The sequence below is a fragment of the Phoenix dactylifera genome, chromosome 3, assembly GCF_009389715.1.
Source record: "Phoenix dactylifera cultivar Barhee BC4 chromosome 3, palm_55x_up_171113_PBpolish2nd_filt_p, whole genome shotgun sequence".
NCBI lineage: Eukaryota > Viridiplantae > Streptophyta > Magnoliopsida > Arecales > Arecaceae > Phoenix > Phoenix dactylifera.
This window is the reverse complement of record NC_052394.1, coordinates 22477151-22619712: the sequence shown is the minus strand read 5'-3', so window position 1 is coordinate 22619712 and position 142562 is coordinate 22477151. Positions and strand designations below refer to the sequence as shown.

Below are 142562 nucleotides of genomic sequence, written 5' to 3'. Positions count from 1 at the left end.
TAGCTCTTCCACGAAAAGAGGCCCACACGTGTGAGTGCAAAACACACGTACACGCGCGAGTGCAGAGTAAATTAACCAGAGCATCAGGTGGATCAGCTATCGAGATCATGGTCCCCCTTCCCCAAGCAGGGTAATCAGCAACCCACCTTGAAATGCACTTTGAGAGCGCAGGCTCGCGCATGAGGTGCAGCATAGCTTGATCTAGGCTTTGATCTCATGAAAAGAGAAATTATTGGTTTGACCAGATCCACCGCTACGAAGCATACCGGTTTAGCTACGTAGCAGCACGCACAAAGTCGAACAAAAGCATCCAATAGACGCATGTTTGTGCATGTTGCTTCATAGTTGGAATAATCCATCAGCGCAGCAGTAGATCTGGTTCGACTAATAATTAGTACTAGAAGTGATTATTGGTTGGACTAGGTCCACTACTCGGTTGATGGACTAGTCGTCCAACATGGAGCAGCATGCACAAAGCTAGACAAAATCGAAAATCATGCAATACACTTGTTTATGTGTGTTGCTTCACGATTGGATTGGTCCGCCAGCTTAACAATAAATCTGGTCCGACCAATTACTAGTACCAAGAGTGATTATTGGTAGGACCAGATTCCACTGCTTAGCTGATGGACCAGTCCAACCATAAAGCAACACGCACAAAACTGGATAAAACCAAAAAACATGCAATACACACACATTTGTGCATGTTGCTTGGTAGTTGAACTGATCCACTATTTGAGTGGCCGATCTGGTCCAACCAATAATCACTTCTAGCATATGAGTGCAAGCCACACAAGGTACCAGCTTTACATTTTGGTTTTGATTTGCCGTGCAAAAGTGGTGAGGTCCTTGGATTCGTTTACAGATTGATAGGTGGAGATGTGGTCCTCTAACTTCTTTTCATGATTAGATTCCCTCTCCAAAGAGGAACTATGTTAGTGGAAGATCGGAGAATAACTAAAGAATAAATCGAGGGTTGGATGAACATTATCAAGAGGAGTCCTAGTGATCTGGATTTTTTTTATTTTCAAAATCAAATTTTGTTTTTGAAGTTTTTAGGCAAACAAACCGTCTCCAAGCCAGTTCTGAATTCAAGTTGAAACAAGATGCTGCTCTCTATCATATGATAAGATGTGAAGCATACTGTGAAAGTTGTTTATTTTTTCAATTTAAGACAAACTTCATGTGCTAATTGTCTCATAATAACTTAAATATGACTCCGTTAGATAGCCAATTAGGGGATGACATGGTTTGTTCTAGAGGTGGCTATCAAGTCAAATTGAACAAGATACGGATCCGTTGGATACATGGTAGGCCAACATAAACAAGGCATTGGAAACCTTGTCCAATACCTTGGCTGCAAACATGGCTGAAATAAGGAGAAAAAATAATGCAACCATTGAAGGTTAGAGAAAAGATTTGTAGAGAGGGAACAAAAAAGGTTGTAAGAGGAAGTGCCTAGGTCGATCGGCAAGCATGACGTGTTCTTGTTGGTGGACAACGGCTCTTCCCACAATTTTATAAACATAGCAATTGTGCGGAGCAGCAGAAGGTAGGACTTAAGGGTGCTGCAATAGAATCGTTCGATGTAAAAATTGCGAGCGATGAGAAATTACAATGTGCTGAAATTGTAAAAAATATAAAAATGAATGTTCAAAAGGTTTTCGGGGGGACTCCATCTCTTCTCTGCCAACAGCCCCTAAATCATCCAAAAACCTAGAACTCGGCAAGCCCAAAAAAAGCAATTCAAACCCGACCTATATATGACAAAGATCAAAATTTTAGATCCGAACTCAACTATTTTATTAAATAGGTAAACTAATCTAATCTATAATCGATTAAAACAAGTTAAACAGATTAAATAATTAAGCATTGCCATCCCTAGTTTATTCAATCGTTTCTAGGTCTATTAGGTTGCCAAGGAAGAGACCATAAAGCTAGAGCCTCCACCAAGAGGTTGACGAAAAGCAGGCAAAAAGAAAGCAATGGATATGTTGAAACACTGAAACAAGGAAATAATGGAAACTGGACTATGGCTCCTTGACTAAAAGAGAATTGGGTACCAATGCACGGTAGTCTTAGTTGGCTGCATGATTATACTAGCTGGAGGGATCAAATTCTCCCAAAACAACAGTTTAGTCTCATTTCCTGAAAGGACAGATGCTTGCCGTGTGACACAGGGGTCACAGGGGATGATTCCAAGAAGATTGGAATTTTTTTTTTGATTTTGGAGGAAAGTCACTTTCGGCGAGTCCGATTTCACGGTTCCTTCACAAGCCACCACAGCTTTGATGCTTAGCCAAAGGCCAAGTGATTGTCACCACCTTTATAGCTTTCAAAGTTGTCACTATGTTGAGGCCTAGAAAGTTGGCCATTTTTTTTAAGACACAGCTAGGTCTATATAATAATTCCCCTAGCTTGCACCCACCGCCTCCGACCATCCATCCCCACCCTACTAGATTTTATTGGCATATCCATGCTAAAACCATACATTCAACTCATACCCACCCACAAGACTCCATAATTAAGAGCATAATATTGATCTGTTATGCAAATGTAGTAAAGTCCTTATCCTAAAGAATTCATTTCAGAGACAAGGTTAAAATTACATAAGAAATTTTTTTTAAGATACTGAAAGAATGAGACCAATGTTGTGCAACACTCGATGCCTACTATCAGAGCATGAATGAAAGAATAAGTTTTTTTCTAGCATGAATGAAAAGGAAAAGAGAAAAAGCTAATAAGTAACACGCTGCAAAGTCCGTGACGCCATCTCCACTTGAATTACCAAGAATCTGGTGCAGGATTATCGGATTAAAGAATTAAAGCCGAGGCTGTCAGAAAAAGGAATTGGTCTTCCTGACCTTCATACAGAATGGAAGCAGGAAATGAGGCTTTACACTGTAAATGTCACAGATTAGCACCAACCAAGTTGCAAGATTTACACTGTAAATGTCGCTATGGGGTCACAGCCTAAGTTGAATTGGAGTTAGAAAAGGGCATTGGAGATTTCCCACAAAAAACTCTAGCTTTTTGGGTGAGAAATTAGGTTTACAACAAGCAAAGATCTCAAGCTTTCAATCCTTCCCCTCTTAACAAGTGGAACTTTCTTAAGTTGACAGCTTCAGCTTTCCAACCACCTCAAAAATCATCTGGTATGTTTGCCACGCTTTGCAAGGGAATTTCCAAGTCCCATCTCATAGTAGAGTGATTATACTTCAACCTCATCCCTTAAGTGGCCTCATCTAGAATACGGAAAACCTGCTCCTTTATCTCAAAAGCCTCGTCGCTTTGTTTGACTAGGTTTCTCTACATCCCTTCTAATGGTGGGTGAATGAACCAGGGTAGTATTTAACTAGGTTAAAAAAGAAGAAAAAGAAAGGTTTGATGGAGTTGTCTAGAAGTAATGGAAAAGAGCAGGAAAAGCGCTTTCTCCTGTGAAAAAACAACACAACTGCCTCTTCCTCTTCTTTTGACAAAGAGCAGCAACAGGCTGCAGGACCAGCACTACCACTCACATGAATAATTACAGGTTCAGACACTGGAAGACAAGAGGGGGATGGAAAGTAGACTTCTTTCCTGGTGTCTTTGCAGTAGACAATCTTTAAATATCCATTTTAGGAGCATTAAAAAAATAAAATTGGAATGATGGCAAACAGAAGTTCATGATGCACACAGCAGAGCTGCCTCCTGCGGATTAAAAGGGGACAAAAAAAGACATGTTGCACAGTATATGAGTGGAGAAATTAAACTACTAATAACCTGAATGGGCTACTGAACTCGCTGCCAGTCTGCCAGATTGAGAGGCAAATGAAAGTTTGTTTTTATATTCCTCTTTACAACCTTCGCAGACAAATCTAATGGTGGATTAAAGATCAAACAACAATTACAACCATGGTCACTTCTCATTCCTTGGAACTCATGTGGGGAATAGGCTTCCCATGAGTTGCTCTAATGGTTGAAGGGGAAGAAGGTAATGGAATTACCTGTGAGGAGCTTGAATGGTGTTGGTGCCCCTTGTCTCTGTTCTTTCCCATGACTATAGTGATGAAAGACCCATCCTCCTCTTCCGGCGGGCCTGCGGGAGGAGAGGCAGCAGCCATAGGATGATGAGGAGGAGCAGAAGCTCGTTGCTTTGCCACATCCTCGACAACTCCCCCATTTCTCCGAGCCTTCATGGCTTCTTCCACTAGTGTTTTCCTTAGGAGCTTCTCCTCAGCGTCCTTCAAAAACTTGAACTTTGGAGGGGGTGAGCACCTCACGCCATGCAAATCATCTTCCTTTGAGGATTCAAAGAGGGGGTTGAACCCATGTTGACTGTAACAATCCAAAGGTGTTAGAGGTGGGGTGAAGAAAGGAGGGGAAGAGAGAGGAGTTAAAAATGGGGTCTCGGCAGAGACAAGCAAATCACTCAAGCTCTTCCCTCTTGAACCTTTCCTGCTCCTCCCTCCTCTGGATCTCCCATCCTCTGACTCCAAGTCCTCTTTGGTCTCCTCTTTGATGGTGAAGAGAAACCTTGGAGGCCCAGAGAGGCTGTGAAGCCTCATGAGCTCTGCCTCCATGCTCTCTTCTCCTCCTCCAAATGGCCTCAAAAGAAGATCCTTACCTGAGTTTGGATCGAGGTAAAGCTGACCATCATCGGAGTGAACTGCGGCATTAGCTGAAGTAGAGATTTCTTGGGGATTGAGAGCTGTGGGGCTCAGAGAAGATGGCTTCTTCCAGCAGAAGAGATAGAGGAGCTCTCTCCCAGGACTAGTGTAGTTATCCTCTATATCTCTGTTAGCTCCTCTCTTCTTCCACCAAAACAAGTAGTAAAGCTCTGCTGCCAGCGCCAGGAACAGGAACCCCGAGACCAGGATCAGCCCAATGCCCAAACTGCTCAAACGTCCCATCTTTTTGCCTCCAATCGCATCCCCAAACCACCAAACCACTGATGTTATCTTCAACAACACCCCAAAAATCACTATGATGTCCCTAATCAAAATCCCGTCTTTGGCACATCCCTAAAGCCAAGAGTAGTTCTTGCAAACAGAGGAACTAAAAAAAAAAAAAACACCAAGAAACGAAACAAAAACTCTACTCTTGGGAGGAATAATCTTCACGATCCCAAAATCCCAAACAAATGCAACATTTCCCAGAAGCCAAAACACAGAAAACAAGGCAGAAATTACACCGAAATTTTTTTCCCAAAAAAACCCCTACTTCTTCTAAAACCCAGAAATCTAAAACCACGTAAAAAGAACACACCTTTAGCATCAAGACCACATTCTGAGACCCACCAGCCATTAATGGCACCTCCAAAGGTCCAAAACACCTCAACTTTTGCTGGAACCCGCCATTCCGGGCCAAATTTCTCAGCTTTTGCTCCCAAAAAGACCAGCTTGGACCCAGGAATCGTTCATGGAGTACAAGAAAACCACCACTAGCTTGCGAGCACGGAAGGCCGAGAAGCGTCGCGTCGTTCGAGAGCTGATCACATGGCCTGGAGAGGAAAAAGGACGGTGTCGTTTCTCCAAAGCCAATGAACTCCAACCTATATATAAAAAAAAACAGAGAATTACTCCCTCTCCATTTGTCTTCACCGCAATAAAGCTGCCTGTTACGTTATCTCGCGGAAATGTTCGTGTCGTGTGTCACTCGATCCTGACCGTTGAATTGATGTAGGACCCGACACGATAAACGGCGTGGCAGGGCTTAGGGTACGGATGATTACGGGAGGAGGGGATGCTATGTTTTGCAGGTGCATCCAATGGGAGATGGACGCGTGGTGGGATGATCTTTGAATTTGTTCCTATAACTGTCAATTGCTGGGTTGATAGGGGGTGGCAAAATATAGCCCGACCCGCCAACCTGATTCGTATTTGATCCACCATAAATAGATTTGGATTTGGCCTAAACAGGTTCGTATCGTAAACAGGTCGACCCGTTTAACCTGTTTATTAATTGGATCGGATATGGATTCTAGATGTTTGACCCGTTTAACTGTTGGGCAGGTTAATAAGATCTAAACATGTTAAATGGGTTAAACGGATTAAACAGGTTAAACAGGTTAAACGAGTCTAAACAGGTCGGGTTGGGCAGGTTAAACAGGTCTAAACAGGTTAAACGGGTCAGATTGGGCAAACAGGTTAAACAAGTCGGGTTGGGTTGGGTAAACAGGTTATCTATTTATTAAATATATTAAACGGGTCGGGTCGGGTTACCTGTTTTATAAATAGGTCAAGTTCAGGTTGTAATTTTTGACCTGTTTAATAAAGAGGTCGGGTTCAGATTTATGATTTTCTGATCCGATCTGCATGTGATCCGATCTATTTATGATCCGATCCGACTGCCACCTCCATGAGTTGGTGGACTTACGACCGTTGAGTATTGGAAGGACCGTGGAGATTGGATTGATGACTGAGATCGTCGAGGACGGTCGACTATAAGTTTTGAAGGAAGAATTTGGAGCCTTTTCTAAAGTTACCTCTCCATGGTCCATACCTGCTCCCGTTGGATGCTGACATGACATGATGTTTCTGATGAGTCGAGATCCTCTCCTATCTTTGATGAAATTGGATAAATCTAATCTTCTAATCATGATCATAGATACATTACATAAAATTATGCATTAAATATAGGATATAATATCTATTTTGATACATCTCCAACCACATCGTTGGTGGATAATAAAACTAACCAATGAAAGCCCGCCAAATGACCTTCATTAAAGGCACTAAAAAATCATGTAAAACTCTTTCAACAGAAAACCATTTCATCACGATCGACTAACATACATCCTCAACACTTAAATCCAACAACGTGCATAACATGTAGGCAGTTGTTGAACAATTAAGACGTGCATCCGTCTTACTTGATGACGTATACTAATTCTCACTAAATATTATCTACACTTAGAAGACCTTCAGATACACTCTCTCTGGTACCCTACTTTTGCTTTCACTATTCTTAAATCTCCGCCATTCTCAAAAACTTTTTTCTAATTTAGGCATCAGAAGATCCTCCTCCAAGCAAAATTCAATAGCCTTTGGGGCTCGTTTGGTTCACGAGAAGCATTTTCCCTCTTAAGAATATGACTCCTGGAAAACAAATTCCTAGGAAGAGAATGCTTAGAAAAGTACTTTTGGCATGTTTGGTTGACCATGAGAAAGTGACAAATTTTCAAAGTGCTTATGTTTGGTTGGCCATCCACTTTCTTAAGAAAGTTATGTATAATTTCTATTATGCCCTTAATAAAAATTAGGTCTTTAATGCCTCTTTAATGCTTCTTTAATGTTGAAGGGCATTTTTGGAAAAAAAATAAAAATAAAGTGATTCCCACCTCATGGGAAAGTAACTTTCCCATGTTTTTCATGGGAAAGACTTTCCCATAAAATGTGGGAATCATGGGCTCGTTTGGTTCGCAGGAAAACGAGGGGGGAAAGTGTGGTCAACGGGAAAGTAATGAAATGCCTCTTGTTTGGTTGGAGTTTTCAAAGGAGAGAGATGGGAAAGTGGTATTCCCATGGGAATATGATTCCCACATTTCATGGGAAAGTCTTTCCCATGAGAAACATGGGAAAGTTACTTTCCCATGAGGTGGGAATCACTCCTTTTTTATTTTTTCCAAAAAGACCCTTCAGCATTAAAGAAGCATTAAAGAGGCATTAAAGACCTAATTTTTATTAAGGACATAATAGGAATTATACATAACTTTCCTAGGAAAGTGGATGGTCAACCAAACATAAGCACTTTGGAAATTAGTCACTTTCCCATGGTTAACCAAACATGTCAAAAGTACTTTCCTAGGTATCCTCTTCCTAGGAATCTGATTCCCAGGAATCATATTCCTAGGAGGGAAAATACTTCCCGCGAACCAAACGAGCCCCATATTCCTATGGAAATACAACTTTTCCATCTTTCTCCTTTGAAAATTCCAACCAAACAAGAGGCATTTCATTACTTTCTCGTTGACCACACTTTTTCCTCTTCTTTTTCCGCGAACCAAACGAGCCCTTGGTGTTATTTTTCTCTTACTTTCATATTGGACCCTTAGCAGATTTTTTTATCTGAACATGGCCGCAGCGGATTACTCACTCACTGTTCACCAGCTTGTCCAATCTTTCTAGCGCAGAGTTTGTTTGATTCCTTTCTGACACTATTTTCTCAATCATAATTTTGGCAGCAAAATATTTACTCACAACTCTCATACAATATATGAATAGTGATGATTGGGAGAATATACGTTGCCAATTCAATCATGAATTGGAATGTGTTTACTGGAAGAAAACAATGAACTGAAAGAATCTGAATTCGCCTATTGTGTTGCATCATCGTACTTGAATCCTTTCTGACACTATTTTATTGTTATTTTTTATTTACTATGTAATTTTTGTTATAATAATGTATGTTTGCTGCATCTGCGATTACTTTCCTTTTAGATAAACTCAATAAAAGACAAATGAGAAATAACTGTGCCGTAATTACTGACATTGGAATAAGACTTGTTTTTTTTTTTTTCATTTTTGAGCAAAGGGAGCCACATTCGCATGGATCTAATTGGAAGGTTCAAAAGCCAAGATATTCCTCGCAAGTTCTAAAAGTCACAAGTGGAACAGCTTCCAAACTAGGTATATCATATGTCACAAAAAAATGTTATCCGTGCCAACTTAGAAGGGGCCTATATTCATAGCAACGGCTATGAGATTAGTCAGATGCCTGGTTGTAATGATATGATCTAATATTCTGTGGTCCGGATGGTCCTTGCTCCTAGGGTTAGGTGTGAGATTAGGACGGAGGGAGACAAGAAGAGATATTGTTGTCCCAAGTGAATGCTCACTTGCTACCAGGCCATCATAACCAACGGCATGCTTGGAGAAGGGATCTTAAACGAAGTGACGTTGTTGGCCTCTTAGGCAGGACTCCATTGGATCTTTTTCAGCAGAATGGACCACATCTTTCTTTTTTGATGCAAAGGGAAGGCAAAGGGATCCACTCGGCTTTTATTGAAGATTAATCGTATTTACAACAGAGATGAGCGGAGAGTGGAGTTACATTATCAAGAGAGGATGCGAAAAAAAGAAGCTAAATGTTTCCAAACCTGTGTCTGATAATCAGGACAGAAAATGTTTATGCTTGTAAGAAGAAACAGTGGAGGAAAGAACCTCATCCAGACCAATAAGCAGGAGCATTCATTGCCACGTCCAGGACAGAAACATCATCCGGGATAGAATTTATGAAAGCCACTATTCAACAACAATTTCATGCTTATTGTATTATGCTTCAGGGGAATGGACCACATCTTTCGAATGGACCACACCTTTCAAATTGCATTCCCAAATATTACAAAGCCAAATCTACCATGTCTCTCACCAGCAGTGATAGCATGTTTAAGAGACGTTGCTGAAGGATGCCTTTTTATGACCCAAAGAAGAGCATGAGAAGGATATTTAAGCGGAAATATTTCTTAGAAACAGAATTTATTAAGTTGAGTTCATGTTAGGTTGGATGTCAAATTTGTGACATCTAGGAGCATCAATGAAGGAGCGTTGGCAAAGGAGGGGATTTATGGAAGCCACTATTCAACAACAATTTCAAGTGTACGTAGCAACCTCTCACCTACCATCAGAAAGGGCTAAAAAAGATGTTCTCCACAAGATCCATTTAGTTTAGGTTTTGTAGACATTCAGTTTTGGTAATAGTTGGCACTGATTTCTCCAATTAACCTTTCAGGCATCCTACAAATAACAAATGTCATCACTAGAAATTCAATGTGCATGCTATTTCCATAGCATCATCTATTAGCATAATTTTAGAGATCACGTGACAACCTGTATCAACTCATATTATTTTTTTTTGTTAGCATGATCATGTATCAATCAGTATTATTTTATTTGTTAGCATGATCTTGTTAAAATGATTTTAGAAATCACATAACAAGTTTTATTTTTCTTTATTAGTATGATTTTATATCAACTTATATTAATTTTCTTTTATAGAGTCTGTACATGAGTATATATAACTCCTGAGATGTACCAAATATGATGGAACAAAAAAATAAAATCATTTTTTTCTCTCTTTTTCTTTTGTTTTTCTCTACTTCTGCAAATATTTTAATGTCATCCAAGTTGCTTCTCCCGTTTGCCTTTCTTCTCAGCTTCATCAAGTTTTCTGGAGCTGTCATGCTGGCGGTGAAGCTCGTTTCTAGCCTTCTAGGCCATGTTAGCTCTCCACATTACTTACAGGTTCTTCGATGGCGGAATCGTCGATCCTCTCCAAGTTGCTACATCTGCAACATCCACAGCTAATCTACACCTCTCCATTCATCCTTTCATTACATTAGGAGCAGAAAAGAGGTGTGGGTTTGAGCCACAAGACCTGAAGGCAGCAGAGGCCATTTGAACAGGCATCATGTGGACCTCATGTATAAGGTCACGAGCGCAGTAAATGATGTTATCATCTAGCCTCATATAAGACATCTTACACAGCTCCAAATAGGTACCCTTGACCTTGCTCCTTCATAAAAGTTGCCTGTTCTGATTCAAAGACTTGCATGGTACTCACAAGTACTTCTTCTCAGGCTTGTGAGGCAGTCATAATTATTTTCTGTTCGGAGACAGGAATGATCACATGTAACTTGGAATCTCAAATCGATAAATGAGCAGAAGAAATGAAGCTGCTTGCGATCACTTTTCAGACCACATAAAAATAGGAAACTCGTCCAGCAATTTTTCACCAGACATGAATGCTGTTTTATTCTACCACTCCAGCTTAGCATGTAAGCACATGTTTCATAATAATATACTTTTACTGTTTCTGCCGTGCCTGCATGGAATTAGGGCTTTGGTTCTTGCCACAGCTGAATGCTTATGCAACGAGGATGAAATACTAACAAAACTTGGAGGACCATATGAACTTAGGCTAGAATTCGCAATTCACTGATCAAATAAAAAATCATACAGATGGAAGGAAATTGTCAGTCAATGCAGAGTTGTTTTCTATACTATTTGGAGACTGATATGGGAATTTAAGCATCTTGTTCCTCAGAAGCAGCACTTGCAGCACTCAGATCCAGAGTCAAATTAAGCTCCCGCACCATGGGGAAAAAAACGAATAAAAAATTACTTAACAGTACTCTGAACATTTTAACGGACAAGCAAATTTTCTCCTATTTTCCTTTTAGTATCAATACTTATTTAGCTACCAATATGGGAAATTCAGATCCCAGTTTGTCCATATGACATCAAAAATGATGCAATCTCTTCCTTGTTTCAAAACATCATAACGTTATGGTCTATCACAAGTGACCCAGCAGCAAGCAATTTGGTAGTTCGAAGCTTTCTCTATAAGTATCATCATTAACAATTTTGTCAACAAATACTTTCCAAAAAACTCTTGAAAAACTTCATAAGCTTCTTTTTAGTTCATCCCTCAATTAGCTCATCCTTAATGTAATATCATTCTGTTGTCAGTAATATAAAATAATTAGTCATTCAAGGTACCAATGGATAACTTGAATGATTTTATATGCTTTCTCAAATAAGTCAAAAGATTACCTTCCTAGTTATCTTTCTGTGCATAGAGAGCAACTACGACTGTTGACTCAAAATGAGTTGTGGCATCATAACTCTGCAAAGCAGTTAATGTCAATTTAGAAAAACCACTTCAAGTCTTTTTCACAAAACAATAAATCACATGATTATATTATAGTGCATGTTAGTGACTGAATACCTCTATTGCTTTAACAAATTATAAGTGAATCGCCGAATTAGTTCATACTGACAGTAGATATATGGCACTTGTCCTCATCATGGTTGTTGATAGGTTCATATCTGTTATAGATGTAGAAAAAATGTCTCATCTACACGTCCAAGGAGATTGGTTCCAGGCTTCAATTCAACCTCAGCATATTTTGTCTCTGTTTCTGCTGAAACAAAAGCGATGTATTTCCCCTTTCGAGCTACATTAGGAGCAAAAGAACAACAAAATACCTACCCGTTCCGAAAACAAAAATTAAAATGTCCATTACTATGCTTTATGTTAAGTCTTCATTTATTTTTTACTTAGGCTTCATTTCCTTTTTCTTAAGCAAACAGGCTTTATTTCACTTGAAGCACCTTCCAGAGCTTTGTTATCCCATGTTAATGTTGAGGTAGTGTTGGTTGCTTATTCAAGCTCACTGTTGGAGATGGTCATGCTGACAGGCATAATAAATCCTACTATTCAATTGGAAGGTCCACCGAGGCAGCACCGGATGTTGTATCGGTTAGTGACCAATATGGTATGATACTGGCTTAGTACCATATCGATACACAGTATGCAATGATATACCGGATCCATATATGCCAGTACAACAATTCCTATTTTCATTTTTTTTTGTTCTTTTAATTTTTTTTATTATTTTTGTTGATTGTCTTAATGATTGTGATTGTTTAACTTAAGATTTCAATATTATCTTGATGTCTTTACATCAGATTAGTCTTAGGTCTCAACAAACATGTTATAATCGATAAACTAATACAATGCAACATAACTGAATGCATGAGTACGTATGATTGAAGTTACATACAATATATCAAATAGATTTGAAGTGCAGAATATGTACCAATGTCTAAAATTTTGGGAAGTACCTATGTCCCTCATAGACATCAGGATCTTTAGTCTGGGCCTTGGGAGATTAAAGACTTGGCATGATGATTTTGGCATGCATGCATGATTCTTTCATATATTGTTCAAGCAACTGCTTCTGTTATGACCTCCTTTTCCCCATAAAGCAACAGGCCGTCCAGTTAAATTTCCATCTCCGAGGCATGCCCTTCTACAAATTCTCACTCTGCTGACTGACAGCAGTGATTAGAGTGAGCATGTAAACATGGTTATCAAAAACAGTTAGCTTCTGGCCTAGTAATGGTAGAAAAGTACTCGGACCTGCAATGCTTCAGAAATAATAAGAGTTTCTTGTCTAATTTGTTCAAAAAAAAATCAAGCAAGACTCTGAAAATATTTAATAATTAAACAAGTGGCATGACTGAACATAATCATAACCAAGGAAACTTCTTTCATTCATACGAAAACAAACCATAGAGTTGCTGATAATAACAATATACATTTAAGTCCACTTGGAATTTTAATAACAAAATCCATTTGGAAACAGAGCTGATAATAAGTGATGCATCCCAGTTGCAAGCAATCAACAGAAACAGCCTGTCACCATCTAGAGAACATGGAAACTAAAAAATAGTGGAACTTCTAGGAGGCTCAAAGTGTTATGATCATTCCTTATCATTGTTGCATGCTCCTCTAAATGTTGTAACATAACAGCAAGCTATGACTACCCTTCGGCAAACCGATGTTTGTCCATTATACCTTTCTCCTAGTGATCCTCATTCTGCTGTTCCAGAGGGTTGAGCTTGGATCCTGCAATCCTCCAAATATGTACCTGTCAGAGTCCAGCAATGAGTCCTTCCCTCCACCTGCCATCCAAGTTCCATTAGGTTCCCAACAAACACATCAACAAATGTCAAAGCATTGTTTTGGTCAGAAGAGAGGGGAGAGAAAAAGGCAAAGCATTGTAAAACAATAAGAAACACATGAACAAGTATAGCTCTTCCTGGCTTACATAAGACTTTAGAGGAAATATGAGAAGCTGTAAGCAATTTTATGGAAGATCTATGGAGCTCTTCACATGGTATGCATTACAGCAATCAAATTGAGACAAGTTATTCTGAAGTCAAACCAAATTAAAAATGAAAATAAAGCATCTCTCAGAACTATTTCCTAATCAACAGCCCGGCTAACCAATTTGTACGCATATGGTGATCATCACAAACTCGAGGATTCTCAAAATATCCTCATTGCAGATCCTTCCAACAAGCTCATTATCCTAAAAGCCAGAGCCAGGTTCTCACTGTGGCTCCAAAGGTTATGCTCTTTCTGTTTTTCATCTGTGCTATGCAAATGCCAATGAGGTATGGGCAACAAAACCAACGTTGAATAGATTCGCTGTGCCTGTGGGTGCCTTCTGTTCCAATGCCAAAGGAACTCGCTTCATTCTTCCCCTTAATCCAGTGACAAGCTGATCTCTTTTTCAGATTGATTCATTCGACATGGATTCTCAATTTGTCGATGTCTTCGGCATTCCATTGACATCATGTACATCTAATTGAAGAACATAAGCTGAGTCTTCTAAAGGCTATAACTCAAGAAGGAATCGAGAAGATTTCCTACCGCTGTTCAAATTTTTGCGAATTCTGTTGGAAGACAACAGACTCGGGTCGATAAGATAATCTAGTGACATGGGCATGTCTTTGATAAATCTCTCTGATTCAACAAGCCTCCCATGATACAAACACATGCTCTATTCTTGGGGAAATAACCAAACTCCAAATTCATAGCATTGTAGCAGTTCATACCTTTGGTCTACTAGGCCTGCATGATTGGAAGCAAAGATGAGAAATAAATATAACTATGAGGACTCTTGCGGGCATACGTTTAGTCCCATATCAGTTATTCGCTGGATAGATCTTGGGTGCTTATACAGGATCAAGAAACTCAAATAATATATTTCGATTAGCTTTTTTGGATGAGATCCTAAGAGGTTCCGTGGATTTGAATGGATTTGAACCCTAACGTCAGACGAGGACATTAGAGATTGAACCGTGGAGTGACCATTTCGGGTGAGGTCCTGGGTTGTTACAATAACATAATCTAGGTTAAGGAAGAAATGTCAACATACTATCCATCCTTCTACATATCCATGAAGTTGCACCGTCGAGGCTGCTGGAGGCTGAACTGGCGATCTAGAGAGATTCGGGCATGCTGCACTTCCAAAAATGCTTTACAGAATCCTTTCCACGGCTACAGAGAGCAGTTATACCAATCGTTGATATCATTCAGTCATTCAATCAAACAGTGGAGGCAGGACATCTCATAATTATGTACAATCCGAGCAGATCGCGAAACAACAGAGGTAGGACCATCATGGAAGGAGGAAGGGTATGAGAACGAGAGTTAATAACCTGGCTGGCTGGAGAAGACATAGGAGGAGGTAGAGAAGAGACTGCAGTGAAGGATTTGAGAAATTGATCGTTGGACAGGCAGGAAATTACTTCTGGTGTTTGATCGGTTTAACCTTCACTGACTTCATTGTGCAATCACTTTTGGAAAGATATTTGATCAAAACAAAGTATTTCTAAAAAAAAATTTAGAGAAACATACAAATAAGAATAACGGTAAGGCTAATGACATGTTATAATGGCCAACATCATTTCCCTCTTGCATTATATCCAATGTATAATGTCATTTTAAAAATTGGTTCCCAGAAGCCACCAGTGCAGTCTTGACTGAAAAGAGAGCAGCTATTAAATTACACAGTGTCCTTAATATTTTGTTGGAGATTCTTGTTTTATACAAACTTTTTCTCAAGAATCTCATTTTTCCAACATATAATCTGCCATTTGCTGACATGATCCATGAACCCGTTAAGAAAATTTTCAACTTTCAGCAGGGTTCACCATTGCCTCTCCAAGAGCAGAAAGCAAATGACAGTAGCTTAAACTCTGGCTTGTGCGTATATCAGATCAAAGAGTTTAGTTACTCTAGCAAACAACGGGTTTTGAATTTATGTACTAAAGTAGTGGTTAGCTAGAGGATGTATTTTAATTTATGAGGGAGGCCTGAAACATCCATGTTCTGCATTAAAAGAAAAGCTGGGTTTGCATTAATGCTTTATATATACACCCACGTAATAAAGACCTAGAAAGACAATGCTATGACTTTCTAATCTTTGAAGAAGAAGAAAACTCCGGTATTCAGCTACGCTCTTTTGCATTCCTAGCTTCCCCTGCCAAAGAGATAAAAATGGCTATCCAACTCAAGCATTTACCACAAAACAAAGATTAATTTCAAACTTCACTGATCATATCGCAATGTGATCGCCTCGAGTACGCCTACCAAAAACGATCGTTAAGGGCCGTTCGACTCCATAGTTGTTGCCGCTCGGTTCCGCTGACACACCCTCCCAATCCGCTTGGATCCGGCTGCGAAAGAGAGAGAGAGAGGGAGGATGCAGTTGGAATTCACGAGGCGTCGCTGCGGAAAGGTGGCGCTGCGTCGCCCAGTTGGAACCCCCCCACCCACCACCTTTCCTCCCTCGCTCTCTCTCTCTCTCTGACTCCTTTCCCCAAAACGCACCAACCTCTCTCGCTGTCCAAAGGCTTAGCCTTCTCCCTCTCCCTTCATATGTGAGCATTGAAGAGATTTCCGGTATCCCCTCGCCGTTTGGTCTCCCTCTCACGTATCGCCCAGCCTGCTGCCAAAAGCTCTCCATTTCCCAAAGCTCCCTCATTTCTCTCTTCAAAAAAAAAAAGAAGCTATCCTACAGATAGCTCCTCTCAGCTAGTAGAACCTATCACTAGGCTAGCTACTAATGAGAGATCTGACCTCTTCCCCCCAAGTCCGAGGCCTAAGACTAACTCGACTGCTGAGTACCACGCACACAAACATGCTCTTTTCCGCGCTACCCTTCTTTCTTTCCCTCTATCTCCCTCTCTTTCTTTCTTTGTTTGCTTTCCTACGAATTCCCACCGAATCTCCATGCAGAGGGTTGGAGGAGGAATAGATTTCGTGCCATTTATGTCCCTGGGGGAAGCATGCTGCAGTGCGCGCGCACTCCCTCCTCTATCACACCCCGCCATGCACGGTTGTCATGCTTGATCGATTTTTTAGTACTCCAAGTAGTTGAGAGAAACGTCTCGAGGGAATAAACACAAGCATGTTGCCGCCTTGTCACCTTATCTAGATTAGGTTCCAAGGCCGGATCCAACTAAGAGCAAAACACCTGACGATAGAAAACCTAAAGAAAGAAAAGAAACCATTCGGAGATAATTAGGAATATTTTCGAAAATTAAAAAGATAAGAGTCGAACACATTGGAGCCTCGCAACTACAGGCATTTTGAAGAGTTTGTTTTTATTATCAGCAACTTAAGTCTAATACATACAATTAATGCACATATTTTCAAGGCAAACAAACTCTGGAATTGAGTCTTATGCATCATTAGGGAATTTTCTTTTGACAATAGAATAAGTAGTAGAATATCATTAGTTGAACGTTGTGAGAAACACGCATTCTCCTCCCTATACCTTATATGTAAGTTTCACGTGAATCGTTTGTGAGGTTCGTCATATGAGGATGGAGCATGCAGCCGATGTTGCAAAATAGTAGTTCAATTTAATGTAAATCATATACTTTCTTATCTTTGTGATTAAGGATGCTCGGCACCATAGTTACATTTTTTTTTAGTTAATTCTTTTTGAATTTTCATGGGAACGTGAAGGATAACTTTTATGATGCAGTTCTTTGAAGGCTATTTAACGAGATACATGAATCAGCATTTTATTGCCTATATAGCCGATGCATTGTTATGTATATTGTATTTGTTATTGATTGCCTTGATACTTGCCATTTGACATGCAACACAATTATCTCCAACCCCTTGCAGTTGCAGGTTAAAATGTTAAATTACGCTCGCATGAGAGATGTGAATTAAAAGAACACGCCAACTAAAAGTATGTTATTATCATCTTATGGATACAAAGATCGAGAAAGAAGCTTAGGTTAAAAAAGGAAACTTACATTATGCATCCTAACCATTCATAAACAGGTGCCAAAATTTGTTCAGAATGTCATCATGCGCTAAGCATATTTGAAGATTAATTATTTTTTCAATGAAGAGAGTGTCAAAACCATCCCGCCCTTATTAGAAAAAAGAAGAGTTTATAAAATCTATTTATAAAAAATTTGCAAGAAAAAAAAATACAAAATAGTAATAAAATTTTTTTTACAAAAGATAATGGTCTGTAAGTAGACTTGTTAAACTATTCAACAAGCTGAACAATCTCATAAATGATTTGAAGGATCTATGTATCTTCAATATGCAACACATAAGTTCTGTATCTAGATGTGAATCAGATTTTTTCTAAAAAGATAGAACAATGTCTTTCAACGTGTGGCGCCAACGTTGCAAGATTATTTTTTAAATTTGAGATGAGAACTGAGCATATCAAGATTAATTATTAGAAAGAGTTTAGTTTTGTGCTCAAGATTGCTGTTGGAACTCTCTTTTGCTAGCTTTCTCTTGGATGCATGCATGCAAAATCTTGTATGCACATTGCCTCATGGACAATCATGATTACCAACTAGTACTGCAATGAAATCAATTTGTTAAATTGCATAATGATCGGGAATGTTATATATCCAACCAGATGAGTCCCTGCAAGTCTGCAAATATTGTATAAACAATTATTTTTCCTAAAGACAGTCAAATATATGCTATAATTAGAAAGATATGCAATCAAAGCTCTAATAAATCCAATGACACAAGCAAAGAATATGTATCATTCCCGAGGGGGTGATCTCTTAGCTCCAACCCAAAAGAAACTTGGACTCGCTGGCGACCACCATTTCCGTGATCACCCACCCCAACTGTTACCACCACCATTGAATGCTCGCATCCAGGCCAAACAAAGCGACGCGGCACCTGGCGCCCCTCGGCCGCTCCTCGCCATGTTTTCAGAGCTGTCCAGCTCCAAAAACCACACGAATGTCAAACCCCAACGCCAGCCCCACCCCGCTCCCCTCTCACGTTTCTTGACTCCACTAGACGACAAGTAGATACCACACTCTCAGCCCCACCCCCCTCTCTCCCACACACCACCCCCTCCATGCATGTATAAAAAAGGAACCCAGCCCCTCAGAACAAGTGCCAATAAAACAAAACTCCTACTTTCTTAGCCATGGAGGAATGCAAGGGGTCGGCATCGGCCTCGTCGCCGTCGCCGTCGGGTTCTCGGTGGAACCCGACCAAGGAGCAGATTGCGATACTGGAAGGACTCTACCGGCAGGGGATCCGGACGCCGAGCGCTGAGCAGATCCAGCAGATAACTGGCAAGCTTAGGGAGTATGGGAGCATCGAGGGGAAGAACGTCTTCTACTGGTTCCAAAACCACAAGGCTCGCCAGAGGCAGAAGCAGAAGCAGGAGAGCTTCGCCTACTATAGCAGACTCTTCCACCAAGCTCCGCCGACACCTGTCCTCTCACCAGTACCTCCTCCACCAACTTGCACCAATGGTGAGCCGCTTGGACTGTCTGTTTTATGTCTTGTGTCTATTCTTTTACTGTAAGTTGGCTCGTTATTTCTCAAGTGTTTAAGATGATCCATCCTTGCCTCCCATTATCATCATCATCAACAACAAAAAAAGACGATCGATCCATCCTTTCCTTTTATCTGGTTAAGAAAGGGTTTACTTGATTCTTGTTTAATTTTTCCCCTTCACAGAAAACTATAATATGTTTTAACAGTATTTATTCATCATGCAAGTTGCCCTCATGGTTCTACTCATCTATTAGTTATATTTCCAACCTTATCTACAATACTGTGTAGCATTTAATGCATTCTTTTTTTCGTTTAAGCTGTAAATAGTTAACGATCTTTTACTTGCTTGCATGCGTAAGAGATTGTGCCTAATGGACATTTTTTTCTCCTTGCATAATTTCACGGAATTTACTTTTACCTTTATGTTTGCTTCTTTGTGAATGATATTTCTTTCTTGTTTTGGGGTTGTTGCTTCTCCTGCTTGACCACTTTTGATCACCTTTTTTCTGTCTTGTACCATTCTCATGCTTTTGCTTATGTTGTTTTAGCTAGCCATCCGTCCTCTTTCCATCAAAAAAAAAAAACGCCCCGCCATCTGTCTTCTTCCCTTTCCAGTTACTTTTTATTTGCATATCACACTGGACAACAATCCCATTCTCAGCTGTCCATCAGACTTCTCCCTCAGTCTCTTCACCTTCCTTTTTTGTGTATATTCTCAGCTAACAACAGATCTCCTCCTTCCATCTCTAGTAGCTCTTATGTTAACTTTCAACACAAGTTATTACTTCTTGTTTTTATCTCTTTTATACACTAGAATAAAAACATTTGGTAATACTAATCACCTTTTGTATTGTTGTCTCATTATTCAGAACCGTCTTAAAGTTACATGTAGAACTGCATTATCTCTCTCTTTCTCTCTCATCCTTTTTTCTGATAAAGCTTTCTCTCATCATTGGATGGGTTCGTGGCCCATCTTTCATGCAGTTGTTCGCAGCCCATATTACTTTCAGGTACCACAGGTTGGTGGTGTTGGCTTCTACCAACCCCAGTTCCCTAACATGTTCTTACCCGGAGCTGTGAACATCAATCCAAGACCAGAGTTTCAAGTGAGCCGGGAGATAATCCCAGAGGCATTCAGCAACGCCCCTCATCCAGCCTACCACTATGATCATCATGCCACTGGAACGAGCCACAGCACTGCAGGTCTTGCCAACATGAACGGCCCCATCTCCCATGAGACACTGCAGCTGTTCCCGTTGCACCCCACTGGCATCTTGGAGGAGAGATCTGTCAGCACTCTAACCTCAGCCTCAGCAGAGTCCGAGAGCTTGGACGATGGAGAAGACGAGGTGGGTGGTGAGAACCAACCACCCTTCAATTTCTTTCGTGCTCCTAGGAAGCCATACTAAGAAAACCATTGTGTTTGGGTGTTAAGAAAAAAAAAACAAAACAAAAGAGGGGTTGGACAGTGGTTTTGCTTTGATCTCATCTCCTTTACTTCTTTTTTTTTTTTCATTTTGCTACTCTTTTGTGTCATCGTGATGCTTTCAGGCCATGGTGAATAAATGGATGTGTAAAGAGATTGGAGGGATCAAGGAATAGTTTGTTTTATTGGTTTTGTTCTACACTTCTACTCTGATGAAGGTGGTCAAATGTACAGTACTGGCGAGTTTGACCGGCTCGTATGTTTTTCTTCCTTTATTATTTCCTGTGTCTGTACGTAAACATTGGACACAAGAATGGGACAGCGTGGCCCGTGCACCTGAGGTCGCATGTTTCGATCGAAACGTGAAATCGCTTGAAAACGAAGTGGGTTACTGTACGGCATTTATGATTTGGAAGTCCTACGAGTCCTATTCATCAGCATGGCCTCTGGATTCTCTGCAACCTATAACCTGTAGCCATATGGTTTCCTTACCGTCTGCAACGAGGAGCCCCATGTCTTAGCGTCTGCTGTGTAGTTGTCCGATGTAATGCAAACAGCCATGCAAAGGCTAGTTAATATATACAACTTTAAAATTATGCGACAAGCAAGAACATCCAAGTTGTGCAGTTAAAAAAAAATAAATACATATATGCATAAATTCATATCTAAGATCTAATCCTCACCCTTAAATTCTTCATTAAGTTATTCATATCTATTAGTCAATTAATTAGTTAAATTATATATATATAAAAGTATCTTAGTTTTTTAATTTTAATTTAGTTAAAAAAAACCATAATCAAATTATTTTATTAAAAACTTCAAAGTTTTCTAATAGCATCCTTGAATTAGATTTCCCTTTAAAAGACTTAAAACATGCAAAACTCCTATAGAAGAAACGGTTCTAACATTGCTGGATTTTGAGAGGAAAAAATGAGAAGTAAAGGTATCACCGATCAATAGATGATAGAAAATTGGATTTAGCAAGAAAGAAAGAATTCAATTTTTTTGAAAAAAAAATAGACTCTAAAAGCTTTTAATGGAGGAAATAAGAGAAATATTTCTAAAGGGAGATTTATTGCATTAGAGAAAGGTAATCATGATTTAATTATTATATATATATATATTAAAAGTGTTTTTGATTAAATTATTCCAGATTTAAAACTGTTAGAAGTGTATTTATATGTACATTATTAGTGTTTTATAAAAGTAGCTATCTTTCGGAACTTTTTTCCAATTTCAATAATGGCCTTAATTAAATTTCTCTCTTAATAGCTTAAACCATACTAGCAAACTTCTAGTAAATGAAAAAGGAGCGGAACGTAATGTGGGACTTCTTGGAATTAAAGAGAGAAATAGACACACGTACAGGAGGAAATGAGAATGCATTGGCCATGCATTGTGAATTATTGGACTTCTTAAGTGGCAAAAAACTGCTTTTTTTCTCCAATCTCTAAAATTGTTTGGGTTTAGTGCCTTTCTAGAGTTATTCTCAAGTCTGCTAGTGTTTGGAAAATTTAATATTATCTATCTTTTATGTTTTCACCCTAATTAACATAGTTACTCTTTTGGCATTAAGCTCCTAGGTATACAAGTGACATATATTCGATGCAGATATGTTACCAATCATGAACAAATGATGATATATATTAAAATTTCTTCAACACAATGAGTGCTTATCTTATATGCGCATAGGATATCTAAACCATGGAGTTGAATTTTAAGAACATATCATAGTTGTAAATTGCTCGGCTATTAAAGCATGTAGTACACTTATCAAATTATTGATGAATATATAAAAATTACTTTTATATATGAAACAAGTGCATAGATATTTTGCTTGTTGATGCTAACATTGTTATTCTTTCAGATTAACATCATAATCATGTGTGACATTTATATAAATTTTATTCACTTGCTTCGAGGGGGGGGGGGGGGGGGGGGGGCACTATTTGCTTATGTAGTTGCATGCATCATGAAACATAAATAGCTTGTAACTTGAATATGTAACATATACTAGTTTTGTCAATGATAGTTGTTCAAAGTATACCCAATGCGAGCTCTTATTAATTCACTTGAAAAGAAATTATGACATATTTAGGGACCTCGAGATGGTTTTCCAAAAGCAAGTTTCACCTAAAGGCTGCAAAGAGCTCGCACTTTAAATGTGAGACGTCACGTGCGTTAGAACAATTATCGTGGGATCCCTAAACGATATCCAATTTAATTTCAGGTCTGAAGTAAAGTATGAAGAGAGGGGAAAAGATCAAAATCCCTAATTCGCAATATATTGGCGGCTTTTTACCGCGTGCGGTAGGATCGGTCGGTCGAAACAAACCCTTTCGAAGAGAAAAAGGAACAACGAGGAAGGAGGAGGAGAGATCGAAGAAGAGCTTCCCCAATTTCCTCCAATAATTCTCTCCACCATATCGATCTAGCGACGTAAGGAGAGCGGAAAGAGAACAGATCGAAGTTCCTCAAGATGAGCTTTCTCTTCGGCAAGAAGAAAACCCCCGCAGGTACCTTTCCCCTATCCCCTCCATGATTTTCTTTCATTGGGATATTTTGTTGATATGTTTGATCTCAATCACGTAAACATCATGTTATTTCCCTGTTTCTGTTCGTGCAAACTCGATAATTTTGCAACTTCGATAATTTTACTCGGCTTGCGTTTCGATTAGGGTTTGCGATCATATTGTCATATTAAGTTGATTTATCCTGTTTTTTTTTTCGATGGGTTTTCAACTTTTTATGGAAAAAAGATATTTTATGTAAAATCTTGTTCTTTTTTGGGTGAACAAAAACAAAAATCGTTGTTTAGTTATCGAAAATCGTTAGATTGCTGAGAATTTGGCTTGGGACGTTGGTTTTTACGATGGATGTTTTAGATACCGCAGGTCCTTGATCGAAGATTTCTGGTTTTATGAGGTTTTGTTCTTTGACTTAACTAACTTATAGGTAGATAAGTATATCCGATGATTTCGTCTGTAGTACACTCGAAAAACCGGGGATTGTTTGACGATTTGATGATTGCTGTGGTTTTTTTTTTTTTTTTTTTTTTTTTGTAGAGCTGCTGAGGGAGAATAAGAGAATGTTGGATAGATCAATAAGGGAAATCGAAAGGGAGAGGCAAGGACTGCAGACCCAAGAGAAAAAGCTTATCGCAGAGATCAAGAAAACAGCCAAGCAAGGGCAAATGGTATGCACTTTTTGTGACCTCTCCATTGCTCTTATCATACAATGCAGATATTTGAGTTTCACTTTGGTTTAGTTTTGGTCTTTGAATTAGTTTGTGTTAACTATTGTTCCAACACTTCCATGTTCCACTAAAATCTGTTCTGCATCCTCTTTAACTTTATATTTCATATGTCTGTACTTCATAGCCATAGTTGGTTCCTTCGAAATAGGTACTCCAATGAGTGATAGTGTCATGGTTTCTCAAGAGATGGATTAGGGGATTAAAATGCAGTATGAACATTCAGTTTACGAGATGAAGGAAGGAAAGGAGCGAACAAGTTGGAGGATAGGACAGGCTGGTCGATTCATCAGATAGGTGTGAGCTATACCCCGCAATCCCACACTTTAGATCTTTTAGTGTGAAATGATAAATAAGTGGGGATGTGCAAGTAATGGTCTACCTTGAGCAATATTTTTCATGTTGCCTTTTGGTGACTTCTTGTGTTGTTTTATGTTTTAAATTTTATTGCATTTGCATGTGGGTTTTGGTGATCTTGATTAATGTCTTGAACATGACCGAAGCCCATGAATTTTACAGCTTTTTGTGGGCTCTTCATTATAGCTGATGAGCCTATTGATCTATTAAGTCAGGTTTATCCCATTTGTACTAAGAGTTGAGTTTGGGGTTAATCTGGGGGAAGTTATTTATTTGTGGTTGGAGGGGGAGAAGTGATGGTGATGGTTGTGGTTGTAGATTATGGAAAATATGTAATGTCATTACTGGTGATAAAGATTTGAGAATAGCACACTAGAGAACCAATTATCAAGGTTACATATTATATCGAAGTGAGATTATTTTATTTATTTGAAGTTGGTGACAACATGTTAATTGTTACATATATATTCCAAATATTTATCTTTTATCAGAACTAAATTTTATAAAATTTAAATTCTATATCATGTATATAATCATACACAATATAACATCCTAAGTACATTTTAGTGCTAATAGACATAACTAAGACAAACACTGCACTAATGACAACCATGCCCATGACCCCAACTATTTGGTTCAGCTTTGTGAATTCTTGTCTGCCTTTGATTTCTGTTAACATCTTCATTTGCCGCAACCACAAGCTTTTGCAGTCCTTTTCCTGTAATTTTATATCAACTTAGGTCTTCCTCTCTTCCTTTTTGAATCCAATAAATTCGAGCACCTGTCCATATTAAGCCTCCTACATGTGATATCATCTCTATCGATTTCATTATCTTGTCCTTGATAAACCAAACATCTACATCATATTGGGTACCCCAGTCCATTGACTAACACCTAAGCAATTATATCAAGGGAAACATATATTTCAAAAAATAGTAATATTTGAATTGAACAAATATTTTTTTTCTTGGTGCCTATCACTCCATCATGCAGTACATCATCCTATACTTTATAATTTTCTGAACTGTATTGAGTCATAATGCCTTTAATAACACAGAAACAGTTATCACTAGCTATAAATTTACTATTTATGCACACAAGGAATTTGAACATTCACTTTTTTTTTTTTTTGGGAAATTAAAAATTTAACATGACTACATGCAGCTGTTTTTTTATCAATGGATCAAAATTGATGCTTGTCTCGTGAGTTCATCATCCTGCCGCATGAAAGATGGTTGTAAAAATTATATATATATATATATATATATATATATGTTCTCTGTCATCGTTATAAATTTCTAAGTTGCATGCTGAGTTACCATGTTTTTAATGTACAACTTAGATTTCAGAAAGGCTAGCTAATGATTTAAAATCCCTTTGTTGCCTTATTTTGGCCTGTGTGCAATGATTTAAGTAGGAATGTTTTTTTAATTATGTAAAAGAAGAAAGCATGGGTTTTGCCATTAGTGATGCAGGGCAAGCTACTTCAGACTTTATTTAGTCATTAGTTAACTGGGTAAACATAATGCATATCTGATACAATGAATTACATCCCTTGTTTTGTCATAATATCAGTAAAACTGGGATTTTTGACTATGCTAAACCAGTGCATATTTTGAGTTCTTATTCCAAGGGAACTTTGCTTTACTTATTTCAAGAACATGAGTTCTTTAGTATATGTTAAAGTCATCAAGTTATTTGCATTTGGAAAATTTGAAATCTTTTAGCTGTGATCTCTTTTGGCTTTCCTCTTTACCTTTTTATTCAGGCAGCTTTTGTTGGAGATTAATCAATGAGCATGATTTGCATGTTTTCTTACACTAAGTTTCTTCATTTCCTGAGCTGTATCTTTTCTTGTTGTGTAAATATTTTTTTACAGGGAGCTGTAAAAGTAATGGCCAAAGATCTTATTCGAACAAGACATCAGATCACAAAGTTTTATGCACTCAAATCACAGCTTCAAGGTGTATCTCTTAGAATTCAGGTAATTTGATGCTCTTCACTTGCATTTGACATGAAAATGGCAATGAAATTCAGTAATTACATTTTTCTTCATTAAATATTGTCTGATAAAATTTCTTTGACTTTTTGAGATAAGATAGGTAGTTCAGTATTCCTTTTGTGGAAATGCCTATTGTAACTGCTAATGATGCCAAGAGTGGGAAAATGCTTCTTATATGATCTGTTTTAAGACGTATTTGATTCCTGTGAAAGATTCTTTCAGTTTTTGTCATGCTTGGAGTTAAAATGGTCTTGAGAATTGCAGACATCTTTAGTGACTTAATTCATTGGTCATGTTATGATATATACTAAGGCACCGAATGCAGGAAAACTGTATTGAATTATAGGATGCCTATGCTTCCGGTTATAAGAGTTTGTGGACTTTGATAAAATTAAAGTTGAAACGACAATTCATGTGCTGAACAGATCAAATGACCATTTAGGCTTTATGATGGGTGATGATGACTTCAGGGCATTTGCAATATATGCATGATATGTGGCAGGTATCAAAGTTTAATAATGGTATAAAAACTTTTGAGCAATCCACTTTCTAGCAATACAATGATGTTCAAGAGAATCATTTGTGCAATAGTTTGCAGTCCAATTTAGTTGTCATTTTCATTACAACTAACTCAATTGGAAGAAAATAAGACATCCAATTATATTTATTTTCATTAGTAATTTAATTATTTGAGTATATGAAAGCTATAAGTTGGCTAAGCAGAAAGTTAAGAAGGCAGTGCAGATAGGTTCAAAGCATATGAAGAAATATTTTGCAAGTTAGAATCTAAAGACAAGGAGAAAGATATATATAAGTTTGTAAGAGTAGGGGAAAGAAGAACTAGAGACTCGACTTAGGTTAAATACATCAAAAAAGGAAAATCAAAAGGTTTTGTTTGAGGATGGGATTAGAGAAATATAGAAGAGCTATTTTAACAAGCTATGAAAGTCATGTAAATGATTTATGATGCCCTGCTAGTTCCATTGACGATAGAAATGTTAAATATACATGTAGAATTAAAATATTTGAGGTAAAAGAGGCTATGCAAAAGATGACAAGAGGAAAAGCGGTTGGATCTGATGAAATCCCTATGGAAGTTTGGAAGTGTTTAAATAACATGGGAGTAACTTAATTGATTAATTTGTTCAATAAGATTTTAAAGACCAAAAAGATACCTAATAAATGGAGGAAGAGCATTATATCAATTTATAAGAATAATGATGGTATTCAAAATTGTTCTAACTATCATGGTATTAAACTCACGAACCATATTTTGAGACTTTGGAAGCGGGTTGTCGGGTACAGATTGAGGTGTGAAACAAAAATATCAGAGAACCAATCTGGTTTTATGGTAAGAAGGTCGACTATGGATGCTAAATTTCTCCTTCGGAGATTAATGAAGAATATAGAGAAAGCGACAAGATCTTCATATAGTTTTAATTGATTTAGAGAAAAGCGTATGATAGAGTCCCTAGAGAAGTTTTATGATGGGTGTTAAAAAAGAAAGGAGTTTCTGTTGGTTATGTCAATGTGAGTAAGGATATATATAATGGAGCAGTTACTGGTCTGAGAATTATTGATAGTAATACTAGTGAGTTTTCAATCACCATACATTTACGCCATGGATCCACTCTAAGTTCTTATCTTTTTGGGCTAGTTATGGATGAGCTTACTAGGTATCTTTAGGACGATATTCCTTGGTACATGCTACCTGTGGATCATATAGTCTTAGTGGATAAAATTAAGGTTGGAGTTAATCGTAAGTTGGAATTATGCAGGAGTGTATTATAATCTAAGGCTTGAGGTTGAGTAGGACCAAGACAAATGTCGCTTTAGTAAAATTAGAAATAGGGCTAAAGGTTAATAGAAAATTGAGGATCATGAAATTTTTAAGAGTGATTATTTTCAGTATTTAGCATTGATTATTCATAAGGAAAAACTAAAGAGGGCGTTATCCATAGACTTAAAGCGGGGTAAATAAAGTGGAAAAGTGCACAAAAATAAAAAATACTATTTTTGTAGGATACCTACCAAGTTGAACAAATTTTTTTTAAAATAATAGTTATTATGACCAGCTATGCTTTACAACACCAAAAGCTGGATACTTAGAAAAAAACATTTGCATAGGATGAGCATGGCTAAAATGAGAATGTTGAGATGAATATATAGTAATACAAAAAAAAATAGAATAAGAAATAAAATCATTCGTAAAGATGCAGAGGTAGCATTGATTAAGGACAAATTGAGATAAGGATGATTTAGATGGTTTGGATACGTACAATGTAGCATGAGGAATGCACTATTATGAAGTGATTTGATACATATGGAAGGAAAGAGGGATAAAGGTAGACCGAAAATCACATGAGATGACGTAGTAAGGAAGGATGTGCTATCGCTATATCTTGCAGAAATTGTGCTTTTAACAGAGCGAAATGAAAGAAAAAGATTCATGTAGCCTTCCCCAACTAATTTGGGATCAATGCTTATTTGAATCGGGTTGTCGTCGTCATCGTCGTAGTAGTAGTAGTAATTCAACTATTACATGTTTTCTTATGATTGCAAATTAGTTCAAAACCAGATGAGTGGCCTTTGCTAGTTCAGCAGTAAAAATGTGCAGATGTTGGAATACAAAAGATGGCAGGAAAGAACAAATTAAGAATGGAAAATGAAAAAACAGAAAACAGACATGAAGGAAAGAGGAGAATGAAAATATAACGGAAATGAAAAAGAAGAAGAGTTATTGAGCAAGTTGAGAGAATGGTATAAATGGAAAAGAGTGAAATGAGCAGGGAACTAGAAATGTGTGTGTGTGTGTGTGTGTGAGAGAGAGAGAGAGAGAGAGAGAGAGAGAGATGAGTGCATGGACGAAGTTGGCTGGGTTTACAGATTTCCTGGCTTTCTAATGGAAATAAGTGCTCATTAGAGAGAATCCGGAAGGGTGGGGGAGCGGGGAGGGTTGGGGGGGGATGGTGACCTTTAAGTGTTTTAACCATGTTTCCCTCTTGGAAAACTGTAAGATCCTTGATCACATATGTTAGAAAAATAAGGTCATGTCCAAGTTGTATTAACTAATGTAGTTTCATGGTTTCCACTCCTACTTCAGAGCTGCTGGAGAGGATGATAAAATACGTGTGGAAGTTACAGGAAACTTAATAAAGAAGTCTGACACTGAATGTGCAAGCACCCTATCGGTTGAATATTAGCATTATATCTTTAATGCATCGTCAAGGACCATCCTTTTGCCAATTCCTTGAAGAATTAAATGTTCGGGGTGGTGTGTGAGGTTCTCTAATCCGTTATAATTAGGTTAAAACTGCAGATTCATGTTATATGTGAAAGTTTTTTATTAGAGCGGGAATTGACTTTGAATCAGTTCATCTCACCAGTCTACAATGTCATCTTTCAACTATTTTGTGATTCTTGCAGACATTGAAATCAACCCAAGCTATGGGTGAGGCTATGAAGGGTGTTACTAAGGCAATGGGACAGATGAACAGGCAGATGAACCTACCAGGCTTGCAGAAGATAATGCAAGAATTTGAGCGGCAAAATGAGAGGATGGAAATGGTAAGCGAGGCGATGGGAGATGCTATTGATGATGCCTTAGAGGGTGACGAGGAAGAAGAAGAAACAGAAGATCTTGTGAACCAGGTCCTTGATGAAATTGGTATCGACATTAATGCAGAGGTATATGCTTACATATCTGTTACCTCTTTCTTCCTTCAACCAAAGGATATTGTTATGCTTGATTCATATATAATATACCTCAAATCCATTGGTTTTTGTAATTCGCACACAGCTTGTCAAAGCACCGACATCTGCGGTGGCTCAACCAGCGGCAGCTGACAGGGTTGCTCAAGCTGAAACAGCTGGGACTGAAGACGGTGGGATAGACAGCGAACTACAGGCGAGATTAGATAATCTACGAAAAATGTAAATAATCTTAATAGCATGTGACCAATGTGAGGATGCAATGGATCACTGCACCATGTATTATAGTGTGATTTTGAGAAATTTCATCCATACAATAAATTATACTGTCATACGGTGTTTTTAAGACATCTAATAGATTCTTGCTTTTTAGCCTACCAGCTTCATTCCTGTTCTATCAGAGAAGCGCTTCTAAGATTTTAAGCAGCAACTGCTAGATGAAAAATTATCATGTTAGCATGTTGCCTTGTCCTTTATATCTGTGATTCAAACTACTGCATTTCCTTAGCATTTCTCGACATGTCTCTGAAAATACATGGAATTCAGATCATTAGTTCGAGCCCTTGAGGCTCTTGTATCTGTGCACTTGGACGCCATTTCGGCTCACACACAGCAGGCCAAAAAAAATGAAAAAATAAGAAATGAATAATGGAAAAGGGGGAAATTTTCCGTTGTACAACCAAGCCGGCGCCCAGGTCACCATGTCACACCAGAACACCGACGACGCCGGCCATCAAGCCGAAATCTGTTGGATGTTGCGGCCCGGAATCCACCGCAGCGGCGGCAGTCGGGCGGCGAGGAGGCCGTACTGGAACGCTGGCACGGCAAAGGGGGCAGTTGGAGTGAGAGTAGAGCCACATATCTATACAAGCTGCGTGGAAGGTGTGGTTGCATGGCGGCAGCTGCCGGATATATTCTCCATCCATGAAAGGCGATAGGCACACCGAGCACCCGCTATCGGATGCATTCTCCAAGTCCTCCTCTTCATTGTGATACTTCAGTGCCGGAATAACCCTGGCAGTTTTGGCATTACTGTTGGTTTCGCTGGTGGAGACCTCAGGTCGCCGGAAGAACCTCCGAAGAGCTAGAGCAAAGCGACATGGGGAACAGCATGCAAAGGCTATCACGTTTGACACTATAATCATGATGGCAACCACGGCGATGGTGAGTGCAAAGTAGTGGGAATCCGGGGTATCGGATTTGGGTTGAGGTGAGGGTGTTGGAGATGCCATATGGAAGTGTGTTTTGATGGCTGGAGTTCATCAAAACTCCCAGGACATATATATATATATATATATAGCTGGGGAAGGTTGGGCTGAGTACGTGCAGGTCACGCTAGACGTAACTGAGGTGTGAGACAAAGTAGCAGTCTGGTTTCGAAGGCTGCTTTACGGAGCCTCAGAGCATTTGTCTGATAAGGGAAATAAATATTTAATGCGAGTAATCCACCTAAAAATTCTTCGAGTCCATGTCACGGGTTGTCGACATCCTTCAACGGATGTTCATCAGGGCGTGGCCCAGCCTTGCGTGGTGGTAAAGTTGGGACAACAGTCACAGCGCTGGGTTTTTGCTCTACTTGATTCTGGCACGAAATCTCGCTGTTCTTATGTAGGTCTTGTGTCATGTGAAACTGGGTTTCTCCGTGGTGTGGCCTCACCATGATTGGTCTGCTGTGAGTTCGGGAGCAGCTCAGTTGTGGGGCGAAGCAGAAAATTTATTCTCCTGTCTTCCACGCTTTGAGATGTGATTGTTATCATATGCTAAAGTGGTCCGCTGAGTGCCATCTTCAATTCAAAATCTACACCGACGGAGTTCTGGTTGCATCTTTCGCGTGAAAGAATGACTAATTGCATTGACTTTTGCATCACACGGTCCAACGATAGATTCGATCAAAAGAAGGTGAATCCTCCATTCACATGAAAGACAACCCCTGTCCCGATGGATGGCGATGTGTGGGGTTTGTCTATGCTTCATCTCTAGCGAAAGGTATTGAAGAGAGAGGCAAACGATTTCAAGAGTACAAATAAGGACTTGTTTAGCATCTCTTTCTTTTTTAAGTTTCTAAAATAAAATCACAAAAATCTAAATAAAAATGATATTAGATACTATAATTTATATATTTATTTTTAAAAATTATTTTAAAAATACAATACCAATTTTAAATATTTATAAAAAAATAATAAAATCATATTTTACAACTAATACTATCTCTGCCACCATCGTTGCTGTTACCACCACCATGCTATCACCACCACTATAATTATCACCGTCACCAATCCACCACCACTATCAGCCACTCCACCACACCTCCGCCACCGTCATCATTGTCTCTACTATATAGATAGTAACCCCACTGCTACCATTGTTATGCCACCTCTACTGCATTAGCTACACTTGGGCCACCATCACTGTTGTCACTAGTATCATTGCCATCTCCAATGCCTCTATTTTTGTTATTACCATCTCCACCATTATTGTCATATTTATATTTTCAAAAATAATCATATATACCAAATATATTCATATTTAAATGCTTAGAAAATAAATTTTATTTTATTTTTTGAAATAGAAAAAAATAAAAAAAATGCTAAACGATACCCAAGCTTCCAATTTGCGGTATACTTTAGCTGCGACCGTTCCAGTTAGCATGGCATGGTGTGGTCCTTCAATGACAAAATCAATTACCATACGAGCACAAGGCGAGCACAAAATGATCCATGCCTGTTACTATTCAACCTTACATGCCCAATCAACTTCAGCATAACAATCGTCAATTTATATAGAGCATGGTTAGATGGATATATAGAGCACTCCCTCCCCTTATTAGCCATCACAGTGAGGTGTAGGGAGTGCCAGTGTAGCCAATCACATCCAATAGATTTCATGGTTTACATAGGCCCTGATTTAACTAATTAAGATTTTAAGTCAACATTCAAAACCCGAACAATTACAACTAGGTGGGAGAGAGGAGTGCTCCATCAAGGAATGAAAGTGGATAGCATGGTATCTATCTGGATCCATTTTCGTATCTAAATCTATCCGAATATGAATACATCCGACTAATATCCGTATCTATGTCCATATCCGTCAAAACATAAAAATCAAACAGATATAGATATGGGTAGAGAACTACTCAATCTATGTCTGAATATTCTATTCTATTTGTAACCATATTTAATTTTATATATCACTCATAAACTTTTAATAGTAATATATAACCATATTAATATATTGTTACTTGATTTATCATCCACTTAGTAATATCTTTAATATTATCATCAAGTTTAATTATCCGACTTATATTCGTACTTATATCCATGCTTTCAGCATACAATTTGTATCTATATGTATTTAAAATAAATATAAATATAAATTTTGCATCCGACTAATATGTATATCCATATCTGTATTTATTAAATAAAATTAAAATAGATATAAATATACTGATATCCGATCTATATTTTATCCGATTTCAGGCCTAACTCCATCCCTCTCTACGTTGAAAAACCCAAGGTAATAGATTTCAACTTTTAAGGGGCTATCCATCCATCGTAGAAGCTTACTGTCAGAAAGAGTGATGACAACAACATTTAGGGGTGAAGGTCCAATTAAACTTTGGCGAACAAGTTGACACCACTCTCCTAGGAACCGAGAGAAAAATAGGTTTATCTCTTGGCCCTGCTGATAGGCTCCTATGAACTGCTAAAAGCAATGTAATGCAAGTTAAAAGGCATCCAATGTGCCCAGTGATCTGCCGGTCCTATCAAAAAAAGGATCTTTCATGGTCTTGTTGCTAGTTTAGTGGGGACGAAGCTCTTTGATAAGTGTGATAGGAATCTAACCATTCTTTATTATTATTATTATCTTTAACTAATCAATTGATTCACTCTCATCTGGTATGAATACATCCAATAAAGTTAGAAAACAAAAAAAAATTATAATGCTAGAGAAAATCATTCTTAAAGTTTTATCCGAATGCCCAACAACAAAAGCAACCACCTAGTCACCAGAGTGCTCTCTAACCATCCATTTTAGTGGTATATAAAATCTTGGCAAGAAAATTCTATGTAGAACAAACTCGGCTTGCAATCCACTAGATCCATAGTAGCATAAGCGCATAGTATATTATACACTGCATTTCCTTCCACTCACCCAAATCAATTGAAAAAGATCAGTGATAATCTAATTCACAAGAAACCACCATTGTCAGGGGAATTACACTACACGGTGTCTATTATTACATGTTGCATGATATCTAAAAACTACTGTAAAATTGCATGTTGCCACTTGGAACAGCTACCTAAATTATACGCAGCCAATTAATATACCAAGGAGAGGTTCTAGTGGGGGGTGCATTTGGGATCATCTCAGGAATCCATCATTTGGATTTTGGCTCCTCAAAAGAACTCTTTCATATATCAATTGCCCCTTTTTAACTCCATCATAACATGCTCCCTTCTGTTCCTCGAGAATGCGTTGAGGTTTCCTGCGTTTTGGCACATGGGAGCACTCCCAAGAGCAATATTTTAGGGTCAATAATTCAGTAGCCTTGTAGGAATGCACTTTTACCATATGGCCCATTAGTGCTCAAACTAAGCAGTTTAAATTAACTACAATCACTTGTATTTTTTATGGATGCAAAACTTAGTCAATGAGATCAAGGGAAAGCAAGAGTGGCATGATGTGTTATCGTGTCGTGGGTGATTACTAGGATGTTACAATGTCATTAGTCTCCTTCATTTTTGCTTATAACTAATCTGCAAGTGGCTTCTACTATTTCAATAGCTATCCACAAGCACGCCGGTGTAACACGTCAGGGCCAAGAATAATACAAATCAACAGGATAATATTCTTCAAGAACATGGAAAGGTTGGTGTTCGGTTAATACTAAACGGCACGGCTTTATGCAGTAAAAGATGGGTTCTTCTTGATAGTGATATAGCTGGTTGTGCTCATGGGAGATCAGTTTGAGCAGCTGACCCAATTAAAAAAAAAATTTATGATGGGTTCTATAGTGCATATGCTGCTTGGATGGTGATATTTTGTACCAAGTCTAAATATTTCATAGCGTGCTAAGCTTGATTAGCAAGTTGACATGGAGGGAGCTATCATGGTTGGTGCTGCACGCAAGCTATTACCTGCACCAAGGTTGCTTTCAGATGTTTTTTTTCCCCTACTCATTCAGAAGGCTTTCTTTATACATGATTCATTGTATTTGATAAGCAGCTCGCAAGACATTTGCTTCGCGGCCTGTTTATTAATTGATTTATGTAAGAAATTAGCAAGTGCATGGGAATTAATTAGCTACATTTGATCCATCATTTTGATAACTAATGCCGACTTTTTATCCTAAGTACAAAAGTATCCCAATATTGTACGTGGAATATTGTGTGCACGTTAAGATGACTTTGGCTAGAATAGTTCTACCACTTATAGTGGTATTTTTCTAAACAAGGACTAAGAGGGCCAAGTTATAGCATCCTATGATAAATGTGACCTTGACTCCATCAACATAGCTCTTTCCATAACTTATCAAATAAGAAATCCGGCAGGGGCCACCTCGAATTTAACATACATTCATCAATTAGTGACTACTCACTAAATCATTGTCTCCATTACAAACCTGATATCACGGTTGAATAGCTCTTGAGGCTATCATTGATTCAATTGTCCTAATTTTCAACAATAGATCACAAATATAAAAGAATTGTGAGAGGTCTACCATTAACAACCACTGTGATAAGGGAGGAAGGAGAGCTTGAGAGGGAACTCTCATGATAAGAAGGAGAGTCTCTTTTGACGAGCTTTTTTTTTTTGACTTGACCCTTGAGCCACATAATTGAAGAAAGATATAGGCTGACACCTATATTGATTTAATTAAATAAAAAAGAACTCACACGACGTCACCGTCAAGTAACGGCGAGGTCGGCCTGGCTCCTTAAACGGACCCGTTAACGTTTTGTTCTTCTTCCTTCCGTCTTTTGAAATGGGGAAGGAATTCGAGTTCCAGCGGTCTCCTCTGGAATCCAAGAGGTCTTCTTGATGCAATCCGTTGTTTAGGGGCGGGTTTCGATTCATTTCCGCTTCTTCTTCTTCCTGCGTTTTTTGTTGTTTATATGGAAGGCTGGGTTCTATCTCTCCGATTCGGTGTTTTCCTCCCAGTTTTGGCGGATTTTGGGATTTTCATGGTCTTAGGTCGATAAAGATCTGATCTTTTTGGTTGTGTTGGATTCCTGTTTTAAATTGCGTAAAGGATTTCCAAGAAATTAATGATTTTAGGGTTCTTCTCTCCGGTTTTCGGAGGGTTTTGGGGATTCCATGGTCGTAGTTCGTCAAAGGTCTCAGCTTTTTCGTTATCTATTCGGCTTGTTTGATTCCTGGTTCAAGATTTGGTTCCTGGTTTGATGAGGTTTCGGATAAATTAGCGTTTTTAATTAGGGTTCTCCTCTCCCCTTTTTTTGGACGATTTGGGATTCCTTGGCCGCTGATCGAGAAAGATTCCTTCTCTCTTGTCAGCCGATCAGTTATTTTCCTTGTCGTACATTTTATTGGGCACGTTTCTAAGAAATCTAGGGTTTTTGTTCATAGAAATCCGGGTTTGCGAAGATTTGTTGAGTTTGGGTTTAGGGGGTATCGGATTTCTTGTCTCTGATAGGAATTCGTGGGGTGGGATTTATGGAATGTGTCTGCGAGTGTTTTCTATGGGATGCGTTCCTTGAATGCGGTGGAGTTCGAAACCCCCCGGACGGATAGCATTTGAGAAGGAGGTAGAGGAGGCCATTAGAGTGCACAAGGAGATAAGAGAGAAAGAGCCATGGGAGAAGATCTCCTCACCTCTCTGTCCATGGAGAACCACCACCCATCCACTCTTCTTTCTATGGATCCCTCCGGCGGCCCGGCCTTGCTCTCCTCCCATGAGGACTTGTCCGACCGCGAGCTGATGATCCAGCGGCCGCCCGACATCAACCTCCCACTCTCCGCCGAGCGCTCCCCTCCCCAGCAATATTGGAACGATATCTTGGACGTCAGTCTTGGCTCTCAGGTCTATGATCCTGCGACTCTCCTGCACCTCCCCAGGGTCGGCGCAGCCCGCAAATGTGTCAAGAGAGGCGACAGCATCTGGGGCGCATGGTTCTTCTTCACCTTCTATTTCAAGCCAGCACTCTCCGAGAAATCCAAGGCCAAGACAACCCGAGATGGGAATGGCGTCTTAGGCTTCGACAAGTCCGAACTCCAGTTTGATGTGTTCTTGGTCCAGCACGACATGGAGAACATGTACATGTGGGTCTTCAAGGAGAGGCCGGAGAACGCGCTGGGCAAGATGCAGCTGAGGAGCTACATGAACGGGCACTCCCGCCATGGCGAGCCCCAATTCCCATTCAGCGCCGACAAGGGCTTCGTCCGATCCCACCGGATGCAGCGCAAGCAGTACCGTGGGCTGTCGAACCCTCAGTGTGTGCATGGTATTGAAGTGGTGAGGTCACCCAACTTGGCGGCTGTCACCGAGGTGGACCGCAAGAAGTGGATGGAGCTCACTGGCAGGGAGCTTAATTTCTCGATCCCGCTGGAAGCCAGTGATTTCGGGTCATGGAGGAATCTTCCCAACTCTGAATTTGAGCTCGAAAGGCCTCCTCCTCATTCGAAGGGCATTTTGCATCCCCACCCAAAGAAATTGCTTAATGGATCAGGTTTGAACTTGTTATCGCATTCTAATCATTCCAATGGTGATGGGATGGACCTTTCTCCAGTTTGCAGCAAGCGCAGGAAGGATCTCTTTCGACATGCGATGGATGAGGATTGCGGCTTGCCCCTGAATTCTTATTCGGAGAGAGCCCAAGACATGGACATACACCCGGTCGGGCCATCATGGTTGAATGACTTTAGCGGTGTGATGAGGCACATCTATGGGCCGGTAACTGCTGCAAAGACGATTTATGAGGATGAACGAGGTTACTTGATAATGGTTAGCCTGCCTTTTGCTGATCAACAGAGTGTGAAGGTTTCTTGGAGGAATAGTCTTACTCATGGGATAGTGAAGATACTCTGTGTCAGTACTGCTCGGATGCCATATGTAAAGAGGCATGATAGAACATTCAAGCTGACCGACCCTTCTCCTGAGCATTGCCCACCAGGGGAATTCATAAGAGAGATACCGCTTGCCACTCGAATCCCAGAAGATGCTAAGTTAGAAGCATACTATGATGAGACTGGCGCCGTGCTAGAAATAATGGTTCCTAAACATCGTGTTGGGCCCGAAGAACACGAAGTTCGTGTATGCTTGCGCCCTCCTCATCTTGGAGCTAATAATCTTATGTTGACCTGAACAGGTGGGAATAGCATGTGATGGGTGGTTTGGCCAATTTCCATTGTTTACTAACTATGCAGCATAAAAGGAAATTTGTGAAATGGAAGTGCATTCTTGCCATATTCAACTCTCCTTTGCAATTTGGTTTGGCTGAATATTCTTGGTGGTTTTTCATGTTTGGTTGGATATTTTTAGTGAGTTGCATGCTTGAATGTACTGACAAAATGTTGAGGTTTGAGAACATCTTTGGGAGTCATGTTGAAATTTTAGCATGAGGAATCATCAAGTTAAATTCGACTTTGATTGTTTTGTGGTAAATGACAAAATGCTTCAATGTACTGACAGAAGCATGACAAAATGCTTGGCTGCAAAGCCAGTGTTTGTGGTTCAAAAATATGTGTGCGTTCAAATTCATATACTTTCACTAAAAATCTGTCATGCTTCTGTTCTGTATGTGGTCGGAGATGCTTCAATGTGCTTATATACATTCTCAAAGTAATTCTATCCCTATACTCTTATGGAACCAGTAAATGTCCTTTGTTTATGTTCCTACTGAATATTTGTGTTTGTGTCAGCTTGAAGCGGACCGGTGATAAAAACTGTATAGCTAGTTAAAGATACACTGTCACTCAGTATATGTAAATACCTTTAGCATATCTGGGATATATCTAATAATTGTTGTAACTTGACCATCTGCGGGTTCTACTTCATCTCTAGGATGTACCATTGTATGATGGGTCGCAGTCAGTGCCGCTGAATGTCCAAAGCATTTCCTGTACATTTGTGTTTGCAACCCCTTTGCGATCATCTTATGTCCATGTATTCTGCTACTTTCTCTCTCTCACACACACAGACACCCCTTTTTTCTCAATTAGTCTTTTACTCGTTTTAAGGCTTTTATTCCATGAATGTATTGGTTTTCTTTTCTTGCCACGTTTGTGTTCTTTCTCTTGACCTGCAATGAAGCAATTCCTTGCATTGTTTGCCCTTATCTGATTTCTTAGCCTGCCGATACTGCTGTCATTGCCTTGACAGCCACAGATAAGGTTGATTTAGCCGAAGCTCCTGCTTATGTAGTTTTACAGTGTGCCCTCCGAAGATGGAGTTCGTGTTAGTTGTTCATTGGTTGATATATTTGAATTGTTCTCCATATTAGTGACTGTTGCTGGTGCATACCTATTTCTTGATCATTTTTTTAACTTATCATCCTTGATAGCTTACAGTGACTGTTGTAAGATGACCATCGGTTTGAAATCTACATGTTATTATGGTGATCATAACTGAAATTGCTTATGCTGCGGGCTTTTTCCTCTTGCACGCTGTCGTAGATTGTCAATTCTGGAAGTTTACAATAAGTACTTGCTACTAGAGTATCTTATGATGCCCTACTCTCTCCTATAAAGAGTACGAGGATTGAAGAAGCAGCTCTTCAGAACAGTAAGCATGTAACATTCGGTGAAAGGATAGGGAAAACTATGCCAGGGGCCCGTGCAGCCAGAGCCATCGTGGAAAGACTAGAAGACAAGATTTCTTCTGCCGATGGAAAAGGCACAAGTAGCAGATGATCGCATAAAATGGCCAGATAGCTTAAAAGGTCTGTGTTTGGTACGGAACAAAAGAGCTTCATCTCAGTGCAGAAGATGAATGCAGAGAGTCCGCTTTTATTGGGACATCACCTGCCTTCTTTGTAGTGGATATGTAATGGTCATAAAAAGATGAACCTAGGAGGCAATACTCTCGAGGTGAGGATATTTAGGGTTCTAAACAAAGACTTCTGGTCCAAAATTTGCAGTCAGGCATGTTCGGAAGTCCAAACCAGTGAATCCAACAATGAAACGTTATTTTTAAATATCCAAAATAAATCATGGAATGAAAATTTTAAAATATCTGCCTAGATGTTATGTTAGTTTACAATAGATACAGACATGAGTGCTGCATTCTATACCCAATCTACAAATATGGTCTAAATTATCAGCACAACCAATCCAAAAGCTACCCGGCATCAATGTTGCTTTTTCACAAATTTTCACTTCGTCAACCCACTGCCTTGCATATCGATAAGAGGCATTCCTGACATATAACCTGACTCAAACAAGTAGTAAAGACAGGAGTTCCCATGAACTAAGTTCCCCAATTCATGGGAAGACTAAACCAATATAGTCATGGAAAGACTAAACTAATCATCACAACAGATGCAACGCTCACTGTAGCCACCAGGAAAATAGAAACAAAAACTAGAAGTTCGGGTGAACTGCAAAGACACCAAACACACCATGCTGCTACTAAAGCACCTCAAACGAGAAACTGGAGAGAGAAGGTGAATAAGCTCGGGTGTACTGCAAGACACCAAGCACGCATGCTACCATTCAAGCAATTTAATCAACTTCCTCAATCTTGGGCCCTGCACCACTGCTACCACCAGCTGCCGGAATGTCCTCGTCCATGCCACCAGCCATCCCTGCACCTGCGCCCTGGTACATCTTGGCAATGATTGGGTTGCAGATGCTCTCCAGCTCCTTCATTTTGTCTTCAAACTCATCTGCCTCAGCGAGCTGGTTGCCATCCAGCCAATTGATGGCCTGCTCAATGGCATCCTCAATTTTCTTCTTGTCAGCCTGTGGCAACTTGGCGGCAATCTTCTCATCTCTGATAGTGTTTCTCATGTTGTAGGCATAGTTCTCCAAAGCATTCTTCGCCTCCACCTTCTTTTTGTGCTCCTCATCCTCTGCCTTGTACTTCTCGGCCTCTTGGACCATCTTCTCGATCTCCTCCTTGCTCAACCTGCCCTTGTCATTGGTGATCGTGATCTTGTTCTTCTGCCCGGTGGTCTTGTCCTCAGCGGACACATTCAGGATGCCATTGGCATCTATATCAAAGCAAACATTGATCTGAGGCACACCTCGTGGAGCAGGAGGAATGCCGGATAGCTCGAATTTACCAAGAAGGTTGTTGTCCCTTGTCCGGGTTCTCTCACCCTCATAAACCTGAATCAGGACACCAGGCTGGTTGTCGGAATAGGTGGAGAAGACCTGTTCCTTCTTGGTTGGAATGGTAGTGTTCCTTGGAATCAAGACAGTCATAACACCTCCTGCAGTCTCCAAACCAAGAGAGAGAGGGGTAACATCCAGCAGCAGCAAGTCCTGGACCCTCTCATTGCCCTCCCCGCTCAAGATGGCAGCTTGGACAGCAGCACCATAGGCAACAGCCTCGTCGGGGTTGATGCTCTTGCAGAGCTCCTTCCCATTGAAGAAGTCCTGAAGAAGCTGTTGCACCTTGGGAATCCTGGTCGACCCACCAACAAGGACAACATCATGGACGCCGCTCTTGTCCATCTTAGCATCTCTCAGGCACTTCTCCACGGGCTCCATGCACTTTCTAAATAGGTCCATGTTGAGCTCCTCAAATCTGGCTCGGGTGATGGTGGTGTAGAAATCAATACCCTCATACAGGGAATCGATCTCAATGGTGGTCTGGGCAGTGGAGGAGAGAGTCCTCTTTGCTCTCTCACAAGCTGTCCTCAATCTCCTCAGGGCCCTGGGGTTGCCACTGATGTCTTTCTTGTTCTTCCTCTTGAACTCCTGAACAAAGTGGTTCACCATCCGGTTGTCAAAGTCCTCACCACCAAGGTGAGTGTCGCCAGCAGTCGCCTTCACCTCGAAGATGCCCTCTTCAATGGTGAGAAGAGAGACATCAAAGGTGCCACCACCAAGGTCAAAGATAAGAACATTCTTCTCGCCAGAGCTGCCAGCCTTCTTGTCAAGACCGTAGGCAATGGCAGCAGCGGTGGGTTCATTGATAATTCGCATGACATTGAGGCCAGAAATGACGCCAGCATCTTTGGTGGCCTGACGCTGGGAGTCGTTGAAGTAGGCAGGGACTGTGACAACTGCGTTCTTAATAGTAGAACCAAGGTAGGCTTCAGCAATCTCCTTCATCTTCATGAGGACCATGGATGAAATCTCCTCTGCAGAGAACTGCTTCTCCTCGCACTTGTACTGTACCACAATCATGGGCTTGTCACCAGGGCCTGGGATGACCTTGAAGGGCCATAGCTTCATATCATTCTGGACAGAGGGGTCGCTGAAACGTCTGCCAATCAATCTCTTCGCATCTGTGCACGACCATAACCACAAACAGAACAAAGATCGTCAGGGGTAAACGGGAAAAAAAAAGCAAGATGCAAAGTGTTCCAAAAAGATAAAATAAACACAAGTCATGACAAGTAGCTCTGTCCTCAATAAATCCTAAGAATTTCCAGTAGAATTTAAAGTGAGGATAATAATAGTTCATAGAATGATTCAGAAAGGCTTTCATAATCACAATCTTATCAGTGAATACAATTTTGAACTTAAAATCAAGAAGACTAAACTTGATCCAGATCAAGTCAATTCGGCTTAGAATTCAAGCCTTTTACACTTCTCCGATTTACAACTATATAAATTGCTTAAATTGTAAAATAAATGCCTTCCCTAATTCGTTAATAAAGCCAGCATATCTAAAGATATATACACAGTTGGTAGCTTTGAATATTTATAAAGATATATACATTAACTATGTACATTATAAATCTAGCTCCACATGCATAGCTTAAGTTGTGCAATAAATATCTTCCATAATATTTTTATAAATCCCGTATTTCCAAAGAAAAACACAAATTTTTGACACAGTTGATAGTTTCCTATATTTATAAACATATATACATTAAATATGTTACAGATCTCCAAGATATAGATGGAAAACAGGTTCCTGATGCAAAGCACGTCAATTAGAAAAAATAAACAAGTTTCAAAATTTGTAAAAAAGTATTCGTAACAGTTTTTACATAACCCTAAGAATAACACGGATCATGTTGCAACTTTTCGTTGGATCTTTCCAAACAAAACTAAACATACACATAATTTGCTCCGATCCCTATAACAAAATCTAGAAAAAAAATGCAGAATTTTCCATTCATGAGAAAAATTATATCGAATATCTACAAGCTGGCAGGTTTTAAATAACTCGGAGCATAAAAGCTAAAAATAGAATAAATCAAAAATTAACTTCCCAAACCAACCCACAAATCAATCAAGTGACCAAAAATTTGATCTTTTTTTGGGGAAAAAAAAAATCCTCCACAATGACCAGCAAAAATACGACAAATTCAGAAAGCATATCAAAGACGCGTGAACAATTTCATCAAGATCTCAAACTTATAGAATTTCCATGAATTTTATCGCAACGTAGCACTACAAATGCTAGTAACTACGTAAAAAGCATAGCCTAGCAAACAGAGTAGGCGATCTGAACTTACCGAAGACGGTGTTGGTGGGGTTCATAGCGACCTGGTTCTTGGCGGCATCACCGATAAGCCTCTCGGTGTCAGTGAACGCGACGTAGGACGGGGTGGTGCGGTTCCCTTGGTCATTGGCGATGATCTCCACCCTATCGTGCTGCCACACGCCGACGCACGAGTAGGTCGTTCCGAGATCGATCCCGATCGCCGGACCTTCGGCTTTCGCCATGGCTTCTCTCGCAGATCTAATCGAAGAGAAGAATTATACAAAGAGAACGGAAAAAATAGAGATCAAAAGAGAGAATGTAAGTGCGAGGAGGCAAGGCGTAGAAAGGGCGCGCTTTTATCGGATGGGCTCCGATTCCAGAAGGTTCGAGCGGGGGAAGCCTGGCCATTGGATTGGTGGGAGATGGACGGCGTGTAAAGGGGTTGGTCGTTCTCGGAGAATTCGTGCACCCTCTGGAGAATTCGAGAAGCGTCTTTGCTTCAGGTTTTTCCGATCGAGTGGGGAAGCCGGCGCGCCTGCTCCTCCACTCCGCTTCTGCCACCTTACGACATCCGAAAGGATGATGGAATCCTGTCGGTACCTGGCCCCACTCAGTTGGACCGGACCGGCCGGGAGGATAAATATGAATCCTCTCTCTCTCTCTCTCTCTCTCTCTCTCTCTCTCTCTCTCTCTCCTTTTTTTTTATTGAACATATGGTAGCTCAATACATATTAGTATTGATGATGATGCATGTTCTTACAAGCTTGGCATAACAAGACTAGAGATTATAAATGATATTTCTTTTTTTGCACTTAGTTTTTTTTCTTCCCTCTACACTTCGAGGATGGTAGCAACCAATGATGCATTAGCTCACTCCAAAATTGCTTTAATATATTAGTTTAATTACAATCTACATAATTAGGTCACTTACTTAGCGTACTTATGCTTTGGAAAATCTCTCTAGCCATATCCTAATAAAAACACATTGTATAGGAATGTAAATATGTTATGCATCTCATCTACAAAATTTCAGATTCTTGGCTAGGATAAGCATTGAAAGTCAAATAGAAAGTGGGGAGAGAAAAAAATTACACTCGCGCAGCATGGGGGGGGCGCGCGCGCATATATATATTTGTTGCTGGAAATTGGACCCGGGGGCGGCCGCGAACCGAGGAGGAGGAGCTCCGGCGAACATTGGCGGGCGGCGATCCGTCGGCGAGCGGCGTCCTCCGTGGGGGGCCTGCAAAAAGCCGGTGGCCGGGGTTTCCGGCGCCGGCCCTCCGATGCTTAAGTCAGAGGGGGGCTTAATTTTGGAGAAGGAGAGGGATTGTATTTCCAAATCCGAAGCCTCCCTTGGGAGGAAGAAGCCCCCTCTTTTTAGAGGGAGAAGCTCCCCTTTTATAAGGAGAGTGGCAGGGTTACCTGTGATGTGACTGGACGAATTAATGGGTTACCGTCACGATTGGACATGGGCGTGGAAGTAATGAGTTGCCGTGGATGGCCCGTTCCCATCATGGGAGATGGCGTGCAGCCAGAGTTTGCTTGAGACGCGCAGTGCAGTACATTCTTGGGAATGATGAGGCGTTGACAGTCGTAGCAGAGTATGGTTCCTAATTAATATGTCGTGGCGTGGCCGGCAAGTAAAACATGGTGCGGTAAGGCTGCTGCAGGGGATGGCCGCAGCATATAGACGACGAGGTCGGCCTTCTGAGGTCAGCTCAGCCTTTTGGTCTCGGCCTGCTGTGCTCGGCCTTCTGTGCTCGGCCTTCTGAGCTCGGCAGCCTTCTGTGCTCGGCAGCCTTCTGGTTCGGCCTTCTGTGCTCGGCAACATGGATGAGCTCGGCTCGGCCTGCTGTGCTCGGCCTTCTGGCCTTAGTCTTCTGAGCTCGGCAGCCTGGATGAGCTCGGCAGCCTTCTGAGCTCGGCTCGGCCTATGAGCTCGGCCTGGATGGGCTCGACAGCTTTTGTGCTCGGCCTTCTGGCCTTAGTCTTCTGAGCTCGGCAGCCTGGATGATGAGCTCGACTCAGTCTTCTGAGCTCGGCTCGATCTTCTGAGCTCGGCCTGCATGGATGAGCTCGGCCTGCATGGTGAGCTCAGGCTTGTTGTCAGATTTGGCGCGCTTTAATTGTACGTGTGGGGCGGTCTATTTTTTCCCCCAACACTACCCCCCGACTTCCGAGTTCGAGCTGCTTTTTGGCTCGGACGAAGAAAGTAGTCCAGTCGTCGATCATCCTGTAATATAGCCAAATGTATATGGAGATGTGCGTGCCAAGTAGGGTGTACCTCTCATGCAGTTGGAGTCAAGTGCTTCAGGTCGACTCAGCAGCCTTCTTTGGCTTGTGGTCGACTCAGCTCTCGAGAACGTCGAGACGACGCGACAGATCTTCCGCGTCGCACTTCTCCCAGCTGACAAGGTAAAAATTCAGGCCGTGAGCCCTTTTTTTACTGTCGGAGTCGAGCGTCTCACGCCGAGGTCGGCAGCTTTGCTCCTCGACTAACTTTTGTGGATGCTCTTTTGTTCGGGGTCCGCTTTCTAGGGACGCCGGCACAATAGGAGAAATAGTTGCCATTGGAGATCTGTGTGGGCGTTGTTTTGTTGTTATCCACGAACATTTTGGGGGTGCTTTGTTGTCAATCACGAACGTTTTGGGGGGCCGCGAAGGTACTACCCCGTCATCCCGAGGTCGAGGGAGCTCGGGCTCACTGTCGACTCGTCGGGGCATCTCGACCTTAGTCGAGGAGGCGCTACGGGGGGCCGCGAAGGTACTACCCCGTTGTTGGTGTTGAGCGCCACGGAGGGCCGCGAAGGTACTACCCCGTCTTCCCGAAGTGTCGAGGGGTCTGGGCACGCACTGTCGACACTCGGGGCATCTCGACCTTAGTCGAGGAGGCGCTACGGGGGGCCGCGAAGGTACTACCCCGTTGTTGGTGTTGAGCGCCACGGAGGGCCGCGAAGGTACTACCCCGTCTTTCCGAAGTGTCGAGGGGTCTGGGCACGCACTGTCGACACTCGGGGCATCTCGACCTTAGTCGAGGAGGCGCTACAGGGGGCCGCGAAGGTACTATCCCGTTGTTGGTGTTGAGCGCCACGGAGGGCCGCGAAGGTACTACCCCGTCTTCCCGAAGTGTCGAGGGGTCTGGGCACGCATTGTCGACACTCGGGGCATCCCGAACTTAGTCGGGGCATCATTGGAGATACATACAGGAGATGGATTCCGTTGGCGATCGTGCGCCCTTATTCGGAGCGGGGCGACGTTGGAGATAGGGATACCCGTAGGTCGTTTTTTGGATTCTCCGACCTGAAAATAGATGAAATATTGAAATTATTTGAAGCCAAAGTGGCATCCTGTACCTTTTGGAGATATTTTGATGCCTCTCGAGCTTCGAAGTCTTTCAGGACTTGGCTCAGCACCGGCCTTCTTTGGCTCGATTGTCTGGGAGGGGTGTTCTGCGCTCGGGCTTCTGAGCTCGGGCTTATGAGCTCAGCAGCCTTCTGGTCTCGGCCTTCTGAGCTCGGCCTGCATGAGCTCGGCCTGGATGAGACTGCTGCAGGTCGTGGCTGCAGCATGTGGATGACGAGCTCGGACTTCTGAGCTCGGCTCGGCCTGCATGAGCTCGGCCTGGATGAGACTGCTGCAGGTCGTGGCTGCAGCATGTGGATGACAAGCTCGGCCTTCTGAGCTCGGCTCGGCCTGCATGAGCTTGGCCTGGATGAGCTCGGCAGCCCTCTGTGCACGGCCGGGGCTTCGGTGATGACGACGCTCTGAAGGAGAGCAACGTCACGAGCGCCGTCGTAAGGACTTACACCCATGAGGAGGGAGTACATAACTCTCCTTCTTCAGACCTCAGCTTTTATTTCTCTTTCCCTCCAACTCGTTGATGTGAGACTTGGGCTACTACTTCTCACTAGTTGCCCCCACGTACGTCGTTGTAGCGGGAGCCATGCCTGATTCGAGATGGCTCGGGAGAAAGTTTCTTCCTCTGCTTAACATGAACCCGTGGAGGCGGCACAGGAGGAGCCTCCACTTGTTGCAGGCTTTGGGCTGCAATGGCTAGCGCTTGGACTTGCTGCACTAGCGCGTCGAAGTGCTCGGGTTGGACTTGTGGAGCTTGATCTGCCGGAGGTCTTGGTGATGGATTCTGGACTGAGCGCCCGGGGCTTGGAGCATGATGCCGGGAGGTATCAGAGACTCCTCTGCTCCTTAGTTTCATGGCCACAACTCGGGCCCTTCCTCTAGCGCCAACTGTTGCTGGAAATTGGACCCGGGGGCGGCCGCGAACCGAGGAGGAGGAGCTCCGGCGAACATTGGCGGGCGGCGATCCGTCGGCGAGCGGCGTCCTCCGTGGGGGGCTTGCAAAAAGCCGGTGGCCGGGTTTCCGGCGCCGGCCCTCCGATGCTTAAGTCAGAGGGGGGCTTAATTTTGGAGAAGGAGAGGGATTGTATTTCCAAATCCGAAGCCTCCCTTGGGAGGAAGAAGCCTCCTCTTTTTAGAGGGAGAAGCTCCCCTTTTATAAGGAGAGTGGCAGGGTTACCTGTGATGTGACTGGACGAATTAATGGGTTACCGTCACGATTGGACGTGGGCGTGGAAGTAATGAGTTGCCGTGGATGGCCCGTTCCCATCATGGGAGATGGCGTGCAGCCAGAGTTTGCTTGAGGCACGCAGTGCAGTACATTCTTGGGAATGATGAGGCGTTGACAGTCGTAGCAGAGTATGGTTCCTAATTAATATGTCGTGGCGTGGCCGGCAAGTAAAACATGGTGCGGTAAGGCTGCTGCAGGGGATGGCCGCAGCATATAGACGATGAGGTCGGCCTTCTGAGGTCAGCTCAGCCTTTTGGTCTCGGCCTGCTGTGCTCGGCCTTCTGTGCTCGGCCTGCTGTGCTCGGCCTTCTGAGCTCGGCAGCCTTCTGTGCTCGGCAGCCTTCTGGTTCGGCCTTCTGTGCTCGGCAACATGGATGAGCTCGGCTTGCATGAGCTCGGCTCGGCCTTCTGAGCTCGGCTCGGCCTGCTGTGCTCGGCCTTCTGGCCTTAGTCTTCTGAGCTCGGCAGCCTGGATGAGCTCGGCAGCCTTCTGAGCTCGGCTCGGCCTATGAGCTCGGCCTGGATGGGCTCGACAGCTTTTGTGCTCGGCCTTCTGGCCTTAGTCTTCTGAGCTCGGCAGCCTGGATGATGAGCTCGACTCAGTCTTCTGAGCTCGGCTTGATCTTCTGAGCTCGGCCTGCATGGATGAGCTCGGCCTGCATGGTGAGCTCAGGCTTGTTGTCAGATTTGGCGCGCTTTAATTGTACGTGTGGGGCGGTCTATTTTTTCCCCCAACAATATTAATTATGTATATATATATATATATTATGTATATATATATTATATATATATTTATATATATATATATATATGTATACATATATATATATATATATATATATATACATACATATACATACGTATATATTTATTTGCGTACGTGGCCCAGCCGAACGTATTTACACTCCGGTTCTACTGTCCCACCGCCCCGCCCCGCCCCGCCCCGCCCGTTTGGCGAGCAGTGGTTCCGCTCCTTCTTTTGAACCAGGTGTTTGATGAATTCTCGCACTACGCGCGCCGCGCCAAATAAACGACGAGCTGGCTGGGTGGTGCAAGAAGATCCCAGCGCTCCGACCCAAGCCCGCCACCCCTTCTCCTCTTATTCTCTCCCTCCAAAATCTCTCCACGCTCTCATGCCCGCCCGCAGAAGCCACCCCGAATGGGTTCCGCCTTCTCTCCGACCACCCGAACCCCGAGGTCTCCCTCTTCCTACAAAAAGGCTTCGCAGAGATCTCCAACCTTCTCACTGGAAGAACAATCCACTGCCTTTCTATTCGGCGCTCCATTCACCTCAGCCTATTCCACTACAACACCCTCATCAACTTGTACTTCAGATTCGGCCGATTGGAAACCGCGCTCAAAGTGTTCGATCACATGCCTCAAAGAAACGATGCCTCTTGGAATACAGCAATTTCTGGCTGTGTTCGAGTGGGTTCCTTTGCTAAAGCTGTTGAATTGTTCCGAGAGATGAGGGAAGACGGCATCGAGCCCAACAAGTTTGTGCTCGCAAGCCTCCTGACGGCCTGTAACCGGTGGGCAGAGATGGTTGGAAAAGGTATCGAAATCCATGCTTTTGTTTTGAAAATTGGGATGATGAGTAATGTATATGTTGGAACTGCACTGCTGCATTTGTATGGCAGTTATGGATTCTTGTCTGATGCTCAGAGACTCTTTCAGGAGATGCCCGAGCGGAATGTTGTCTCCTGGACTGCCTTAATGGTGAGCTTTTCCACAAATGGGTATCCACAGGAGGCCGTCAAGGCTTATAGGTGGATGAGGCGGGAAGGAGTGGTTTGCAATCAAAACTCCTTTACGACAGCAATTAGTTCTTGTTGGTTGCTCAAGGATGAGAAGTTGAGCCTTCAAGTTATTGCCCATGTCGTGGTTGCTGGATTTGACACTGATGTTTCGGTGGCAAACTCTCTGATAACATTGTTTGGGAATCTGGGGAGATTAGAGGAAGCTGAACGCATCTTTAACCAGATGGAACAAAAGGACCCGATATCTTGGAATTCGATGATATCAATATATTCACGAGAGGGAATGCACAAGGAGTCTTTGCAGTTGTTTTCAGACATGCGTCATGGTAATATCAAGCCAGATACCACCACTTTCTCCAGTTTAATAACAGCATGTAGCTGTTTGGATCATCTGAAGTGGGGAAAGGGACTTCATGCCCTAAGTGTTAAAAATGGTCTTGATTTATTTGTTTCTGTGGCCAATGCCCTTGTTAATATGTACTCCACGGCAGGGAAGTACAAAGAGGCAGAGTTGTTGTTTCGTGACATGCCCAAAAGAGATCTGATTTCATGGAACTTTATGATCTCTTCCTACATCCAGAGCGGGCAATGCACGGATGCCTTGAAGCTTTTAGCTCAACTGATTCGAACAGAGAAAGAAACAAATCATGTGACATTTGCTAATGCACTCGCCGCATGTTCTAGTCCTGAGGCTCTATTTGACGGCAAGACTGTTCATGCCCTCACAATTCACATTGGTCTCCAAGAGAACTTGTTGGTGGGTAATGCTTTAATCACCATGTATGGGAAATGCAATGCTATGAGAGAAGCTGAGTTGGTGTTTCAAACAATGCCTGATCGTGATGTTGTTACGTTCAACGCACTCATAGGGGGACATGCAGAGAATGAAGTGCAAAGGGAGGCAGTGCTAGTATTTAATTGGATGAGAGAATCTGGAATAATGGTAAATTACATCACCATGGTGAACGTCCTTGGGGATTGCTCCACTCCAAATGACCTGCTGAAGTATGGAAAGCCGCTTCATGCACATATAGTATCCACTGGATTTGAATCAGATAAGTATGTAAAGAATTCTCTGATAACAATGTATGCCAAGTGTGGTGATTTGGATTCCAGTGCATTTATCTTTGATGGCTTGGCCAACAAAACTGCAGTTTCATGGAATGCTATGATTGCTTCAAAAGCACACCATGGTCATGGAGAGCATGCTTTAAAGCTCTTTATGGAAATGCAGCATGCTGGAATTTCTTTAGATCAGTTCAGTCTCACCAGTGGCCTTGCAGCTAGCACAAGTTTGGCATCACTTGAGGAAGGACAGCAACTTCACGGTCTGATTACTAAACTTGGATTTGATTTGGACATTCATGTGGTAAATGCTGCAATGGATATGTATGGAAAATGTGGAAAGATGGATGATATGTTGAAATTACTCCCTGAGCCTACTGAACGATCCCAGCAATCATGGAATATTTTAATATCAGGGCATGCAAGACATGGTTGCTTTGATCAGGCTGAAGATACCTTTGAACAGATGCTTTCAGTAGGACGGAAACCTGATCATGTTACCTTTGTTTCTCTTCTCTCTGCTTGCAATCATGCAGGCCTAGTAGACAAAGGTATTGGTTACTACAATGCAATGACTTCAGAATTTGGTATCTCCCCAAGAATAGAGCACTGTGTCTGTATGGTTGATCTACTTGGACGTTCAGGGAGGCTTGTTGAAGCAGAGAGGTTTATTGAAGACATGCCTGTGTCACAAAATGATCTAATTTGGCGTAGTTTGCTGTCTTCCAGTAGAACTTACAGAAATTTGGATATTGGTAGGAAAGCTGCCCGACGCCTTCTTGAGTTAGACCCTTTAGATGACTCAGCTTATGTTCTTCTATCGAATGTTTATGCTACCAATGGAAGGTGGGAAGACGTCGACAAATTGAGAATGCATATGAAGTCAATCAATTTGAAAAAGAGACCAGCTTGCAGTTGGATTAAGGTGAAGAATGAAGTGAGTTCCTTTGGCATTGGGGACAGGAGTCACCCGCAGGCGCTGCGGATCTATTCAAAGTTGGAAGAGATTTTGAAAATGGTTAAACAAGTGGGTTATGTTGCTGATACCTCCTTCGCATTGCATGACACAGACGAAGAACAGAAAGAGCATAACCTTTGGAGCCACAGTGAGAAGCTTGCTCTGGCATTTGGGCTACTGAATGTGCCAGAAGGATCTACCATAAGGGTATTTAAGAATCTTCGAGTTTGCGGGGATTGCCATATGGTTTACAAATTGGTTAGCAAGGCTGTTGATCGGGAAATAGTGCTGAGGGATGCGTACAGGTTCCACCATTTTAGAGGTGGAGAGTGTTCTTGCTCGGATTATTGGTAACGGTATATTGAGAAAAATAATTGTCAGAAATCCTCAGTTGTGCAGTCTGTTTTTCAACTCTATTCTTGAAGCGACACTGCTTCTGCTGAGTTATGTATTGATTATTTGTTTTAATTTATTGATATGGGAATAGGTTAAATTTGATATTCTGCATTTTTCTGAATCTGCTCTGCGTTCCTGAAGCTTTATTATTGTTGAGAAATTGCCTCAAGGTCTTTCTTAGTCCTTCGTTGTGTATCACATGGCTGAACTAGGTTCTCTTACTAGATCCAAGGCCTTCTATGAGAAGCCAAGCTCGCAACTGTGAAGTGACACCTTTTGAATCCAAGTCCCTGGAGTTCGCTAAATCTAGTGTCTTCCAAACCAAGAAAGCTGAAAGCAGAGGTAACTACCATAGTTCCCTGCTACTGTGATTCGAAATCAATCTATTGTTAGTTGTTCTATGTTGTAAATAACTTGAGCTGGATAAGTTTTGCTGAGAACAATACTGAGAAACAATTGCAAAAGGATTTTATTATTGACTATTGCAATCTCAAAATACTCAATTTTGAGCATTATTTTCAAACTAGTTGAAGTCGATTACATGAATCCTTTTCTTCCATTCTACACGATTTAAGACCATGCTTTTTGAAGGATATTGAGATATCAAGTTCTAAAACTACTTCATCCCGTGAGTTGTTGTAATTCAAAAATAAAACAAGAAAAAAGAATAAGGGGAAAGCTTATGTGGTGAGCCATTCGGGTGGTACTCTATGGATCCGAGGAAAGAGCTGCCGAGACTCTGTGATGTTTTATTTTCAGATTTTATTGGTTGTATCCGTACTCGTGTTGTATGATGCATCCGCTCTAGCCAAAAAAAAGAAAAAGAAAAAAGAAAAAAAAAACCAGTTCAATGGGATGTGACAATCAAAACATTAAATTAAAGAGGTTCAGCTTTCTGTAGGTCTAACTTTTATTGCACTATGGACAACGATGACCAAGTTTGGGCAGATAAATTATCAACATGACTTATGTGGACTCCAATCCCTAACTATGAAAAATGTCACATGACAGTATGACACTAGTAACATTAACTAAACATCTAAGATAAAATAGATTTTTTTAATTCTTTTCCTGGTATAAAAAACAGAGCTTCGAAACAAGATCCCTAGAAGACCATGAATTTAAATAGTCCTTGGGATAAACAACTTTTCTCATAAGGGTGAAAAGTAAACGTCGCTCTATTTCCTTACCTCTGCATCTTTATATTCAGTTTCTTGTTTATTGTTTGTATGAGAATTTTGCCTTCTTAAGATTTAAGTTTTTTGACAATACAATTGACAACTATTGAAGGAGATCATTCTCATATGACAAATTCCAAACAAATTAAGTCCAATCACCTGAAGGGTTACACTTCCATAAAATACTCTTCATGCAACAAGATAATTACCTTTTTGCAACAAATTAGAGTTTATAAATTTTAAGTATGTTTCAGATTACCCAAGCACAAAAGCTCCGTGCTATAGAGAAAAAAGGGGAAAAATGTAAAATGAACCAAAATATAAGAAAATAGACTTGTATCATTAATTTAAATTTGCTTAGATTTTGTCAGTTCTAATCAGATCATGTTTGATTTTATGTATTTACAACTGATCTAATTAGAGTTCCTATAGCCCAACTTTGAACTCACACCTAGCAAAACCAAGATGGGACAGCTGCTTGGTCTCTTCCCGTGGCTTGCAAGTAGGAGAGTTAATGGAAGGCTCCCATGTCACTTTGGACCATGCCTTTAGGGCTGTTAATGGTCTGGGGTGACTAGTGGTTTGGGCCAATCTTCCACTCTCGATGAATTCTAATTTGTACTTTTAGGGTTCAGGTTAACCTTGAGCCAAGCCACTTTGGACCATGTTCGTTGGGACTTGATCGACCCGGGACATCAACCACATGCCGAATTCAGGCTTCACCCAATCTGGCCATTGAGAACCCAAAAACCATCAACTTTGATCACCTCCAGCCACAACTGTGGTGCATATGTACAGTTCTGCTAAGCAGTGGATGTAACAAAGATCTAAGCCCTGTTAACCATTATTGAGTCTTTAAGCGATTTCTTTGAGAAAGCTTAGCATTGTCGTCCTCAATTGTTAACCTCCAAATCTCCAGTTGTGGTGATTTAAATGGTTATCCATTGCTGGTTTGATCTAATTAAATGGATCTATTTATACTAAACATTGAAGAGAGTTTTTTGTTTTCATTTAGTTGACCCTGTGGTTACGTAGCATCATGGAGTGATCTGGCTGGAATAAGTTTTTGAAAATAGTCTGGTTGGAATAGATTAACAATTTGCCATGCTTGTCTGTGGGAAGCAAAACATGAAGCAAATATTGATGATCAGTATTATGAAAGATTTCCCATAAATGCAAGTTATATAGGAGTAAGGAGGCGGATTAGATTATTGTATTGTTATAACTCTCACTTACTTTATAAATATACGATCTCACACCATAACTCCAACTTTTTGATGGCATTATTGTAACAATTCATCCAGAACCTCATCTAAAATGACTAATCGAAAAATATTATTTGGATTCTTTGGTCCTATATAATATAAGTATCTAATTATTTACGTCTGCATAGATTCTCACAATTATTCTACGAAAAATGATATCTGAATTTATGTGGCAGGCTTTATCATATTTGTAGCCAAGTCACGAGCCTTACTCGTGGATTTGTTACATCACAAATCTCAAAGCAAAATCAAGAGCAGATGCTGCCTTTAGGGTATTTGGTGAGCATGGGATCCAACCTGTCTCGAAAAATACTATACGGCTATTTCTTTCTATTGTCATGCAAGAATTGTTTATCGCTTCTTAGCTCATCTTAAAGATTAGAAAGCCATCTCAACGTGATTAGGATAAAAAATTATGGGAGTAAAAGCTTCAAAGAAACTTCAGGAACCCATGGGCTGAGCCAAGTAGCCAACCATGTGGAGATAAAAACGAGACCGTTCTTCGTTTCTAATATTCAAAATAATGGGACGTAAGAAAACCTAACCATCTTATCAGTGATATCGGCCATTTCCACCAGCATCCACGGTCCACGGATGGAAACCCGTCGCGGCCCGAAACCATGTCCAAACTCGGCCTCGAAAAAAAAAAAAAATAAGTAGTACATTAGATGCACCAAGAAAATAAAAAGAAACCTATCCTGCCTCAAAATCCCATCCCCAGTCGCTTCACGCAGCGGCCGCCTCGAGTGCGGCGGCCGCGGCGGCGCTGTCCCTGCCACCCTCGCCCAGATCACCCTCCACCACGGCGGCCACCGCGACCTCACCTCCTACGGCGTCAGCCTCGTCGACGGCTTCAACGTGGGCATGACCGTCACGCCGCACGAGGGCAAGGGCCAGTGCCCCGTCGTCGGCCGCCGAAACAAATACAACAGCCCTCGCACGTGCCGGGCGTCCTCGTACTTGGAATTCTTCAAGCACGCGTGTCCGGCCACCTTTACGGGCTCGTTTGGTTCGCGGGAAGTATTTTCCCTCCTAGAAATATGATTCCTGGGAATCAGATTCCTAGGAAGAGGATACCTAGGAAAGTACTTTTGGCATGTTTGGTTAACCATGGGAAAGTGACAAATTTCCAAAGTGCTTATGTTTGGTTGACCATCCACTTTCCTAGGAAAGTTAAGTATAATTCCTATTATGCCCTTAATAAAAATTAGGTCTTTAATGTCTCTTTAATGCTTCTTTAATGCTGAAGGGTCTTTTTGGGAAAAAATAAAAAAGGAGTGATTCCCACCTCATGGGAAAGTAACTTTCCCATGTTTCTCATGGGAAAGACTTTCCCATGAAGGGCTCGTTTGGTTCGCGGGAAAAGAAGGGGGGAAAGTGTGGTCAACGGGAAAGTAATGAGATGCCTCTTGTTTGGTTGGAGTTTTCAAAGGAGAGAGAAGGGAAAGTTATATTTCCATGGGAATGTGATTCCCACATTTCATAGGAAAGTCTTTCCCATGAGAAACATGGGAAAGTTACTTTCCCATGAGGCGGGAATCACTCCATTTTTACTTTTTCCCAAAAAGTCCCTTCAGCATTAAAGAAGCATTAAAGAGGCATTAAAAATCTAATTTTTATTAAGGGCATAATAGGAATTATATATAACTTTCCTAGGAAAGTGGATGGCCAACCAAACATAAGCACCTTGGAAATTTGTCACTTTCCCATGGTCAACCAAACATACCAAAAATACTTTCCTAGGCATCCTCTTCCTAGGAATTTGTTTCCCAGGAATCATATTCCTAGGAAGGAAAATGCTTCCCGCGAACCAAACGAGTCCGAAATGTGGGAATCATATTCCCATGGGAATACAACTTTCCCATCTCTCTCCTTTGAAAACTCCAACCAAACAAGAGGCATTTCATTACTTTCCCGTTGACCACACTTTCCCCCCTCCTTTTCCTGCGAACCAAACGAGCCCTACGGCTTTACGTAAGCTCATGACAGCCCTTTTTTTTTTTTGGGTCAAAACGGTATTTCATTCATATACCTCTAACGTGAATACATCCAGACATGTCAAAGAAAAGAAGACAAAATAAAGCATGTGGAACGCCCTCTAATCTAGACCAGAAGACCTCCCCAGTATGCCGGGCAACATAAGAGGCGACCCAGTCTGCTGCACTGTTCGCCTCTCGGTAGGCATGTGCAATCTGACAGGAAGTCAATTCTCGTACCAGACTGCGTGTATCCCGTATCAGCGGGTGACCATCCCCATACGTGTCCACACCTCGTATCCAGTCAATCACTGTCGAGCAATCATCCTCAAGAACAAGTCTGTCGGCCCCCAGAACCCGTCTCGCGACCAGAACGCCCTCCCAAGCAGCCTGCAGCTCTGCTCCCACCACCGAGCAGCCAAAGGTACTCCGTCCTCCAGCCGCAATAAGTGTACCACAGTGGTCCCTGATCACGAAGCCCACACCCCCGGATGCGCCATCCTCCGCCATACCACCATCGAAATTCACCTTGAGATAGCCAGGGGGTGGGGGTACCCAAGAGAATAAACTAAACCTGGACGCTGAAACAGCAGTGAAGGTACCCCAGATATCCCTAGTCCTCCCAGGTGGAGCCGACGTGGCCAGCATAGATGTCTCCGCTGCCTGTCGCAGAGCTCTCTCCATCACAACCCGTGGGGGTAACCGCCTGCCTTCGAAAAGACGGTCATTCCTAGCCAGCCATATGTGATAGGCTAGGTAAGCCACAATGGAACCTGTCTCAGCATCCCCCGGTCTCCGAGTAGCCTCACGCAGGTACCGCAACAGATCCTCCACTGACTCCCACAAAGGAGGGAGTAGCGCCGAGGCCGATCTCCAACACTGCACTGCTATCGGGCATCGGAGCAGGACATGGCCGATGGTCTCCTCAGCATCCAGGCACATCTCACATAGGGAGCCCATCCGCATCCCCCGTCTGGCCAACACACTTCTGGTCGGAAGGCAGCCCCAGGCCACCTTCCATAGAAAAAGCGCCACCTGGGGATGCACCCTCATCCTCCATATCCATCTGCCATCAATCCGCCTCTCCGGCTCCCTACTGGTCCACTCATGGATATCCCTGGCACGCACCCTCGACCGGCCTGTCGGAATCCATACCAATCTGTCAGGCTCCGCCCGAAGCGGGATCGGTGAGGCCAAAATCCTCTCCGCCAGGTGCGCCCCAAAAGTCTCCCAAACAAACACCTCATCCCATCTCCCCTCCCCTGGAACTAGCAAATCACTAACTCGCCGTCCCATCAGCCTACCTGCGTCCACCATGGCCGGTAACCTGCTGATCGGTAACTCAGTCACCCAGCTATCCTCAAGGACATCCACCGACATACCATCCCCGATAGCCCACCGGATCGCCGGAAGCACTGATGAAGCCCTAGCACTGATCTCCCTCCAGATAGGGGAGTGGAGCCGCCCCGCCCTAACACCAACCGTCAATGCACCGTACTTAGCCCTCATCAGGGAGGACCATAAACTCTCGGGCTCCAGCATGAGGCTAGCTGCCAACCGCATAACCGAATCCTCCCGTCGTGCCACTAAGGACGGCACGCCCAAACCACCATGTCTAACCGGCTGACAGACCACCTCCCAAGCCACTAGATGTGCTCTGCCTCTATCACCACGCCTCCCCCAAATGAATTCTCTGATAAGACGCTCAACTGATCTCAACAAAGAAATGGGGAGGACAGCATGGGATATAAGATATATCGGAATAGCACTAAGTACTGACCGTGCCAATGTGACTCTACCCATCATAGATAATGCGTGCATCTGCCATCCCTCCAACCTGTGTCTGATACTGTGCTCAAGAGAGATAGCATCTCCACTACGCAGACGTCGTCCAAGAATCGGCACGCCCAAATATGTCAAGATGCCCACCTGCTCACCAACTCCCATGATCTCCATAATAGCTGCCTTTATCTGAGCCTTGGTCTTCGGACTGAAGAGAATAGACGATTTGTCCAAGTTGATCCGTTGACCAGAGGCAGTACAGTAGGCATAGAGGATCCTCCGGACCGTCTGGGCAGCCTGACAGGTCGCCCTAACCAACAGTAAGCAATCATCAGCAAAAAGCAAGTGGGAAATCGGCCTGGCCCTCTGCACCGGCCTGTAAACCTCCAGATTCTGTGAGCTCACTGCAGATCGAAGAGCTCTGGATAATGCATCAGCACAAATGATAAATAGCAGAGGGGACAATGGACATCCCTGGCGAAGTCCAACTGATGTATCAAAGAAGTGAGAAGGTGTGCCATTAACCAGAATGGAGAAGGAGGAGCCCATCACACAGCCCATCACCCACCTAATCCACATCTCATGGAAGCCAAAACTCTGTAAGGAAGAACGGAGAAAATCCCAGCACATCCTGTCATATGCCCTCTCCATATCAAGTTTGACCCCCATGAGGCAGCGCCGCACAGGAGCCCTCTCCAGATCAAACATGAATTCCTGGGCAATTAGAACATTATCTGATATACTCCTCCCCCCTATGAAAGCACCCTGCTCTGGACTAATGATCCTGGGTAAGATCCCTCTCAGTCTAACAGCCAAGATCTTTGCCGTGACTTTATATATAGTAGAGCATAGGCTGATTGGCCTAAAGTGGCCAGGCTCAGTAGCATCCTGGCGCTTGGGAATCAATGTGATAAACGTCCTCTGCCAATCCGGACTCATCATTGCCGTGCTAAAAAACTGCTGGATGGCCTCAATAACATCATGTCCAACTATCGACCAATACCTGCGAAAGAACACTGGTGGAAAGCCATCCGGCCCAGGGGCTTTGTCCCCCTCTAGGGACCACACCGCCTCCTGGATCTCCTGCCCCGATACCGGTCTGATCAGTGCTAGAGCATCCTCCCCCTCTAGGGGCTTTGTCCCCCTCTAGGGACCACACCGCCTCCTGGATCTCCTGCCCCGATACCGGTCTGATCAGTGCTAGAGCATCCTCCCCGGACACCCCCTCAGATGGAAGGGGTAGCTCATCATGTATCCCACTCCCTGTCCGCTCTGTCCACCTGGCCCTGAAGAACTGCTCAAATACCCTGCATATCATATCTGGGTCCTCTGTGGTCTGGCCATCCTCACCCCTGATAGATCTGATCCTGTTCCGCTGTCTTCTGATTAGTGTCGACTGATGAAAGAACTTGGTATTCCTGTCTCCATCCTGAATCCACTGAACCCTCGATTTCTGCCTCCAAAAGATCTCTTGTTGGTGGAGAAGGGAGTCATGCATAGATAAGAAGGACCTCAACTCCGACAACTCCTCATTTGAAAGCCCACCCCCCACCGCCTCTCGTGATTGTAGAGTTGCAATGGCCTCCTCTAACTCCTCAATTCTACGGAATATGTTCCCTACCTCCACCCTGTTCCACCTCCGAAGATATCTCCTTGTCAGCTCAAGTCTGCGAGAAACCCGATACATAGCATCCCCCCGGACCGGCTTACACCATGCCTCGCTCACAACATCCCAAGACCGAGGGTAACATAGCCATAACCTCTCAAACCTGAAAGGGCAATGAAAAGGGATGGGTCTGTCAGTGCTCACCAATATCGGACTGTGATCTGAAGCTATCCGCGGGAGGTGTCTGACATGATAATTTGGGAACTCCTGAATCCAACCAGCTGTGGCAAAAGCCCTGTCAAGCCTCTCCCACACTCTAGCTGTGCCCTGTTGATTGTTGCACCATGTGAATCTGGGCCCTGTGAACCCCAGATCTATCAGCCCATTCGTCAAAATAAACTCCTGAAACTCCTTCACCTTCCTCTGATACGAGAAATGCCTCCCACCCATCTTCTCCTGTGGATCATCAATACAGTTAAAATCTCCTGCAATCAACACTGGGTGCCCCTGATCCACCAACTTGGATGCCTCCTCCCACAGTGTCCTCCGAACCCTGAAATCAGTACTAGCATAAACAGCTCCAAGAACCCATGGCCTCCCCTCCCCTTCTGATATCACCATAATCACTTGTTGGCTACTTACATTAAAGATATCCACAGTACCACAATCCAATTTCCAAGTTACAATAATGCCTCCCGACAACCCCTGAGCTTCCACAGAAAAGAATTCCCAAGATCGCGGAAGTGCCCTCCTAGCTCTCATAATACTCCTCCCGGCTAACCGGGTCTCAAATAAAATGCACATATCAGGGTTGTGCACCTGCACCAACCTCCGAAAAGCCGGGGCGGAAGAGGGTTTTCCGGCCCCCCGACAGTTCCAGAGGATTATCTTCATTGACAACCTGTTTCATTGGCCCGACTCCCCCTACCAGAGTCGGCCCCACTTTCCCCACTCACTCGCTCCTTGGGATAAGGCTCAGAGGCCTCCTTCTGCACCGCAGCCAAGATCTGGGACAACACTTGGCTGTGGCTTGGGGCACTGTATTCCCGTGCCGGATGGCACGCAGAGTCCACAGTAGCCCCAGCATCCTTCGTGCCAACCCTTTCCTTCAAGCCAGCCCCACCCCCTAGTTGAACGGCCGACTCCCGACCTTCCAACCGTCGCGCCGTCCCCGCCAAATCCTCCTTCTGCACCGCAGCCAAGCACTGGGACAACCCGTGGCTGTGGTTTGGGGCACTGTGTACCTGTGCCGCTGGCACACAGAGTCCACAGTAGCCCCATAATCGGCCTGCTCCCGACCCTCCAACTGTCGCACCGTCCCCGCCAACACCTCCACCTCCCCTGCCGACGCCTCCACCGCCGGCAAGACTGCCGAAAGATCCCCAGCAGATGTAGCTCGGGAGATCCTCCAACCTGCAGAGCTTCCGCCCGTACCTTCCCGCCCATCACCGGTCACCACCGCAGCCTTAGGAGGTCGGGGACACGTCGATGCCGTCGGCGGAGGTGAACTCCGGCTCCTCCGATGTCCTCCCGCCGCCAGTCTCCGAAGACCCATGGCCGGCCGGACACCTCCAGCTGGGCACAAGAAGTCGGCACCTCGATCCCTCTTGGACGGGCTGCGGGCGCGCTTCATCGGACTCAGACCCGGTCCGCGACCCGGAACCGTCTTAGGCGTGTCTCGGCTGAAAGGGGCCGGCCCATCACCCGGCCTGCTTGACCCCGGCCCAAGGCCCGAGTTCCCCGCTCGCCCACCCTTAGGTGAAATGGGCCGAGCCGAGGCGGGGATACCCGCCCGTCCTCCACCATGCAAGCCCGGATCAGCCACCACCGAGTCGCTGGTCGACTCGGACAACGCGCCGAAAGCATTCCCAGGTCGACTCACCCCTCCTCCCGAGTCACCAATGGAACATGCCCCTTTCTCCTTGTCCGGCGACTTCCGCCGAGCCACCTTGGACGGCTTTCTGCCAACCGTCCAGGTCCACCGGAGATCCAGATGGGATCGTCTCCCCGCCCACCGAAGAAGCCTCCGCACGGATGGGTGTGCCCACAGGTTTGGGACCGCCGGCCACCGCCGACTGCCTCCTCGGTTTCGCACTTCCTTTCCCAGTCCACACTTGCCGTACCCTGTGGGTAACCATCCACGGTCCGTACCCCGGAGTCTCCGAGGTGCCATTCCCACTGAGCCCTCCCTGAGTAGAGTCCTCCGATGTTCGGATCTCCTCCTCCATCGCTGCCTTACCACTCCACCCCCCTGGGGTCTCGGATGGTCCGAACATACATGAATCTTCCCCATGGCCAACTCTACCACACCTGCAGCACGGATTTGGAAGGTTCTCAAAGATGAAAGATTGCCAGACCCTCTCTTCCATCCTCTGTGACTTCCCCTTCACAAAAGTGCCACCTCTTAGAGGATTCTTGAGGTCCACCTCGATTTTGACCCTAGCAAAACCCAATTTCTTCCCTTGCTCCGTTGCCTCGTCCACCGCCAGCGGCCTACCAGCCTTCGCTGCCATCTGAAGAATAATGGATTTCTCCCAAAAATCTAGTGGCAGCCCGGGCATCCGAAGCCAGACAACCACCTTGCTCAACCCACTGGCTTCAGGGACGAAGTTTGGCCTCCACCGTTCCATAGCATGTAACTGCCCTGCCACCATCCATGGCCCCCAGCTCAGTGCCCGCTCCCTGTGTTCCTCGCGGGTAAACCGTGCCACATAAACGCCTTCCAACAGTGGGAAGATTTCCTGGATCACAGAGAGATTAAGAACCCGAGTCAGTTCCTTAGCCACCCATTCAGCTGGAACGACCCTTCCCAAGCTCCGGATCAGCACCGCCGCATCCATCCATGGCTTCCGGGCCTCCTCAAGCTTATCCTCCTCCACCTCCACTACATCCTCGTATCGCTTCTGCAGTGCTTCCAACTCCGCAGCCGGGATGCGAAAGTTCGTCCAATGCGGCCGCACCGGGGCACCCCTAGCCACCCCCGACCACGACGACCCCTTCGCACCTTCCCCCACATGACTCCGGCTGGGTTGCGTGGGTGCACCCTCCCTCGTCCCAGTCCTCCCTCCCACCTCCGGCTCCGCCATGACTCCCGCCCACCTGAGTTCGTACTTCCCTTCGAGAGAGGACTGCGAGTCTCCCCAAGAGCCCTTCGCTCATCCATAACTGCGAGTCTCCCCAAGAGCTTAAGGTCATCTTCTGTCACTGATCTTGAAGCCTGCGTGCTTCCATTTATTATCTCGCTACAACTCTCCTGGTTCAACTCTATCATTAGGAAGCAGCTTGTTGCGCCCTCTCTCTCTCTCTCTCTCTCTCTCTCTCTCCATGTTGCTATCTTATACTCTCAAAGAAGGTGAAGTTGTGGACGGGTTGATGCAATGGCCAGTCAGGCCAGCTATGGTTTTCTCTGGTTTTCCGGCAGCAGGAGGGGAGATGGCGCTGTGGACCTGTGGGTTGTGGGGCAGGTCTTTGAGAGCCGTGGAGTGCAGCAATGGTGGACAGGTGCTACGCCGCTTTTAGAGAAGGGAAAGGTTGCGGGGCGTGCCTGAACAAGGGTTTTTTTTCTTCTTTTTTATTTCTAAAAGAGAAGATGGGGAAGACAAGGTTAAAAGGAGGGGATTAGAAAAAGTTACAGAAACTAAAGGATTTAAACTAGTAATTAACTAAAGTTTGTTTGATTTGATGGATGTGACGCTGTGTTTGTTTAAAACAAAGAGGGGACAAAAAGCCTAGATGATGATGTTAACCGTTTTTATTAAACTAAAGTTACCGGATGGAAACATAATTATGTATTAGAGTATCAGACTAGGCCGAGTATTTTTTAATTACGCATTTTTGGAGGATGGAAATGAAAAAGAAAAATTCATAGGCTTTTTGCTGTAATTTTGGAGCTTGCCCTAGCCGGCATGGTGAAATTTCCAAGCCCAACCAGCAGAGAATTCTCTTCAAGATATATTGGATCACTCCGTAAAGCCAGGCCCATAAAGCCCATGTGGTGACGAACAGTCATGGCATGTTTTCTTAGAAGTTCTTTGGATATTTGGCCTTAAGACTTGACATGTTAGTATAATATCTTATATATTTTTGAGAAATATGGCAACTTATCCTCTCACGCATGCTTCACTTCATCTATTTGTTTATCCATTATCATACTCCAAGACTGACAAAAAAACACACTTCCAATTTATATGATGCAATTCCTTAGTGATATCCAGATTGAAATAAGCATGATGACGGGAAGAGCATTCACAATCCAAGCATAATGATGTCATATGATTTCAACGCTTAATCTCAAGTATTCTTACTGAAATCACGCATCACTGTAAACAATGCATCATTACATTCACATGAATCATAATTAATTGGATTTGGACTAGGATGGATTTATGCCCCATTCTATTGCACACAGAACACAGTTGGAATACACTACTGTACGACAGCAAACCAAAAGAAACGCAAGCTTTATAAACTTTAAGCCTTCAACTCCACAACTAACTTGATCGCACTTTCAGTGGTAGCTGAGAAGAGGTCGGTGGCACAAGCAATCCACAGATACTGAAGGATACATGAAGTCAAAGTCTAAATGGATGTCTTCTAGGCTCAGTGATCATGAACTAGATTCCATTTCTCGGTTGTGGATCAGTGCAGCTTGCTGGTTTGAATTGGAAAAGCAGAAGGATTTTTTTCTACTCAAAAAACCAAGAGTTGGAAAAGCAGAAGGGAGAGGCCTAGTGGCAAAAAACCATTTGCAAGTTAATGGCCACCTCATGCAGTAAAAGAAGACAAAGGCTCCCAGTCTTGCCCTGTCCCACCATTCTCCATTCCTTAAGAGGGGTCCAAACATAATTGAACCAAACCTATGGGCAAAATTCGAAAGAAAACCAAGGGATATTTAGGGATATCAAAGGTGGATTAAAGAAGGTTGCCAAGTATTTTTCTTAAAAGCTAATCAATCACAGATGTATGTCTGCAAGCAAAATGATTTGATCTTTCTTGGAGCCACCTCAGTGGTTACTGATAGCTCGATTCAAGATCATGTTTTCTTTGAAATGCATCGGTGCTGAAGGTTTGAGTTTTAATGTTGCAGGTCAGATCATATTTTGTTGAAGAAGGATATCCATTTAGAGTACTATTGATTCTTATATTCACTAATGCTATGATTAATGTATTTGGACCAACATATGCCATGCTATCTAGTCCACAAAGTATAGTTTATTCATGCTTCTCTTATTGTGTATGTTGAGAGTGATACAACAGCCATCCAAAATTTTGGTTCCTCTTTATACAAATTTTATAGTCTTCGATGAAACCTTTTTAATTTTGCTTGATATAAGCCCGAAACCTTTTATGCAAAGCTACTTTTTCCTCCACAACTAGCATGGATCTTTGAACTCCTGCTCCCACAAAATTGTAAAACATCAAACTATACTACTCTGGTATAGTTGATGCAAGGTATATACTTTTAGGATTGCATTGTAAAGAAGGAAAATACTCATGCTTGAGTTTTATGTGGGGCTAATTGTATTTTTCATATGCAGAAGCTAATTTGGCATTGATAGAACCTCTATGAAAGATGGAAAAAATGACTTTTGAGCTTATGGTTAGAATTTTCTGTTTTGATTTCTAACTTCTCAAAAATTATTCACCCCTATACGAGTATCCGTGTCCCCCATAAAAGCAAAAAAGAAGATCCCTTTCTTTTTTTCCTTGAGCTTCAAAAATGCATACAACTTATCCATCCCTTTGCTTTCTATAGCACAAGTCATGTCAAACACCACTCTAAATTTAAAGTAATCAAAGTTGGTCTTGTATTATAACAGCCTTTGTTGGTTGATAGCTTAGCAATGCCATTCAACTTATAAAGGTGCATGATGCCTCAATTTTTTTATTTGGCATAAGAAAGGACCTTACTTCCTTTCATAATTACTTGCAATGACTTGCTCCAAACATTTTGTTTCTTTTCTGCAGTGTATGAAAAATGTTTGACAAGGTGAGCTGATCTGTGCGCTGGGTACATATAGAACTTATGTAAGCTAATACATAAAAAATATGCATATGGTAGCGTTAATATCTAGTCATTTAAATTTTATTGAGACTGCTTGTCGAACTTGTTGAATTAATAAAGCCATGCACCAAAGTATGGACATTAAAAAAAATCCATTGATCATTTTCAAGTGATTAATCAAATAACTTAAGAATTAATTCGAATCTATAGCTTTGAAATTACTAAGCTAGGCAATTTTGAAAGCACTTTTGAGATCTAGAGTACTGAAAAAATTGTAGATCGAAAAGGCTGAGACTCTCGTTAACTTTTAGGTAGGGGATGGATAATAGAGCTAAGGATAGGGCTTTAATGAACAGACCGACCTCCCCACTCTTTAATTTCTAAAGAGACCTTAAAAAAAGTGAAAGTGCTTGCGCATCTTTTCATTTAGTTAGCCCTCTCCGGCATCAAATTATACTTTTTTTGCTCTAGGTAGGTGGAGTCCATCTCTTTTTTGATAGAAATAGGTAGGAACTTTTATTTAAACATGGCAATCATTCACAGCTTTGTTAATGAGTTGATTTTGTTTAAATTTCTAGTATATGTCAACTACAAGATTGGGTATCAGGGATCGTATGCAACAAAAAAATAACAAAGCTATCGAAAATACTTTGAACATGGAAACATAGTTTTTCAAGTTTTTATATTGCCACTAGTGTTAAGCTTAAAGTATATTGTTGACATATTTTCTACTGTTCTTAGGTTTAGGTTACTAGAGATATTCATCAAGACCCACTTAGTTATCCTTTCATGTGCATGGGTCAGACCACATGTAAGGGAACATGATATGTTTTAGTACATTACTGTTGTTTTTTGTTAACTTAAATTATTAGGTCAATTGATTAGTTAAAAAAATGATTAGCCACTTTTAGCCATCTCTCTCTCTCTCTCTCTCTCTCTCTCTCTCTCTCTCTCTCTCTCTCTCTCTCATACACACATAAATGTCCCCTCCCTGTGCCAAACTAAAACAAAAATAATTTTTGACAGCAAATTGCTTATAACATTTTTTATTATATATCATTAATATTTTTTTGCTGCATTATAATATAAATGTTGCTATTTTCCCATAAATATTTTTTTTTATTAGCAGTACTTTGTAGTAAATACCGCTATAAATTCATATTTTACAACATATAATTTAAAGGGTTAAAAATTGGAATTACTATTATGGTTCCTAACTAATAAGCCAGTAAATAAGATCATAATTGGTGAGATTTTAGAAAATTGCCGCTAAACTTTAAATTATTAATTTTTATAAAAGTTTGGATTTGGTCATACTGAGGCCATCAAATTTGTTACGTACATATTGTTGTAGTCATTCACATGATTGAAACCCTTTGTAGCGAAAATGTTTATAAGAAGTTAGTATACCTTTTTAGTATTACTCTATACAGGTCACTGATTCAATCGGACTTGTGTTAAAATATTAACAATCAAAAATTATTTAAAATAAAAAATATAATATAAAAATATTAAAATAAAAAATAGATAAAAAAAATCATGAACTAACTATTCTTAAAGAGTTTGTAAAAAATTATATATGAATATAGTCACATGCAAAAGTTAATTTTTAAATAATTTTAACAATAATTTTTTAAAATATCTTAAAGAATAAAATAAAGTCAGTTCATTTTTATTTTTTTAAAAAATAAAAAATAATGATTAAATTATACATCAAATAATTATTTAATGATATGAATAAATATTCATAAATTGAATAAATTGATTTTATATAATAATAATAATAATATAAGTTCAACATGGGCGGTTTTGTTTGCCGCGAATTCATCAAATCTGTTAAAAAAGAAGAATAAGAGAAGAGAATTATATTTCTGTCCGTCTATTATAATGTACAGGAGCAGCCTTTATACAGACTAGAAGGCTGACGAAGTTTGGTAAGTCCAACTAAGTTTGATACAATCAATCACAAATCAATTAAGATGAAGTTAGGTAAAATTGGCTAAGTTTGACACAATCAATCGATCAATGAATTCTAACAAAATTCAACAATTATGGTAGTGAGATATCTATTCTGAATTCCCACTAGGATGCTCATAAGTCCTAGGAAATAATTTTTCTTAATTTTTTTAATATTTTTTTGAGCAAGTGTTTCTCCTTGCCATCTCATCCCATATGGTGATCGCTCAAACAAAAGAAATAAAAATATTATTATATTTGGTCGCATGACTCAAACTGACATCTCTTCTATCATATTATTTGGTGCCTTACATAATAATAAACAATGTGCATTTAGAATCTCACTGAGCCAAATTTGCTTGGGAACCCAACTTAATTATTAGCTGATGGACCACACAATCACATCCAACTAATCCATAATAAAGAATGCAAACGGTCCAGGTTCCGGATGATGGAGAAACAGAAATTTCACCAAAGCCCAAACAACAAATTATTATTATTATTTTTTTGTTAGACCGAGAGAGGCTGATCTCCATTCGTTGGCAGCTTTGTCTACCACCAACTCGCTCTTTATCCCACCAACAAACCCACCCAATGGCCACTCATCATGCTTTTATTTCATATTTTTAATTTTTCAAAAACATAATTACAGAAATCAAGATTTAAAATATATTTATTATTATTATTTTTTATTTTTGAAATATATTTTTATGGTTTTATAAAAATGAAGGTTGCTCCTAATGTTTCCAAAAATAAGAAATTTATGATTAGAGATGGCAATAAGTCGGATATGAGTCAGGATAGGCTATTACTCGTATGTGCTCTATAGCTCTCTGAAAAAGGGCAGGATGAGGTAAGTAAGTTAGACGGATAAGATCAAATAAAGCTACAAAAGTTACTTTTTTTTATATAAATCAAACAAATAAAAAAAGAATGTATAAATAAATCTTGACACTTCATAAAATATTAAACAAAATAAGAGTTGAAAATGTACAACATAACAAATCACATTTTCAACAATAACTAAAATATAACAAATAAAAATATCGATTTTTAGAAGGTTAAATATTATTTCAGCTAAAAAATGCAATCAACTAAAAAAAGGAATGACTAAGCATCATGATATGCAACCTTTGGCATATTCAATCTCTCGTGCGAGTTAAGCAATTAGGGCAAAGATTGGGAAGAGGATCTGTGAAAAGTTATATATATTCAAGTCGAGTTTGAGATGTGTTTTATATTCAGTTCCGCTGCAAGTCGGATAAAACCCATCTTATTAGAGTGAGGTCGAGCCAAATACCCAATGGAGTGAATTAAATTGCTACTCTTACTTATGATTTTTATCATCATTACCAGCATAGCCTCCACCACCACAACCACCATCTTAGCTAGCGATGCCATCGCTGCTGTCATCCTTATCACCATCATCATTACTATTACTATCACTATATCGCCATCACTATCATGATTATCCGTATCTCCATCACGCTATTAATATCTTAATTGTAATCCCTACCCTCACCCTCGTAACTATAACTATTATCATCAGCACCACCACCACTGCCCTGCCTCCAACATACTACCACATCATCATTGTCGCCATGATACAACCATGATACTTGCTGCTAATATCATCTCCATTACATTCGCTGCAATACCATGGTGCCGATTACAATCGAAATATTTATTTTTGAAAAATCGAGATATCTAAATTACGAATACCTAAACCAGACGGTCATGATCATCCGACCCGAAGTAACTCCCTGCGCTTGCTGCCGGCAAAACAGCGCAGTCCTCATCACGCGAGAAGTACCGGCCGCCGGTCAAAATTCTCGGCAGCAACCGGACGGCGTCTCCCCCACCTTTCACTTATAACACTACTTCGAGGACACCGACGAGTTTCATGACTACGTGTCTTCAATTGATTCGCACGTCACGACAATCATCATTTTCGCCGGTTCCGTCCTGTGACGTTGCATGCCAGCTGCGAAGATATTTTTGTACAAGAATTGGGCCCCGTAGATGTGCTTGTCTGGTGCCGGAGATCACGATTGGATCGCCAACAACGGAATGTATAGTAAAAGAATTAAAAAGAATTCATAAGAATAATTAAATTTTTAATTTTATTTAAAATTCTCTTCTCTTTCTCCTCCGTGTTCGTCCCCCCATCATTCTTCCGCACTCGGGCCCTCGCCTATATATACCTACTCATGTCGGTCCTCCTTCTCTCCTTCCCCTCTTTCCTCTTTGGTTCTGAAGACTCCCCTCCACCATCCCCGCCGCCCACCCCGTCTTTTTCTCTCTTTCACGTCTCGCCCTTCTCCTTGGCTGAATCTCTATCTCTATCTGGTTGCCTCGTTGATGGCCGTGACGAGCCAAGCGAGCCTGCTCCTCGCGAAGCAGCTGAAAGGTGCGGATCTGATCGTTTCTGCATCGATTCTGATCGAGTCTAGGGATTTTCTTGTTTGTAGGAATCTTGGAAGGGATCGATGGGATGAAATTATTTTCTTTTTGTTGTTGTTGATGTTGATGGATCAGATCTTACCAAAAATCCCGTAGACGGATTCTCGGCCGGCCTGGTCGATGATAGCAATATTTTCGAGTGGAACGTGACGATCATCGGTCCCCCTGATACACTCTAGTGAGTAGTTGCCTCTCACCTCGCGTATTCACGGCTTTCTTCTCTTCTTTCTGTTGCTGTTCTCTCTTCTTTTTTGTTATTGTGAATTCTCTTGGGGGAAATGCGAACTTTTGTGTTGTTTTGGCTAGTTGATGGTTTGGACTGCTTGAAAATTGGAATTTTCTGTCAGGCCAGGGGTGGTTTGGGTTGTAAAGTTAGGGTCTTTATTTGATTTCATGGGTATTTGCATGCTCCGAGCATGGAAAGATTAGATCTTTGCTGATGAAACCTTTATTTGTTGATTTACTCTAATAAGATTTTGGTTCTTCAATATCAAAACCAATCTGTCAGAGAATTTTCTATGTCTGAGTTTTGCAGTGTGGTTGATAAATTTACATATATACCCATGATGTTTGAGAACGTGGCTCTTCATAGGAACCAATAGGAAAGCAAGATCTTTAAGGCTAACCCTAAGCTGATGAGTTTGGGCTTTTGATTATGCCGTAGGCTCTGAGTGGGAACTGTATGACCATCTGCTAAATTTTGTTTGATCGTTTGTAACTGCACAAAAATGCTTTGTTGACAATTGTTGCGGTTATCTTGATGGCAGCATTGGATAAGAAACGAATGGTCAAGTGGGATCATCATGCCTGCCTGCCTGTTGACAGAATAATGCCTGTGTATGTCTATGATAATGCTGTTATATGTTTGCACTGTGGCCAATGTATTGGAACTTGTAAATTTTCTGAGTTCAAAACTGTTGCAGGGGCTTCTGCTCATGCAGCTTATTTCCATGTTCTTTGATGACGATCTGTTAGTGAATGTAGGAATTGGGGAAAGAAATTTACTGTAGATGTAGGAGAGAATGTCAAACTGTTACATAGTGGATTAAATATCATCATTTTCAGTGCGTCAAAGTCATGAGTAGTTTTTAGATTTTTGTAAATTCCCTTTTTCTTTTTTTGTGGGGCTAATCCTTGTTCAATCTTGCAGCGATGGTGGCTATTTTAATGCAATTATGAGCTTTCCTGCCAACTATCCCAATAGCCCTCCAACAGTTAGATTTACATCAGAGATGTGGCATCCAAATGGTTAGTTTCTAAAGCATGTTTCCCTAAATCATATCTCATTTAGCTTACCATGTGAAACAATATATAAGAATGCCTTGTTTCTTATTGCAACTTCAGTTTATCCTGATGGACGTGTTTGCATATCAATTCTTCATCCACCTGGGGAAGACCCAAACGGATATGAGCTTGCAAGTGAGCGTTGGACACCGGTGCATACGGTATGACTTCACACGTTGTAATGCTGTATGCTCCTCCTCTTTATATCGATTTTTTCCTTTTCCATTTGGTTCTTATTAAGAATGAGGATGATGCAAATAGTATTTTATATTTGTGTTCATTTTTTATATTGAACAAATATCCAGTTTTACTGTCACATAAATTCTAAATGCTGCTAGTTATAGTTGATGTTGAAAATTTTATGTGGTCAAATAATCTTCCTTGTTTCTTCTTAAGAGCTTAACCAGAAATCTACTTACTGTTGTTCTTACAATTTGGAATGGATGGGTAGCTCAAAGTCCTTCGTTTCCACCTAATATTTTTGTTATCTTGGATGCTAGCTTGTAATTATATTCCTAATGCTTATATTATTTATCTGTATTCTTTTATCTAAACAGATTAGGGGCCATTTATGGCCATTATTCTCACACGATCTGGTCATTTTCAATCTCAAAATATTTGGAACTATAATGTAAGTTGAATTTAGAGATATAAGTATCACTTCACAAGGATCAGTAATTTCATCTATACTACCTTTACAAACATTTTCTCTTTATTTGATACAGCAATGAAGGATTATGTTGTAACATTCATCTTTTGGATAATAAGGTGTCTATTTAATGGATGATGGGTCAAACCTCTTTTCTGGTCATTTTAAACACCTTCTGTAATTTGTTTTTTGGAGTTTTTATATCATCTAGCATACATTTTGCCATAGGAATCTCATAGATTGTTAACTAGCAGAAGAAACTTGAGGCTTGTTCAAACTTATGAAGGTAACCCAAAGTGATTTTTCAAATGTTGAAACAATGAAAAATATTGAAGAATTATGGCATATTAAATAAACTTATTTTAAGGCTCCATCACATTTTTTTTTAAAACTCAAAGTTTTCTTATATAAGGAACAAGGTTCTTTAAATTCTTGATTTCATTTCTAGTAGTTGTCTTAATTTATATAAGCACATTTTAACATACACAAGTCGATCAATTTGTGTTGATCAATGATAAGTTATATGTGGTTGTTGGTTAATGTTATGCAAATTGGCTGGTGTTAATGCTTCTATTTTATAATTGTAATTTTCTTTTATGTATTTGACCTGATTTGAGCCACAAATAACTATATATATCAATAAAGTAATTCTTGAACCCAATTCAACTTGACCTGGAGGGAAGTTGATTCATCTTGGATTTATGTTATTCAAATATGGATTAGGCTTGGATTGTGCTGAAAGGACATCCAACTTGACCTGCTTGCAGCACTAATTAAGTCACAGAGGCATTGAACTTCCTTGGAGAAAGTTTTGTGTGACGGACCATGACTTTAGTAGTTTTTAGGAAAATAATCCTATGATAAAATAAGTTGAGGAGTTATTTTTGATGTTTGGGTTCAGTATTCTCTGCAGGATTGCCAGCTTCATTTTCTTCATTTTACTTATTATGGTTTGCCTATACTGCTTCGTTGACTTTAAGGGATTTACATTCTGCTATATTCGCATATGTATTTTGGATTTACATTGTGGAATATTTGCATAACTATTTATGATTGTAATCATCTGAAGGTGTAAATTCTTCATTTGTATTCGAAGTTTTCTTTATATATTTTTTTAGTTGGAGCATGTTACTTCCATCATAATTGTGGGATACATGAAATATACAGGTTGAGAGCATTGTACTGAGTATCATCTCCATGCTTTCTAGTCCTAATGATGAATCTCCTGCTAATGTTGAAGCTGCTGTAAGTGAAAAATTTGTCATTTTTTTAAGACACTGTTTGTTTCACTTTATTGATCATCATGCATTTATCCATCTACGGAAACCGATCTGTGGGTTGCAAGCCAATGACAACTGCAAGAAGCAGTTGTCATAGAAAATTGTTGTATTAAGTTATATTGAATTTTTTTATCTTTTATGTATATTCTAAATTTTGTGATCCATTTAGATCTCATCTATTTACATATGGTGTCTAATATGTTGTATAGTTTGTCTTCTTGGATATACTCTGAAGTTGCTTTAATAAGAAAATTTGAACAAATATCATTGTAACATGTGAAATAACAATAACATCGATTGGTTTACTTATTCATATGAAATCGTCCAACATATTTTATCATTTGAATTGGAATTATGAATATACTAGCTAATTAAATATGAAGATCCAAAAGCCAAAAGTCTAGTGCATAAAAATTTGTCACTAAATATTATTCTTAAGTGTGGACATTTGTAGAAATTTGTGACTTGAAGTTCTTAACCATGGACGGAGAAGCAACACTCTGTATTTATAAGTTGCATCTCTGTTTATGTCAGTGGCAATGGAATTGCAGAAGTTGTGTGAACCATTTTTTTTTAGATCTGACTACATTGGTCTTGCCTAAGCTTGACCAATGGTCAATAATTCATTCACACATCGATTATCAATGACGATGGTTTTATTCTTGGAGGTTTGTTTGTCCTGAAATGTGAAGACGTTGACTAATAACTCCCTCGTCTTGTGGTTTTGTTCTAATGTTGCAAGGAAGTTGGCACCAAAACTCAGCAGTTTGGTTGTAATTCAAGATGACAATGCATATAGGACTGTTATTTTCCTTCGTTTCTCCCCCTCTATATTTGGTTGTTTGGCTACATGTCTGAAGACTGAAATGTATACGTTGGTCATTTGCTTGGTGCTGCTGCTATTCTAGATTGGTGTTAGGGAGAAGAGGGGAGGGTGTGCTCGGGTTGTCCTTCTACTACTGTGCGTCATGATGCTTATGATACTACGAATCACTATTTAGATAATAATACATGAAGGTTGGTGATGCATCGTGGTAAGGACCTAATGTAAAAACTGCGGAATGCATGTGTATTAGAGCCGATGATTTAAATACCATCAGTTAGGTATGGTATCAGCGTGCTGTACTACTTCGACAAAAAAGGGTACTGGTATGGGTGTGAGCCACTCTCTTAACTGGTCCATACCGATTGTGTACTGTTAGTACCAACCATACTGATTGTTTTTCATTATTGTTGATACTGAATGCGTTGGTTTATCCCAAATGTACTAGTACTGTATTGTTTTGGGAAAAAAAATATTAAAGAGCTCGGTACCAGCATCCAACCTCTTGATTAGAGCACGTGTTATGTGATAAAATGTACAGGAAAAGGGAACGAACATAAATTTGGACCAGGAGGTAAGAAAAACATATGATGTTGATGCATCAGAGCAAGCTTTATAAGGAGGGCAAAATTTATCAGCATTTCCATGCATGTAGAAGCATGTGATATTTGGTTGTTTGTGTGCAATTTCATGTTCGAGTACTCACATGAGATGAGTCCAGTAAGTTAATATCTTGCAGATACATTCTTAGTAAAATTTTTATACTGAAAGCGCCATTATTGTTTCATGGAAAGTTCACTCAAATAAATATTCTGAGAGTATGTTAGTATGGATTTTTAAAAATGTGTACAAAGCTCTTTGTTCACCTCTCCCATACTTTCTCTAATCTGTTTCTTTCCGAACTCTATAGATCGGTTTCACCCAGATGGTCAACAAATCTCAAAATTTTGTTTCTAAATGTGTATTTGCACTTTCCCATATACTAGTGATCTATGATAAAAGGAGTATTAGTTTGAATTTCAAATCAACCATAAAGGATAAAAAATAATACATTTTAAAGGCTGAAAAACAGAAACCTTATTGACAAGTGACCCTTAATCATTGGGTTGCACATTCATTAGAAATTCTGGAAATTATAAAGTGAGTTCTTTGTGCTGGTTAATGGAACTACTAAGACTACTCTTGGGGGAAGCTTTTTTCTCTCTCTTTTTTTGTGCAGGGTTTTGTTGGGGGGGGGGGGGGTGGTCAGTTGGACACAAAGATCGCCTTTGGTAACGGAATTGCAGTTATAACAAAACTAGAAATTAACTATTAAAGTATGCTGAAAATCAAACTTGTGATAAAAATAAAATAATGGATTTGCTCCTAATAAGGAAGATCAAAAGTTTAATGCTATATACAAATCGATCTTGACCAAATTTTGACTGAACAATACATTTTACTTAGGGATGGAAGTGGGCATCAGCCAAGAAGCTGATTGAATTTGGTTTTGGGTCAGATTTGTATCTGTTTGGTTGGGCATAAAATCTAAAGACCTTAACGGGATAGGGTTTGGGCAGCCTTTAGCTTGGCTTGAAGCTTGAATAAATTAAATAATATTGTATTATTATTATATGTTAGTCAGTTTTCAATTTTTGATTCATCACTAGGATTAGTTTGTCATTGCTAGAAGCAAAACTCTAGAACTATCTATTCCTTTTCCTACTTTCTTGGTCATTCTCCATTCAATTGCTCCTCCTTTCTTCTTTACTTTGGCATGGTGGTGTGAGGCCTTTGGTTCCTCTTTAAGTTTCAAAGTTGGCGCAGCGACTTCATCCCTTTTAATCTCCCCTTCATGGCTGCCAGTCTTCTCCTCTTACGTCCAATGCAGCATTGAGGCTTCCATTCCTCTCCTCGAGTCTCAAAGTTGGTGCTAGTGAGCTCCTACCTTGTGATAACCCTGCAATGGTGGCTGCTGCTCCATTTGTCTCACTTTTGACTTTCGTTGCCTGAGGCTTTCCCTCTTCCTATTTCTTATTGTTGTCCTCATTCTTCCATCCAAAGTGTTTAAACCTTTCTCCAACTAGAAGTAAAAAAGTATGGAGGACAATTTAGCCTCCCAATTCTAACATCGGGTGATAGGAAGAGATGGCACCCTTCACCCTTTATTTTTCTTACTCTAGGGCTTGCAGTATTTCTTATTTTGCTCATAGAATAAACTTAGGTGAAGACTGATAGTTTAACACTGCTTGGTAACTGGTGAGACATAGGAGGGTGGATCCTGTGACATTATTTCTACCCAGAGCCCGAGGGAAAGCGGCCATCAGGCTTTGTGAAGGGTGGACCAGATATATGCATATTCTTGTTAGATGCAAATATTCATACAGATTCATATGTATCTTGAAATTCTTGTTCATACTTGGTGTTTGCGAATTCGATCAATAACCACAACCAGTAGCTGCTTGGTTCTTAGAATTGTAAAAGTATAACCATATACATATATGACTCTGGTATATATTCAGTTGAAATATAATACAAGCATCGTACCTGTTCAAATAAACCCTATCTGAATCATTTGTCATTGAGATCCTCTTATGGACTTGCCTTTGTTCTCCAACTGGATTACAACTAGTTCCTGTGACAATGGACCCGAGTCCTAACTGGTTGTGATTAAAAGTGATTTGAGATGTCTAGAAGATTTTTGAGCCACAAACTTGACCACTTCAAATACAAAATTGGAATTATTCTATGCTCTAATTTAAATGTGTAACCATTTCAGGATTAGGTGGGGTTCTCCACTTTATGCAAGTTGGGTTTAGTCTTTTCCCAGGTCCAATTGTAGATTCTATGCAAATTGAGATCAGACTTGTCCAAATTGTACCTCAATAGTCCTTTCTCTTGATTTTTCTCTTCTTGCTAACCAAAGTTTGCTTTTTGTAACATGTGTTCAGCAAACACTAAAGCCGTGCCCTTCTCCCCCCCAATGGAAGTGCTAACACAGTCCAAGAGAGACTATTGATTGCCTATGTTGCTTGAAAGTTGATTCTGAGTTGGTCGGATGTGTTATCTTAGGTATCTGGTGGATCCTGGGTTGCGAGCTGCACAAACTATGCTCTGTGGTCAAGGAATTTGGTTCATGAGAGGGGATCTAATTGTGAATTCTATTTATTTCATATTGCTGCAGCAGTTATGATGCCAGTAAGACATGATATTTGAATTGTTTGACCACTGCTGGCATTCGCTGCTGCTACCAAAGACTGGGTTGTAAAAGTGACCCCAGCCAGCTGATGTCCAAAATGCTCTATACACACTTTGCAGTCCATGAAGCCCATGGACATTTTCAGAATTTTTGAAGCTTTGAGATAATGTCTTAGCTAAGAAGTAACTGAATTAAACTATTCTAGTTTATGTGCAAGGTGTTGCTTGTTCTGCAAAAGTTTTAATTAGTCAATAGTTCAAGTAATATCCAGATTTTTATTTGCTTATATGCAGTTTTGCCTAATACATGGTCCACTTATCTGGCGGAAGGACATGAGCACGCGGGCCCATGAGCTTTTACCTAACTGGTTCCTCTCTTATTGCCCAAGCAACATGTACAGGGCTGACAGGCCCTGGAACCTGACTCTAGTCCATTTGCCCATAAACTGATTTCAAATTATATATAAAATTGATCCACTTTTGGGGGAATATGAGTCAAAGAAATAACAAGAATATTTCTAGTAGAACATCTTTCACAATTCTTGGAGTGATGATGGTTCTCCAATAGACTGAGGGATAAGTAATTCGACTCATTATGTGCCACCAAATTATAATTGCTAGGTTTTCTTAGTTTCTGTTTACATGGAAAAGAATATTAATTATTAAACTGTTCTCTTTGTTTTTTAATGAAGTTTTTAGTTAAATTTTATTGATTGTTGGTGAGAATATGATGCTCCATGATCTATTAATACTGGCAACAAAAAAAAAAGGCCAAATTACTTGTTATTTTATAACTTAAATGCTAAATGATACTCTTGGATTTTTCGTCATATTGTGGTGTAGGACACTATATTACCTTCCTCCTAAAATTAATTCTAGAATGATGCTGCTGTGTTGCCCTACTAAAATTTTGGTCGGTGTTTCCCATTACTCAAATATCCGTTTCTGTACAAGTGAACTACATAGAGTACGTAGAATATCTAGCCTGCAGATTTTCTTGTTCTGCATGCACAATATAGCATTGATCTATGACAGGTATGCTTATAAACATGATGAGGTTGAAGTGGAATGACTAAATCATAGGTGAACTGATTGTGAAATTTTAACACCTTTGGGTTTTGCATATACGCTTTGAGCAAAGTGTGTAAAAATATTGTTCTGTATGCCAGGGGTTTTTCCTTCTGAAAATCTGGCAACAGTTAAGAGTATGGATATTCCCCCACCACTACAGCATTGATTAAATTTAAGTTACATGTTAACTTCAAGTTTCGTAGTCAGGTAGGTCTTAGCATATGGTTTTAGTATTGGAATTTGATTTGTTGATGCTTGTTTGGAGGGCTGTCGTTAAGATGCCATGCTCCAGTATTTTTTGAGCTCTCGATTTGCTTGTCTTCCTTTCTTATATCAGTGTCATATTTTTCATTAAGACTGGTCCAATCTGGGGTAGCCTCTGAATTTTGTCAGAGAAACTTGATCTGATGCAAATTTACTTAAATTGCAATGCAGAAGGAATGGAGGGAGATGAGGGATGCATTTAAGAAGAAAGTCAGCCGCATTGTCAGAAGATCCCAAGAAATGTTGTAAGAGCTCGAAAGAGTGGCACCTTGTAGGAGATAAAAAGTGACTGCCTAGATTCATACCTGTCTTGGTGCAACTCTTATGGTATGGAAGAGATCAAGGGTCTGCTGCATATCCAGTTGTAGTCTCTTACAGCCCTTTTAGATTTTTTCCATCTTCTTCCACTGGTGGTCTCGTTTTTGTCCAGCAAGAAACTGGGATTGAACGTTACATGGATGTTTGCGTATTTATCGTGGGTTTGGTGAGTTTCGAGTATCTTGGACTGTTTTCATTATTCTACGGGACACATCTCACTAGTCTAACCCTTTTCTTTCTGTAAATTACGAACCTTGCAGTTTAGCGAAGTTGAGCCGCGTTTATGTTTTATTAGTTTCTCCGTGGCATTTGACTGCATATACCGATTGCAATTCTTTCTCTAAACATGTCTTCATGTGTCGTTGTGTAGGGGTTTGAACTGTTTAACTTCTATATTTATAACATAGAAGATGCTTTCACGTATTGTGGTTATGGTTAATTGTTTGCTGCAATACCATGCTTGTGATATAAAAAGCATTCGGATTATTTAGCATCATCTTGCTCTTTTAAGGGTTGTCAGGTTATCCAGTTTTACTTAAAGGTGTTCTCATTAAGTTTCAAAACGAGTGAGTTTTACGAAACTATCTGTCGGCTTTTCATAAAATCTGTTCTCGAAATTCTGACATCATAAAATCTGAATATAGAGTTCTAGGATAAACAAACGAATGATTTCTCGTGGCCTCTAAAGACTCTCCCATCCGCCTCTGAGCTCCGCCGTGGGGACACATCGGTGAATGAGAAAACCAGCTCCCGCTGGTTTATCGTTGCACCCACGTTCAATACCATGAGATGCTACGGGGGAAAAGCTTCATTGCACTTTTCGCTACAAGGAGCACCTCCTGTATGGTAATCGGTGGTTGGTTGTACAGTCTACGGGGTTTTCACCCACCCACAATTAGGGGTGGCAATCGGGTCGGGTCAGGCATAAACAGGTCGGGTCAAATACAGGTCGGATCAGAAAACTATAAATCTGAACCCGACCTGTTTATTAAACGGGTCAGGAATTACAAACCTGAACCTGACCTGTTTATTAAACAGGTAACCCGACCCGACCCGTTTAACCTGTTTAATAAACAGGTAACCTGTTTACCCAACCCGACCCGATCTGTTTAACCTGTTTGCCCAACCTGACCCGTTTAACCTGTTTAGACCTGTTTAATCTGTCCAACCCAACCTGTTTAACCTGCCCAACCCGACCTGTTTAGACCTGTTTAGACCCGTTTAACCTGTTTAGACCCGTTTAACCTGTTTAACCCGTTTAACCCGTTTAACCTGTTTAGACCTGTTTAACCTGCCCAACAGTTAAACGGGTTAAACGGTTTAAACGGGTCAGACATCTAAAACCCGTATCCGACCCAATTAATAAACAGGTTAAACGGGTCGACCTGTTTACGACCCGAACCTGTTTAGGCCAAACCCAAACCTGTTTATGGCAGGTCGAACACGGGTCGGGTTGGCGGGTCGGGTCATATTTTGCCACCCCTACCCACAATTGATGTGTTATCTTTCAATAGCTTTTTTTTTTTTTTTTGGTGGTTATATCTGGCGTAGGAGACACCCTCTCAGGCTGCTCTGACCTGAGCGCTTGTGACAGACTGATTGAAGATACACCGACCCTTAGCAGGCACTAGTCCAGCCTGCTGATTCCTGATGACGAAATCAATGCCCGCATCGTCCATCCTCTTTGACACTATCGTCGAAGTGCACCTTGAGAAAACTAGAGGATGGGGGCTCGCAGGATGTGAGCAAAAGCCTAGACGCTATCAGAGCGTAGCGAGAGCTCCAGATTTTTCTAGCCAACTCAAGAGACGACGACGCAGTAGTATCAAGAATCTTCGCTGCATGAAGTAGAGCCTTATCTGCCACCACTCTCGGAAGAGCACCTCTGTCCTCAAATATGTTAGCAATCCTATCTAGCCAACAATGATAGGCTAAATAGGTTGCCTGAATCCTCTGCTCCATGAGTCCAGGTCTTTGAGAGAACTCTGCCAAGAAGACCAAGAAATCCTCCGTCGATGACCATCCTCGATGCAGGCCAATGAAAGCCGACATGCACTCCTAGATCCGAATAGTCTTCTGGTAGCCGAACAAAGTATGGTAGATAGACTCCTCCGCTACCTGATAGGCTCAGCATCCCATAGGGATGTTCACCCCCCACCGGGCTAACACTCTCCTGGTGGGCAGACACCCCCGGGCAAGCTTCCAGACGAATAGAGCCACTCGAGGGTGGATGTGTAGCCTCCAAATTCATCTCCCCTCAATCTGTCGTGCTGCAGTCCTTTTGACCAGCCCGAGAAGATCCTGAGTCCGCACCTCTGAACTTCCAGTACCGCCACTACTAACATTGTGAGGTTAAGCAGCCACAGGAGTCTCATAAGTTTGATTATATGCAGCAATTTAGTACTTTACTCAAAAAGGCTAGCCGAAAGATATTGTTGGATTTTTCAGCTCTATCTAATGTATAGAACGTCAAACTAAACACGTGTTGGTACAGGTTTTCTCATACTTCCTCTCATTTAAGCAATGACATCCTCATCGAATTAAACGTCTAGATCCATTCAAATCCAATGGCATCCTTGTCGGATTAAAGATTTAAATCCATTCAGATCCAATTACAAGTACGACAAATCCAATCATAAATACCATGATCAGTTCGTAGTTAACTAAATGGGCCTGCACCGTATTATCTCCTAGTTTATACGGGCTACGAGCCAAGTTTGTTTTGATACTATTTGTCAAAATTAGCCGGAAGATGTTATTGGATTTCTTGACTTTGTATGAGTATCCAAGATATGCTTAGTTCTTAGTGTGGGTTCTTGCACCATGGATCCAGAGTTTAGATAAATCAAGACTTCTACGCTCATACAAAGTAATTCGAGGCTCTTGACTGGTTATCATACCGAATTTGTTTCTAACGGAAGGACCCTATTCAGTATTTCCTCCCACGTCTTCTGCAGATAGAAACCTACCTTAAGGGTAATAAGAGCATCAATTTGTCCCAGATGTCCTCAGTATGGCCTCCAGTCCCACTGGGCACACTTGAAACTTCAGACTAGCGGCAGCTCCTTCAACCTCATAGACAAACTCTGGTTACCGATGCCAATCCTCATTCTGGGCCCCTGACCTGAAAGGAGTGCCAAAGAATGGTCCTCGTAGAATTACTCTCAACTGTTATGAGTAGATCTACCTACATGGAAAGTGAGACAGGAGTGTACCCCAAACCTCACTCACGGAGTTCCTGTCCTGGCCTCTACTTGAATCCAAGAACCAAGGAATACCAAAAGGAAAGCAAAAGACAGCGCAAGACCAAACCAGACCGGCTGCTGAACCCAGAAAGGGAGAGGTTGCAACTTGCAACTAATCACCGGTTATCTTTTCACCTGGTCAGCAGATAAATTTCCAATCTTTCATTCGACATCTAATCAACAATTCTGTATCGAAGACTCCATCGGACTCAATTGACTCATAAAAAGTTACCTTAAATGTCCTTTCAGAGTTATTGGTATATTAACTAATGAATAGAAAAATTATAATCCAATTTCCTAATGCATAGATATTTTTCTTTTTTATTTTTTTCCCTGCAAATAAACTCAGATCCATAGTTCTAATCCAATTTGATGTGATGTGATATAATCTAAATCAAAGCGTCAACCTTCTAGCCAGAGTTTTGAATCAAAAATTTCGGCTAAACTCTGACCTGTTTAACGTCCAGCGAGAAGATTTGCTTCTCACTGCTAAATTTCTGCGTCGGCTCCGTTTTCACCACCCCTTGCAGAAGAAAAGTAGGCAAGTGGGTCCGACGCTCGCCTCCTGGTTTTCTTTGTCTCCTTCCGCTGCGTTTTTACCCGCCTAAGTTGCCACCTCCATTTCTTGCTCTCCCTTCCCGCTAACGCAGAAAGAAAAAGGAGCCGTTCCTCTTGCCATCTGTCATCTCGTGATTCCGAGGATGATAAAAAAGAAGCCTCGCTTTGTGTCGCCTCGCCTTTCCCCTCTCGCCGTCTCCTTTTCTCTCTCATGACACTTCTGCTCCCGCGATGTCATCCCCTCTCCGCAACGGCGACACCCCCCCTCCCCGCCTCCCCTCTCCCGCCGTCGGCCGCCACCACTTCCACTCCACCGTCTCGGAGAAGAAGATCCGCCGCCTCAACGCCCTCATCCTCCTCCTCCGCCTCGCTGCCTTCTGCTTCTCCCTCGCCGCCGCCATCTTCATGGCCACCAACTCCTCCCGCTCCCCCGGCTCCCACTCCTGGCTCCACTTTCACCCCTTCAGGTGATAACATATCTCGCCTCCGCCCTTTCCCTTCCTCCATATCTACCGTCTCTACCAGCGCTGAGCTCCCGGCCTCCGAGGGGGTCCAATCTGGAATTTTGCAGGCTTGTGCTCGCGTCGAACGCCATCGTGGCGGTCTATTCCTTCTTCGAAATGGTGTCTTCCATCTGGGAGATTCTGAAGGGTGTCACCCTCTTCCCCGAGCCCCTCCAGCTCTGGTTCGACTTCTCCCACGACCAGGTCGATCCCTATCTTCCGGAGACACTCTGGTTGTTTTCTAATCATTCTTTTCGATCGATTAAGCCCTCATTCCTCTTAAAGATTGGATTTTTATTTGGTTAATTAGGTGTTCGCGTACTTGCTGCTGGCAGCGGAGGCGGCGGCGACGGTGGAGGCCCAGGGACTGAAGGGGGCCCACACGTGCTCGCCGGAGAGCGCGTTCTGCGTGCAGGCATACATCTCCGTGGCTCTCGGCTTCGCCGGATTTGCGTTTCTCGCTCTCGCCGCGCTCGGATCAGGCTTCCGCGTAGCCTGCTACGTAATCACCGGCTCTCGCTTCCACCTCTAGACCGAATAGGCCGAGAGAAGTTTCCCTGTTGCTTTTGTTTTTCTACTTTAATAAATAATAATTTTTGTAGAGTTTTTGTCCGAGTCCTTCCCGTCCATCGTGCGGTTTGTGATCGATCCTTCGTCTGAAAGATCAAGCGTCCGCGAATCATGGATGCGTTTTCTAAAGTCATTCGTCGTCATCATTCTGATTCCTTTTAAAAAGAATTACGGTTTCGCTTCCGCAAGTTTTAGCGATTCCCACGGATTCCTCATGTTTAAAAGTTTTCAAAATGGTCCTTCAAAATTTCTAAAATGGCCCTCCGGTGATGAAGGCTGCAATTGAGCAGCCCAGAGAAGGTAGGAAAAGTGAGCTCTCGGGACTAGGACTCAAAGAAAAACGGAGAAATCTATTGAATTTATTAGGAATCCATTAAGAAAAATATAAGGATGGAAGCAATGTAGGTAAGAAGAAGAAAACAGAGCATGTGGACTTTGGGGCGCCATAACTATCATGGTAGCCCGAGAGGATAAGAAAACAAAGCTTGGAGAAGTTATTACGCAGAGAACAAAGCTAGTTGGGCGGCAGATTAGGTATCCTTTGTAGCTAACCATTTTGGGACCATTTATGGGTAGATAAGGCGAAGTTGTCTGGTGCTTTTCGAAATATATTATTTTTGATATTTTTGATTGTATCCATGCACACGTTTGATATGATACTTTCGTTCTAGCGCGCACCAAAAAAAAAAAAAAAAAAAAAAAACAGAGCTAGTTTTAATATATTGATATGAGAGAGATTGAGGAGATGAGAGGAGGAATAATTAACCGACCTCTTCCTTCTCCTCCGCACCACCATCCTTCTTCTCCCCCTCCCCTCCTCCTCAGGCGTCACGATCCTTCTTCACTTCCTTCACCCTGACCACCTCCTTCTTCTCCTCCCCACCACCCTCTTCAGTTCCTCTTCCTTCTCCGCCGCCGCCTTCTTCACTTCCTCCGCCTTCGCCTTGTCCTTCTCCTCCTCCCCACCACCTTCCTTCTCCCTTCGCATCCTCCTGCTCAACTACCACCGTCCTTCTGCACTTCCTTCGCTTCGTCTCCTCCTGACCATTCTCTTTCTTCTCCCCTTCCATCCTCCTCCACCGCCATCGTCCTTCACTTCCTTTATCTTCACCTCCTCCTACCACCCACCTCCCTCTCCCATCTTCTCCTCCTCGTTTGTATCCTCCTCCTCCTCCCTCACACCACTCTCCTTCTCCCCCGCTTCCAACGGCATTTTCATTCTACCACTTCATTAAGGGAGATTAACGTGAAGACCATTTGGAACATTTTGGAAACTCAGAGGGCCATTGTGAAAATTTTTAATGATGACATATATCGCATATGCACGGAATCGTCCAGGGGTTGAAATGCAAATTTCTTTTTTTTTTATTGCTGTAACAAGTAGCCTTAGAGTAAATATCACCTTTCGCATCACTCAGGATAATATCCCAGAAACACCCAGATAAAGTCGAAAAAACTTTTTACAGTACTGTACCACTATGGTCAGCCATACAAGCAACAAACTAGTCAACAGTATTATTAGCCTTCCCATAGCTATAGATGAAGTGAGCCTCCAATTATCCACCAATGAGCAGTGACTTACTCCTCGGTATTCTCTTCCTTTACTAGCCCACAAGATGACCATTCTGGAGACTGGAGGTCCCTTCCAAAATTATATTGTTAGCCCTTAAGACAGATATACCTTAAACCGGTTCGTCCCAAGCAGTTGTCAATTTGGCCAATGAAATTATTGTATCCTATTTTGTCCTACCTACAGCCATCAAGGACGGCCTGAAATCGTGAATAATAAATCATGTTTTCCCAATCTATCTACTACCATTCCGAAGTTGGTTTTGAGGAAGCTAGGGAGTCGATGCTTCCAGGGGGAAAAAAAAAAAAAGAACCATGTAGGGCTAGGGCTGCAAATAAGGGAGGTCGGGTTGGCCATGCTTGATCCTGATCCTGATCCATTTTGGTTTGATATACATGTCTTGGCATTGGACCTGGACTGAATACCATAGATGATAGGGTCGGGTCAAGCCAATGAGAAATATTTTAGACTCGTGGACCGGTTTCATATACGATCCTAACAAAATTTCATGGAAATTTTTTTTGCTCTTACTTTTGATATAATTAAATTTTGACTGCCACAAAATTTTTCGCTAACATGGTTAGTACTTTAAGAATTAATATTTATCTGGAACTGCGATCTGGTTTAAGAGATTAATAACCTCGGTTTCTAGCTTTTCTTTATCCAGTCAGATTAATTTGAGTGCTTTTATCTTAATAAAAGAAAGAAAAAAAAAGATTTGGAATACTTTATTTGGCTCAACTCTAACCAAATCGAGCCGAGTAGCAAAAAGGAATATCCAAAATAGATTCACAAAGCGTACTAATCGATTCAGATTGGTACTATATGAAATCGGGATATATTTGAGATGTGGAACGTGTCTATTGTTTTAAACCTGACTCGACCCTGAGTCTTCAAGAATATATTAGATTGGGTCTATCCAACGTATTTGCTATCTTATACGGGTGGTACAATATAGGATCCCAAGCTCACCCCTCCGTAATACTTATCCCAATTTTGAAATGTTTTGAGTGGTATGTGGTGCAAAATCTTTGTTCCTCGAAACCAGCATAACTCAACATTGTGGCGCGATGACATTCTCTGCCATGTTCTTTGTCTTATTGGTTGGATTAGATCCACCAGCTCAGCGGCGGACAAGTCCAACCACAAACCAACAAATAAAAAAAAAACTCAGCAATACACCTGTGCTTGGACTGGTCCACCGCTGAGCTGGTGGAACCGTGAACCGGTCCAACCAATATTTTCCCCAAATCCAGCGTGCCTTACAGTGACGTCATTGACACGTCAGATTAGATTATTGCGGGTGATACAGGGGTGCAGCATAGATTAGTTCATTTCGATGATTGGAAGTATATGTGTTGCGTGGGAGTTACGGCTTGCAGATGGACCCGTTTCCCGTGCTCTGTTTCGGTGGCCCAGGGGAAACAGCCGTAACCAGTCATGTACCTCGCGAATTGGAGCCCGGTGCTTTGCTGCCGCCGCGCGTACGGAAACTCTGGTGGGCCCCGGCGAATCCATCAATCCTTGCCATTGTTTTGACGGTGATGCCGTCGTCTTAATTGGAGCAGAGACATTTCGTAACTTCCAGCATAAACTGATATGCCATTCGGTGCCGCTCCTTCCACTCCAATCAACTTCCATCAGCGCTGGCGTTTCTTTTTTTTTAAATTTTTTTTATTATTATTATTAGTATGTACATCGACGCCCAAAAAGTCAGAACCAGACAAAGATCTGGTCAAAAGCCAGCACGAGCACGCGGCATCCAAATTCCAGCTTCACAGTAACTAGTTAAAGAACACTATGTAGGGAATTATAAAGTAGCAATTAGATTGTGGAATTTTTTATTCTGGTCAAAATGGGAGATTATATGACAATAACTACCTCTAGTAAACACATTACTCAAACCATTAGATCCTACTAGAAAAAAAAACCTATTAGATCTTTGGAAAAGTCAAAAGCTATGATAAATAAAGATACATTCCAATCAAAGCTGCATGACTAGCAAGGTGAACGAAGATGAATACATTATCCAAGCCCATGTGTCAAGTAAAAGGGGATGAAAATTAGAGGCCTCCTCATGTCGGTTTATCTAGTTAACAACTTTAAGAAGAGTCCTTCAAGACAAATAATGGTGTGCTAAGAATTCCTCGAACCATAAACATCTCCCTCTAGAATGCCTGCATTTCGAATTTGGAGCTGGTTAACTAAATATCAAAATTTTATGAAAAGTGATTGTAGCTCTAATGATCATGAATAACAAATTAGCACCTTCTTTCGTTGTTCAGTTATAGTCGTCATGGAACTATTAAAGTTGGCCTTAACCATAACAAGAAAAGGAGAAAGCCATGAGAATTATGGATTGTGTGAAGAATAGACCTAGCTGTCATGCACTGTCTTACCTCTTGGATATAAGGCAAGGTTTATTATGCATCATTTGATCTCTGTATATAACAAGATCAAATACACAAGATAGTCGAATGACCCAATATAGTTACTTAGCTTACACTGAAATGTTTTTTAACTCTAAGTTGGCCATAGCATCATAAAGTCCAGCATGTTTTGCTCTTCATCTATGAAGTTGCATGGGTGAGAAAAAGTAGTCCTGAGAGGAATGAGATTGAAATCTATAAGCTAGTGCTAGTGGTGATGTTTAGCCTAGTTTACCTTCTCATGCAACAAGCTTCGAATGGATAGCTGCCAAGATCCTTCTGGTTGGAGTGAAACATCGAACTCTTTAGAAACAAACGATCTAGGACCCAAGGCCGCAGATTGATTGTCTTGATTTATGAAAAAAATACTTTGAGACACCTGTTATTGCATTCTAGACCTACATACGCTGGTTAGGCAATTTAGCATTTTATAGCTTTCAGGGAGCCGAGTCAATTCATGTAACTTGCACTGAAAAAAAAAGGAAGATGTTTGATAACTAAAAAATGCTTGAAATAATTAAATTCAATCATTAAAGTTTAAATGAATCCATGCGCATGAAATATATTTGAATTCTGCAAGTGCTAGCTTTTTATTATCATGAGAAATATATGAAAGACGTTGATGGTTGTCCGTATTACGAATCAGATCATAGTGTTCATGCGAGACTAGTGTGAGCTGCCGATAAAAAAAAAAAAAAAAAAAAAAGGCGGAAGAGATGAGAGATGTTTGATATAAAAAATAAAAAAATCTTAGTACTTATTAGCTAATTGCTTTTTTTGTTTAAAAAAAGGGTTACTTCTGGAATTTGTAAGGCATCGTGCAAAGAACACGCTGTAACACGCCACGTAAGCCCATCACATATCCTAACGTACAATTGCGAGGGAGGGAACGGGAACTAACGGAATCCGTTAGTTCCGTCGAGAGCCGTCCCCTACCCCCTTCATCAGTCCAAGGCGACCCCACCGCCTTGGACTCGGGCTCCTCCCTCTCCGTCCTCCTCCCTGGCCGTCGCCACCGTCGACCACCGGGATTGTTCCTCTGCCTCCAAAATCCCAAGCTATCCGAAACATCTCCAATCCTTCCTCCCAATCCTCCCAAACCCTCTCCGATGACGTGAGTGGAAGAACGAGATCCTCTACATCAACGAGTCCGGCGGCGTGATCTGCTTCGGCCGCGGCCCACCGAGCCTGCTTTCCACGTCTATGTCCTCGCCGGCTTCAACCCTAATTTTCTTGTTTCTATAGCTTGGATCGGTAAATCGCCGAGGATCTGCAAGGATTACTCCATGGATTCCTGGAGGTAAGCTTGGAAAATCCCTAATTTATTTAATTTTCCTGGGATATTAGCTATCTTTTCCAAAAAAAAAAAAAAAATTGAATTCTCGGTTTTAGCCTCGCTTGTCGAGGATCAAGAAGTAGGATGTCGTTTTCTATTGGTTCTTGATTTCCGCTTCGAGCCTTGTAGATGGAGTTAGGAAATGGCTGGGCACAGAAATTCAACGGTCTAATGCTCGGACAGAAATTCTTTAAGCATGGATATACCCTCATTTCTTCGTCCGTGCCTATGCATGGAATGGGCATTGTGTGTTTTTTATATGAGCAAATGAATGTAAAAAATCACTTCTTGTACTTGTACATTTAAACACGTTCTTGTTTGACATTTATTTCTGAACTTTTTTTATCTTTAGGCAGGATAGTGATGTATTTTCACATAGCATGTTGATGTGTTTAATATTACTACACATGTGTTGATTTGATTAGTGCCCATCTAGAGGAAATGAGTGAGATGATAATTTTGTCCAGGATTGATGAGAATGAGCTTTATAGATTCTATACTGCAGCAAATGGTGACATTTCATGCTCACCTTCATCTCTAAAGAGGACCATTCGTTGGAGGGAAACTTACAATTTACTCTCATCACAAGAACTTGAAATGTGGTCGCGGTTGGTCTTTTGGCATGGATTTGATGTGATGCTTTGACCTTGACTTGTCATCTGTCTTGGACTTGCATGCTCTAGTTTAATGCCTCGGGATAAAGCCACACTTTGTTCAAGCTGTTGGTATGACTTTTCTTTGAATTAGCTACTTTTTAATTTATTTATAATCATACTGACTCAGAAACTTTACCAACTTTATACACCAATTCATAGATTGAATTGAATCTGGGGCAGTTTGTGATGGGACCAAAAGTTAAGAATGATTCATAAGGCCAACCTAAATAAGTGGGACAAGGAGAAATGGTTATGGTTGTGGTCATGTATGTATCATTACATTAGTTATACTACTTGCTAATGTTCTTGTGATACTTCCTCACTAGCATGTGCCTTTAATGTTGTATAATTGCCGATGTTAATTTTGTACTGAAAGAGTAGATGCCCTATAAGTCAATCATTTGATGGGTTTTTCTTTGTAATCCTCCAAATCATGTACTTTGACACTCGATATATATCAATAAAGGCATTGTGTTTCATCATTTGCTGCTTATCTATTTTATTATTGGATGATGAACCCCATAAATTAGGACATTGGTTTTAAGGGTTATGATGAGATCATACCAGTGAGACCTAAAATCCTAAAATCCTAATTTAGAATATTCCCAGTCAAATTGGTATATTGAGTCGGGGATCAATATTACCGGAAAGACTGGCACATCTTATGTATGCTCAATGTAGAGGGTGATTGATCTCACAATCACTTGTGTGAGACACTAATACAAAGATGTGGGTGCTCATTAGAGGAATGAGTTCACTGAAATGACCAGCCATGAGAACATCTTATGGATTCTTACTTAATTATCAAAAGATGGTTCTCATAGTGGGAGTTGTGCAAGTGATCCTTAGACCTGAGATCACCATGGTACCTTGTGCACTTGAAGCTATGTTTTGGTTTACCCTCATTCACGACATTGCGTTGTGTACGGGATATTCTGGATATGGTGGATTTTGTACGAAGGTTGTGAGTAGGTCAACAAGGAATCAGTCACTTCTAGTAAGAGAAGGTAACATCCTACTTACTCTAATCTTATGATGATTCACGAAGCCTTTGATCAAAGCAAAATGAATATTAGAAAGAGTTTCTAATGTTTCATTGTTTGAATTATCATATAAAAGATTGAGAGAGACATGAATAAGTGATTGAGTTTGATATTGATCCATACTCGAGCACTTATTCAGGATGTAGTATGACTGAGGGATTGAATTGCACAGTAACTTTCCACTGAAGGGTATGTTTGGATTTGTCCAATACATTCCTCATCTTCCGGGTAGACATGATACGTTGCTAGACGTCAATCATTTCTTGTGGGTTGATCGGATCAAAGAGTTTGATTAGATCAAAGCATCAGAAAGGTTCTGATTGCTAAGTCAGGTTTAGCACTAAATTGAACCTAAATTGGATTAGAGGTATTCTAATCAGGTTAGGTCAACTTGCACCTGCACCTACTGCTGGCTAAGATAAGGAACCCAATGGGTCACACACAAGGGAATTGATCAAGGGTCTAATTGGATTAGATCATGTTTGCAAGATGAACATGCTAGCACGTGTTGCAAACCCTAGCTCCTGATTCAAATTAAATTCGAATATGATTCTTAGATTTGGTTGATCTAATATGATTAGATCATGACCTAATATGGGTTAGCCAAGAGTTGAAACCCATTTGGCTTTAATTAGACCTGATTTGATTAGGTTTAATGTTTTCTTTAAGTTGGTTAAACCCAATTGGATTGGGTTTGATAGGGCCTTCACTTCTGGACCATTGGATCGCTTCCTGGATGAAGGATCTGGTCCACTGGTTGGCGCCTTCATCTAGACCATTGGATGGCTTTCTGGATGAAGGATCTGGTCCACTGGTTAGCGCCTGAATCTGGACCACTGGATGGCTCTCTGGATGAAAGATCTGGACCGTTGCTCAGCGCCTGAATCTGGACCACTGGATGGCTCTCTGGATGAAAGATCTGGACCGTTGCTCAGCGCCTGAATCTGGACCATCGGTGATGGCATCTTACTTCTGGACCATTGGATGGCACCCTGGATGATGATGTCTTGATCTGGACCATTAGATGGCACCTAGATCTGGACCATTGGCTTTGGTTCACTGCATTTGGGCCCTTGGATCATCATGATTTAAGAGGGAGATGTGAGAAAGAAGTTGATACACCCTTCTCCTTAGCACCCCATCATGATGGGATGCATCTCTTGGCACATGCCTCATCATGATGAGGTGTGTGGATGGGATGCATCCCTTTATGATGCATCCCTCCATCTCTTATAAATAAGGAGGTGCCTTGGGGTTCTAAAGATCATCCAAGAAAAAGCCTTTCCTTCTCTCTCCCTTATCCCTTCTTTCTTACAAGTCTCTCTCTTTTGTCCTAACCCAAGACAAGAGGGTCTTCTTTAGGACAAAAAGGCTAGTGAATGTTTTAGAGGTAGAAAGGAAGAAGTGAAGGAAAATCAGCCAATTAAATCCTTTGGAAGGATTGAACAATTAGAATCAAGTTTTGGTGGAGCTAGAGTCTTGAAACCATTCCTGTGTGGATCAACATCGGAGGGTGAACATTTGGGCACCTTAGGACATCTTCAGATATATTGGATATAGCGTGATAGGTATTCTTCTATATCAAGATTATATTTTCTACATTATTTGGTTATACTATTAAGGCGATCTTGGCTTATTAGGGTTTCATATAATGGGTTTTATAAGAAAATTTTATAATCCCGTATCTTCCGCTGCGCTCTAGGGCACTGGGAAACTCTAACAGTGGTATCAGAGCCACCCTTAATCAGTTTAACCAAATGATAATACATGCTATTATCTTGATGCTATGAGATAGCTAGGTTGTTTGTATGCATGATTAGTTTATGCTATGAGATAGTGTTATATTCATGTTGTAGCACAGTATAATTGCTAGTACTAAATTATAGAATGTGCAATGAGACCAATATAGTAGTATGAAAACTTTGGGCTGACCCATTCTGGAACAATCGACTCAGTTGGTGTCTAGGAAGGAAGCCACAGGTGGTTACTTAATTAGGACCTCACTCTTTGAGTGAGGGGTGCCTCCCACCTGCTTTCCTGGCCAATTATTTGATTGTCCTTTATGGTTGAGCTTAATGTTAGTAAGATACTACTATTTGAAAGCCCTCACTAAATTCATAATTAAGTCGTAGTGTTAATTGCTTTAAGCTGAGCCATTCTGAATCAATTGACTAAGTTGGTGTCTAGGAAAGAGGCTACAGGTGGTTATTTAATTAGGACCTTACTAAGTAAGGAGAGCCTCCCATCTGCTTACCTGGCCAACTATTTGATTGACCTCCATGGAAAAGCTAATTGCTGATATAACACTATAAAGGTCCTTCCTTCATGCTTAGATATTATTATGTCAATATCTACGCTAGCTTGTTGTGATTTCCACAAGGCTAGTATTAGGGATTGATATTGTAATATCTTGGTGCATATGATGCATATGGCATATTTTAATATGTTGCCTTGTTGTGATTCCCACAAGGGCAGCATTATTCAAATATGACTGTATAAAAATGAAGGGTTTGACTTAACTAGACACAATAGTTTGTTGTGATTCCCACAAGACTATATGTGTGCTAGAGGACAGAATAAAGTTGGGAATTGCATGGGATGCAATTGGAAAGAGTTTCCTACCTTTGAACTTATAAGGGCTTGTTGTGATTCCCACAAGGTCTTTTATAAGGAATTTGGATCTCAACCCCACTAAGAAAATTAGTATTTTCTCGTTCATCATACTTGAGGGTTATGATATTCGACAAAAATAGTGGGAGTAACAATTAGATAAAAGTCCTTGTCTGATTGAATACATGTCATCATGATTGGTCTGCTTATATTAGTGTTCTTTGTAATTATAGATTAATTCTGCAAAAATGGCATCTTCACTCTCACTTAGAGGTATCTTAGATACAAACAAATTGACTGGTCCCAACTATGTGGATTGGTTGAGAAATTTAAAGATTGTTCTCACACAAGAAAAACTTTCCTACATTCTTGAAACCCCTGACCTAGGGTCAGCAGGGAAAGATGCAACTGAGGAGGAATTGGCCACATATCGTATGTGGAAAAATGATAGTTTGACTGTCAAATGTATCATGCTTGCTTCTATGAATAATGAATTGCAGAGGCAGCATGATAGCATGGATACTCACTCCATACTCCTTAACTTAAAGGAGTTATATGGTGAGCAGAGCAGAACTGCTAGATATGAGATATCTAAACAGTTGTTCCGAGCTAGAATGATCGAGGGATCATCTGTGCAAGACCACTGTTTAAAGGTTATAGACTTAATCACTCGATTAAGTCAACTTGGTTTTGCTATGGACAGTGAGCTCAGTCAGGATTTGATCCTGCAATCACTATCCGACTCATTCTCGCAGTTTGTCGTGAATTATCACATGAACAAACTGAATTCCTCCCTGCCTGAGCTTCTAAATATGCTGAAAACAGCAGAGTCTCACATCAAGAAGGACAAGGGTCCGATCCTTCTTGTTTGTGAGAGCTCAAAGAAGAAGTCGGACAACAAGGGTTCAAAGAAAAAACTAAACCCTAAGAGTCGCATCAAAAAGAAGAAGGGAAAGAAAATCTCTGGACCCGGTACCTGTTTCCACTGTGGCAAGACGGGGCATTGGAAAAGGAACTGCAAGAGCTTTCTTGCAAGTGTGAAGCCTGATGCAAGTGTTGCATCAAAAGGTATGTTTTTATTACATGCCAATATGACATTAAGTTCTTCTGATTCTAATGCATGGGTATTGGATACCGGTTGTGGTTCTCACATATGCAAATCTTTGCATGGACTGCAGAAAATTAGAAGACTGAAGAAAGGTGACTTCGAGCTATATGGCGCTGGAGGAGAATCCATCCAGGCTGAAGCTGTTGGCACCTACATACTGGAGCTACCCTCCGGAAAGTTCTTGAAGCTAGAAGACTGTTATTTTATGCCAAAAATCATTAGAAATGTAATTTCAATTCCTTTGTTGCTTAAGAAAGGATTCGAAATAAATGGAAAGAGCAATGGTTGCTCTATTTCTTTATCTAATGAGTATTATTGTCATGGCACTATGGAAAATGGTCTTTTAGTATTATGTCTTAATAATGTTATATTTCATATTGGCAAAGATAATAAAAGAAAAAGAGAAAATATTAATAATACCCTCCTCTGGCATTACCGATTAGGTCATATTAGTGAGACAAGGTTACATAAGTTGTATAAAGATAAATTCTTTGACCCTTATGATTTTGAATCATTAGGAACTTGTGAATCTTGTCTTATGGGTAAAATGACCAAGTCTCCATTCTCGGGACATGGAGAAAGGGCAAGTGAGTTGTTAGAACTCGTACACACTGATGTGTGCGGTCCTATGTCAACTCAAGCTAGAGATGGATACTCTTACTTCATCACATTTACTGATGACTTATCAAGGTTCGGTTTTGTGTATCTAATGAAACATAAATCCGAAGCCTTTGATAAATTTAAAGAGTATCAAAGTATGGTCGAAAAACAAACTGGAAAGTGTATTAAAATCCTTCGATCTGATCGAGGAGGAGAATACCTTTCTAGTGAATTTTTAGACTATCTTAAATTAAAGGGTATACTCTCTGAATGGACACCTCCATATACGCCACAATTAAATGGTGTAGCTGAAAGAAGAAATCGTACCTTATTAGATATGGTACGGTCCATGATGTGCTTCACAAATCTTCCAATTTCCTTCTGGGGACATGCCCTAGAAACTGCTGCATTAGTATTAAATAGAGTACCATCTAAGTCTGTATCTAGCACTCCATATGAGATATGAAAAGGAAAGAAACCTAATCTTAAGTTTCTTAAGATATGGGGTTGTCATGCTTATGTCAAAAGAAATTTTGGACATAAGCTAAGTGCTAGATCGGACAAATGTATATTTGTAGGTTATCCTAAAGATAGTTTAGGATATATCTTCTATAATCCTACCGAACAAAAGGTATTTGTTGCTAGGCATGCCACTTTCTTGGAAAAAGAGTTTTTTTTAGAAAAGGGCAAGGATAGAAGAATTGAACTTGATGAAGTTCAAGACCTACAAGGTGAGACACATAATAATCCTCAACCAGATGTACCCATGGAAGAGGTACAGCCACTACACACTACTCCTTTTCGAAGGTCAGAAAGAGTGCGAAATGCACCTGAGAGGTATGGATTTATTATTGAGAATGATGAAGCCCACATCGTTGATAACGATGACCCTCTGACCTATTCGGAAGCTGTCAAGAGTAGGGACTCTGACAAATAGTTGGACGCCATGAAATCCGAGATAGATTCTATGTATACAAACCAAGTGTGGACTTTGGTTGATGCACCTGAGGGAGTGATTCCAATAGGGTGCAAATGGGTATACAAGAAGAAGATAGGAGCTGATGGCCAAGTAGAAACCTACAAGGCCAGGCTAGTGGCAAAAGGTTTCAGGCAAAAACAAGGCATTGATTATGATGAAACTTTTTCGCCAGTAGCTATGCTCAAATCTATTCGGATTATGCTTGCTATAGCTGCATACTATGATTATGAGATCTGGCAGATGGATGTCAAAACCGCCTTCCTTAATGGTCACCTTGAGGAAGAGGTCTATATGACACAGCCAGAGGGATTTTCTCAAGAGGGAGAGCAAATCAAGTATGTAGGCTTAAGAAATCCATTTATGGATTAAAGCAGGCATCTAGAAGTTGGAACATCCATTTTGACATGATAGTCAAAGAGTTTGGCTTCATTAAAAATATAGATGAACCTTGTGTGTACAAGAAGACTAGTGGGAGTGCTATTGTCTTCTTGATATTATATGTGGACGATATATTGGTCATTGGAAATGATGTTCCAATGATGCAATCGGTCAAGACTTGGCTATCAAAGAAATTTTCCATGAAAGACTTGGGTGAAGCATCCTATATACTTGGTATAAGGATCTATAGAGATAGATCTAAAAGGATGCTAGGTTTGTCCCAGTCTAGGTACATAGATAATGTGCTGAAGAGGTTCAGCATGGATGGAAGTAAGAAAGGTTTCTTACCCATAGGACATGGCATACAACTCTCTAGGAAGATGTCTCCTAAGACATCTGAAGAGAGGAATAGACTATTCCCTATGCTTCAGCAGTAGGGTCGATCATGTATGCTATGTTATGTACCAGGCCTGATGTAGCTTATGCCTTAGGTATGGTAAGTAGATTTCAGGCAGATCCCGGGGAGGATCATTGGAAAATTGTGAAAAGCATTCTCAAATACTTGAGAAGGACTAGAGATGTTTTTCTGATTTATGGAGGATCAGAATTGAAACTAGAAGGCTATTCAGATTCTAGCTTTCAATCTGATCCAGATGATAGCAAGTCAATCTCTGGATATATTTTCACTTTGAATGGTGGAGCTGTGAGTTGGAAAAGTTCCAAACAGCAAACTGTAGCTGACTCAACTACTGAGGCAGAATACATAGCTGTTAGTGAAGCTGCTAAGGAAGCAGTCTGGATGAAGAAGTTCATCACAGAGCTGGGTGTAGTTCCTGAGATTGCCGGACCAGTCCCAGTTTATTGCGATAACACTGGAGCAGTTGCACAGGCTAAGGAACCAAGGTCTCATCATAGATCCAAGCACATTTTGAGACGCTTCCACCTTGTTCGAGAGATAATCGAAAGACAAGACGTCAAGATTGAACGAGTAGACACAAAGAACAATATAGCAGACCCATTTACTAAAGCTCTACCACAGCAGCAATTCAATCGTCACCTCGATTGTATGGGGTTAAAATATAAGGGCGATTGGCTTTAGTGCAAGTGGGAGATTGAAAGAGTAGATGCCCTATAAGTCAATCATTTGATGGGTTTTTCTTTGTAATCCTCCAAATCATGTACTTTGACACTCGATATATATCAATAAAGGCATTGTGTTTCATCATTTGCTGCTTATCTATTTTATTATTGGATGATGAACCCCATAAATTAGGACATTGGTTTTAAGGGTTATGATGAGATCATACCAGTGAGACCTAAAATCCTAAAATCCTAATTTAGAATATTCCCAGTCAAATTGGTATATTGAGTCGGGGATCAATATTACCGGAAAGACTGGCACATCTTATGTATGCTCAATGTAGAGGGTGATTGATCTCACAATCACTTGTGTGAGACACTAATACAAAGATGTGGGTGCTCATTAGAGGAATGAGTTCACTGAAATGACCAGCCATGAGAACATCTTATGGATTCTTACTTAATTATCAAAAGATGGTTCTCATAGTGGGAGTTGTGCAAGTGATCCTTAGACCTGAGATCACCATGGTACCTTGTGCACTTGAAGCTATGTTTTGGTTTACCCTCATTCACGACATTGCGTTGTGTACGGGATATTCTGGATATGGTGGATTTTGTACGAAGGTTGTGAGTAGGTCAACAAGGAATCAGTCACTTCTAGTAAGAGAAGGTAACATCCTACTTACTCTAATCTTATGATGATTCACGAAGCCTTTGATCAAAGCAAAATGAATATTAGAAAGAGTTTCTAATGTTTCATTGTTTGAATTATCATATAAAAGATTGAGAGAGACATGAATAAGTGATTGAGTTTGATATTGATCCATACTCGAGCACTTATTCAGGATGTAGTATGACTGAGGGATTGAATTGCACAGTAACTTTCCACTGAAGGGTATGTTTGGATTTGTCCAATACATTCCTCATCTTCCGGGTAGACATGATACGTTGCTAGACGTCAATCATTTCTTGTGGGTTGATCGGATCAAAGAGTTTGATTAGATCAAAGCATCAGAAAGGTTCTGATTGCTAAGTCAGGTTTAGCACTAAATTGAACCTAAATTGGATTAGAGGTATTCTAATCAGGTTAGGTCAACTTGCACCTGCACCTACTGCTGGCTAAGATAAGGAACCCAATGGGTCACACACAAGGGAATTGATCAAGGGTCTAATTGGATTAGATCATGTTTGCAAGATGAACATGCTAGCACGTGTTGCAAACCCTAGCTCCTGATTCAAATTAAATTCGAATATGATTCTTAGATTTGGTTGATCTAATATGATTAGATCATGACCTAATATGGGTTAGCCAAGAGTTGAAACCCATTTGGCTTTAATTAGACCTGATTTGATTAGGTTTAATGTTTTCTTTAAGTTGGTTAAACCCAATTGGATTGGGTTTGATAGGGCCTTCACTTCTGGACCATTGGATCGCTTCCTGGATGAAGGATCTGGTCCACTGGTTGGCGCCTTCATCTAGACCATTGGATGGCTTTCTGGATGAAGGATCTGGTCCACTGGTTAGCGCCTGAATCTGGACCACTGGATGGCTCTCTGGATGAAAGATCTGGACCGTTGCTCAGCGCCTGAATCTGGACCACTGGATGGCTCTCTGGATGAAAGATCTGGACCGTTGCTCAGCGCCTGAATCTGGACCATCGGTGATGGCATCTTACTTCTGGACCATTGGATGGCACCCTGGATGATGATGTCTTGATCTGGACCATTAGATGGCACCTAGATCTGGACCATTGGCTTTGGTTCACTGCATTTGGGCCCTTGGATCATCATGATTTAAGAGGGAGATGTGAGAAAGAAGTTGATACACCCTTCTCCTTAGCACCCCATCATGATGGGATGCATCTCTTGGCACATGCCTCATCATGATGAGGTGTGTGGATGGGATGCATCCCTTTATGATGCATCCCTCCATCTCTTATAAATAAGGAGGTGCCTTGGGGTTCTAAAGATCATCCAAGAAAAAGCCTTTCCTTCTCTCTCCCTTATCCCTTCTTTCTTACAAGTCTCTCTCTTTTGTCCTAACCCAAGACAAGAGGGTCTTCTTTAGGACAAAAAGGCTAGTGAATGTTTTAGAGGTAGAAAGGAAGAAGTGAAGGAAAATCAGCCAATTAAATCCTTTGGAAGGATTGAACAATTAGAATCAAGTTTTGGTGGAGCTAGAGTCTTGAACCCATTCCTGTGTGGATCAACATCGGAGGGTGAACATTTGGGCACCTTAGGACATCTTCAGATATATTGGATATAGCGTGATAGGTATTCTTCTATATCAAGATTATATTTTCTACATTATTTGGTTATACTATTAAGGCGATCTTGGCTTATTAGGGTTTCATATAATGGGTTTTATAAGAAAATTTTATAATCCCGTATCTTCCGCTGCGCTCTAGGGCACTGGGAAACTCTAACATGTACATGGTAAATTCTATGTTATTGTATCATAATAATCATTCAAGCTTCTTATCCCATCCTATCCTTCCAAAACATTTTGTTTCTTCTGCTGGCTGTCTGTGTACTTCAGAACTACATTGAATAAACTACATCAATATTTTCTTGATTTTGCTGTTTTAGGGTTTTATTAGTTGCGGCATAATTGTGCTTTCACATGTGATTATCCATAGCTATTTCATGTTGATTTCACACCAAAGGCTTTCACATTATTATAAGGCGACCCTCTCCACATTTTGCCAATTTGGTAAAAACATAAGCTTTCAAATCTCTTTAATCTGATCCTAGATAGATGGAATAAGGCTTCTTTGCCATGATGCACGGCGAAAGCATGCGCTTTTTTGTAGCTTTTTTTTAGTCTTTCTATTTTTATTTTTATTATTTGCTAAAAACGAGAGTATCATATATAACGTGTACGGATACAACCAAGAAAATCAAAAAACAATACATCGCGGAGAGCACCAGGCAACTCTATCTCCCCCCACTAGAGGTGGTCGCCGGAATGGTTGGCAACAAAGGACGCCACCCAATCTGCAGCCCCATTGCCTCTCTAAACACGTGCTTCGCCTGAAATATCATCCCATCATAAACCATGGCCCGGATATCTCTTAGAAGCGGGTGGTGAATGCTGACCCCCCCGAAGCCTGCTGAATCCAGCCAATGACCGTCGTAGAATCGCCCTCCAAAAGGATCTTTCTCCCCCGCAAAACCCACCGAACATAGCACAATCTTGACCAGGCTGCTCGCAGCTCCGTCTCTAGCACCGAGGTGTCGAACAAGTGGCAACCCCCAACTGCGATGACCCTGGAGTCCAGGCTCCTAACAACGAAGCCGCACCTCCTCTCCTGCAGCCCTATAAGACACATCCATCGAAGTTGACCTTGAGGAAACTCGGAGGTGGGGGCTCTCGAGTGAAAAATACCAAACGAGATGCTCCACGAGCAGATGAGGAGCCCCATATATCCTGAGCTATCAAAGGTCTATCCGACTGGATTGCCTGAGAGGCCTCCATCGCCAGCAGCCACGCCCTCTCCACTACTACCCCTGGTGGGGGGGCAACTCTCTTCAGGTCCATGCGTTTCTTGCAAGCTAGATCTGGTAAGCAGTATAGGTCCCCCGAACTGCCTCCAGTCTGGACTGCAAGGTTTCAGCCAGTCGACGAATAACTTGGAGAAAGGCCTCCGCATGATCCCAGAGCACCATGGGAAAGTCTGCCTGCCTCCATACCCTTCTAGCTCAGTGGCACTGGAAGATAGCGTAGTCCAGCAACTCATCAATCTGAGTCCATGGTGGTTTTCATTGTTGCTGTAGTTTCTCAAATAGAACAACGGGTCCTGCATTTGATTAATGAAGAAGATCCATGGATTACAGTTTTAATGGTTTGTGAGGGCCAATGGAAATGATGAGATCCTTTTCCACTCTTGTCCAAGATCACCATCCAGATCGCCTTGGGACTTTATTTGTTATACGCCTTCCTCCAGTTGTTTGAGTTATTGCACAGGCTTTTATTGAAGTATGATGCTTGGTTGATAATAAGATCTGTTTTATTTTGCTCAAATATCTCCATCATGTTGCAGATTTTTTTTAGAAGAATATTTTGAACTAGTGGAACTAGTTGTTGTCCTTGTACTTAAATTTATGCAATATCATCTGCCTATGCAGCGGAACATGATTGGAGGCCATGCAAATATTCACTTCATTTATAGCATGATATGGATAGTTGTGCATAGAATTTATAATTTGTTCTTTTACTTATTTCTAGTTTGCCCTCTGGTGTGGTTAAGCATGAGATCAAAAAATAATTGGGTTCTGCATTTTGCCCAGATTAGGCTTTGTAAAAGAGATAATCCCCACTGACCTCAAAAAGAGAATGGCTAACCAACTAGATTTAATGACACCTGCTCCAGAAGTGATATGCGGCTAAATTAAGAAAGAACTGTACAGAGTAGAGGCTTGTTGGACCTTATATGGTAGAAAACTAGAAATTTTCTCCTTTTTCCATTTTTTGATAAAAAAGAGTTCCTCTATGCTTTCCCAAATGTGACCATGTTTTTCAGTTATAGACAAGGTCCGTTTCTTATTGTGAGTATTTATAAATGCATTTAAGATGTCCATGTGTTACAGATGGCCTATCTTTCAACCACAAAGATTTCTACTTGCGATTGGCAAATATCCTTATGCACTGAAATTTTCTTCTACATAGAGCTCAGGTCCATGTCTATATGGCATCTTGGATAACTATTGTCTACTTTTAAAATTGTTAGTTGCTATGTAATTCTGAAAAATGTTTACTACTCTATTAAGCGATGGGGAACTCATTCTGGCATAGCTTTGTCTGAGGGGTGCTAAACTTAGAGACCTTACTAGGTTGCTCTGCTGACAGAATTGTATATATTCTTTGGATATTATATTTTTCTCACTATGTGTAACTCAGTGCGATTGCTTCTCAGACTGGATTGTGTTTGTTATATATACATTAGTTTTGCATTATCTAGAAGGAGCTGTTGTTTCTTGACTAAATTGTGTTTCTTGCATGCGTTCCTTCATAAAGTAGCCATGCGTCTTCATTGATGTGACCCAGCCAAACAACCATTATAAAGGGCTAGAATTAATAGTGCAATGAAATCCTAGCAAACACGTCATGACATTTTTTATATTTTTTTTATTAACCATCATGACTTGTGATATGACGAGATTTCCTACTTAGTAATTATTCTTAATTGTAGAGAAACGGGAAAAAAAGGTTAGAGGATCAGCAAGAAGACTGCATTAGTGCATCATGGAGAGGAATGGTTGAAATCGACAGATATAACTTAGTCAAAATGGCAAACCGACTTTTAAGATCAGAAGTCCAATGATAGTGCAGTAAATCAGTTTCTTGAGTTTACAGATCAGGACTTGAAAGGTAAAATTTTGGCCAGAGATTTCTGTTTGGTCCCCCTTCGGAAGGGAGAAATGCTTAACAAGATTATCTTGTCCATCCTATGAGGTATTTGGTGAGAGGAATAACCAAGTTTTGAGGATAAATGGTCGAACTCTTCAACATTCTTTTTCGAAGGTGTACTTTGATGTTTCAGTATGCTTCTAGTCTGAGAGGATTTCAGAAACTGGTTCTTTACCAATGTTTTACTATGGTTCTTTTCAGTCCTATAGGGACCAGGGGACCCTTTTTTCTTTATAATACAGCTGATTTGATGTACATCTTTCTTCTCCTAGTGTTACCTTCTGTATCTTATCTTCATAGTCTTGGTATAATTATCCTCTTGAGTGGCAGTGGGCATCTCATCTTTCTAGTCTAGCCTCTGAGCAGCTCAAAGAGAGTGATCACGATCATGATGGATGGCGACGAAGACAAGGACATAGATTGCCCTATAAAAAAAACGTCAGGGGGGATCCTCCCCAATTCCCTGAAAATTGAGTTCCTACTTTCTTTATATTTATAGTCGACATCCTTCGCAACTGAACTGCCGGATTGAGAAACTTTTATGACCTGTCTGGATACCAGAGCGTGGTATTGTATCCCTGTTACATCTTCTGCAATGGCAGGGATGGATGAAGATAGAGGAGAGGTTGGTTATAGTGATGTGGTAGAGGTCGGGAACTACAATACAGATTTTTGAGTAGCAAAATTAGCATTTCATGCGATGCTATCCTTGGAAAATTGAGATTGTTTCTGATTGTGTGCCTCCCCTAAATCCTTCTCTTTCCCTGCCTCTTCACTTGGGAACTCCATTGTACATAGAAGACAATTTTCGACCGGACAGCTCTGTTTTTATACATGAATGGGAAGGGAGGGAGGGATGATCATACTATTGCCAAGAATAGGAGGTTTTGATAGATGATAGATCGGAGGGGTCAATTCCTCTTGCCGTGAATTGTATAAATGGCAAAAAAGATTATTAATAAATGGTTAAATGGTTGGATTTTTGTCCCTCTCTTTGAGATTCATGCCAATGAGATGGTCTTAGGGAGGGTTTTCTAGTCTTGTTGGAGTGGATTGTCTTAGGGTGGATTGTGACCATTTTTGGAGTTGATTTGGTTTACTGCACTCTTGTTCTTTATGAAATTTGTCCTTGTAGCTTCTTGCAGAACTTGGATCTGCGTTAGCCAAAACTTTAGTTATGAAGAAAGCAGCCGGCAACATAGTTTGCATTTAAAAGGTGTTCTTCACCTTCTGTCAAGCAAGTTTTGAAAAGCAGCCAACAAGCCCAGACCTTCATTATCGGAAGCATGTGGGGCGGGTCTCTTAAAATAATTAGTAAGAAAACACTTAGGAGGCGGGTGAGGGATGAGATCCTAAGAAGATACAGTAGCATGTGCACCACCCTAAATGGAAGATTCCTGCTGCTAGGTCTAGACTCTATTTATACCAGAAATACTTCATCAGATGGAGAATTTCTACTATATTGGTTTAGGATTTTAGGGTGGCAAACCTAAGAATAAGATGGATGCAAGGTAAAACTAGGAAAGATAGATTAAGGAATGAATATATTAGAGGAGCTGTAGGAGTTACACAGCAGAGTGATGGAAAATCGATTAAGATAGTATGGACATACAATAAAGATCTAAGGAGAGATTGAAAGAATGGAAGGGGATGACCTACATTAACATGCATGGAGGTTGTGAGGAAGGATAAGAAGAAACTTAGAACAACATCAAAGATGGCCGTAGATAGGCACTTTTGGCAAGTAAAGATCCATAAAGCCGATACCAAATAGTTGGGAAAAGGCTAGATGGTTATGATTATGATTTTGCGGTAGGAGATTGAATGTTCAGGAATTTCCTGGATCTTTGAATTGATTGTTCTATAAACTATTGTGATCAAATATTAATCTGAGAAGTTCCAGATGGATGTTGCTAATGCCCAAATTACAGACTTGTGTTTGTTTTTAATGCAATGGCAGCCTTGTGTTTTTTAATAATCTAATGGAATAGGAACTGCATATTATTACTTGTTGAAAGTCTTATAATTCAACTCAGTGCAACGTAATTACTGGTTTGGAATGCCTTTTCAAGGAGCAAGTTAGATTAGTGTTCTGTTGAGAGTAATTCTGCCTCATAATAGACCTACCTTTCTAAGATTAGATAGGTGTTCATGTAACTTTAATTTGTGATCATGTATCAAGAAATGCATACAGCTCACGATACTGGACTTGCTAAATTGGGTTTACAATACCTTGATATATTAGGTTCTGAAGCCCATGACTCAGCAAAAGTTGCATGTTGAGGGAGAAACATACCGGAAAGTTTTATCTGAATTCCTTCAGACTGTGCCGGCATTTCTAGGAGGGAATTGTACTTGTTCACATTGCAGGAGGCTTGTTGCTGTCAACTTGCTAGGCAGAAAGGAATATAAGAGCAAAAACCAGCATCATGGAAATATTTCAGACGATGATGCAGCTGTCAACAGTTATCCAGTCACTGATCCTCCAATGAATAACAGCTGTGATCATGTACTGAAGGCTGCAATAGTAGTATTCCTCACGCTATGGATTGTCATTGCATTTTTTGCAGGCATGAATGATCCTGAATCTCTTTCATCGCAGCCATCATAAAGTGCTACATTTGCTCATTTTGAATATTGTCATTAGCTAATAGTACCCCTACGAAGTGTATTCATTCGACATAGTGTATATGTTTAAAGAACTGCATATGATTAATAGACCTGGTATGATGTTATTTTTTATGTAAAAATCACAAGCGCTATCACATGCATTTGGCCATCCATTTAGCAGAGGCACTAATGTGTAGCTTTCTTGAATGATATATGGCTTGTCAGTTGTAAATTGGCTGAGTTCGTGGGTGCTAGATTTTGTTCTTTTGCTGTCAGAAACAGGCCAATGCAGGCTAGCGTGATGGACACTAGAAAAAGCCTACCTCCACATTCAGTCAGTTTGGACATGATAATTTGAATTGGCACTAAATTCATCTGTCAAGCTCCAGTTTTTGGTCTTTCTGAAATTATGTTTAGATTGTTAAGCTCAAGTCATGGTCTGTTTTCATTTGACTTGTTTTTCAAAAATAAGGTTTAGTTGATTATCACAAAAAGGTGAGGTCTAGTTAGAAGCTAACAAGATTGGAGAATTGGATTCAGAAGCCGTATCAAAATTGACCTACAAATCTAAATTTCAGGGCCAGGTTGAGTCCAAATCTGTTGAGCCATGGGATCTGAACCAGCGCTGTGCAAAGGATACCATCTCGACTTGAGGATTGTCTATTTCTTCTTTCTAATATCCTTCTTTATACCATTTATTTGATACGAAACTAAATTTGCATGTTTTTTGAACCTGTCCGGGAAGAAAGCAAATCTGTATTCAATTTTAATTCCAAAAAAGGACCAAAAATCCAACAAAAACAGCAGCTATCTATTATTTCTTTACCGATATATTATTTATCTAGGAATTTAATTAGAATATTTATTTAGTCTGATGGAATTATAGTAGTTTATTTAATTTAAAAAAAGGTGTCCATTGATTTATTATGAACTTTTTGGCAGCTTTTACAATTATATATATATATATATATATATATATATATATATATATATATATATATATATATATATATATATATATTTTTATAAAAAAAAAATCATACTTGTTTGGTAATTTTGAAGTCCTCTTAAATGAGCCTAGCTGCTAGGCATGCACAATGCTTCCTTTGGAGAAAAGCGAAAAAAATAAATTATATTATGTACCAACCGTCAAAAAATTATTACTAAAATAAATAAATAACATTATATATTTGAAAGTAAATCTTAAAACTAGAATTTTATTAAGAAGAAATGTTTATATACATTTTAATCTGGTTGGGTTTTTAAGAGTGATCTCAAATTTTTTTGTTATTTCTATCAAATCATTTTCCTCGAATCAGTTTTAAAATTTATTTTTCATAAGTATAATTTGATCTGGAAGAAATATTTCTGTACATTTATTAGCTTGGATTTTCAAAAGTAATCCAATTTTTTTTCATATTTTCATATAAAAAAATATGAGGATATTTGCGGTATAAAAAATGATGAACAGATACTCTGATTTCGAATATAGTATAAACATATAAGAATTACAATGTAGTCTGATCCTTTTTATGTTGAAAATAATCCTGCTCCCACCCCCACACTTTTTTTTTTAAAGTACAAACAGTATCGGCTGAAAGGTTGCAGATTTGGATCTTAGAGTACCACTGTTTCAATTGATTTGGATTGAGGCCGCCTCCTAAGCTTTGTACAATGGACCTTGAAGTGTATCCAACGCACTGAATGAGAGGGACCAACAAATGGTCCTGCTCTATCTCCTGCATTCGTTCTTATTAACGCAGAGGATAAGGCTCTCCATTATGGAACGGCACCAGAATTTATGCTTCACAATACAAATAGAGGCACATCATTTCTTAGTTGACTAGGCCTTGTTATCTTCAAGCAATTGGTGATGTAGGTATTTTTCTAACCAAGGACATGACCATTGCCAACTTCCAACTCAGCATCTAGCCTAATATAAATGAAGCAAGATCAGAATGCAATCAAAATTGGCTTGCTTACCACGTACCTCATATCAAAATGAAAGACATGATCATTGTTTCTTTGAGAGGAGGCTGCAAGTTTGATTCCTAGTGTGTTACGTGTAGCGACAGAACCGAACCGATACCGATGCTTAGCATGATCCAAGCGAGCGCAGCATCTAAAGCCATCCATTAAACAAGAATATGGTTCTTTTCTCTGGTTTCCATGATAGACGGTTGCCACATCGTTTGTCATAACAGAAGATGTTCCAATAGCCCAATTGGCCAATTCCGGCATCATAGCATATCTGAAGAAACTTGGTAAGGTAACACACAGGATTCCAATCTCCAGAGCCACAAACTGGTAGTCCGGAAGAGGAAGTGCTTCTAACACTATAACTTCACCACAAAGCGTAGAAGATCAGTAGACCCCACAAGACCGGTGCTTTTCTTCTTCTTTTTTTTTGACAATTCATGGCAACTTGATTGGAGCTGCAGTCGCATGATCTGTCACACATCATCTCGAACAGGACCATCTGCGATCCATGGCATGTGTGGCCATCTCTGCACCTCTCTCTAATCATCTTGGCTGGACATATGCATGTAGCTAATTGATTCGATATCGAAAATTTGTTCACATCCAAGTCCACAGTTTTAGCTTGACATGGCAGGCAGATTGATCTCTTCGATAAGCCATAATCTAGGGGATATACTTTGGTTGCGAGATAATTTATAGAGAAGGAAAAGGAAAATATATATCTCTCTCTCTATATATAGACACACACACACACACGTACAATCACTTCGATAAGAAAGAAAAATTTTCATGAAAAATATTAATAAAATTTGTCTTTTTCAAAGGAAAACATGTTTCCATACAAATTCTTGCGTGGACGTAGAGACATTGATGAGATAATTGGTATTAGATTTTGGAATATATCCTTGTGGTTATGCAGACAAAAAACAATGCAATGGAATGTAATGGAATGGAATGCTGGCATTTTCTAAATGCAGCCGGTTCTTGAAGGCTCGATCCCATTAATCAGCCGTCATCACCACCGAGGAACCAACTTGGAAATCTTGCATTGGAACGCACCTCCTTGCCTGTAGATTGCGACAAAAGGGTTGGTTGTTGGTGACCACGCAGGGGGGGGTTTCGCCCCACCCAGGACCCATATTGTATCCAGTCTAGCCAGAACGAAAGGAGGAGAGGGTTGGTGGTGGATATGAGGCCGAAAATGGCCCACAGCATCGAAGGGAAAAGGTGGGATCGAGTGTTGCGTTCCACCCAGAAAGCCTGGTTGACGCGTGGGATCGATAGACCATACATGGGCATTTGGGCACGCTTAGAAGATGGCCGTCCTCCTCCTCCCTTGGTCCTCATGATACTAAAAGAGAAAAAGGTGGCGGGGGTGGGGTTTACCAGTGAGAGGGACAGGCCTTGGAGGGGTGGCACTGAGGTGCTCGCTGTGGAAGGAACACAGCTAGTCTTTTTTATCTAACGTGGCTGCTGGATGGAAATTAGGTACGTGCCTCATCGAATGCCCACTTGACCCTTCCCGGCCTCAAGGATTGCGAGGATGAGCATTGAGCAGTGGTTCCCCCACCATGATGTTCGGGCCTCAATGGTGTGTGCTTGCTCGTACTGTACTTCTATCCTCTCTCTTGCTTTCAGAAATATCACTATTAGGAGAGAGTGGTCTTTGACTTTTACGATTGATGGTTCTCTCCTGTGTGGTTAGTGAATTTATCTGACATTTGCAGGTTGGCTGAATGGAGAAGATCCTACTTAATTTCGAGGTAGATGCATAATAACATTAAGAGAGTCATAACAGAAGGTGAAGCTTATTGAATTTTCTTTTTTTTTTACAAGCAAGCAAAAGAAATAGGAGATCATGGACAAAATCCTTTTAAAGCAACTTAAAGAAGATCATGAGGAAACTCAGCCTCTCTCCCCTAACCCCCAAACAAAAGTAAATAAATAAATATATATAAACAAATAAGTAAAATCACGAAGACTATCTAGTATCTAGCTAGCATATATATTTTATGAAAATAGTGATACATTGTGGATCTTTAGGAGTATCACCTTTTCCTGACTACCGGAGAGATCTCTGAAAAAATCTCATAGAGAAGAAGTTACATGGTGGATGGCTAACCATCCTATTGATCCTTCTTTTATTAGCACAAAACAAGCTGCCAAGAAAGCAATGAGAAACTTATACATAACTTGTGTATAAGATATCTGTGTGCTTAGATATTTCTTCTATGATTTACACATAGTTATCACGTAACATGTCATTTTATAACATGTTTCTCGCAGCGCTATTTAACATCATTTATTTTCATAATCTATAGTCGCTCGATATCATTGCAGGATATTGCATAAGTGCTTCGCTTCTAAATTGAAAACTAGTTTGGATATACTATCCAATTCTTTTATCTTCCCATATTTAGAAGTAGAGTGCTAATATGATATCTAATTACTTCCTTGATTTTACATGTTAGTAAATTGTTTTATGCCAAACAAACCACCTATGTAAACAGTTCTACATGATAAGTTATAATTATAATTTTTCTTTTTTGCATATAGCTTCTTTCTTTATAAATTAATTCCCATATAAAGACTTTCTCATGACCTATGTACATACAAAACCTTTTCGTTTTAGAAATTTGCAAATAGAATCGCAAGTTTACTTAATTTCCTCACTCAGCTCATTGAAAACGTCTAGCTTGAGCTATTGATGTCCCTTGACATCATTATTGCCAAGTAAAAGTTAAGATCTTAATCCTGCAATAGTGGTAATGAGTAGAATTCCAGTCTAAAGACTGTGAATCCAAGGAACATTCGTAGCTTACTAGCTATAGGTTCAAAAAAAAAAAAAAAAATCTGAATAAGAAGCAGCATGCCTAGATGTAGTCTTATTTAGTTATGACAAGTTAACTTGGATTTGTAAATTAACTAGAGATTCAAACCTCAAGTCTGATAACTAGAGATTTAAGGTCTACATCTTAGATGATGCATTCTCATATATTTGAATCTGGACAATTATAGTGCAGGTAGTTTTTTTTCTTTTTCCACCGGCGCCGTCCAGGTTCGAAACGCACGGGCATCGATTAAATATGGGGACCGGATGTCCTCCACTTGGACACGCTCGATGGGACCGCTATCTGGTCCAGCTGGCATTGAGGTGGCACTAGGGTAACGTACTCACACGTGGGGTGGCCCACGAATTGGAAAAGATATGAGTCAAATTTCTACCTGCATCGAACATTCTCTGATGGACGGAGCTACGTGGGTGGGGTCTCCCCCCCCCCCCTCCTATTATTCATAAAAAAAAAAAAAACTTAAATATTGCGTACGTGTTCCAAAGAGAAGTTGCTTTCTATCCATATTATACTTATTGCTGATTTTTTTTCTTTCTTCGTCTAATCGTTTTTAAGGGCCGAACCCAACAGAAAAAATGAAAAAGAAAAAGGAAAAACAGAATAAAAGAACAAGCACAGCTATATCCCCTTGTCAAAAACGACATGCTGGGCATTAGCATTCACTCCGAGAAGCATGAGATCCTCCGGGAAATTGTCTCTGCTCCTAAGCTTAGCTCTGGCATTCGCAAAGCAGCGAGAGGACCTCTTGACTTCATGATAGATGTGGGAGACCCAATATGAAGTCATCGTATTCTTGCTTCAATATTCTAAAAACAAAAATATCGTGCTTTTTTTTTTTGCTTAGAGAAAAAAAAGAGAAGAAAAAAAGAAGGGAGAACCTCAACCACGTAGCAACTCCCACTAGCCTCCTCCCCTAGAACTTTTTTATTTATATTCTCCTCATCCGTGGCAGAGCTCCACCAGCATGACAGCCTTATTTCCGTGTAAGTACGTCACACCAGCACCACCTAAGTAATGGCAGACTAGATAACGGCTTCACCGGATAAAGCAGACGGCTGGGGATATTCGGTCTCCGCATTTAATTGATACTCTTATGTCTCGAACCTAGGCCACTCCGGTGAAATTAAAGCTCTATTTTCATCGTGCGGCCATCTTGATGGTGAACGTGCTTTCCCTTGGCTGTTTCATGGTGTGTAAGATTTCTGTATTTTTTTTTTCCAGTTTTATTTCCTCCTGTTGCACCAGTCCCGGTACCAACCATGAGCACTAGGTCCAATGTTCTCTGGCTCCCCCCCCCCCCCCCCCCCCCCCCCACTTTTCTCCTTTCTTTCCTTGAGAAAACTCTCTCCGCTACCCTGACGTCGGATATCAGTCACGGAAAGGGCAAGTACACGAAAAGGGCAAGTAATTGGCGTACCGGACCGAGTTATCAAATAAATCAGATCGTATTATATGGGTAGCAAATACCAGCACGATTAATAGCTTAGCCGAGTCTTCATTTATCTAAAAGCAAGTGCCATCTAAAGAGTGGCCACAAACGGCCAAGCATAAGAAAAGAAAAAAAAAGGGGGGGACATTAAGTATCAAAAACCTGAAAAAGTAATAGAAAGGCTTTGCGAATTGCGACCCATTTGGTGGGTCAACTTTGCCGCCTCACCCCGTCGGCTCTCCCTACAAGAACCCCTCCAATCCTTGCTCCATGCATGCCAGTGAGTTGTGATCGATAGCCGGTAGTAGAACAACAACTCTCTCCTTTTTCTGACCTTTTTTCTGGCTTCACAGCTCTCTCTCTCTCCAAATGAGTGTTAGTAGGAGCACGACACTTCCAAATAGAAGTGCCGCCATCACTACCTCCTCTGCAACCAATCATGGTCGCTCCTTGTGGCGCTCTCGCTTAGGCTCTTCTCTCCGTACGGCGCTAGCATGCACCATCGTTGGTGTCGCAACAATCTATAGCCCGAGCGTTCTCCGCTCCCATCTGACGTTCCCTGCCTTCTCCTATGTGACCGCGATTCTGATCGCAGGGGAGGCGACGCTGGGGGACTCCTTGCATGGTGCTGCAAGTGCACTGTATGGGACAGTCCTCGGTGTGCTACCTGCCATGCTGGCCCTGTTCTTGATCCGGCCCGACGGCTTCTCCATCGCCGCCACCACCCTCGCGGTGGTTCTCAGCTCGTTTGTGGTTGCGCTGCCGGGCTCCACTGACCTGATCGCCAAGCGCATCGCCCTCGGCCAGATCGTCATCATCTATGTAGCTCCCTTCGAGCAGGTCGGCCCCGATCACGTCAAGTCTGTGTGGCATCCGGTTCATGTTGCGGCCAGCACTTCGGTCGGAGTCGTGGCATCTGTTCTTGCATTGCTGTTCCCCTATCCTCGCCTTGCATGCCATGAGGTAACTAACTATATTATCGATGCAGCTATAATACTGTTCCCCTATCCTCGCCTTGCATGCTATGAGGTAACCATATTATCGACGCAGCTAACTATACCGAAGGTATGTCGTATGTATATATTATTGCTGGTATTTGGTATGTGGAATACAAGCGAAGGTTGAAAATAAGAGGCCTCGCGAAATTGAATCCAAGTGGCTGTTTTATCTGCTCTTCACATTTCCTTTTCTATAACCATAAACGAAAAAAAAGAGGTTAAGAATGGCGAGCATTAGAGGCCAGCCCGTAGCGCTGGAATCTTAGACTTTTCACGTTATGTATTTCAGATGTACTAGATATTTTATATTCTTGTCAAAAAAAAAATAATCATACTTTTAAAAGTACGACCATGTATAACCACTTGTGGTGTTATTCTTATCGTAGGTAAGAGAGAAGAGCAAGCTATACATGGAGGTGGCGACGGAGAGGCTGAGGCTTTTGGTGAATGCCTTCTATGCTGATAATAATGCTTGCATGGCTGCATTAACCTCTCAGGCTCGATGCTTAGCCGCTGAGAGCACCAAGCTTCTTCAGAACATAAAACAAAAGCAAGTAAGATTAGTTTTTGGCTTTTGCTTTGCGTAGGGATCTGATCATCCTCACTAAACTCTCAAATCCTTGTAGGAACGACCAAACAAAAAGAGAAGATAATCTATTATTCTAAGTTTTTTTTTTGGTAAAGGGAGGTAATGACCACACAGCCTTTGTTAAGTATGAGCAAAAATTACTATTATTCTAAGTTATAAGCGATCTTTCGATGTATCCAAAGGATACCGAATCTGAGGAAAGAAGAGGAAAAGTTTTGGAAGAAGGATATAATTAAGACAATTCAAGACTCATATATTGCGGGCTTTTTATAAAATATAAACATACGAAGAGAAGTGCTACCCTGCGTCATCATACCATGCCCCTATTAGATGGCTTTAAGCAATTCACATCATGTAGGGACCGCATAGGCTTACCAAGAATCGGATTTAGAGAATAAAGTGGCCAAACTAGTATCCTCGTCAGCTTCAAGCTGATGCCGACTAGATAATCCTACAATTCTGGACCTCATTGGTTCGGGGAGCGAACACCCGTCAGCCCACCGCAAAGTGCGTAGTAAAGATTAATCTTGTATACTTGATTCTTTGAAATTCGTGCATGATCTATACTGCAGTGCATGCTTGATAAATTCATTCATACATATCGATCTAAACTAAGTTAGGATGTATGATAACCCGGCCGTATAGGCATGTGTTAAACTCTACATCTGACTGTGCATTCTGTAGATCTTGAATATTTATACAGAACTAAGAAACCCAAATAATACTTCAACCTAGTCTTTATGAATAAGTATGGATCTGACCCATATGGACTAGGAGATATTGCAGCATGGGCTCATTAACCATGTATTGATCATAGTATTTATAATTGAACTTGTAGTATTAGATTTGAATGAATTTATATCTTTAGCTTGACAGGGATGCTAAAGCTTAAATGAAAAGAATATGTAAGGATCCGTATATATATGCATTTAGTCCCACATTAATTATGCACTAAGTAGCTTTGGGTAGTTATATAAGACTAAGGAACCTAAATAATACCTTCGAGCTAGCCATTTGAGGGAAGGACATGGGTCAGTACAGGTTGGATACATTTTGGACTTATTAACTATTAGAACATGGCATGAGTAATACAAGTGATGTAAGGATATAAAAAATGCAAAGCCTTGCGAGGACACTAGCTTGCCAAGCTAGTATAGTCTCTTTGCGGCGACATAAGAAATCTGGATTTGATTTCTACCTTCACTACATTTTGTTATCTCGATGAAAATTTGATGAGGCCGGGTGGCCTCGCCCAACCTTCCTTTTGCTCTTCCTTCGGTTTGGCTCCACGAACGCGCCACCTAGGAGCCCCACTCATATTCAAAAGGCGCTACTTTTGACTTTACTTTTCTCTTTTTAAAAGAAAAATATATTGAAGAGATCATTTGAGGGATTGGATTATATCGTAGAATTGTTTAGATCCAGCATTGGTTGAATTTCAACCTTATGAGCAGCTGCGTGCAGCTCATGTGCATGCACTACTTCTTTGTTGGATATCTCTCATACATCTTGAATGATGCATGGCTGACACTAAAGTTGGTCGAAGATAGGTCCAATATTCTGCATAAATGCCATTACACGATAGACCTTAACGATAGATTGGCTCCACTAGCCGGCAAGAATGCAAGTATTGGCCATGGATATAATCCAATCCACCTCATGCTGCACCTTGAAAACTATTGAGATGCATAGTGGTCCTTAAATACAGCTACTGTCCATCTCTATAATGTTAGGCGCAAACATGGATGTCACGGTTCTCTCACTGTGAGATATCAAGGTGTATCTCACGATTAATACCATCAAAATCTTCATACTGCCACTCAAATAGCTTTCCAAAGAAATGGAGTTAGCATGAGGGCCTGATAAAGTTATGAGACGATAACGTGAAGTAGACGGCATTTCAATAACAAGTGCAAAATTCCCGCAAATAATTGTATGCAACTGCCAAGAGCAATAACTCAGTTGACGTTTACTCTTAAGTGCTATCGTTTTATTTTCTCATCAAATTCACGAACAATTTATCATTCCTTAAGCGCATCAAAACCCTTATCGTACTTATACTATTTTTCTTTCTCCTCTTCTGATTTAAATTACACTCAATTTTTTGGACAGGGAAGCTCACAATGGGAAAGACCTCCTTTCAGGTTCTTACCACCCCATTTGAAGGAGCCATTAGATAGCTTGCAAGACATAGAGACAACTTTAAAGGGAATGGAGATTGCTCTAAGTTCCACCACATCCTTTCCTGTAAACTTTTTTGACCAACAGCAGCACAAAGTTAATCTGCTCAGCCTAAGAGACCACATTACTTTTAGACTAAGAGAACAAAACATCACGGCTAACGCAAAACAAGAAAACTTCATGGCCAGAAGAGAGCTCCTAGATAAACCCCACCTATCATTACCTGTTATCCCTCCAAATCTCAAAGACTTCTCACCATTATTGTTCTTTCTTTTCTGCATTAACCTCCTTTATAATGGAACCCTGACCACTCCCTCAGCCGACGGTGCCCAAGAAAACAAGGTGATGCCAACCACTGAGCAGACCACAATCGCGTCCAAAGATGAGCCTAGCACCAAAAGAAGGAATTTCAAGAATACTTGCTCCATGAACGTAAGTAGTGAAAGGCTTGTGGCTGCGTTGAAGTGCTCTCTCTCTCTAGGCCTTGCCGTGCTCTTTGGAGTGCTGTTCAGCAAAAATAATGGGTACTGGTCAGGTCTTACCGTAGCCATCACCATCAGCCCAGGGAGAGAGGCCACATTTAAGTTGGCGAATGATAGAGCGCAAGGGACTGCCATCGGATCGGTCTATGGAGTATTGGCATCGGTCATCTCTCAAAATCTTATGGAACTTAGGTTCTTAGCCCTCCTCCCATGGATTATTTTCACTAGCTTTCTACGACGTAGCCGAATGTATGGCCATGCAGGAGGAATCGCCGCTATCATCTCCACATTAATAATACTGGGTAGGAGAAATTATGGCCCTCCTACTGTCTTCGCCATTTCAAGACTCACTGAGACCTTCATAGGGTTATCTTGCTCCATACTTGTTGAGCTCCTATTACAACCCACAAGGGCTTCTACTCTGGCAAGAGCCCAAGTATCCAGGATCCTTCGGACACTCAACGAGTGCATTGAGTCATTGGTTCCATCAACAGGTCCTGTGCCATTGAAAGAGAAGCAGAAGAAGCTAAAACAAGAAGTGCATGCACTAAGGAAGTACATTGATGAAGCTCAGATGGAGCCTAACTTTTGGTTCGTGCCTTTCCCTATGGCTTCTTACCACAAGCTCCAAGGCTTCTTGTCTAAGATGGTGGAGTTACTATGTTTCCTGGTTCATGGTATGGAGGTCTTAGCAGAAGAATCTCATGGGCTTGGAGCTGCTTGGAAAGAGATCCAAGAGACCATCAGGGGGGACATGGAGGAGTTCAAGAAGATGGTTGGCTCTTCATTGAAGTGCTTCGAGGAAGTCCTTCAAGTGAATTCATTAGGAAAACTGGAAAAGGAGTTGCAGAGGAGGAGCGAGCCTAATGACCTTGAGCTGGGAAGTTATCGGGCTCTGAGTGCTGATGAAGAGGAAACCAAGAAGGTTCTTGCTCTTTTCCTCCAACATGCGGTAGAAGTGGTGGAGAGGCATGACGTAGATGTAGTTGAGGACTCGAAGAGCCAAGTGGTCCTTTGCCTGGCTACCTTTGCGTTTTGCGTTGGGGGCTTGATGAAAGAGACAAGAGAGATAGAGAACGGGCTCTTGGAGCTTCTTCAGTGGGAGAATCCTGGCAGTCACATCAATTTGTATGAAATTTCTGGTGAGATAAAAGCGCTGGCCGCATAGACCTTGTGAACACTATCTACTTTTACATGGTCCACGGCTACTGCTGTGAGGTTCCATTATCATGTGGAATAAACATAATTTAATGAAATAATAAAACGATTACTTGTAATTATGAAGAACTTTTATCAGGGTTGTACTAAGGGAGGCTCCGGCAGTGTACTATTTAATCCTAGTTCTAACATAAAGTTTACTTTTTGTTCTGTCTAAAAAAACACATATATCATTATATTTCATGATCTGTAAAGAAGATTGTTAGAATGCTTCAATATTGCGTCTTTGTCTGGCACTACTGGAGAAACTTTCAGAATCCGTTTAAGAGATTGGTCTAGTGTTCATCGTCATGCCGGATTCCAAATCCGAGCCTCAAAGGGAAAAGGTTCCTTACTTTAAAGATCAGTGCAGGCTTTTGTCCCACACTGAAGGGAACGATGAGAGCGACTGACCGTGCCGTGCAGGCTTTGTCCCAGCCTGTTGGGCCCGATGACTCGATGCCTTTTGTATGAATGGCTCACGTAGACGGAGGTGGAGCTGCAGGAGTCATGACTAGGGCTGATCGTCGGGCCAGGCCCTACAGCAGAAGTAGGTCCGATCTTTACGCGCAGGCCCATCCTAGTCCGCACATCGGGCCGACCAAGTTCAATCCTGAAAGGTCAGCACCAGACCCACCCAACAGACCCGACATTAATATCTTCATTAACATGTAGTATATGATTTTGTTATTATAATATATAATTAGTTAATATAATTAACATGTAGACTATATATTAAATATATTCGTTTTGCCAATTTTTAATGTTCCCAGGCCTAGCCCATTTTTTCAGATTGGGCTTTTCTGGGCTGGGCAGGCAATCAGGCCCATTATCAGGTCTAGCATGACGAAGGGTTGGCGACCCATATATACCTAGTGGCATGGCAGGTATATCTTGGTGTTTTAATGAACCGAGCTGAAATGAGTCCTTCAGTCGAACCGACCCGACCCGAGCTTCCAACTATGTATTCACGCTCGACTCCTCATTTGTGAGCAGAGATCTCAAATACGTATAAGCTCGGCTCAGTTGAGCTACTCATTCTTTATTCCTTTCTATTAATCAACAGACGACAGGTCATGACCTTCCACCTATAGTTTTCTCAGACTTTTCTAGCAAATCAATGCTCGTTGGTGGAGTTGTAAGGTCATGTTGTATGCTCCAATATGATTATGCTCGTTAACGAGTTGCTGGATTGTAACAAGGGCGGTTATACTCTGTTCATGTCCATACCATCTACATAATCAAGTAATAGAACTTCTATTATATCAAGCTATAGGCCCTTACCAAGCGGCAACGGTAATGAACTAGACAGTAGGGGATAGACCTGGGAGACTTCAATTGGGAGGGGGATCAAAAATAGTCACATAAACTATAACAATGCAGGACGTCACCTTAAAAAACTAGCCGAAAGATATTATTTGGATTTTTGATCCTATATAAGTACTGAGTTCTCACATACTTCTTCCATTTAAACCTTCACGTCGTCATCAGGCTAATGATTCAAACTCATTCAAATCTAATCATAAGTACTACGATCGGCTCATGGTTAGTTCTAATGGATTCGCGCAGTATTCCCTAATCCACATAGATTATGAACCAAGTCCGCTCTGATACCATTTATAACAATACAGAATCTCGCCTAACAAATCTAGCTGAAAGATATTATTTAGGTTTTTTGATCCTATACAAGTATTCAAGATCTATCCAATAAATAATTAATATGGGACTAAATATATGTCTGCACAGTCCTCATATCAACCATGAGATACATGATGGACAGCCCTCATAAATCTTTGGCAGAGTGAAAAAAAAAAAGTAAAGTAAGCTGATGCATCCAAAGACTATACGATGTTGGTGGTGGTCTCAGTAATTTTTGTTATGCCGTACTTGTTTGACTTACATGAATAGAGTATAAATATATCAACATCCAAACTTCACATAATTTCTTCGCTTTCTCTTTTTAACGATTGTCAAATATTTATCGCAAGCTGCTGTTATGCTAAAACTCGCAACAAGGTTCATACCATTCTACGCTTCAGTTGGCTCAATTCAATCTGAAGTCAAGTTCCACGATTTTCTCACCAATGATCGCCACAAGAACAGGACCCGCTTTTAAAATGGTGAAACCGGTTCCGATCCCTCAACACGATCTCCCTGCCGTAGATCTCCGAGATCAGCTTCATCGCCGCGTGGCAGTCCACGCACACCCTCAGATTCTTCACCACCCTCAACGTCGTCCCAGGAACGGTCCTGATCAGACCGAACGCCACCGCCACCTTCTCGCTATGGTGTACCAGCTTCTCCTCCCTCTCCTCCTCCCCTCCTTCCACGCGCGCCACCACCTCCCTCGTGTCCGGCACGTGCCCCGCCTCCCTCAGCCTCCGCGTCATCCTCTCCAGCGCCGCCCTCACCTCCTCGGAATAACGGTGGGATGCGTCCTCCACCACGAACGAGTAAATCCGGCCGTCCACTTCGATGATGCTACACCCGGGCTCCTTTGAGATCCCCATCCTCTTCATCGCCCTCCGCACGTACGCCACATCCTCCCACCTCCCCACCGAGGCGTAGATGTTAGAGAGAAGCACGTGATCCCCATGGTGACCTGGTTCCCGCCGTTGGATCTCCTTCATCGCCAACTCACCAATCTCCACGTTCCTGTGCGCCCTGCACGCCCCTAATAACGTGCGCCATAAGATCACGCCGGGCTCCAACGGCATGCGTCTGATCAACTCGAGGGCCTCATCCAACCGTCCAGCCCGGCCCAGGAGGTCCACCATGCACCCAAAAAGTTCCATCTGTGGAACCAAATTGTAACGAGTCATCAACTCATCGAACAATCTCGTCCCCTCATTTACGAGCCCCCCATGGCTGCACGCTGACAAGACGCTAACGAACACTATCCCGTCCGGTTTAATACCGTCATCATTAACCATCCGATCGAAGAATTCTACTGCTCTATGACCCGACCCGTTAATGGCCAACCCGTTAATCATGGCCGTCCAAAGAACGAGATTTCGAACTGGGGTGCTCTCGAAGACCTCCAGCGCTCGATCGATGAAACCGCACTTGGAGTACATGTCGATCAGGGCGGTCTTGACGCTGATTCGACCATCCATCTGGTGTTTCTCGATGTAGGCGTGGGCCCACTTGCCGAGCTCGAGCGCGCCCGCGACGGCGCACGCGGAGAGGACGCCCACCATGGAGATCTCATCGGGCCGGACGCCGGCGAGCTGGAGGTCGCGGAAGAGGTCCAGCGCTTCGCAGGCCAACCCGTTTTGGACGTAGCCGTTAATCATCGTATTCCAGGTTACAACATCTCTTTCGAGCGTTTTATCGAACACACGCTGCGCGTGGTCTAGTGCGGCGCATGAGCAGTACAGATGGATCAGCGCGTTGCGGACGAGGATGTCGCAGCCGAGGCCGGATTTGAGGGCTTGGGCGTGGATCTGGTTCCCTTCAGAGAGGGCGCGGAGGTGCGAGCAGGCCTTGAGGAGGGCGGGGAAGGTGTGGTGGTTGGGGGGGATGGCCGCGCGGTGGGCAGCAGAGTAGAAGCGAAGGGCGCGGTGGGGGGCGGAGGTGTTGGCGAGGGACTGGACGATAGTGTTGCGCATGAAAGGGGTGGGCTTGCGGGAGCGGGAGAAGAGGAGGAGGGCGTGGTCGAGAGCGGGGTCGGGCGGGCGGGCGGCGGAGCAGAGGGCGACGAGGCGGTTCTGGGCGGGCCGGGTGTGGGCGAGGCCGGCTTTGATGAGGACGGCCTGAAGCTGTTTAATCTCCGAGAGGGTGGTGGGGCCGTCGAGGGAATCGGAGGAATATGGCCTTGGCTGAGGAAGGGGCGATGAGGATAAGGAAGCTGAAGTCATGGCCAATCTAAGATGGTTCGGAAGGTGACCGGACAGGAGTTAATAGATGAAGAGGAGATTGGAGAAAGGGCACGAGCGTGGGGGGCTCGCCTCCATGAACCCACGCATCCCTAGTTCGTTTTGCTATGGATATTATTTTTTGAGTTTCTTAAGTACTCAAAATTTCTCAGCAAAAAATCAACATGGGACAAAACATACGCCCGCACGAGGCTTCACATATCTTATCTTGATAAATTTCAGAAGAATAGCCTCTACATTAGTACCCTTTGAAGCAGCTTTCTTGTTGTACTTTGCGAGGTTACAGGCCATTTTCTGGCTTCATAATCATCTATTCGAGTTTTGACTCAAATATCTCCAGTTCTTTTGAGCCATGATGATCCATTGCCATATGGAGAAGACCAGATTGTGGTGCGGTATTACAATTGGGAACAACTATATATCTTCTACGTGCAGAAAATGTCACATTAGCAGCATGAGAACAAACTTTAGTAGCGTGCGCATTTAACCAATGTTCTACATTTTAATGTGGTCCAAAACATATCCAAATTTAAATCTCTAGATGCAGAATACTAATCAAATAGGATCAGTCTTTATGCGACTGCCAAGAAGCAGCTAAGGATGCCAGTATCTATTCGTAGGGATGCCAGTATCTGTTGTAGAACCATACAGAATCGGCGATAGCTTTATCTCCATCGTGATTGCGATGCCATGTATAATAAGCATGTGTCCTGTTTTTTACCTCAAGAATTGCATGTCCAAAACTTGCCTCTCGATATGCAGAGTAGTTGGGTTGAGGTTGAGTAAAGCTGCAACATGGAGGTCATATGTGTTAAATGGGATAAGAGCTAATAAGAATAAGTAATTGCAGATTATCATGATCTAGATAAGCAGCTTTCAAGAATGTTTCTTACTTATTTGCCAGTCCTTCAATATTTCCACCATCACCAACAGTTATGTAGACAGGTGCTGATGAATCTAGGGTCGGAGTGCAGTCCTTGTTTGTTATGTTATATGCTATGTTTGAAATGCGCTCCTACAACAAGAACAAGGCAGCATCAGTTAACAAATAGAAGATAAATTTGAATTGATAAAATTGAACTATCCATCCTACTTGACCATCTAAAACATTTGTTTCAGTTCTTTTGGGTTGTATAGCAATTGTTATTATAATCTTGTTTCTTTGGCAAACCAATTTCTTATTCATTTTCTGGTAGCCATAGTTCATCTTTTGTTCCTCTTCCATATGTTGCATATGGCCATTGTTGATGATCTTCAGCAAAGAGAGACAGGTTTCAAGAACAAAGAACTGATAAATTTGAGGTTGGACAGTTATGAGCTTTAGTAGTATTTGATTCGGTAGCAAAAAAATGTACTGACAAAAAGAGAACATATTGAGATTTTACTGAATTTGAGTTTGGGAAGTTGGGAAGGGAACATACTGTTCTTTCATAACCATGGACATGGCCAGCAAACACAAGATCAACTTTGTTTTTAACGAACCACGACTCGAACATGACTCGCATGCTCTCTCCTTCCATGTAGTGGTAAGCATAGCTGTTGTACCATGGGGAATGAACCAGAGCAATCAACCATGGTGTTTCAGATCTGTTTACTTTAGTAAACTCTTCCTTAAGCCATTCATATTGCAGGGTATATGTTCCTGTCGGTGTAGAGTGCACAGTCATCTTGGAGGTGCAAATGATCAATCAAACATAATTCACAAGCACTATATGGTTCATTATTAGTACTGGCAACCGAAGTTGTTCTTACCATATGCTGAATAAGAGGAGAGGACAATGATGTATGCCGATGCACGTTTTATAGAATACCAAAGTGGAGATGAACTCTCAGATGCTTTATATGGCACATGATATCGATGCAGGTAAGGCTTGAAAGGCTCTGTCTAACCCTACAAACATTTAAAACATATTTAAATTAACTTGTTGAATGTATGTGAGAGTCGCAGAACAGTAAAATGAACAAATTGAATAATTTTGTGTCGTATAATGAGTTTGCTATTTTTTCAGAGTGCCACAGTAATAATAAAACACCATGCACTTGCAGAAGCAGATACGTATTAAACTTCTTTTAGGATGATATGCTTATTTATGGCATTGAGAACTAATTTTACTAGTAAATCACCAAGTGACTTACAATCTCTGGAACGTAGTCAATTTCATGGTTGCCGGCTACCCATATCCAGGGCTTGGAAGCGGCACTTCGCTCGATGAATCTACCCCATGTGTCCCACCTCCTGTTGTCATGAAGAGGGTAATGGTCGGCATAAGACAGATCTCCAACTGTTGCTGGAAATTGGACCCGGGGGCGGCCGCGAACCGAGGAGGAGGAGGAGCTCCGGCGAACACTGGCGGGCGGCGATCCGTCGGCGAGCGGCGTCCTCCGTGGGGGGCCTGCAAAAAGCCGGTGGCCGGGGTTTCCGGCGCCAGCCCTCCGATGCTTAAGTCAGAGGGGGGCTTAATTTTGGAGAAGGAGAGGGACTGTATTTCCAAGTCCGAAGCCTCCCTTGGGAGGAAGAAGCCTCCAGCCCCCTTTTTAGAGGGAGAAGCTCCCCTTTTATAGGGAGAGTGGCAGGGTTACCTGTGATGTGACTAGACGAATTAATGGATTACCGTCACGATTGGATGTGGGCGTGTGAAGTAATGAGTTGCCGTGGATGGCCCGTTTCCATCATGGGAGGAGATGGCGTGTAGCCAGAGCTTGCTTGTGGCGCGCAGTGCAGTACATTCTTGGGAATGGTGAGGTGTTGACAGTCGTAGCAGGGTATGGTCCCTGATTAATATGGCGTGGCGTGGCCGGCAAGTAAAGCATGGTGCGGTGAGGCTGCTGCAGGGGATGGCCGCAGCATATAGACGACGAGGTCGGCCTTCTGAGGTCAGCTCAGCCTTTTGGTCTCGGCCTGCTGTGCTCGGCCTTCTATGATTAGCCTTCTGTGCTTGGCAGCCTTCTGGATGAGCTCGGCAGCCTTCTGTGCTCGGCGGCCTGGATGAGCTCGGCAGCCTTCTGTGCTCGACGGCCTGGATGAGCTCGGCCTGGATGAGCTCGGCAGCTTCTGTGCTCGGCCTTCTGGGCCTTAGCCTTCTGAGCTCGGCAGCCTGGATGAGCTCGGCAGCCTTCTGTGCTCGGCGGCCTAGATGAGCTCGGCCTGCATGATGAGCTCGGCCTGCATGATGAGCTCGGCCTGTATGGTGAGCTCAGGCTTGTTGTTAGATTTGGGTGCTTTAATTGTACGTGTGGGGTGGTCTATTTTTCCCCCCAACACTACCCCCCGACTTCCGAGTTCGAGCTGCTTTTTGGCTCGGACGAAGGAAGTAGTCCAGTCGTTGATCATCCTGTGACATAGCCAAATATATATGGAGATGTGCGCGCCAAGTAGGGTGTACCTCTCATGCAGTTGGAGTCAAGTGCTTCAGGTCGACTCAGCAGCCTTCTTTGGCTTGTGGTCGACTCAGCTCTCGAGAACGTCGAGACGACGCGGCAGATCTTCCGCGTCGCACTTCTCCCAGCATTGGAGATCTGTGTGGGCGTTGCTTTGTTGTTATCCACGAACATTTTGAGGGTGCTTTGTTGTCAATCACGAACGTTTCGGGGGGCCGCGAAGGTACTACCCCATCATCCCGAGGTCGAGGGAGCTCGGGCTCACTGTCGACTCGTCGGGGCATCTCGACCTTAGTCGAGGAGGCGCTACGGGGGGCCGCGAAGGTACTACCCCGTTGTTGGTGTTGAGCGCCACGGAGGGCCGCGAAGGTACTACCCCGTCTTTCCGAAGTGTCGAGGGGTCTGGGCACGCACTGTCGACACTCGGGGCATCTCGACCTTAGTCGAGGAGGCGCTACGGGAGGCCGCGAAGGTACTATCCCGTTGTTGGTGTTGAGCGCCACGGAGGGCCGCGAAGGTACTACCCCGTCTTTCCGAAGTGTCGAGGGGTCTGGGCACGCACTGTCGACACTCGGGGCATCTCGACCTTGGTCGAGGAGGCGCTACGGGGGGCCGCGAAGGTACTACCTCGTTGTTGGTGTTGAGCGCCACGGAGGGCCGCGAAGGTACTACCCCGTCTTCCCGAAGTGTCGAGGGGTCTGGGCATGCACTGTCGACACTCGGGGCATCTCGACCTTAGTCGAGGAGGCGCTACGGGGGGCCGCGAAGGTACTACCCCGTTGTTGGTGTTGAGCGCCACGGAGGGCCGCGAAGGTACTACCCCGTCTTCCCGAAGTGTCGAGGGGTCTGGGCACGCACTGTCGACACTCGGGGCATCTCGAACTTAGTCGGGGCATCATTGGAGATACATACAGGAGATGGATTCCGTTGGCGATCGTGCGCCCTTATTCGGAGCGGGGCGACGTTGGAGATAGGGATACCCGTAGGTCGTTTTTTGGATTCTCCGACCTGAAAATAGATGAAATATTGAAATTATTTGAAGCCAAAGTGGCATCCTGTACCTTTTGGAGATATTTTGATGGCTCTCGAGCTTCGAAGTCCCTCAGGACTTGGCTCAGCACCGGCCTTTTTTGGCTCGATTGTCTGGGAGGGGTGTTCTGCGCTCGGGCTTCTGAGCTCGGGCTTATGAGCTCAGCAGCCTTCTGGTCTCGGCCTTCTGAGCTCGGCCTGCATGAGCTCGGCCTGGACGAGACTGCTGCAGGTCGTGGCTGCAGCATGTGGATGACGAGCTCGGACTTCTGAGCTCGGCTCGGCCTGCATGAGCTCGGCCTGGATGAGCTCGGCAGCCCTCTGTGCACGGCCGGGGCTTCGGTGATGGCGACGCTCTGAAGGAGAGCAACGTCACGAGCGCCGTCGTAAGGACTTACACCCATGAGGAGGGAGTACATAACTCTCCTTCTCCAGACCTCAGCTTTTATTTCTCTTTCCCTCCAACTCGTTGATGTGAGACTTGGGCTACTACTTCTCACTAGTTGCCCCCACGTACATCGTTGTAGCGGGAGCCATGCCTGATTCGAGATGGCTCGGGAGAAAGTTTCTTCCTCTGCTTAACATGAACCCGTGGAGGCGGCACAGGAGGAGCCTCCACTTGTTGCAGGCTTTGGGCTGCAATGGCTAGCGCTTGGACTTGCTGCACTAGCGCGTCGAAGTGCTCGGGTTGGACTTGTGGAGTTTGATCTGCCGGAGGTCTTGGTGGTGGATTCTGGACTGAGCGCCCGGGGCTTGGAGCATGATGCCGGGAGGTATCAGAGACTCCTCTGCTCCTTAGTTTCATGGCCACAACTCGGGCCCTTCCTCTAGCGCCAACTGTTGCTGGAAATTGGACCCGGGGGCGGCCGCAAATCGGGGAGGAGGAGGAGCTCCGGCGAACACTGGCGGGCGGCGATCCGTCGGCGAGCGGCGTCCTCCGTGGGGGGCCTGCAAAAAGCCGGTGGCCGGGGTTTCCGGCGCCGGCCCTCCGATGCTTAAGTCAGAGGGGGGCTTAATTTTGGAGAAGGAGAGGGACTGTATTTCCAAGTCCGAAGCCTCCCTTGGGAGGAAGAAGCCTCCAGCCCCCTTTTTAGAGGAAGAAGCTCCCCTTTTATAGGGAGAGTGGCAGGGTTACCTGTGATGTGACTAGACGAATTAATGGATTACCGTCACGATTGGATGTGGGCGTGTGAAGTAATGAGTTGCCGTGGATGGCCCGTTTCCATCATGGGAGGAGATGGCGTGTAGCCAGAGCTTGCTTGTGGCGCGCAGTGCAGTACATTCTTGGGAATGGTGAGGTGTTGACAGTCGTAGCAGGGTATGGTCCCTGATTAATATGTCGTGGCGTGGCCGGCAAGTAAAGCATGGTGCGGTGAGGCTGCTGCAGGGATGGCCGCAGCATATAGACGACGAGGTCGGCCTTCTGAGGTCAGCTCAGCCTTTTGGTCTCGGCCTGCTGTGCTCGGCCTTCTATGATTAGCCTTCTGTGCTTGGCAGCCTTCTGGATGAGCTCGGCAGCCTTCTGTGCTCGGCGGCCTGGATGAGCTCGGCAGCCTTCTGTGCTCGGCGGCCTGGATGAGCTCGGCCTGGATGAGCTCGGCAGCTTCTGTGCTCGGCCTTCTGGGCCTTAGCCTTCTGAGCTCGGCAGCCTGGATGAGCTCGGCAGCCTTCTGTGCTCGGCGGCCTAGATGAGCTCGGCCTGCATGATGAGCTCGGCTCGGCTCTCTGAGCTCGGCCTGCATGATGAGCTCAGCCTGTATGGTGAGCTCAGGCTTGTTGTCAGATTTGGGTGCTTTAATTGTACGTGTGGGGTGGTCTATTTTTCCCCCCAACACCAACGAACAGCAGTGCTTGTGCATTTGGGTTCGAGCAGTAGTGATCGAGTGTTTGGTTCGAAGCGAATGTCTGACCAAGATCCCCTGCAAAAAAAAAAAAAAAGTCAGCATGTTCATCTAAATGTTATCGCTGACCAAATATGTGGAGAAGGGTAGAGTGCACTGACCTATGATGCCAAATGTGTGGGGAACATCTGGTCCCACTTCAGGAGGAGTTGTGAAGGAGAACTGGCGGCTGGAGTTCCCAGTCCCAATCTCATAGAAATAAATGGTGTTGTGCTGCATGAAATTTATGACATAAATCTATAACTTCAAAACTCTGTTGAAGGACAAGAATCTATGGAGATTATGAGATTGCCTTTAGTAGAACCAAGTTCGATCTTGTAGTTGTGATCTGTTGTCAATATGTAAATCGAGTTGCTCAGATCTTATTTGAAACATGCTTGCAGATGTGGTAAAATGAGAATTACCAACGGCAAGTACATAGTTGTTATTTTTTTGGAATTGATGTTCTCTTTTTCTGATTAGACATGCAGTTCTTTCCAGAACTCTGAACATGTGATCCCACTGTTTTACATTAAACTTCTGATTTTCTTGCATTGAATAATGTTAAAGGCTATGAAAACTATTTTCCTGAACATGTTGTTCCTTAATACCAAAGAACAATTACTATAACAAGAGCATCCTAGCATATATCATAATATCTTGCTGTTGAGATGACTGTTATATTCTAGTTAGCGCTGTTAATTTCCTGTTAAACAAAGCACTTCCTACTTACCAGTTGACTTTCATCTTAGTTTATCATTTATCTCTTCTGTCATATATCATTTATTTTTTTAATCTGACCATCATTTTCAAATATCTTTCAATATTCAAAGCATCTCAACGGATGAAGGCATTCTGAAATTTGAATTGTAGCTTTTCAGAAGACTGTTTCAAAGGGGGGAAGGTCATTGACTTGAGATGGTATTGCTAATTCAGTTAAAGACAGAATGTTTAAGAGAGCTAACTGCTACGTGATATATATAATTACATGGTGAGAACCATCTCAAACAATTCTCCCCATTTGTCAGACTAAATAAGTTTACAATAGCTGGAGTAATGGCTGTCCTCCCAAGTTGATATGAAGTTTGCATATAGGTGCGCTTCAGTGCAAGAGACCTTAACAGCTAGACCTTCGTACATATGCCTCTCTAAGGCTGGAACTTCCATATCAAATCAGAGGTGTAAGGTAAAAGGGGTCAAAAGAGACTGCACTGAAGACTTTTTAGGGGCTCCGAGTGATGCAATATTGTGGAAGCAATAGTTGTTGACAAGGAGTTCTTCATAGAGGAGAGGAGTGGGGTTGGCATGAACAAGGACAACCTGAATAACCTATACAAATTAATTGTCAAAATCCACAGAAGTATTCTGATGAAAAACGCCCAATGCTAAGGATCCTGGCAGGTTCACTATTGTTTTTTGGTGACTGTGAGTTAGGACAAGTAACTGGATTTCGGTATTCCGAGATAGCGCATTCAGTCTCACAGATCGACCAGAATTAGAGCTTTAAATGCTTGGCCAATATCAACCCATGAAGTTTGAGTTACTGTAGGCTGATTAACTCCATAGGACCAGACAATTAGACTCAGCATTATTTTATAGAAAAAATATTTAAAAAGTATTGCCTAGAAAATGCTATATTTTTATTTTATAAAAGTATTATCAAGAAATAATATACTAGAATAATCTACTAAATACGTGATTCTCCCCCTACGTGCAGATTTTCAGCAATCTCGTCCCTAAGCTACAACAATCCAGCTTAGCCGGATAGAAAGTTGAAGAGTAAAAAAATTCTATATGTGGAAGAAACTCTCAAAAGATAGAATACCACTAAAACAGAGAGATTGAAGTTTTATTTTGATTAATCCTGAGGAATCTATCCGGAAGACCGGATACTACAACTCTTCTGAAAAAGAGGTATTTTAACGTATTTTAAATAACTAAAGTTTAGGGGATAAAAAAATTTAAATCTTTTTTAATTAAAACTCAAATACAAAAAACTTTAGCATACATTCTAATTTCTGATCACAGCATTGCCACCACAGCAGCCCACATTTTCGGGATATCTTTTAACCTATGATGTTCCAGAAATTTTTTAAGTGCCTAATTGGATGCCGTGGCATAATATTTCGGCCTACCCAAGAAGATTTATCCTATTCCTAAAAGAAAATAAAATCACCGATTTTATCAGACAGATGTCCTAGTGTTTCTGGATTACATTAGGTTCACTCATGCACCTGTTGATTAAAACTTGCCTAGAGGAAAATAAATAGGTCTTGCAGTACGCAAACACTTCTCAAACAGCAAGTTTGGCATGCCATCATCTTAGTAAAACATATGGAAACCAGCTGTTTTTTTCAAGTGCATGGAAACAAATTAATTGTATCCTGGCTATTGAGTTTCAAACGTAGAGATATCAAAAGAGGACGTTTTCGCTTCCAGTAGCTAACTTAGAAGTTAGAATACCGCGTGTTTAAAAAGGAAAAAGGACTGAACACCTAAAACGCTGAACTGCTGAAGTAAGGGAATGGGCAAGGCGAAGTGAACGTACCTCCAAGTCGTTAAGGGTGCAGTGGTGGATGTAGCCGGAAGTGTAGTTGCCGAACTTGTAGGCCGTGACCATCGCACGGGCCTTGAATAAGTGCTTGTTTCCTACCTTGCCGTAACGTACCAGGTTGGGACCCGGTTCCACCGGAGTCACCCATGACACAATCACACTCTTCCCAACATAGTCACCTTGCGTAATGTGAACCTGAAACCAAAACAAAACCTCATGATTCTAATATTTATACTTCTTTTTTTTTTTATCACCAGATGTTTTAGTTAAGCTGTCATAATAGCAGCAATTTTAATAGCTTTTGAATGAAGAAAATGGAAGAACATTAGGTAGGAGGAGAGGAGAAGAAGGAACCTGTTCGGGAGCGTTATAGCCTGGGGGAGGCTTGAAGACATCGCTGTCAAAAGGCATGTCAACGGCAGCCTCGGATTTCCGGAGGTACGAGCTGGTGACACCCCCATGGCACACCAGAATTAGGTTCAAAATTAGGAGAACCGTCACCAATGCTGTTGCCTCCGAAGCCATTAATTTTAACGCTTGACCCTGACCTGGTGCATAGAGATTGGGAGAGAAATATAAATCGCAGCCTAGTGAGATTTAATAGTAATGCAAGTATGCAACCCAATGAGAGTGGATTCTATTATAGCATGATGTAGATGCATGACATACATACAACCTACTTCGCTACTGCATCAAAAGGTTTACTATTAAAGCTTAAGGTCTAGATGGCAAAGTTTCTGCTTGAGTCTCCAACTTGGATTCTTCCATTGGCTCCCTTATCCTTACGTGATAAAGATGCGTCCATTATTGTTCTTGAGAGTTGGCGTGCGTGGCGCGTCCCATGCGGGCCGGGATGCAGGTCTCGGGCGCTCTGGATGACCTTCTACGTGGTGCAAGACCCGCGACCCGTGCGCACGAGATGTGCGTCCAGACCAGCCCTGTTTGCAATAATCCTCGGTATCTAAGGGCTCGTTTGGTTCGCAGGAAAACGAGGGGGGAAAGTGTGGTCAACGGGAAAGTAATGAAATGCCTCTTGTTTGGTTGGAGTTTTCAAAGGAGAGAGATGGAAAAGTTGTATTCCCATGGAAATATGATTCCCACATTTCATGGGAAAGTCTTTCCCATGAGAAACATGGGAAAGTAACTCTTTCCCATGAGGTGGGAATCACTCCTTTTTTATTTTTTCCCAAAAAGACCCTTCAGCATTAAAGAAGCATTAAAGAGGCATTAAAGACCTAATTTTTATTAAGGGCATAATAGGAATTATACATAACTTTTCTAAGAAAGTGGATGGTCAACCAAACATAAGCACTTTGGAAATTAGTCACTTTTCCATGGTTAACCAAACATGTCAAAGTACTTTCCTAGGTATCCTCTTCCTAGGAATCTGATTCCCAGGAATCATATTCCTATGAGGGAAAATACTTCACACGAACCAAACGAGCCCTAAGAGTAATACAGATAACAAATCAAACATCTAAAATGGAAATACCTTAAATGTATAGTACAGATTTAAGTTTCTTTTGTTGCTTAAAATAATCTCCATCAAATGAAGTGAGATGATTAATGACCCAAGGGAAATATCATCAATGAAATGCATCTTAAGTACATGGATAGTCAAAAATTAATCATTCATAATCTCCAAAAAGAAGAATTACTTATTAAATTTTCTCAGAGGGAAAACGGATGAAGTATATGTCTCCCAATGGGTTTAGCTTTTCTCCAAAAGAAGAGATGCAAATCAAAAATAAACTAATAAACTAGTATAGATAATATATATAGAGATAACTTGACCACTAATCACACGGCACAAAGTAAAATAATGCTCATTACATAGAAAGACATTACTATCGATCTATTACTTCAAAAAGACATAAGTATCGATCTAATCATAAACGTTTGAAATCTTTTTTTTTTTATTGACGAACAACATCTGAAATCAATATAATATAGATACAAAAATTAGCATTCCGTACCAGAAAAGGAGGAATAAAACTTGACAATCACCTTCTCTTCCCTTGCTCTCCTGTATACAAAGCCGGAGATACGAGAGGATGAAACGAGGCACCTGGAACCAGGTGAGAGATGAACAGTATATCGTACTTATCCAATAACCATCTAACGGCCGGAGGTGGAATATTCCTTCCCGGTTCCCTAATTCTACCCGCCACGTCATCCTTCCGCTCGAGTTTGGACTCCCGCAATCGGTCCGACACAAAACTAACGAATGGTTAAATAGGACGTCAACAAACGGTCATGATATTATAATGAGTAGCTATTATAGAATGTAGACTGCAGCGCATCGTCTCACAACAGTTATAATATGGATGGTGAAGATGATCGATCAAAATCTTCCTCACACGATTTTTAAAGCATAAAATCTAATCTACCCTATCAAAATTTCCCCATTTGGTTGTATCCATCTTTCTTCGTCACCATTTTTTTTTGTGACACAGATACCGTTTTAGCATGAGCATATCTAACAAAATCAGAAAAAAAAAAAAGAGGCAGAAAAAGGAAAGAAAAGCTCATGACTACACATGCAGAGACCGGAGTATTGGGCAACATACGAAGCCACCTATCCTATTTGCCTCCCGGTATACATGGGTGACATGTGAGTCCTCATAGTCCCGCAACAGACTATAGATATCGTGCAGAAGGGGATGCTCAACACCCGCCATGGCGTGGCCCTGGATCCATCCGATGACAGTCGATGAATCCTCTTCAAGATGAATCCAGTCGGCCCTTAGGATCGGCCCCTAGGACGAGTTGAGCATAAGACATGCCATCCCAAGCTGGCCTCGGCTTAGCTCCAGAAATAGATGTCACAGAGCTGACGGCCTCCTGGCGCAATCAATCTGAAATCAGAACAACTGATAACAAACCCAGCACCACCTCTTCTCCCATCATCAGACACACTGTCGTCGAAGTTCACCTTGAGAAAGCTCAAGGAAGGGGCTTCTAGGTGATGAGTATTGTCTAAGGCACTATTAGAGATGAATGGGAGCGCCAGATGTCTCTTACAGTCCTAGTTCCTTCAACTGTCTGAGCCTGAGCATACTCTACTGCATGGATGAACGCTCTATCAGCAACAATCCTTGAACTCTTCCTTCTGCCCTCAAAGACCCTGGCATTTATGTCCAGCTAAATATAATAAGCAACATAAGCGCATCTAACACTATTAGTTGTGATGACGAGTCTATCCACAAAGCTTTTCAAGTAAACTAAGGAATGTCGCCACTGGGTCGAAGACTACAGGAAACACCAATCAACTCCAGTCAATTGCCATACTAGGGATGCCCTCGAGCAGCCAAATAGAACATGCTCTACTGATTCCTCCACCTTCTATCACAAGTAGGAGAAAGCCTCATTCCTTTTCTGCATAGAACATCTCCGGTTGGAAGACAACCCCATGCAACCTTCCACAACAACAAGGTAACTCATTGGTGAATGTGAAGCCTACATAACGACCTACCATCGATCGAGATACCTCAACTCTTTAGAGATCCTCGAGGTTGTAGGCTCTCACCTTGGATCTACAGGTCGAACCTCAAGTCCTTCTATCCAACTTAAACCCCTTGGTACCGGCACGGCTAGAATCATCTAAGCTAGCTTTTCCCCAAAGAGGCATTGAACCATCGCTACATCCCATCTCCTCTCTCCTGAGCTAAGAAAGTCGGACACCCTGAGACCTGAGCTATCCACATCAAACATGGTGGGCCATAGCCACAAAGGTAGTTAGAAATCCAGGTGTCATTCTGCACATCAATCAACTGGTCGTCGCCGATCACCTATCTAATCCGAGATAGCACCCTCAAAGTACAGAGCACATCTCACACCAGATGGAGTAGTGATGACCAACCTGGAAATCAGATAGCATGGTCTGATTGCCATACTTGGCTCTTATCAGTACATTCCATAGGCCCTCGAGCTCAAGCAAGTACCGAGCCATGTCTATATGTGAATGTCTCCCTCCTAATCAATAGAGAGCAAATGCCCAAGCTAGCACTACTGTGAGGCTGACAAAGAACCTTAAGCAAAATGATATTGGACAAAAGGTAGACCAAGACCGAACTAAAGACAGATCTCACCAAGGTCACTCTGCCCATCAAGAAAAGAGCTCTCACCTGCCACCTGTCCAACCTCTGACTAATACTTTGCTCAATCTCACAACATTCTACCCTTCATTGTCGCCTCCTCGTGATGGGTACCCCCAAATACCTCCAACAACCAGCCTGCTCTCCAACCCCTAGAATCTCGCTGATATGGACCCTGAGTTGAGGCTTGATCTTCGAGCTAAAGTAGACGTTGACTTTACTTGGTTGACTCGCTGGCCTGATACAACGAAGTAGTCCTCTAGGATTCCCCTGATCATCAGGGCACTCTATCTCGTAGCCCGAACAAGAAACATACAGTCATCTGCAAAGAGGAGATGAGAGATTGGTTTGGTCGTCGGGGTAGGCCTGTAGGCCTCAATGACTTGTGTCAAGGAAGCGGCTCAAAGGGCCCAAGATAGAGCATCAACGCAAATAATGAACAGATAGGGGGAGAGGAGGCAATCTTACTGAATACCAACAATGGAGTCGAAGAAAGTTGTGGGCGTGCCATTCGCCAAGATGGTGAAGGACGGGGCCTGAACGCATCCCATAATCCTACGGATCTAGTTTTCATGAAACCCAAAGCTCTCCAGGGAGTACGAGAGAAAGTGTCAACTCATCCAGTCATAAGCCTTCTCCATGTCCAGCTTAACAGCCACAAGACTCCGCTGACAAGGGGCTCTCTGAAGATCATGCATGAACTCTTGAGGGATGAAAATAGTGTCAGAGATGTTGCGAGCACCCACGAAGGCTCCCTACTCAGGGTTGATGAGACTAGGCAGAATCCCTCTAAGTCTAGAAACCATAATCTCGATGTCTGCTTAGGATAGGCAGAATGAATCGTATAAATATAGTATGAGTATATCCATAGAAGTCAGATATTTGAAAAGAAGGATGGAAAGACCGTACCATCCATCTATAGTATTCCATTAAAACAATCGATAACAAAAAATACAACCCAATCCATAACTTTGTTAGGCCCTATTTGGCATAGCTTTTGGTGGGCCAGAAAATACTTTGTGCCCCTCCAAAAATACTTTTAAATGGAATAGAGGTATTTAGTAAAAAAATCGAAAAATTATTTTAGTTTTGCTAGAAAGTGGAAAACGTCTATTTGGCAGAAGCTCCAAAATAGAGCTTCTTCGGAAAAGTACTTTTAGCACGCGTTGAAAAGCTTTTTTAGATTTATAAATGTTGCGGGGACGGCATTCTGCCGGAGCCTCACACAACAGCCTAGCCCACATTAAGCTAGCAGAGAAAGAGGACCGCGTTCCTCCCGAGGTATTGTCCGCTTTGGGGGTCGAGCGTACCCGGAGCCCTCCTCACGGTTTTGTCCCACAAAAGGGCCCTCGAGAGGAAAGGATTTCCACCCCCCATTTAAGGCACGGAACCTTTCCGCTACTAGCCGATGTGGGACTAAATTCAAGGCCCCCTCCCCCCCATAACATAGCCCCCCCAGCGGGAAGGTTCCGGCCAGGTTTTACCCCAACGGGCCCCCACAGTCCTGGAGGGTAGTCAATGGAGAGAGGATGCGCCCCTACCTGGCACGCCATCTGTTGCAGGGACGGCATTCTGCCGGAGCCTCACACAACAGCCTAGCCTACATTAAGCTAGCAGAGAAAGAGGACCGCGTTCCTCCCGAGATATTGTCCGCTTTGGGGGTCGAGCGTACCCGGAGCCCTCCTCACGGTTTTGTCCCACAAAAGGGCCCTCGAGAGGAAAGGATTTCCACCCCCCATTTAAGGCACGGAACCTTTCCGCTACTAGCCGATGTGGGACTAAATTCAAGGCCCCCTCCCCCCACAACAATAAAATTTTTCTTTTTAGACCAAAATACCTATGATAAAATTATATAATTGTAGGAAATATCTCTTTATATCATAATGTACGAAAAAATAAATCTACAATAGCCCTAACAAATAAGGAACCCTAATCGACCTTGGCTTTTTTTCTTGCTACGTGATCAAGATATTATTTCTTTTCTCTATTTACTTATCCATCGTCTTGAACAAAGAAAACATTAGAAAGAAAAAATTATAAAATCTCACTTTTGTAAGTATTATTGTGTGCCTTTATAATTTTTTCCAAAAATTAATTCTCAAAAATATTATATTAATAAAATATTAATATAATAATCATCATTATAATATATTATATCAAAATTTTGTAATATACTATAAATATAATATTAAATTATGTTATATTATTATGCTTTTGTATACAATATTATATTAACTATATTAGAATAATTTTATTATAATATATTATAGTAATATTATACTATATGATATATTTATATATTAATATATATTATATTTTATTATGCTCTATTGTATAATACATTGTAATGTCTCAAAAGTACTTTCTCAGTTTTTTTGCCTAATACATATTAATGTTCTACAGTATGTAGTTACTAAACAATAAATAGCTTTTTATGCTTCAGAAAATTCTACTTCCGAGAGCTCTCCCAAACGACTTTTGTTTAGTCTCCATAAAAACAATTTAAAACCTATAGTAAATGGAAATCCTAGGTAGTTTTCGCTCTAAGCGCGCTTTTCTTTTATCAATAAAATAATTAGATTTTAGAATCCTGGATCCGGATTCGTTTGGTGTCTGACGGGAGGGCTTTCGCTCTCGAGTCTCCTTTGCGTGAATTCTAAGCGTCATTCACTCCATGATCTCTGCGCTTGCTTGATATTTTTTTATGGAATTTACGGATTTGATTACATCGGTTGGTGCCGGTGGTTCTGGTTCCGGTCTATTTAAGCTTCTCGGCTCTCGAGGGTTCTTCGAGCCTTCCTCAGACCAAAATAAACATATTTCTTAATTGTGAATCCAAGATTTAAGAAGGTTTTCTCGCCTAATTTTCTGCATTTGTTTTGGTTATTTTTGAATTATTCGATGGCTTTCGTTATTTGGTGTTGTTTTCGATGAGATCTGAACATGTTAGGGTTTAAAACCATTGGCGCAGGCTAGTTTTTCCGACAAAGGGGAATCAGAGCAATGGCGAAGGAATTGTCCAATGGGGTATCAAAGCCGCCGCCGACGCCTTCCCCTCTGCGGAATTCCAAATTTTTTCAGGTAATTCTTTCCTCTCTTTCTTGTTTTATTACCGATCGGTTTGTATGATCGAGATCTCACCAGGCGGATCGTGCACGTATTCAAAGTGACATTTCTGGATCTCTCGATGCTGTTTTAGATCGAGAATTATGTTAGCGATGGGTTCATTCTTCTCTCATGTTGGATGAAGTAAAGGATTGTTTCGATAAAGATTTATTGAAACACCTCGTTTGGTGTAGAGAGCAGTCAGATCTGTGATCTACGTGAATAATCTTTTTATAATTCATAAAATGTTTTCTTTTGGATCTCTTTGATCTGTTGATGAAAATCTAAATGCATGTTATATGGTATGAGTGGAGATTGTTTTGTTCTTGACTAAATATTTGGAGGATATTCTTGTTTGACAGTCCAATATGCGAATCTTGGTGACTGGGGGAGCTGGATTCATTGGGTCGCATCTAGTGGACAAGTTGATGGAGAATGAAAAGAATGAGGTATTTCTTGGTGTAACTTTTATGTCTTATTTATTCATTATAATTGGTTTTGTATTTAGATGAGATGCCATGGTGTTGCTAGATGAATTACTTGACAAATGTGACTCATTTTTGAGCTTTCTTGACAGCGAATTCTTAGATAGTCTGTTTTTAATGATTTCTCTCTTGTAGTTCCAACGTACTGATCAGATCTGTTCTTGCTTGCACACACTTCACAAAGTTGTTCGAGACTTTACTCCTTCATGTGTCATAAATGGCATTATTTGTATGCAGATTGGTGAGGATACTTGATGTACACGTAGCTGCCGCAATATTAATATCCAATGCAACATTCAAACTCACTTTACTCTGATGCTTTCAGCTGCATTTTTTGCAGCATTCTCTAGTGCTTTAGTGTTTCAGATTTATATTATTTCATATGGAGGGGGGTGTTTTGGATCCCATCTACGAGGCCCATGATCCATATGACATCTCTTGTACATGGGCGGGAAAACATTATTTGAAATGTCAAAATAGTTAGGGATGAGCCCCTATAAACATTGCTGCAAATAAATGAATTTTCATTCGATGTCTCCAATTTGTATGTCCTCATCTAGCTCTGGCCATGGAATCAAAATAGGCTTTAATGATTTTTTTTTTGAGAGAAAGGGAGGGAGACCCACACCACCTAAGACTCGAATCCAGAAAGTCTTGTTGTTAGGTGAAGTGGTGTGACTTTCAATTAATTAATTTCTCTTCTTTCAATCATTGTTTCATTGCATTCAACTAATATAAAAAGGAAATAACTTCAAATATAGGATATAATTTGAATCGTTTTCACCGATCCCAAAATTTTGGGATGCCAAAATTTGCTTGTCGAGTGCATAGACTTATCCTGTCTATGGATGGAATTTGCAGAGCCCAAATTTATATCAAAAACATGATGCCCTTTCTGACATAACATCACAGTTATTTCTCCCGTCCATAAACGGTGAAACAGTCCGATATAGTAACTAGGGGTCAAGGGTCGACCAGAAGTACAGCATTCTATACATGACTACTAATTTCTGCTGTATCATTGTAAATCATTAATTACAGCATTCTATATGTGACTATTAATTTGTGTTGTATCATTGTACATCATTAATTTCTTTAATGACACATTTATGTGTTTCTTTCTACCCATTGTGCAGGTAATTGTTGCTGACAACTTTTTCACTGGTTCAAAGGACAATCTCAGAAAATGGATTGGTCATCCAAGATTTGAGCTAATTCGACATGGTACTTTTACTTCCATTTGTCTAATTCAATTAATTGAGACAAGCTGGAATTTTATTTCTTGTAATCGATGGTGATATTCTCTGTTTGGACCCTTGAAGTACTCTTCTATCATGTTTTCTAATGTGAATTAGTTCTTATGTCTACTTTATCTTCTTTTGATTATGGTTCTTCAGATATAATGTGATTTAGGAATTCAGTGCTTCTACAAGATTTTTCTTGGTGGCCAACTAAAGCCACATGCTTTTGCCTTACTTTGAATTTTTTTTCCCTCCCGACTTCAGATGTCACGGAGCCATTGCTGGTAGAGGTTGATCAAATCTACCATCTTGCCTGTCCTGCCTCTCCAATTTTCTACAAATACAACCCTGTGAAGGTGTGTTTTTCTATTCCAAATTTTACAGTAACATGTCATGTTGAACATCTATCTCAAAGACAAGTATGCTTCTAGCACGGTTTTTCTTGTTGATCGTTGGAAGAAAGCTTAGAGTCATAATCCATGCATGTTTTTTTTTCTTAAAATATAAAATATTCTATATATATTGGCTGTTCAAATAGCTGCCAGCTCTTGAAGTGATTGAATTTTGAAATTCTCATTGGCCAGACGATAGTCACAGAATATTGCCTGACTTTTAATGTTGGAACTTTGAGACACCATGTGTGTTCTTGCATCATAATTGTGCCATAGTTAAAGTTTTACCATTTGCAAGGTTTCCTTCCTCACCTTCATTGATTTAGCTAGTCTCTTGATCCTACTTAAGTCTTGTGCTGAACTTGCCTCTTTGTATTCTCTTAACCCACAGCATAATATATTTCTACTCCACCCTCGAGATGCAAGTCTTCTGCCATAGTGTTAAATTTTGTGGGATGCATAGTAGCTTGAATTGTATTGTTTCAACTTTCTTGACTTGATTATCACTTATTGTTCATCCTGTTGTTGTTAAGTTATGGCTTATCTACTATAAATGTAGACATGTGTGTATGAATGATATGTATTGAACTAGAAAGTAAATCTAACTTGAAAATGATTGTTTTACAACAGACGATAAAGACAAATGTGATTGGCACACTGAACATGTTGGGACTTGCAAAGCGGGTTGGAGCAAGGTAATGTTTAAACTGCTTTTGCTGGGTAATTTGATATTTCTTATTAAAGTGACTAGTGATTTTTTACTGTACTATTTTCCCTTCTATTGCAGGATTTTGCTGACATCTACCTCAGAGGTTTATGGTGATCCTCTTGAGCATCCTCAGAAGGAAGAGTACTGGGGAAATGTTAACCCAATTGGTAAGGCTGTTTATTCCCTGAATGTAATTTCTATTTAGTGATTTGATTTAATTTGTTAGTGATCTTCTGCAGTGTTTTCCTGTCTCTGACACCGTCTTGATAATTGGCTATTCCTTGTTCCACAGGAGTCAGGAGCTGCTATGATGAGGGGAAGCGTGTGGCAGAGACTTTAATGTTTGACTATCATAGGCAGCATGGAATCGGTGAACTATCATTCTGTGCTAATTGGAAATCCAACTTGCTTGTTTTGCACCTATGGAAGATTTTTTGATTGGGAGAAAATAGGTGGCATATAATCACAAACCACATTTTAACTTTGGGCTTGTTGATGCAACAGAGATTCGAATTGCTAGAATTTTTAACACCTATGGACCACGCATGAACATCGATGATGGTCGTGTTGTCAGTAACTTCATAGCTCAAGCGCTTCGGTGATCTCTATGTTATCATCTGTTAATTTCACTTTGCATTCCATCTAATATTGTCTGCTTATCTCTTATTTATTCTGCTTTCATATTAGGGGTGAGCCCTTAACAGTTCAAGCACCTGGAACGCAAACTCGAAGTTTCTGTTATGTTTCTGATATGGTAAAAAGTAGTGATTTATTTGTTGATCTTCATTCCTAAGTATGATCTGGTTATTCTGCTCTGGGATTGATACTTTCTATAAATTCTGAAGGTTGATGGACTTATCCGGCTGATGGAAGGAGATAATACAGGCCCTATCAACTTGGGGAACCCTGGTAATTTTCATAATTATCTTGAACTTGTACTGTTGACTATTGGTCTTTGTGAGTAATTTGTTCGTTGAGAAACATATTGCTGCATGGCATTCAAGCATGCAGCTGACAACCAAATGGAACCATTCCTGGACCTGGGATCGGTAGTTCTCCACCTGTGGCCAAATGCTTGACGTGTGGAAGTCTATTAATTTAAGACTATAACTTCACCTGGTCAGCCTCGATGATCTTAATGTAACTATGCATTGCTTGTGCTGCAGGTGAATTTACAATGATGGAACTTGCTGAGGCCGTGAAAGAGGTAAGCTTTTATTTCTTTAGTCCAATGTTCATGCTTTGGTTTTTATTGCACTCCCTCACCCTAGTGTGATGACTAGCTGCAACTTAAATGCAGTTGATTGATCCCAATGTGCCTGTGAAAAATGTGGAGAATACACCTGATGATCCACGCCAAAGGAAACCAGACATCACAAAAGCAAAGGAGCTACTAGGATGGGAGCCCAAGATTACATTACGCCAGGGCCTTCCTCTCATGGAAGAGGATTTCCGACAGCGTCTTGGCGTGCCCAAAAAAGCATAACCTCTAGCATCAATTCTTCCCTCAGAATTAAAGCTTTGTTTTCGGAGATAAAAGCATTCTGAATCATATGCCTTTTTCATCTTAGAGTAAATGTTTGCTCGTCAGCTTTAAATTTTACACTTGTGGTTTGTCAAAAAGAATTTAAAAAACTAGTGGTTGTATAATGGCTATTTGAATCCAGGAGGATCTTTTCTGCTTTCTTTTTTCGAAGGGGTTATTTCACTTATTGGATCATGTGCGGACTTATTTTTCCACTATAGAAAATAATGGTTATTCTAGCTATTTTTCGTGCCATGAATGTGTGCTGCATGAATTGTCTAACTCGGCCTGTTGAAAAAATGCCAAGCCTGTTCTGCCATCTTTCATTTGTCAAGTTTGTGGTATTGAATCGTTACTCCTGTTCATGTATACCTCGCGCAAGTCTTTTCTCATCTATGAAATCACGTATCCAAAATAATATGAGAGTTGCGGGTAAGAAGCTGCAAGCCAGCAATTTGTTGTTGTTGTTTTCAACATTATTCATAAATGATTTGCAATTATGCAGTTGGAAATAGGAAGGATGACTTTTTTTTTAAGGAGCTTTATAGTGTTTCTCATCAGAAAACCCTAGTAACATTGGACCGCATTT

At 41.7% G+C, this 142562-nt stretch overlaps 12 protein-coding genes, 1 long non-coding RNA gene and 1 pseudogene across 21 annotated transcripts; 9 read left to right on the top strand and 5 right to left on the bottom strand.

The window, feature by feature from the left end:
• Window positions 1-3666: 3666 nt before the first annotated feature.
• Window positions 3667-5538, bottom strand: LOC103716515. The gene has a single exon (XM_008804540.4). It carries the CDS (start codon window positions 4890-4892, stop codon window positions 3906-3908), a length of 987 nt encoding a protein of 328 aa, XP_008802762.1. The 5' UTR covers window positions 4893-5538; the 3' UTR covers window positions 3667-3905.
• A 13218-nt stretch (window positions 5539-18756) lies between these two features.
• LOC103716528 (WUSCHEL-related homeobox 5-like) lies at window positions 18757-20721 on the top strand. Its single transcript, XM_039124035.1, has 2 exons — window positions 18757-19106; window positions 20116-20721. The coding sequence occupies exons 1-2, from the start codon at window positions 18773-18775 to the stop codon at window positions 20538-20540; spliced, it is 759 nt and encodes a 252-aa protein (XP_038979963.1). The 5' UTR covers window positions 18757-18772; the 3' UTR covers window positions 20541-20721.
• Window positions 20722-22841: 2120 nt separating this feature from the next.
• LOC103716516 (vacuolar protein sorting-associated protein 2 homolog 1) lies at window positions 22842-30252 on the top strand. Its single transcript, XM_008804542.4, has 5 exons — window positions 22842-23073; window positions 23623-23753; window positions 26047-26151; window positions 29596-29856; window positions 29969-30252. The coding sequence occupies exons 1-5, from the start codon at window positions 23037-23039 to the stop codon at window positions 30104-30106; spliced, it is 672 nt and encodes a 223-aa protein (XP_008802764.1). The 5' UTR covers window positions 22842-23036; the 3' UTR covers window positions 30107-30252.
• A 128-nt stretch (window positions 30253-30380) lies between these two features.
• On the bottom strand, window positions 30381-31119 carry LOC103716529 (RING-H2 finger protein ATL72-like). Its single transcript, XM_008804560.2, has one exon. The coding sequence runs from the start codon at window positions 31110-31112 to the stop codon at window positions 30585-30587; it is 528 nt and encodes a 175-aa protein (XP_008802782.2). The 5' UTR covers window positions 31113-31119; the 3' UTR covers window positions 30381-30584.
• Window positions 31120-35842: 4723 nt separating this feature from the next.
• Window positions 35843-38490, top strand: LOC103716518. Its single transcript, XM_008804543.3, has one exon. The coding sequence runs from the start codon at window positions 36695-36697 to the stop codon at window positions 38201-38203; it is 1509 nt and encodes a 502-aa protein (XP_008802765.2). The 5' UTR covers window positions 35843-36694; the 3' UTR covers window positions 38204-38490.
• Window positions 38491-40045: 1555 nt separating this feature from the next.
• Window positions 40046-43931, bottom strand: LOC103716519 (heat shock 70 kDa protein 4-like). Its single transcript, XM_008804544.4, has 2 exons — window positions 43479-43931; window positions 40046-42296 (listed from the first exon to the last, which is right to left on the bottom strand). Exons 1-2 carry the CDS (start codon window positions 43687-43689, stop codon window positions 40561-40563), a joined length of 1947 nt encoding a protein of 648 aa, XP_008802766.1. The 5' UTR covers window positions 43690-43931; the 3' UTR covers window positions 40046-40560.
• Window positions 43932-49035: 5104 nt separating this feature from the next.
• LOC103716520 (pentatricopeptide repeat-containing protein At3g24000, mitochondrial) lies at window positions 49036-52332 on the top strand. 2 transcript variants are annotated; one of them, XM_008804546.4, is made up of 2 exons: window positions 49455-49587; window positions 49710-52332. In XM_008804546.4, exon 2 carries the CDS (start codon window positions 49713-49715, stop codon window positions 52167-52169), a length of 2457 nt encoding a protein of 818 aa, XP_008802768.2. In that variant the 5' UTR covers window positions 49455-49587; window positions 49710-49712; the 3' UTR covers window positions 52170-52332. The 2 variants fall into 2 exon arrangements, with proteins under 2 accessions (XP_008802767.2, XP_008802768.2); XM_008804545.3 differs by having other exon boundaries at window positions 49036-52332.
• Window positions 52333-70140: 17808 nt separating this feature from the next.
• LOC103716521 (ubiquitin-conjugating enzyme E2 7-like) lies at window positions 70141-79726 on the top strand. 8 transcript variants are annotated; one of them, XM_008804549.4, is made up of 6 exons: window positions 70210-70388; window positions 70517-70619; window positions 71592-71689; window positions 71786-71886; window positions 73542-73619; window positions 79161-79605. In XM_008804549.4, exons 1-6 carry the CDS (start codon window positions 70340-70342, stop codon window positions 79236-79238), a joined length of 507 nt encoding a protein of 168 aa, XP_008802771.1. In that variant the 5' UTR covers window positions 70210-70339; the 3' UTR covers window positions 79239-79605. The 8 variants fall into 8 exon arrangements, with proteins under 8 accessions (XP_038980954.1, XP_038980959.1, XP_038980957.1 ...); XM_008804548.4 differs by lacking the exon at window positions 79161-79605 and adding an exon at window positions 77949-78143; XM_008804550.4 differs by lacking the exon at window positions 79161-79605 and adding an exon at window positions 77408-77919.
• A 3363-nt stretch (window positions 79727-83089) lies between these two features.
• LOC103716522 (CASP-like protein 4C1) lies at window positions 83090-84368 on the top strand. Its single transcript, XM_008804554.3, has 3 exons — window positions 83090-83577; window positions 83682-83817; window positions 83924-84368. The coding sequence occupies exons 1-3, from the start codon at window positions 83342-83344 to the stop codon at window positions 84143-84145; spliced, it is 594 nt and encodes a 197-aa protein (XP_008802776.1). The 5' UTR covers window positions 83090-83341; the 3' UTR covers window positions 84146-84368.
• Window positions 84369-89116: 4748 nt separating this feature from the next.
• Window positions 89117-106165, top strand: LOC120110314. The gene is made up of 2 exons (XR_005511240.1): window positions 89117-89482; window positions 105628-106165. It is a non-coding gene; the product is annotated as an uncharacterized LOC120110314 (long non-coding RNA).
• A 6383-nt stretch (window positions 106166-112548) lies between these two features.
• On the top strand, window positions 112549-117883 carry LOC103716990. Its single transcript, XM_017845169.3, has 3 exons — window positions 112549-113216; window positions 113638-113805; window positions 115953-117883. Exons 1-3 carry the CDS (start codon window positions 112623-112625, stop codon window positions 117669-117671), a joined length of 2481 nt encoding a protein of 826 aa, XP_017700658.2. The 5' UTR covers window positions 112549-112622; the 3' UTR covers window positions 117672-117883.
• A 1535-nt stretch (window positions 117884-119418) lies between these two features.
• Window positions 119419-134371, bottom strand: LOC103716988 (annotated as a pseudogene).
• On the bottom strand, window positions 119619-121997 carry LOC120110312 (pentatricopeptide repeat-containing protein At4g21065-like). Its single transcript, XM_039125025.1, has one exon. It carries the CDS (start codon window positions 121558-121560, stop codon window positions 119779-119781), a length of 1782 nt encoding a protein of 593 aa, XP_038980953.1. The 5' UTR covers window positions 121561-121997; the 3' UTR covers window positions 119619-119778.
• A 2739-nt stretch (window positions 134372-137110) lies between the features above and the next one.
• On the top strand, window positions 137111-142216 carry LOC103716974 (UDP-glucuronic acid decarboxylase 6-like). Its single transcript, XM_008805197.4, has 13 exons — window positions 137111-137366; window positions 137488-137597; window positions 137984-138070; window positions 139243-139330; window positions 139612-139703; window positions 140370-140434; window positions 140527-140615; window positions 140741-140818; window positions 140953-141046; window positions 141136-141202; window positions 141294-141357; window positions 141615-141655; window positions 141749-142216. The coding sequence occupies exons 2-13, from the start codon at window positions 137520-137522 to the stop codon at window positions 141932-141934; spliced, it is 1029 nt and encodes a 342-aa protein (XP_008803419.1). The 5' UTR covers window positions 137111-137366; window positions 137488-137519; the 3' UTR covers window positions 141935-142216.
• Window positions 142217-142562: the final 346 nt, after the last annotated feature.

Bases quoted from the DNA above. Each gene is read 5' to 3' on its own strand.
- LOC120110312 (XM_039125025.1), bottom strand. From the start codon at position 121,560: ATGACTTCAGCTTCCTTATCCTCATCGCCCCTTCCTCAGCCAAGGCCA.
- LOC103716528 (XM_039124035.1), top strand. From the start codon at position 18,773: ATGGAGGAATGCAAGGGGTCGGCATCGGCCTCGTCGCCGTCGCCGTCG. The intron at 19,107-20,115 runs GTGAGCCGCTTG...TCTTTCATGCAG, and splicing joins TCCACCAACTTGCACCAATG to TTGTTCGCAGCCCATATTAC.
- LOC103716520 (XM_008804545.3), top strand. From the start codon at position 49,407: ATGCCTCAAAGAAACGATGCCTCTTGGAATACAGCAATTTCTGGCTGT.
- LOC103716974 (XM_008805197.4), top strand. From the start codon at position 137,520: ATGGCGAAGGAATTGTCCAATGGGGTATCAAAGCCGCCGCCGACGCCT. The intron at 139,704-140,369 runs GTGTGTTTTTCT...GTTTTACAACAG, and splicing joins ACAAATACAACCCTGTGAAG to ACGATAAAGACAAATGTGAT. The intron at 140,819-140,952 runs GTGAACTATCAT...TTGATGCAACAG, and splicing joins TCATAGGCAGCATGGAATCG to AGATTCGAATTGCTAGAATT.
- LOC103716521 (XM_039125026.1), top strand. From the start codon at position 70,189: ATGTCGGTCCTCCTTCTCTCCTTCCCCTCTTTCCTCTTTGGTTCTGAA. The intron at 70,389-71,591 runs GTGCGGATCTGA...TCAATCTTGCAG, and splicing joins CCTCGCGAAGCAGCTGAAAG to CGATGGTGGCTATTTTAATG. The intron at 71,887-73,541 runs GTATGACTTCAC...TGAAATATACAG, and splicing joins GTTGGACACCGGTGCATACG to GTTGAGAGCATTGTACTGAG.
- LOC103716529 (XM_008804560.2), bottom strand. From the start codon at position 31,112: ATGGCATCTCCAACACCCTCACCTCAACCCAAATCCGATACCCCGGAT.
- LOC103716516 (XM_008804542.4), top strand. From the start codon at position 23,037: ATGAGCTTTCTCTTCGGCAAGAAGAAAACCCCCGCAG. The intron at 23,074-23,622 runs GTACCTTTCCCC...TTTTTTTTGTAG, and splicing joins CAAGAAGAAAACCCCCGCAG to AGCTGCTGAGGGAGAATAAG. The intron at 23,754-26,046 runs GTATGCACTTTT...ATTTTTTTACAG, and splicing joins CAGCCAAGCAAGGGCAAATG to GGAGCTGTAAAAGTAATGGC.
- LOC103716518 (XM_008804543.3), top strand. From the start codon at position 36,695: ATGGGAGAAGATCTCCTCACCTCTCTGTCCATGGAGAACCACCACCCA.
- LOC103716522 (XM_008804554.3), top strand. From the start codon at position 83,342: ATGTCATCCCCTCTCCGCAACGGCGACACCCCCCCTCCCCGCCTCCCC. The intron at 83,578-83,681 runs GTGATAACATAT...GGAATTTTGCAG, and splicing joins CTCCACTTTCACCCCTTCAG to GCTTGTGCTCGCGTCGAACG. The intron at 83,818-83,923 runs GTCGATCCCTAT...TTGGTTAATTAG, and splicing joins TCGACTTCTCCCACGACCAG to GTGTTCGCGTACTTGCTGCT.
- LOC103716990 (XM_017845169.3), top strand. From the start codon at position 112,623: ATGAGTGTTAGTAGGAGCACGACACTTCCAAATAGAAGTGCCGCCATC. The intron at 113,217-113,637 runs GTAACTAACTAT...TTCTTATCGTAG, and splicing joins CTCGCCTTGCATGCCATGAG to GTAAGAGAGAAGAGCAAGCT. The intron at 113,806-115,952 runs GTAAGATTAGTT...TTTTTTGGACAG, and splicing joins AGAACATAAAACAAAAGCAA to GGAAGCTCACAATGGGAAAG.
- LOC103716519 (XM_008804544.4), bottom strand. From the start codon at position 43,689: ATGGCGAAAGCCGAAGGTCCGGCGATCGGGATCGATCTCGGAACGACC. The intron at 42,297-43,478 runs GTAAGTTCAGAT...GGTCGTGCACAG, and splicing joins CCCCACCAACACCGTCTTCG to ATGCGAAGAGATTGATTGGC.
- LOC103716515 (XM_008804540.4), bottom strand. From the start codon at position 4,892: ATGGGACGTTTGAGCAGTTTGGGCATTGGGCTGATCCTGGTCTCGGGG.